At 42.1% G+C, this 144,179-nt stretch overlaps 1 protein-coding gene across 3 annotated transcripts; it reads right to left on the bottom strand.

Moving 5' to 3' along the window:
* Window positions 1-3,441: 3,441 nt before the first annotated feature.
* On the bottom strand, window positions 3,442-80,360 carry LOC105033320 (uncharacterized). Of its 3 annotated transcripts, none has more exons than XM_010908064.3 (20): window positions 80,071-80,360; window positions 79,891-79,979; window positions 79,650-79,759; window positions 79,518-79,566; window positions 39,744-39,832; window positions 31,019-31,085; window positions 30,869-30,931; window positions 30,592-30,762; window positions 30,369-30,462; window positions 30,209-30,288; window positions 29,998-30,073; window positions 29,822-29,865; window positions 29,379-29,446; window positions 25,385-25,470; window positions 25,111-25,268; window positions 23,702-25,016; window positions 22,454-22,740; window positions 18,687-18,908; window positions 18,441-18,597; window positions 3,442-4,014 (listed from the first exon to the last, which is right to left on the bottom strand). In XM_010908064.3, exons 1-20 carry the CDS (start codon window positions 80,180-80,182, stop codon window positions 3,710-3,712), a joined length of 3,642 nt encoding a protein of 1,213 aa, XP_010906366.1. In that variant the 5' UTR covers window positions 80,183-80,360; the 3' UTR covers window positions 3,442-3,709. The 3 variants fall into 3 exon arrangements, with proteins under 3 accessions (XP_010906366.1, XP_010906365.1, XP_019702169.1); XM_010908063.3 differs by having other exon boundaries at window positions 3,577-4,014; window positions 29,379-29,449; window positions 80,071-80,335; XM_019846610.2 differs by lacking the exons at window positions 79,891-79,979; window positions 80,071-80,360 and having other exon boundaries at window positions 3,577-4,014; window positions 29,379-29,449; window positions 39,744-39,825; window positions 79,650-79,740.
* Window positions 80,361-144,179: the final 63,819 nt, after the last annotated feature.

The following is a 144,179-nucleotide window of genomic DNA, read 5'->3' on the forward strand; positions in this document are numbered from 1 at the left end:
AAATCTTTAATAAACTAGAAACCAATGCTGCAAATTATGCCATCTATGTGATAATCGCATGGATTTTTTTGCCGTGCACCGCATTGTATGGTACACAGCACACTCTATCTATCATGTGATAGACGGCCGCACACGATCGCATGCAACGAACATCCATCTGTATGCATGGTAGAAAATTTGTGCCCGATAACCATATGGATCTTCTGCTGTGCACCGTATGGTATAGTATAAATATTATGTTAGGCATCATTATGCACATAGCCCCAACTGGCAGCTTCTCACACCGAGCTTAGCAGCTTCTCCCATTTGATGCAACCACTCTCTCGCTGCGGACGTGGCTCTCCTGCACATGATGCAACCACTCTCTAGCTGCGGACGTGGCTCTCCTGCACATGCGAAAGAATGATCTTTATCACATAGCTGCATTCCAAACTCTCTCTTTCATCTGCCTATAGCGGCAATTGCGCGATTCAACGATGTATATCTTGCCGTATTACCCATGAACCTTTGTAACTACAAAACTATTGAGTTTGGTGAATCAGGCCTTCCTTGTCTCTTTCCACAAAAGAAAAAAAACTGAGCAAGCGTTTTCTTTCCTTAAATTTCAAGAACCAAGAAGCCCCTGCCCAACCTTGTGGAGGACACGAGAAAGACCACAACGGCAATGAGCGGTGGCAACCGCAGCCCTTGCAATCTCCCGGCTGAAGAACCAAGAAGTCAGACCCACCTGGTGGAGGATACGAGAAAGACCACAATGGCGGTGGTGAGCATAGCCCTGCAATTTCCTGACAGAAGATCTTGAATTCAAGAACGGCCTCGAAGAACCTGACCTACCCTCCCCGAAGATGAAAAAATATCAAGAACTGAGAAGCATCAATCCCAACCTGGCGGAAGAGGAGGAAATCAAAAAGACAACAGCAGGAAAGAACGGTGGCAGTCGCGGCCCCTATGAGAAGCTATGCACCAGAGTGCAGCCATGCAAAGAGCTGAAGCAAACGTTGGTGGGACTGGGCATCGACTGCACGGTGCGCGTGCTAAGAAAGAAGCTTTCTGAAACGGACGTCAAACCAGACCAGAACCATCTGCAGCACTCTGAGAAGGAGGTGCAACGGTGCTCCTCGATATGATGACGGAGGAGGAGAAGCAGCTCGCGATCTACACAGCAGCAGGAAATACTTCGCTTCAGAGGCCCCAACTACCATAAGTTAGTTGAAGAACAATGACTTGAAGGCCGGCGAGATCCTTGAGACGTGGGAGGCCAGGGTGCAGTGCCGAAGAGGTGAGGAGGATGATGGACGGATCATGGACGGGGAGCTCCTGCTGGTGATGCTAATTGCGAGGATAACTCCTACCAAAGCAATGATAGCAAGGAAACTGAAATGTTGATGCCTGCTGAAAAAGGGAAGCGTTCGATGCATTGCTGCTCTTGCACAAGAAAACCCATGATTTTTGCTGCTTCGTTCCTTCATTAGAATCCTGTCACGCCGTTTTCTCTTGTGATCATTGTCGTTATTATTACTGCAAAATGGTGCTATTTTATTATCTATGAGACACGTAGCTAGATCAATCCTAGCCATTCATGTACAAGGAGCACAAGAGGAGATCACTGTTATTGTTGTGATTATCGTTATTCTTTTCAATATCCTTGCTTGTGTCTTTTTTGTTATCTTTTGTCATTTTTATTGGTAGCATTTGGTGCACATGTAAGCATATAGCCATACATCTATGACTATTTGAATAGATCATGTTGGAGGATGGATCCCCACTGAGAGCTCAGTCTTGTATATTGACACTATGGGTAAACCAAGATTGCTTCTACTCTGAAGATCATGGCTGAGTTCGGAAGGACCCTCTTTCACCTGTTTCTTTCTGTCCTAAGATTACAACTTCCACTTTGAAGACATTCCTCTGATACCTATGTTCTTCCTCATCAACTTCTTTTCTGTAATTGCTGCTCTGTTCTTGCCGTAACCTCTTATTCAGGTGGCTCACTTGAGCTTAATATTGAAGGTGTTCGGTCATCTTCTTGTTAAGAAATTGAAAGACCCAAATGAAGTTCCATTAGAATACTTACCAAGTGCATTGTTGAACTAATAGACTGCCTCGTGTACAAATTATAATCAGGGTGTTAAAAAAGATTTTTCATGAAACACCAGTTTATATCTGTTAGAATTCCGGTGTCCATGTTATAAAGGAAATGAGATTAACTTTTCGGAGTATTTCGTGGTTTCTACAAGGTATGGACGCAGCAACACCTGCTCTTAAAGGTTTAATATACCCTGACCTTATCACCTATAGCTGAAGAGAATCTGAACAGGAATTGCTCAAAATACAAAAGATATTCGAAGTACGCCATTTAGATGCTTGTTTCTTTCATGTTTTCGCTTAGGCCCATGCCAAACATGGCCTTACCTTGGTAATTTCAAGCAAAAGCTAGGGATGATCCTATGCGTTAAATTCATGATAGCAACAAAATAGACATTATAATAAGGAGGCTGTGAGACAGCTGGACTTATGTTATGTTGCCTTATATTGAAGGACCTTACAGCTTGGATAGCCAAGATATTTGTGCTAAATTCACTTATAATATGATTGCCTTTTGTTTTCTTATCCCTCCGGTGCCCACAGGGTTTTGTTTTCGTTTTTGTTCGATTTTTCTGACTGACTAATAATGTTTATGCTTATGCTGGCTCCACAGCAAACTTAAAATCAGTTTAATCTTGTGTCAGTGCTACCCTGCCGAGCATAAAATGCATGACAACCATGGGATCAGCATAAATCAAATCATTGCATTTTTAGGGACCCACCTTTAATTGCATTAGCATTCAAATCTTCATGAAATATTCCTCTAGATCTTTACATTTTTTTAAAATTAAGATGAAATTTATAGCTAAAGATGGATCAAATTTAAGATGATCCATGATCAACCTCTGCTATTAGATTCATAGCTAAAAATTTAATCTGTCATTACTCAATCTTAAAACCATCTGATCCCTTGGAATTCTTTATTCAGAAATTGAAATATTTTTTATCATTAATATTATACCAATTAGATGCACTATGACACAACCTCTGAGCAACACTTGCGGAGGCACCTAGGATGATTCTCTTTAATGCAGGTCTTCCAAGATCCCAAGGGGATGTTATCCTACAGATAGAACCTAGAACTCCTTTGTAGAAAGAAGCCTATGAGATAATGAAATCCAAAATTTTCGAATTGAAGTATAGGAAGAACCTACTTATCTTAAGAGGCACTTTTAGTGATTAAGCGAAGGATTCTATTTGAAATAAGAGCAAGACCCTTTTTGATTCATAAGATGAATATCACGTTTTTGTGAAGTCCATAGACTTCCAACTAAATTACACCAACACGGACGATTACCTGATGTATCAGTGCAATTCAAAATATTATCAGATTTCTTTTGATCATGTAAACAATAATTGAAAATAACAAAGTAATTTCCCTTTCCATTTTTTTTCTTAAATCCTATCAAAATGATACAAGATGATATGTCTGGAAGATACAAAATTCCCCAAGGGAGGTCACCCATTGTTTATTACAGCCTTGTATAAACTCAACAACATACTCTTACCCCCCCAAAAAAAAAACTCAACAACATACATAAATATGTACAGAAAGAATAGCCAAATGCAAGAACACAAAATCTATCTTATCCTGATCCTGTACACCAGCAATTTGCAGACCAATCTAAACCAGAGTTCTTAATCTTGTCAACAAAATTTGCATCCCTTCGAGCTTTTGACTGAGATGTTTCATGTCTTCAACATATCCAGAAGGCTCTGAACTGCTCATTTCCGAAATGAGGGCAGCAAACTTCATTTGTGAGTCAGCAACCTCGGCTTCTAGTGACGCAATTGTTGATTCCAAGCTTTCATTTGGACACTCAATGATGGCATGTGAGTTAGGTGTCACAGGGGTGAAGCCGATGCTGCCAACACTACTGCGTCTGCTAAGCTTTTCTGGTGTTAAGATTTTGTCTATGCTCCCACTTCCTGAAAACAAATATTTTAATGTAAATGATTACAAGCTCCCAATGAAACCAGCTGAAACATAGCCCGAAATGTTGGTGCTTCTTTTCTATTCAATAGGTGTATGGGTTTAAATCCTCTTTGAGGTGCTTCAAGAATTTCAAATTATTTCCATTGAGATCTGTTGAAGGCATTTGTGACTGAGCAGTGAGCTCAGTGTGGAAGCTTATGGAACCACTCGGGTTGAGTCACTACCCTGTAACTGCAAGACCTTTAAACCACCATGAATTATGGTGGTCCTGCTTCCAACCTTTCTTTGGTTACATCTAAGAATTCTCCATGACTGGTACAGATGTTGGAGGTACAATTATAGTCACTATTGTGGCGGTAATCTGCTGTCTGGAACCACCCCTCTTTGGGATTCAGTGGAACCACCTCAGGCACAAGCATTAGCCTGGGACCTAATGGCCTAAGGAATCAAGGCAAAATCTACAACTGCCTAGCAATTTTGATTCGCACGATAATAGAAAGATCCCATATCCTAATGGTCTGTCAAAACGTGACCTAATGATCTAAGGAATCAGACCTAATGGCCTAATGATTTCGACCACCAACCTATGGCTCCATTTCCCTATTGAGAGGTACCAAGGAGACCTTCAAATAAGCACAATCGAAAAAAGGAATAGCACATCACTGCTCTCTCTCTCCGGCACCCACTTCCTTTTCTTTACTGTTCTCAAGCTCTGGTTAACTTAAGCATTGGAGGATTCTCCGCCAGAAACCCCCAGCGAGTGTGGACTTTCCTTGTAGATTTTCTTCGGCATCTTAGCCCTCGGATAATGTCCAACTCCACCCACATCACCAGTAAATGGGAGACTTGCAGCAACAGTCACCGTTAAGGATATAATCATAATGAACACGTCAAATGTAGCACCTAACATTTTTGCTAACTCTGTCCCCACTTCAAGAATTGCTAGTGCCAAGATTGGATGAGTAGATGGACATGGCCAAGCGACCAGTGGAGAGGATGTCACGAATGGAAGGGCACCCTTAAGTAAGCCCATATTTAGTGCAAGTGTAATTCCTCACCTCTGCAGGGCTTTGAGCAGCTGGATGGTGGTGCTCCAGCACCACGGCGGACGTGGGTGGAGGTGGCTCAAGTTGATCCTTGCCAAGTTTGGAGACAAACTCTCACCTTGCCCGACATTTACAGACTGCATGTGATGTTTAACAAGAATATGAGCTGATGATGCAGAGTTGACTCGCATACAACAGCCTTGCAACTTTTGTCTTGGGGGAAGTTGCTTGGGTTGCTGACCACCGGCAGAGGTGATCATGCATGAACTTTCTGCTAAATAGGATCTCCTAATGGTTTGCAATTGCTTTTGATGTTGGTGAAGAAAGTCAGCTTCTGTTCATTTCAAAACAAGACATGAAGGTCTGGGTGACGGGGCCAAGGTTGACACTAGCCAGGTGCTCGTGAGGCATGAAAAACCTAACTTCATCCTCACTGCTGATGTTGTCAAGACAGCTGTGGTATGGATGAGGATGCCGACATTATTGAAGGAGTACTAGGACAAGATGGCATCTCTCAATATCCCCTTGGCTGGTGAGGTTCTTCTATGGACCTGTGTACTAAAGCGGTTTCTGCTGACCCTGGGACTTCATTCAACTTCATGTGGTTGGCATTGTGGTTGGACCACTCCAACCCTCTGGTCCCTGGTATCCAAGTGTGCTCACTGGAAAATGGGGTATAGCAGCAATTCGTCTATGATGAATGTCAATACAATATGTTTTGGTTGCAGACAACCTGGCCATGACCATCAAGGGTGCACCTTCCCATAGGGCCAGTAGGTGGGAGTCACATTGCGGTTGGCCCTTTTTAACTCTTTGGTCCTTCGCATACAAGTGGGCTCACCGGAAAGTGGGGTGTAGCAGCAGTTTATGGTATGATGTGTCAATATAGTATGTTTTGTTTATAGGCAACTTGCCTATGACCATCAGGGGTGCACCTTCCCGAAGGGCCAACCAGATCAGGTAGTCATGCTGGACAACATTATGTCCAAGGATTCAGCTGCACCAAATTCCATGCTAATGACAAGTTCACTATTGGAGGCTACACCTTTTGCTCTAGTCTAGCCAACATATGGTTCTTGATTGGTAGCTGGCCGCATGATTGATCGGAAAGCAAGATCATCCGGTCCACTCCCGAGTTGCAATCTGAGTCGACTCAAAGCGTGCATGACTAGGCTAGGAAATTGGCCATCTAGCTCAAAACTTAGGGCAGAGCAATGCTATGCCAGCTACCATTGCAGCCTTTAATACCTCCCAGAGAATTCCTTGTTCGGACCAAGAGTCTAGCCACACATCAATTGGAGTTCCTATGGAGGTCTCCTCTAGTTCAAGGTTCTCGATTCTCTCCATCAAAGTGGATAAGCCAAGAGCACAGCATTTGGACAGGGGGCCATTCACCCAAAGCTCATCAAGGAAGGTCACAGGGATGGATAAGGCAAAGTGGCAAAACCCAAGCTCCAGTGGGTGTCTTCAAATCAAGTGGTCCCCAAAGTCAATAGCGAGGCCCTTCACTAAGGCAGGCCACCACAACTCAAAAACAATGTGGTTGCGCATACTAAGGGCCAATTTGGCTGTTCCTATAGGATTGAGCTGAAAATCCTATAGGATTCATAGCTTGGACCATCCATTTAAGTATGGCCCTATATCAACCAAATTCCACCTAGCCCAAATCCTATGGGAAGAAAAAAATCTCCATAAGTCTTTTTCTTCCTTCCTGCATCCCAAAGGCTAGGATCTTGGCTAGGTTCAGGCAGGTTCTTAGAAAATGAAAACTAGATGGCCCAACAAGCCCAATTCCTATAAGATTTTCCATCCAATCCTATAGAAATATCCAAACAGGCCCCAAAGAAGATATACCACCAATCAAAGGTGGAGTATTCTACTTCATCATTGACCACAATGTAAGTTCCAGCATTGGCGACCTAGGCCTTCTAGCCCCTATGGTGGCAGTTGGGTCACCAATTCCCTTCATGGAACATGCCCTATGCACTATGAGAAGATTCATGGCTGTGAGGCCAAGGTGGATCAAGGCATAGGGATGGGCAGCCACTCGACCCTACCACTAACAACAAGTTCATCCTAATGTAGCAAGTGGCCTATCAAAGGCTTAGAAGACTGAACATAATGCTATTGTTGATAAAGCCTACAAAACTCTCATGGGATGCCATTCCAGTAGCCTTGGTCCACCTTGATCCCATGACTAGTTCTCCTGGTTGGTTCTTACCCATTTAGTGTGGTTCATGCTACCTGTATCAGTAGTTATCAGTAGTTGGTTCTCAGGCCGTGATGTCCTAGGTTGGATTGGCGCTCCAGGGTCCTTTGCTTAACCCTCATTAGTTCCCAACCACCACATTTAGAATCCTCATCAACCTTTGCAATTCTTGTCCACATTGTTTCTATATGCCCTATGTAGTGTCGTCGTATGTGGTTCCTATACTATCCGCCTCTGTTCTCATTGTGGTTCAAAGCTAGGTTGGCCTCTTGTGTTGTTCTGATCTAAGTGGGGGTGGTTTTTATCATGTGGCTGTATCCCTAGTTCCCTACAGTCCTAGGGACCATGGTGGTGTAAGTATACTCTGCTAATATACTTTTCTTACTAAAAAAATTTGCCCATATCTATGCAAGCAAGGTTTGCTGAACCGGTACCACCGGCCATATCGACCAGCCGACGGTATAGTTCGGTACGGTTTCGCACCATACTAAACCAAGAAGAACCAATGAAGGAAACAGGAGCCGAATCGGGAGAAGAAAAAGAAAGAAAGAAAGAGAAATAGAGAGAGGAAAAAAGAAGAGGAGGGAGTGAAAGGAGGGGGTGGGGCCGTCGGACGGCGTCCGACTGACCACCTGAAAGAAGAGTGTCCTATAAGCCAATCGCAAGTGTGTTGCGATGGAACTTTTCTTTATAATTTTCCAACTCATGTAATGACATTTATTATTTGAGGCATTGATTCATCATATTAGCTGCATCTTATTATGTCTAAAATTATGATGAATCCCAAAGATTAGAGCAATGATTTTAGGAGACATGAATGGGTCATGCTAGTGAGATCTAAAACCCTAAAATCCTAATCTTAAATATTTTTGGTCGTAAGAGAATTGAGTCGAAGATCAATGTTCCGAATAGACTGACACATCCTATGTATGCTCGATGGAGAGGGTGGCAGATCTCACTAGCTACTTGTATAGAACACTAATACAAGAATGTGGATGCTCATTTGAGAAATGAGTCCACTGAATTGACTCGATGAAAGAGAACATCTTATGGAAGCCTTACATACATATCAAAGATGGTTCTCTAAGTGGGAGTTGTGCAAATGATCCTTAGACCTGAGATCACTATAAAATCTTGTGCACATAAATCTATATTTTGGTTCATACTCAAACATAGCTTTAAGACAAGTACGGGATGTTCTGGATATGATAGGAGTGTGTACGAAGGTTATGAGTAAGTCAACATGGAATCGATCGCTCCTAGTAAGAGGAGATCGCATCCTGTGTATTCTCATTCATAGATGACTCAGAAAAAATCTTTTGACCAAAAGTAGGAAGGAGATTAGAAAGAGTTTCTAATGCTTCTTCATTGGAGTCATCATTGGTTAATTGAGAATCAATATGAATATGAGTTTGAATTTGACATGATTCCATACTCATGAATATATTCAAGGTGCTGGGATGATCGAAGGATTGTATTGCATGGTAACTTGCCACTAAAAGGTATATTTGGTATTTCCACCAAATTTTCACATCTTCTGGATAGTCATGATACGTTGCTAGACGTCAATCTTGACTTGTAGGTTTTTGATCGAATTAAAGAGTTTAATTCGAACGCTAATTAGAAAGAGTTTTAATTACTGAAATCGGATTAGCTCGATTGGACCTAAATCGGTTAGATTAAATTCTAATCAAATTAGGTTAACTTGCACCCGGACTACTACTAGCTAGATGTGGAACCCAATGGGTCACACACATATGAAAATTGGCCAAGGATCCTTTTTAAAAAGGTTGATTGAAATTTTGGATTCAATCGGGGTTCCGGTAAGCATGCTAGCACGTGTGGAATCCCTAACTCTTGTAGAGATCAATTTGGTCTCATACCTTGCTCATTTGCTAGCCCAATTTAATGAGCATTTGGGTCAGGTCAAGCCACCTGAAAGCAGCCAAAATGAGGCACCATATCTGATGTACACGCCAAATAACTAAGAGTCCAACTTAAGGACTCTTGGTGCTAATATGCAGAATGCATGCGCACTTTATTTGTGGCGTGGAGAAGGACTAAGAATCCTTCTGTTTTGGGCCTTTATTTTTTATGGCAAGTAGATCAGATGATTAGCCACCTAGCACACCTTTTGAAGTATGAAAAATCTACCAGATTGTGCGTGAAAAAATTGCTTGAAACTTTGCTGGGCGCGCGATAGTTTTTTTTGGATGCACGAAGGGACGCGAAGACTCCTGTTTAGGGAGTCTTAAGCAACTTTTTATCTGATAATTTTTGTGATAAGGATCAGTTTTAGTGCTGACACATGGTAAAAATCTGAAAAATTATCAGATTAAGAAAGGTTACTTTTCACACCCTTTTCTGGGCGTGCGTGCACGCGACAGGGAGAAGGTGCTCGCACGTCTCTTCGGTGAAGAGTCTTTCTCACATATGAACTCTTATCCACATAATGTGTCATTTGGTGATAGCCTTCCTATTTGGACAAAGGTTTATGTGGCAAAATTTCATACTAATCTGATATGTGAAGAGATGCGAAAAGCATCTCGTTCTGAGCGTGCACACATGAGAAGGCAGGAATTGACGTATCACTCCCATGAAGAGTCCTTCTGTTTAAAGACTCTCAGATAAGTGATACGAAGACTTGATATACCTTTCCAGATGAGGCGTGCCTTCTCTATTAGCACCCTATCTGGTGCTATAAATAGAAGATGGCAGATGGAGTGATCATTCAATTCTTACATCCCCTATCCACTCCCTCTCTCTCCCTCTCTTACTACTCTAGGTTTTAGGACAAGGCTTGTTCTTTTAAGACAAGCCTAATCCTAATAGCTCTAAGGGTTTAAGAGGTCTAGAAAAAGATGGTCAAGTCTAGTGGATGGTTTAGAAAGGTTCAGACTGGAGAAAGATCTGATCGATTGGTGGCTGGTTGAGTTCTGAGGCTAGAACTCTTAAAGCAAGGTGAAGGAGGAGCGCTGTCTTTGGTTCAATTTTCGTGTGGATCACCGTTGGAGGGCAGACACTTGGACGCCTCGTGAAATTGAATTAGCGTTACAGGTATTCTTCTGATCTAAATTTATTTTATTGTACTTTGATAGATATAGTCAAGAATTTCTGGGCATTAGGGTTTTCAGTGCATCGGGTGTTTTTAATAAAAATTTTAAACACCTAATCCTTCAGCTGCGCCATCGAAACCCAACAGTGGTATCAGAGCCTACCTTGATCTATATAATCAAAGGTTAAATTATTATCTTGATTGTGATCAAGCAAGGATTTTTAGTTTGGTTCAAATCAGCTCAAGGGTTGAACCCGATTAAACATCCAAAACCTAATGTCTTAAAGATAGTTTTAAATATAAAATGCATGATATATGTGTAGAATTTTTTTAGTAGCTTAGTACTCTAATTGAGGTTCATCATCAGGCCGTCCGATCATAAGAGCAAGTAGGGTTCAGAGATCCTCTTCCTATTCAATAGGGTACTCTTATGGCGCATAGGGGTGCCATTGTGATGTCCTAAGAAGAAGAACCGTGAAAAAAATATTTTGTATTCATGCATGTTATTAGAACTTTATGCATATGTGATATGCTTGAGATGCTTAGTTATAATCATATTGAATGATTATGATTTCATATCTTAGAGATATGAATAGATGCCATGATTAGTTGTTATGATTATTAAGATATAACTATAATAATGCATCATTATGATTAAATTAAGATATGCTTGAGACCATTAAAACCCTCATAAAAATTATATTAAGTCGTAGTGTTATGAATCAGTGACTGACCTATTTTCTTGAATCGATTAATTAATTGGTGTCTAAGGAGTGTTTCAAGTACGATGATTATTTAATTGATTTCGTTGCTGGCCTGGCCAATTTTATTGGTGTCTAAGAAAAGCAACGGGGAGACCCCCACCAATCTTAACACTTTCCTGACCAATTGGATTAGTTCGAATCTTGAATGAAGATAGCTCAGTATTTAAAACACTACATATGCCTTCTTTCATATCTACTCAACATCCTGTCAAAAATCATAGTAGGTTTGTTGTGATATCCACAAGGCTTGCTATTGAGATTGATATGGATTTGTCTTGGTGCATATTATATGCTTTATGGCATATTTGGATATATTGCTTTGTTGTGATATCCACAAAGACATCATTTTTCAGGTATGGCTGTATGGAAATGAAGAATCTGACTTAACTGAAAAATACTATAGTTTGTTGTGATATCCACAAAGCTATGAGTATTTTTAGAGGCAGATTATGTTGAGAGTTGCATGAGATGCAATTGGATAGGTTTTCCTATTTTTGAACTTATTGAGGTTTGTTGTGATATCTACAAGACTTCAATAAGGGATTAGGGACTCAACCCCATTAAGAAACCATATTAGGATTTCTAGTTTGCCATATAAGAGGGCTATGGTATCCGATAAAATAGTGAGAGACAACTAGTTTTTAAAAGTCCTCAACTAGTTATGCATGTCAAACTTGAGTGGTTTGCTTATACTATTATTCTTTATTTATGCAGATTTAAGTATGCATTATGGCTTTTTTATTTTCACTACATAACACTATAGATAAAAATATGTTGACCGATTCCAACTATATGGATGAGTTGAGGAACTTGCAAGTTAGGTTCATATCTGAGAAGAACTCCAATATTTTGGATATTCTGACCTTGAAATGGTCAGTAATAATGAGAAGGCAATGATGTCCATATGGATATTATTTGTGCTAAATTTGGACATTGAGAGTATAATTGCAAGAATTATCTTGCAAGCTTGAAGCAGGGTGCAAGTATAGCACCAAAAGGTATGTATATGATACAAACCTGTTTTTCATTGAGTGGCTCAAACTCTGATACTTGAGTATTAGATACAGCCTGTGGATCGCATATTTGTAATTCATTACAGCGACTACAGAATATCAAAGATTTGAAAAGAGGTGACCTCGAGCTTTATGGCACAAGTGGAGAGTCCATTAACGCAAAGGTTGTGGGAACCTGTATGCCTGATTTACCTTCAGGCAAAATTTTAGTATAGGCAAAATTTTAGTATTGAAAGACTTATTACATGCCAAAGATCATTAGAAATATTATTTCTATATCTTTGTGTTATGAAAACAAGGTTATGAAATAAGACTAATAGAAAATGGATGCTCCATTTTCTTTTCTAATGACTTTTATGGCAGTGGTTATATTGATAACAATCTTTTAATTCTTACACTCAATGAAAATATTTTTCATATTGAAAAAAATATGAAAAGAAAGAGAGAAGATGTAAATATCACATATCTCTGACATTGCCGCCTTGGTCATATTAGTGAGTCAAAGATAAACAAGTTATACTAAGAGAAATTCTTTGACCCATATGATTATGAATCATTCCGAACTTGTGAATCTTGTCTCATGGGTAAGATGACCAAGACTCCATTTTCTGGACATGAAGAGAGGGCGAGTTGTTAACCCTAGTACATACGGATATATGTGAACCAATGACAACTCAGGCTAGAGGTGGATACTCCTATTTTATTACCTTTACAGATGATTTATCAAGATTCGGGTATGTGTATCTTATGAAACATAAATCCGAAGCCTTTGATAAGTTCAAGGAGTATCAATATATGGTTGAGAAACAAACTGAAAAAAATATCAAGGTTCTTCGATCTAATCGAGAAGGAGAATACTTATCCAATAAATTTTTTGATCATCTTAAAAGTAAAGGTATTCTCTCTAAATGGATCCCTCCTTATACACCTCAGTTAAATGGTGTAGCAGAAAGGAAGAATCGCACTTTAATGGATATGGTGGGTCCATGATGTGCTTTACTGATCTCCCAATATCTTTTTGGAGATATGTCCTAAAGACTGCCGCATACATATTAAACAGAGTACCTTCAAAGTCTGTTGCAAACACACCATATGAGATATGGAAGGGAAGGAAGCCTAATCTTAAACATCTTAAAATTTGGGACTGTCCAACTTATGTCAAAAATATTTTTGGACACAAGCTTAGTGCTAGATCAGACAAATGTAGGTTTGTAGGGTATCCTAAAGAAACTAATGGATACTATTTCTACCACTACTGATTAAAAAGTATTTGTTAGTAGATGCGCCACTTTCTTGGAGAATGAATTCATCCAAAGAGGTAGCGGGAGGAATATTGAACTTACTGAAATTCATGATCTGCAAACCGATCCAGAAATATCAGTAGTTGGACCATAAGAAGATCCTCAATCAGAAGTACCTAAAGATAAGGTACATCCACAATACACACCTCTCCAAAAATCAGATAGAGTGCGTCAAGCACCTCTAAGATATGATTTTATCATTGAGAATGACAATTCGATCAATATCATTCAAAATGATGATCCACTGACCTATTCAGAAGCTGTCATGAGTAGAGACTCAGACAGATGGCTGAAAGCTATGAAATCTGAGATGAACTCGATGTACACCAAGTGTGGACCTTGATTGATGCACCTGAGGGTGTGACCCCAATAGGGTGCAAGTGGGTCTTCAAAAAGAAGATCAAAGCAGATGGCCAAATAGAAACCTACAAAGCTAAGTTGGTGGCAAAGAGTTTCAGACAAAAGCAAAGAATTAACTATGATGAAACCTTTTCACCAATGGCTATGCTCAAGTCCATCAGGATTTTGCTTGCTATAGCAGCATACTACGATTATGAGATCTGACAGATGGATGTTAAGACTGCATTCCTCAATGATAATCTAGAGGAAGAAATCTATATGACTCAGCCAGAGGGATTTATCTCAAGAGAGAGAGCAAATCAAGTATGCAAGCTAAAGAGATCCATCTATGTATTAAAGCAGGCTTCGAGGAGTTGGAACATCCGATTTGATATGACAGTCAAAGAGTTTGACTTTATCAAAAATAAGGATGAACCATGTGTGTATAAGAAGACAAGTGGGAGTGCTGTTGTCTTCTTGATTTTGTATGTCGATGACATATTGCTCATTGGGAATGATATCCCAATAATGCAATCGATCAAGACTTGGCTATCGAATAAGTTTTCCATGAAAGACTTGAGTGAAGCATCCTATATACTAGGTATAAAGATCTATAGAGATAGATCTAAAAGGATGTTAGGCTTATCCCAGTCACGGTACATAGATCTCATATTAAAGAGGTTTAATATGAAGGCTAGTAAGAGAGATTACCTGCCTGCAAGTCATGGTATACGTCTCTCTAAGAAAATATATCCTAAGATACCAGAAGAGAAAGAGGATGAGTGAAATTCCTTATGCTTCAGCTGTGGGATCAATTATGTATGCCATGCTATGTACCAAGCCTGATGTAGCTTATGCTTTGGGCGTAGCTAGCAGATTTCAGACTGATCCCAAGGAGGATCATTGGAAAGCAGATGATAGCAAGTCAATATCAGGGTATGTGTTTACCTTAAATGATGGGGCAGTGAGTTGAAAGAGTTTCCAGCAGCAAATAATACCTGACTCAGTTACTGAGACAAAATACATCGCTGCTAGTGAAGCCATTAAGAAAGCTATTTGGATGAAAAAAGTTTATCATGGATTTAGGAGTCATTCCTAAGAATAAAGGACTAGTGTCACTCTATTATAATTACACTAGGACTGTTATTCAAGCTAAGAAACCTAGATCTCATTATAGATCTAAGCACATCCTCAGACACTTCCATCTCGTTAGAGACAAGATGTTGTCCTTGAATGAGTAGACAGAAAGAATAATATAACAGACCCATTCACTAAGGCCATACCAAAGCAGCTATATAATCGCCATCTTGATTGTATGAGATATAAAGGCGATTGGCGTGAGTACAAGTGGGAGATTGAAAGAAGAATGCCCTATAAGCCAATCGCAAGGGTGTTGCGATGGGATTTTTCTTTATAATTTTCCAACTCATGTAATGATATTTATTATTTGAGACATTGATTCATCATATTAGCTGCATCTTATTATGTCTAAGATTATGATGAACCCCAAAAATTAGAAAAATAATTTTAGGAGACATAAATAGGTCATGCTAGTGAGACCTAAAACTCTAAAATCCTAATCTTAAACATTTCTGATCGTAGGAGCATTGAGTCGGAGATCAATGTTCCGAATAGACTAGCACATCCTATGTATGCTCGATGGAGAGGGTGGCAGATCTCACTAGCCACTTGTGTGGGACACTAATACAAGGATGTGGGTGCTCATTTGAGAAATGAATCCACTAAATTGACTCAATGAAAGAGAACATCTTATAAAAGCCTTACATACATATCAAAGATGGTTCTCTAAGTGGGAGTTGTGCAAGTGATCTTTAGACCTGAAATCATCATGAAATCTTGTGCACATGAATCCGTATTTTGGTTCATACTCAAGCATGGCTTTAAGACATATACGGGGTGTTCTGGATATAGTAGGAGTATGTACAAAGGTTGTGAATAAGTCAACATGGAATCGATCGCTCCTAATAAAAGGAGATCGCATCCTGTGTATTCTCATTTATAGATGACTCAAAAAAAATCTTTTGACCAAAAATAGGAAGGAGATTAGAAAAAGTTTCTAATGCTTCTTCATTGGAGTCATCATTGGTTAATTGAGAATCGATATGAATATGTGTTTGAGTTTGACATGATTCCATACTCATGAACATATTCAGGGTGCTAGGATGATCGAAGAATTGTATTGCATGGTAACTTGCCACTGAAGGACATATTTGGTATTTTCATCAAATTTTCACATCTTCTGGGTAGTCATAATACGTTGCTAGACGTCAATCTTGACTTGTAGGTTTTTGATCGAATTAAAGAGTTTAATTCGACCGCTAATTAGAAAGAGTTCTAATTACTGAAATCGGGTTAGCTCAATTGGACCTAAATCGGTTAGATTAAATTTTAATCAAATTAGGTCAACTTGCACCCGCACCTACCACTAGCTAGACGTGAAACCCAACGGGTCACACATATGAAAATTGGCCAAGGATCCTTTTTAAAAAGGTTGATTGGAATTTTAGATTCAATCGGAGTTCCGTTAAGCATGCTAGCACGTGTGGAATTCCTAGCTCTTTTAGAGATCAATTTGGTCTCATGCCTTGCTCATTTGCTAGCCCAATTTGGTGAGCATTTGGTTCAGATCAAGCCACCTGGAAGCAGCCAAAAAGAGACACCATATCTGGTGTACACGCCAAATAACTAAGAGTCCAACTTAAGGACTCTTGGCGCTAATATGCAGAATGCATGCGCACTTTATTTGTGGCGTGGACTAAGAATCCTTCTGTTTTGGGCCTCTATTTTTTATGGCAAGTAGATCAGATGATGAGCCACCTAGCACACCTTTTGAAGTATAAAAAATCTACCAGATTGTGCGTGAAAAAATTGCTTGAAACTTTGCTGCGCGCGCGACAGTTTTTTCTGGACGCGCGAAAGGATGCAAAGACTCCTGTTTAGGGAGTCTTAAGCAACTTTTTATCTGATAATTTTTGTGATAAGGATCAGTTTTAAGTACTGATCACGTGGTAAAAATCTGAAAAATTATCATATTAAGAAAGGTTGCTTTTCACACCCTTTTTTGGGCGTGCGCGCATGCGACAGGGAGAAGGTGCTCGCGCGTCTCTTCGGTGAAGAGTCCTCACATATGAACTCTTATCCAAATAATGTGTCATTTGGTGATAGTCTTCTTATTTGGACAAAGGTTTATGTAGCAAAATTTTATGCTAATCTGATGTGTGAAGAGATGCGAAAAGTATCTCGTTCTGGGCGTGCGTGCGTGAGAAGGAAGGAGTCGACATATCACCCCCCGAAGAGTCCTGTTTAAGGACTCTCAGATAAGTGATACGAGGACTTGATATATCTTTCCAGATGAGACGTGCCTTCTCTGTTAGCACCCTATCTGGTGCTATAAATAGAGGACGGCAGATGGGATGATCATTCAATGCTTACATCCCCTATCCACTCCCTCTCTCTCTTTCTTACAACTCTCAATTTTAGGACAAGACTTGTTCTTTTAAGACAAACCTAATCCTAATAGCTCTAAAGATTTAAGAGGTCTAGAAAAAGATAGTCAAGTCTTGTGGATGGTTCAGAAAGGTTCAGACTCATGTCTGGAAGAAGATCTGATCGATTGGTGGCTGGTTGAGTTCTAGAGGCTAGAACTCTTGAAGCAAGGTGAAGGAGTGCTGTCCTTAGTTCAATTTTCGTATGGATCACCATTGGAGGACGGACACTTGGACGCCTCGTAAAAATTGGATTAGCGTTATAGGTATTCTTTTGATCCAAATTTATTTTATTGTACTTTGATTGATATAGTCAAGAGTTTCTGAGCATTAGGGTTTTCGACGATGCATTGAGTGTTTTTAATGAAAATTTTAAACACCTAATCCTTCCACTGCACCATCGGAACCCAACACCACCATGGCCGCCCGATGGTGCGGTCCGCGCGGACGGCGCCGCAGGCGTCAAACAGGAGCATCGGCCCATGTTTCACCAGTTTTTTTAAAAAACCCGTGAACAGGTGAAGTCGGCAACCCCTTGCCGACTTCACTAATTTTTAAAAAAAAAAAATCGTGAAGTCAGCACCTGAGTTGCCGACTTCATGTCTTTAAATCAAAAAAAAAAAAACCCCACGGGACTTTGTTTCGAGGCGAACCGACGGAGCCACGGAGGCTCTCCTCCTGCTCAACCACCCTCAGGCCTATCGGCATGGTCTTGCCGGCCACCAAGAGCCTTACGATGGAGGCGACGTCCGTCCGGTAGTCCCCCCCCCCCCCCGAGCGCTCTCTCTCTTTCTTGCTCTTTTGAAAGCCTTATCGGGTGATAAAAGGCTCGGAAGCCCTCTGGCGGCTCCTGCCTCCCTCTCCTCTCTCTCTTTCCCTCTCAGTACCGTCGGTGTACCGAATTTACCGATAGAACCGTGTCGGTTCCCTACCGGTCCGATACGATACGGGGTGTGCCGGTTCGGCACGGTACGAGAAAACTTGTATGCAAGTAATAGCTCAAGGTGTAATCTCTTTCCATTCTTATCTTTTAATGTTAACTTTTACCACTAAATGTTGTCTCATTCCTTATTGGGAAATATAGGGAACCATCTTAACACCCTTTTGAAGCCCTGACTTTCCTAAAAAGATCATTAAAAAAATGATATTTTAATTGTTGCATGATCTTTTTTCAAGAAACGCATACCTAGGTTGCAGAGCTCATGTATAGCAGCCTCGCCAAGGGATTTATCAAGCTTAAGCAGACGTAGAATTCCTGCTGCAATTCTGCCCATTGAATCAACTTCAGACCTGCAAAGGCAGACAAGATGCTCTAATTCCTCCTTCGTAGCAACTGCCTCAATCTGCATGACAAACACGTTCAAAATGACTGGATCTCCAGGTTTTCCTAAAAGCAAACAAGAACAAAAGCACAGGACTTGAAGTATCTTACTGGTTGTTTGACCGAGAATTTAATGTTCTCTACCATCCACTTAGCTACCAGGTCATTATCATCCTCATTGATAACTAAGCATACTTCAATATTTATGCCCTCACTATTATCAACAGTTCCTAAGGTCCTGTCTTTGACTCCTAGATCAGCATCTTTTGAATCTTTCTGGAATATGTGGTTGGTCGAACGAGGTTTCAGTGCCTGCAAACCTTCTACTCCCACCTGAAAGCATCACCAAACAATACATCCATAATTATGACAAGTAATCAGTGAGAAAGAAAACTAATATGTCAGAACAAACCAGAAGAACACCAACAAAACCAGTGGAAGACGGCTGCACATGAACAATTATGAAGGAGTTCAAGGCTTGGAGAGAAGCACCAAATCAATGAAAAACAAGAAAAGCTGACAGCGCTACTTACCATAAAAAGAGCCCATGCCATAGCAAGAAAGCCCCCTCAACCCCACCCCAAACACCCTACCTCCTCCCAACAAACACAACATTTACTAAAATTAAAATGAGAAAAAGCAGAGAACACTACTTATCATAAAAGGAGCTTGGGCTATAGCAGCAAAGCTCCATCACCCCACCCAACAATATACATGCACACATATATGCATCCCCCCACCCCACCCCACCCCCATCCCCAACAACATATATAAGCACATATACATGCCCACTTACCTCAACCCAATCACCCCACCCCCCAACCCTCAACAAAAAGGAAAAAGCACTACTTACTGTAAATGGAGCCTTGGCTCTAGCAACAAAGTCCCCTCTCCCCACCCCAAACACCTCCTTCCACCCATGCAAAAAACACAGAATTTGCTATAACTGAACCAATAATAGGCCCAGGGCTATAGCATCAAAGCACCCTGAACCCACACCAAACAAACCTTAAAAAAACAAAAAAGAGCACTACTTGCTGTAAACGGAGCCCAAGCTGTAGCAACTAGCAACAAAGCCCCCTCACCCCACCTCAACCAAACCCTGCACAAAGAAAAAAAACACATATACATACATATATACAAACACGCACCAAAACTTAATGTAACATACATAACAGCTTCCAATTGCCTAGTACATCAACCATCTGCACAAATGAAGAACAAAATCATGGAGAACTCCGAACAGATTCCACACCACCACCAACTCAGCATCAAACCAGAAAAATCAAATGGAGTCAGAAATCCATTTAAAAGAATTAGAAACCTGACTCAGTTTAATTCTTTTGTGTTCAGTTAAGAGTATTTACCTCTGCAAAGTATACCTTATTATGATTATTATGTGCCATAAGGCCTACATGCAAGACAACATATCCTTGAAGAAATAATCAAAGAATGTAGGGGGTGTTTGGTTGGGGAGAGTTAGGGTCTAGAATCGGAATGGGTGACTCCAACCGTTTGGTTGGAAGAAGTCTCATTTAGATTCCGATTCCGATTCTAGGGTGGAATAGAAATGGCCCAATCTAAAACTCAATTCCTCCTCTCCCCTAAAGATTCAAATTTTCATTCCGATTCTGGCCATGAACCGAACGCTTTGGGGAATTTAGCCATTCGATTCCCATTCCGATTCTCATTCCAATTCCAATTCCAATTCCAATTCCAATTGCAAACCAAACACCCCCATAACGTATTTGAGGCCACAAACATTGATATTTCACTTCCATTTCAACATTTATGGTCATAGAAGATTGAGATGTTTATTCTTCAAACAAAAAACTCAAAGTATTTGGACCAAATGAAATTCGAGTTTTGGGAAATTATGGGAGAGTTTGGTTTATTTGGCCCACTAGTTCCTTCAAATAAAAGCATGAAAATTAAGGAAAATACCAAATAGTTGGAAAGCCATTATAGTACCCTATCTACAAGAATAAAGACAATTTTTTAAAAATTGAACCAAAAATAGTAGAAATACTAAGCTTTTTTGTTTGGTACAATGAAGTGTGGTGGAACAATGATTCATCTTGAAGAATTTGGATGCATATAGCTACAACAAAGCTTATCTATTATGTTCATTGTTCACCACAAAGATGTGATGGAATGAAGATTAATGTTAGTACCCTATCTATAAGAATAAAGACAATTTTTTAAAAAACTGAACCAAAAATAGTGGAAACACTAGGCCTTTTTTTTTGGGGGGTACAATGAAGTGTGGTGGAACAATGACTCATCTTGAAGAATTTGGATGCGTATAGCTACAACAAGGCTTATCTATTATGTTCATTGTTCACCACAAAGATGTGATGGAATGAAGATTCATCTTAGAAGCTTTTGCACATGGATAGGAACCAACCCTGAAAATGTATTTATAAAGTCAAATTTGTATAGCTATAACAAGGCTTATTTTTTATGTTTGTGCTTCACTACAGTCAAAATCAATGAACAAAATAAATCTGAAAGTGAAAAGATTCTTTACCATGGATAATGAAGATTAAGGAAAATACCAAATAGTTGGAAAGCCATTATAGTACCCTATCTACAAGATAAAGACAATTTTTTAAAAATGGAACCAAAATTAGTGGAAGTACTCAGCACTTTTTTTTGGTGCAACGTGGTGCGGTGGAAAAATGATTCATCTTGAAGACTTTGGATGCATATAGATACAACAAGGCTTATCTATTATGTTCAAGTTTCACTGCAAAGATGTGATGGAATGAAGATTCATCTTAAAAACCTTTGGACATGGATAGGAACCAACCCTGAAAATGTATTTACAAAGCCAAATTTGTATAGCTATAACAAGGCTTATTTTTTATGTTTGTGCTTTGCTACGGTCAAAATCAATGAACAAAATAAATCTGAAAGTGAAGATTCTTTACCATGGATAGCATTGCAAGAATGGGTATCAAAGAGAGATGTAATGCCTACTTGGAGAAGGATGAATAAAATGGGATATGCTTTTGGTGTATTATGTGATCATTGCCTGTCAGTCTTAACTTAATATATTACAAGACAACAATTGCATTAACATCATTGAAAGGAACAGATTATAGTGCAAAAATTATGTGGGAACATCAGATAAAATAAAAGTCAAAATGCAAGAGAAAATGCAAGGTGAATTTATACACTCACATGAGAGTGTGTGCTCAGGCACACAAAAGGGGGAGGTAGAAAGGCAAGGAGCTAGAGAGAGAGAGAGAGAGAGAGAGAGATTCACCAAAGAAGGATGAATCAATGCAAAAATGTGAAACAGCACAGCCATATGCAACCAATAGTACAGGAGGACAAGATAAAAAGCAGGCTGAGCCTTCTTTTAACAAAGTATTTAGTCTTCGGTTGCAACAGATCTATAAAAGAAATTCACAAAAATGGCCCCTAGATATGAGCATAAGACTTTATTTATAGCAAATGCAAGTAATGATGGCAGGTCATAATGTCCTTGAACCACATTACTCCACAGAATCATTGCTAGCCTACTTCTCACCCCAAGGAGATTTTTGAAACCGTCTAAGCATCCATTAGGCTTCTGAATAAACCCCAAGCAAGTTCTCTCTATATGAGGTAACACTGCTGATATTGAATGTTTGAACTAGAGAATATAGCTACACTGATTTTTTTTTTTCTCAGCACTACAGCAATATTGTAAAGAGCTCGACACTAAGTTTTTGGTATCAGGGCTAACAATGTCCAGATTTCAACTGAAACTTTGGAGCAGATAAGGATCATGTTTTCAGTGAATACTTCTAAATTATTCAAGGTTGAGACAAAGAAAAATGAAAACAAGGTTGATCTTAAATGATGCATAAAAACAATTAAAAGCTCACCGTGATTAATTCCACAGGAAACTTCTGTTTCTTGCACAATTTCCCTGTGCTGCTAGAATTATGTACATTATTGCTTTTTGCTTTCATTTGCAAACTTTGGAATGTCATATGCCAACACCTTTCTTCTCTACTAATGTTATCATCATTGGAAAGCCACCACCCTTCTTGCATCTCCTGGGTGCCTTCAAGAGCAAATAACCAATTCTTCAGCTCTACAGATGCATCAACATCATCTGGCATCCCCAATTCCAAAAGTCTACCATGATCCTCCTCTTTGAGGCATCCATCTGGAATTTAAAGAAAAAGAAAAAGAAAGAAATGATAGTAATCCTGCTGAGAAAATATTTATTGGACATACATAAAGAAGAAAAGAAAAATACCAGATAATAGGAGAAAACGTCTACATAAATACTGATGTTTAAATTCAAATACAAACAGGATTTCAGATTAACATTAACGCTAATCTTAAGCCACATTTATAATCTAGGTTGCTAAATCTACTGCAATAGTAAACAAAAATCTTGAATGAGTGAATGAAGTGAAATATACAAGAACATCCATGTAATCATTTCAGAAAAAGGTTCCTTTCACTTTTGTTTTTCATTGGTGCCACTAGATGGTAGTTAATCATGTTCATATAGAAAAGAGAGAGTCTTACACCATAAAAGATCGATTTGAATTGAGACAAGAAATTCCCCTCAAGGAGAACATTGTAATGAAGGGAAAACTAGGTATATCTAAAGCTAAGTCAGAAACATAACAATAAATAAGAAAAAAAAGATTTTTTTTTCCCAAATAATGAGATACATGTTTCATCAGACACTAAAAATTAAGATTCTTATTACTTTTGCATACTGCAAGTTCAACAAAACGATCAAATAACTAGGCTTAAACAAGTGTAACTAGCTGTAAGAACATATTAACAAAAGAAAAAAAGGGCAGGTCGGTGCATGAGGTTCAAGCCATTGTCGGGTTCAGGGAGGGCAAATGTATGCAGCCTTACCCGAGAGGCTGTTTCTATGTTTCAAGCCCATGACTACTAGGTCACAATGGAGCAATCTTACTAGTGCCAAGCCTCACCCTCTATGCATATATTAAACATTTTCAGAAAATATTTTTCAAACAATTCAAGAATATATATGTATATGTATTCTCTTTTCTTAAAAAACAAAAAAGTAGTACAATTGTGTTAACTTAAAGAATTAAAAATATTCTTTAGTGCATGTCAAAGGTTCAAGGATTCCATACTTTCTTCCTGATCAGCTTTAATAAGAGGTGATGCTCTGAAAAGCTTTGCCAGTGGCCCAGAAGATAAATTTTTCAGTCCTTTCAATAGTCCCTCCCCAGGACCACCATCTGGCCCGAGTATCCCAAACCGATGCAGCAGAGATTCAGTGTAATTCATTCCACCACCAAGTCGTACTCCAGCAATCTTAGCAGATATATTCAAACTATGAGATTCCATGTCTTGCACATTGAAAGGCATCACATGCACAGTGCTTATGTCAAGAAATGGAACTGGTTTCACCATATGCTTGCTTCCATTATCAATCCAAAAGACAGCTCTCATCTGGGGACAGCCATTGCCAGCCACCAGAAAGCCATGTTCAGTAGGCACCCCCATGCCATTTTGATAAGCTAATTCTTCCACTCCATCTAAACAATTGATAGAGACAGCCTCCCATTGTAAGTTGGTGGACACTGCAAAAGCACCACCAAGAGTACGGTGGGAGACTTTCAGGAACAAATTCTGCCCACCAAACTGAACTAGAGGCATACCCTGAACATCCGTAGATGTAGATTCCAAAAATTTAAGGTGAAGGTTTTTTACAGCTAAACTTGCTGCAGTATCACTAGGCATCCTCTTCACTAACTTTTCACCCAAAGACTTGCCATTCATTCTCCGCCTGTTTCTTTTGCTCACTTTTGTTATTTTTTCACTAACTCTACCAAAGTAAGCATACAGATTCAAAACAAAGAATAACTGCTCAACTGAAGTGTTAGATAGATACTGTTGGCAGGCAACCCCAATTCTGACGACACCTTCTGGTGGGGGCACATCCAACAAAGGGCTTCCATCTGCAGTGACCATAGCTGCTTCAAAACATGCATCATGCAGTTCAACACATCTCCATAAACCTGTAGACCAGTCTGCAGAACTCATCTTTTCTGTTAATCCACCACAAGTTTCAAGAGAAAGACTAAGATGTGAAGCTCGAGTAGTCCACTTCTTCTGACTGGCATCGATGGGTTGATATTCCCAGAGACTAAAGCAAGCAGGATCTTTATCCAGGTTTAGCAAAGTGCATTTTATTGATGGTGACTGTGAGAAGCGTAAGTCCTCCACATGAAGCCTTGCTCCAGAAAAGGATGTTTGGGAACAATGGTTTCCAGTGACATCAGCAGTCTTTGCAGCATCTAAAGGAACAGTGAGATCAAACTCTTTCAGAGTAAAGACAAAGGAATTGACAGAGAAATCAGGCAGCACAGCACCACGGTTGACCACAATTCCATCAGCTAAGAAAGAGGCAATTCTTAAACAGGATTCCTCCTGAAGGGTAACCTGGGAAAAAGCACTTGTTTCAAAAATAGAAAATTGAAGCAGCGCAGAAAAAAAGGTACAATTGCTTGTGAGATTTGGTTGGTCATTAACGTACCATAAGAGGTTGGCAGTCAATGACTGTTTGTGAAGCAAACTTTGGAGGGGCAGGTGAAGGATTGATCTGAAGAGAATGGAGACAAACCAAAGGAATGCCAACATTCAATTGCACCTGCTGGTTCCCAAGAGGATATATTGGAGGACAAAAATTCTGACCTGTTCAGCATGCGACAACAAATGTCAGCTTCAAATACAATCATTGCCTTTTTAAAATAGAGAAAACTAGCTATCAAACATTCCATTTTAGTATTGACAGAAAGTCAAGTGATCACCAAATTTCGGCACATGCAGAAATTCGTTTGTAGCAGCCCGCATTGATGGCTGTATCAGGGCACATGGAGGGCGTGAAAAGGTGTCTCTGCAAAAAGGCAAATTCTTTGCATGTTAAAAAATTAATATTTTTTCCACAAAAATCATAGCTAATGCATGACGTGCTAACATTCTGAATCAAGCTTTAAAGTCTGATACGAAAAGCTACAACACTCCTAAGATACTTTCAGAGAAGAGATTAATTGCAATATTTTTTTTAATATGCCAGACAAGAGATTAAGAGCAGCAAACAATGTGAAACTTCAAAACTTAACCATGTATCACACAAATCATGAAGTACAATAGGGAAATTACAGATATACCCCTCCAAGCATGAATAGTTAGCACCTAGAACCCAAAATTTTTAAAAATGTCAATTAGCCACCAAAACTTCAAATTCGTGGTAATATAACCTAGCCGTCATCTCCATTAGAAAATGTTATCACGCAAGGGTCACCTGATAACTGATCTTTTGTAAAATCTTAAAATTATCCTTCCCACCAACTTAGCAAGGGACTTATTTTGGCATGATTGAAAGGGAGTGCTTTGAGATATGTACAAATAGATGAATGACAGAGGATGGAGTGCTTTGAGATCTGTGTAGATGGATAAATGATAAAGAATGGAGTGCTTTGAGATCTATGTAGATGGATAGATGATAGAGAATGGAGTGCTTTGAGATTTATGTGGATCAATGAATGATAGAGGATGAAGTACTTTTAGATCTATCTAGGCAGATGAATGATAGATGGAGCACTTTGAGTTCTATGTAAATGGATAGATGACAAAGGATGGAGTGCTTCGAGATTTGTGCAAGTACATGGATGATAAAGGATAAAGCTCTTTAAGATCTATACAAGCAGACAAATAATAGAGGATAGAGCCACTTTGAAATCTGCACAAATAGATAAATGATAAAAAATGGAGCACTTTGAGATCTATGCAACCAGATTGATAAAAATAGAGCATTTTGAGACTTGTGCAAGCATATGGATGAGAGAGGATGGAATACTTCAAGATCTATGTCAATGGATGGATGACAGATAGAGTGCTTTAAGATCTATGTCGGTGGATGGATGATCAAGGATGGTGCATTTTGAAATCTATGCAGGCAGATATATGACAGAGAATGGACTGCTTTGAGATATGTACAGGAGGATGAATGATAAGGGATGGAGTGCTTTAAGATCTATACGGATGGATGAATGACAAAAAATGAAGCAATTTGAGATCTATGCAAGCAAATAGATGATAGAGGAGAGCTTTGAGATTTATGTAGGTGGATGCATGATAGGTGACAAAGTGCTTTGAGATCTATACAAGTGGATGCATGAGAAAGGATAGAGTATTTTGAGATGTGTACAGATGGATAGATAATAAAGGATGAAGCATTTTTAGATCTACGCAAGCGGATGCATGATAGAGAATAGATTGATTACTTTAAGATCTGTGCAAATTGATGGTGATAGAGGATGGCAAACTTTGAGATTTGTGCAAGTGGATCAATGATAGAGGACAGAGTTTTGAGATCTATGCAAGCAGATGGATAACATAAGATGAAGTGTTTTAAGAGTTGTGCAAGGGAATGGATGATATAGGATGGAGTACTTTGAGATCTATGCAGATGAATGAATAATAGAAAATAGAGCATTTTAAGATTTGTGCAAGTGGATGAATCATAAAGGATGAAGCATTTTGGGATTGCTTGAAAGCCACTCCAACCTCTCTGAATCAAGGATATTTTGGTCTCTCCTTCTCACTCCATTAACAGTGCCAAGATCTATATAGAGAACTGGATCACATTATAATGAAATGAAGTTTTGGTGGCTAATTGAAACATTCTAAACTTTTAGGTCTCAGTGTAATTGGTCCAATTTGAAGGGATATCTCTATAATTTTTCCTATATCTAATACCAATTATTACCAGAAGCCAAGGATTGCCATACTAGATGTACCATACCATACAGATTAGTACCGATATATGGTACAAGAGGTGTACCAACACTCGATACATCGAATCGACCCTATATCAGCATAGTAACAGGTTGACACCAGTATGGGGCCTACACCAAAATGGTGAACCTTGCCAAGAATTGAGTGACTAGATATCATAATCATTGTGAAATTGAAAAACAAAGAAAGAACTTCCTTATTAGCTTCAGTGTACTGTTATAAAAAGGAACATTCAGTTGTCTACATATTGATGCATCCTAAAATTTACAATCAAGAAGCAAGTTGGATTGCAAGAGTCAACCTTTAGATACACCGTTTCACATAGTGCAACACGATTCAGCTTTCATCATTCGGCAAATTTGAGATATTAAGCCCAAATATGAAATGAATATCCATTGGATAAAACAATGTCACACTTTCTTGTCACTTTAATCAGATTACTTAGGCAAATTTGTAATTGGTGAATCTAAGATACAAAAAGTTAGCGCAATCACTTTGTTTTTTGATAGTTTCTGTAAATAAAAACTTTGCCTTTGTTATAAGTTCTAACTAATATTTGAGTGGGCATTTTCTAATCATCTACCATGTGCATGACCACAAAGGCAGAATGATCACAATCATTGTTTGCCATACCGCCCCATATGAGATGTACCATACCAAATCAGTATGCCGTACCATACTGACACTATCATACCAGTCCGTACCACATACCCATGCTGTAAAAGGATGGTACATGTATGGGGTCTACACATACATATCTATCACAATAGTAATATAAAGTACTCTAGAACCTTCAATCAACCCAAAGAAGCCACTTCTTCAAAGAACAGTAGCTAACACTATCTCCTAATTTTTTCCACATATTAATTATTTTCTTGCCTCACTTAAGTCCTTTAGACCAATCTTTATGAGTTACCTATTATCCATTCACCCTTATACCTGCGCTCTTCTGTTCTTGTGTTCTTCTTTTTTCCTAAAATACTTTTATTTCTTTATTCTTATTTCTATTTCTCTTACCAACTTATATCTGGTGGTCTCTTTATAATCTCTAAACCAACCTTGCAGCTTAAGGACTATGTTAGCTGATTCCTTGAATCAAAATGTGCAGGTCAACATCCCCACAAATCTTCCCTTTATATCTTTTCCTTCTTGCACAGAGAACAAGTCAGAGTCTAGTTACAAAGTTTTGAGTTTCTCACAACAAAAAGATTCATGAAATGCACTATCTCACACCATATTAATTTTATTTCATATCTATCAACCTTGCATCTTACAAGTCAGTTTAACAACCAGATGAAGGCATCACAACTTTTTGTAAGTCTTTTCTATTTTAACTTTTTTTTGTGTGTGTGTGGGGGGGGGGGGGGGGGGGCCGCGAGGGTTGCAGAGGGAGTATCCTCTTTCAAGAGGTGATGCAGATAAACTGTAAACAAACTTTACCCTCAAAAAATCCTTCTAAAGAACCAATCCTTCAGTTTGGGCTACCCCACCTCTATAGCAACTTGCCTGGTCATTCCCTCTTTCACAAGAAGTCACCCACACTAAAAAGGCCTGTTTGTACAGTGACCTTCTTAGACTTGCTACAAATTTTAGCCCCACAAAGAAAAAAATGTATAATTGAGAAGGCTGCACCAGACTAGAACATTAAAAAAATAAAAAAAGAGAAAGCAAAGATCCTTCCCTCACCCCTTACTTAAATATGGAATACGTATCTTCCACATGTACAAATATACACATGCACTAGCACTCACATATGCAAGGAGATATGCATTTGCATAATTTATATTCTTTCCGATAATGCTTCAACTGCTCAGAATAAATACATACAACATCAACTGCTTATTGAAGATGGCTCACTGTTCCAAATAATTCCCAATACTATTGATAATATAATATGAAACAACATTTTCATTTTAACATGCAAAAGAAAAAAAATGCAAAAAAACATGAACTTAAAACTTGGATATATAAAAACTATTCAAGCATAAAGAGCATTGGTTTTACCTTAAAAACATTCCACCAACCGTAATGTGGGACAAGGTCTTCGTAGTTTCTCCATCAGATACACTTGCCTGCTAGGAAACATATGATTTATGGGAAAGAACATTAAAATAAAAAAATTAAAAAAAAGAACAGCATATTATTGATAATACATGTAGCAGGCAGGACAATGAGGCAAGCAGACTCTAGAAGCAGTGCAACTGAGAAATCTGAAAACATATTTTCTTTTCCTAAGTTGGAAACACATTGGAATCAAAAGCAAGACTTTCGGAAATAAACATCTAGAATAGTCCTAATCTCAAAAGAGCCCTCCTGATGGAAAAAAAGAGTAGCTCTGTTTAGAATTAGTTGCAAAATACAAAATTAATAACACATGTAAACCAATCTGAATCCCTTCAACAGGGAGAATGAAAAACAGAGGAAAAATCATGTATATAAAGAATTACCCGAGAGAAAAAGAGGGACTGCATTAAACATTCAAGCTGAAATTCTGCAAAGTAAGATTATTGTCATCAATGTAAAGTTCATAACAGAAACTGAAATACAGAATAGAATTTTGATCTTAAAAAGAAGAACCAACAACCAGCCTTTGGGTCAAAAATCTTCTGACAAGGATATTTACCAGCATCTTTAATGCAGAGAAAGATATGATCTACAATAATAGAAACCAATGAACGTCCTGCTGCTTCTGTACAACGCTGCCAAGATTCACATTGAAGTGCCAATGTGAGAAACATAAATCATTATTTTGATCAATAAAATCATCTTCTACTGACTTGCATAAGAAATAATAGTACTTACAAAAAAGAAGATCATAAAGATATAGTAAATACCTGTTGAGCCTTTGGGTCTACATCTCCCCTGTTCAGGCAAACATACAATCCCGTCATGAACCTAAGAAAAGCTCGTAGACCTGCTCAAATCTTTAAATTTTAATCCAATAAACTACAATATGAAATGGTAACTGAGGTGAGTAAATGAGTCATCGGGCACCTGGTTCGCTTAAAGCAGGACAGACAGCTTCTGTAATATGCAACTGAACCTCAAGCCCAAGTGGACTGTTCTGTTCACTCCTTTGCACTGTTATCTGATATCAAAAGCATATAATTGTAATAAGAGCAAGATAATTCATCAGTACCAATCTGAACCTTGTTATTCTGGAAATCTACAACAATATCACTAAACAGAGTTTCAATAATCAGATTTGTTTCATTACATTAGCCTGCCCAGAAATTCCTTCCAGGAACCGTTCACCCCCAAAAAATAGTCTCTTTGCACCATCATCATCTCGCCTATTCTCTTCACTATTAGAAGAGCTCAAGCGTTCATCAGCAAACATATCAGGATGAGGCAACAGGTCCACTGATAGTGATTCCCATTCTAATTTCTGCAATAGAATGTTTCATATATATGGCTACGTTCATCTTTCATTGATTGACTAGACGAAAAGTAACTTTGAATCAGGGTGTCCATATTAACAATAAAAGGAAAACCTTGAAAACGTATATGAATTTTTTATTATTGGAGAAGTCCCGTGCTTCCTTAAGGTTGACAACCTGTTACCAAAAGATCATCAACTTAAATGATTTATGGAATAACAGAAGCAAAACATGTACTATATTATGCTAGCAATGAAGAAATACCTGCCAGTTTTCATTTGTGGTATACAACAAAAGGTTGCGAATTGTAATAGATGCCAGCGGTGGTGACCTGTTCAGATGAGAGAGAGAATGTTCACATCAAAATTTTACTAGCACAAACCTGAAACTAGCATTAAATTCACTCATCAACGAGTTAAATTAACCAGGAAAAGAAACATGAAGAAGGATGCTTATATTAAGCTGGAAAAGTCCCACTTCATGGACAACAAGCACATTATAATGCTGAATAACAAAGCACAGTTTAATATTATATGGAGAAATACAAGACAATAGTTGGCAGACAACATCTAAGTAGAGGATGCTAAACCAGCTCCATCAGCTCGTCGTAGATATTTCCACATCTATAAATGCTTCAGTGAAGTTAATGCTTAAATTTTAGTTTACAATTTTGACCTTAAAGATTGGCATAGGTCCTGATATCCACTTGTTGTCCCATCCTTGATCACTCACTCTTTCATGTCTGGGCAAACTCTGAAGGGTCATTCCCCAGTTGCATAAGCTTAGTGAGCAATAAGATAGGTCACTTCACTTGCTGATCAGCTTTTAAAGTTTTGTGGCAACCAGCCAACCACCTTTAACCCAAAGTTGGCCTGTCCACATACATGGAAAATAGTTATACAAGATTGCCTTCCAGTACAAAGTCATCCCAGAATGCTGTTCAACTTTCTTTAACCATATCATGATTCCTATTGCTGATGCAGTGTAGATGAGACAAGGGTTGTTGATCAAGGTTGTGGTTACTGGATGTTTTGACAGTCATTTCTCGCCTGGCAAAGCAATATTGCTAGCCTAATTTCTGAAAGTAGATGTCACTACATCTAAGAGATCTCAACAAACTCATAAGAATTCACACTGAATCAGTCAAAATAATAGATTATCAACAAGAAACATGGCTGTTATGTTTTTGTTTTGCATTCTTCTTTTTCTTTTTTTCTTTTTTTTTGGTAGAAGCAATCTTCAGCTCTATGCAATCTGGATGTTCTTTCATGAGGCAACGCTGCACTACAACTGACTAGTGCATGTTCTTTTGGAAGCAAAATGATAGAAATCCAGTTTTCATCTACAGTTTCGTCACATGACCAAACCAAGAAAAAAAAGCATCAAAAGGTTTCTATGGAACCTCCAAGAACAAAACATAAAACGTTGTCTCAATTACACCACAGTAGCCAATATTGTGTGTGCATATGTGTGAGAGATAGAGATGGAAATTGGTAATGCATAGATGGGATTCTAGTATATAAAGTTTGCGAGGTTTCTAATCTCTATATGTACTATGGCTTTAGAGATTTTCAAACAAGGATAACATATCAATTGTCCATCAAACAGCAGACTGCATATAAGCTTTTCGAGCTAGAAGAACTCTGTATTTCAGAACCTTCTAAATTATCATATATGTACTAATAATATGAATCTAAGAGGTGTTTCACTTTGATTTATGTAAGCATGAAGTGGTGAGAACTGGCATTTCATTGATCCAAAAGGCAGTGGTCCCCAAAATATCTTGCATGATCATGATAGCTAGACAATAACTATCACAATGATCTGTTCAGAGAGAAGATAATTCCTTCGATCTGCTCAACTCAAATCTTGTAAAAAATTTAAGAAATATAGAAAAATTGGCAAAAGGGCCCCCTTTTCTTTTATTAATGAATCCCAAAATAGAGTTGCAAAGCTTCTATTTATACTAGTGAGGTCTGCCCTTGATCGAATAGGGCTAGTAAAAAGAGGACACAACAATTTGACCCTACTTTCCCAACCATGGTTTGCCATGCTGCCTGGCGTACCATACCGTAAAGGAAGGAAACTGGTACGAAACTCCACTTCGAGTCAATACAAATGATGTAATTGGAGGGCAAAAAGAGAGCAAAAAAGAACCAAAACAAGGTTAGAATTGAGAAAGATTGAAGCTGGAATAAAGACTTGATAGTCTAGGGTTTAGAGAATCCAATAATGTTTATGAAGAAAAAAATAACTAATGACAAAGAGACTAAAAGACCGATTTATACTAGGGTTTCTGACGTAAGCAGATTTGAACCCTTGATCAAACATAAGCAACTTCTAATCTTAGCCGTCCAAACTCATTAAAAGTCACATGACAATCACATAACCACGTACTAATCCAAATAACATAAGGAAAGACTAAAAAAAGAAAAAACACTTAAACTAATAAAAATAAAATTATGCTCCTGTATCATTCTCCTTGGGTGGAAAAGAATCAAGCTCGGGTGGGAAGACAGTGATGATTTCAGCATACATCTCTAGATCAACCCTCTTCAGCTCATCCTCTGCAGCCCAGTGCTTTCACTTGCTGGTTTGCCTAGCCATTTGACTAAAAACCTTTGATAATGATTGCCTCTTCTGGATTTCACATCTTTGACATTCAGCACATCTTCAATGATATCCCTTTGAACCTTTGGCAAGCTCTTAACTTGATCTTCAATAACAACCTCATTGTCAAACCCCTCAAAAGCAAATAAGTCGGAAACATTAAAAATAAGGCTGATTTGTAGCTCAAGTGGTAGCTCTATAACATAAGCATCAGAGCAAATTTTCTTCACCACTTTACAAGGCCCAAACTTCCTCGACTTAAGCTTGTGATAAGTGCCCTTGGGAAACCTCTCTTGCCTCAAATTGACAAGTACCAAGTCCCCCTCTTTGAATTCCTTCTATCGACAATATTCATTGGCAGCAGAAGAATATGCATCATTGCTAGCTTTCAATTCCGCTCTAACCTCCTCATGAACTCTTCGGACATGTTCTGCAAAAGCCTCACCATCATCGCTTAATCTAGCTTCTTGTGGAAGTGGAACTAGATTAAGCACATGTTGAGGATTCAACCCATAGGCAGCTTCAAATGGAGTCTTCTTTATGCTTCTGTTCACTGAGTTGTTGTAGGCAAATTCAGTCTGTGGAATCATAAAATCCCAAGTCTTCACATTATTCCCATCAAGACACCGCAGCATATTACCCAAGCTTCGATTCACCACTTCTGTCTGACCATCCATTTGAGGATGACAAGTGCTAGAATACTTCAGCTGTGTTTCAAATCTCCTCCAGAGAGTCCTCCAAAAATGGCTCATGAATTTGACATCTCAATCTGACACAATCGAAGTTGAAATTCCATGAAGCCTCGCAACTTCTCGAAAGAACAACTTAGCAATATGTGTTACAACAGATAACTTTGAATGGGGAATTAAGTGAGCCATTTTAGAAAACCGGTCCACGACAACAAGAATGAAATCATATCCAGGCAAAGGCTTAGAACAACCAAGTGGCATAGTAAGGCCTTGCCGAGGTGCAATGGGCACCCATTTCCAACTCTTGACTTGATCCTTTTTCCTTCTTTCCCGGATCGATGGTTTACTCTTAGCTGTCTTTGGAAGTCCTAGGACGAAAGCCATGCTCAAATGAACCCAAGGTGCTTCTGGCACTAGTAAAGGCATATATAGGCCTGTATTCTGTGAGTTTCCCTTGCCAAATTGACAAGATGAACATCTTCCCACCAATTTGCTCACATCTTTGTACATTTTCAACTAATAATAACATTCACCACCATCGCCATAGTTTTATCTCGACCAAAATGTCCTCCCAAGCCACTACCATGAAGCTCTCTAATAATTTGTTCACGCAAAGAGCCTTCTAGAATACATAACTGATTACCTTTGAATAAGTAACCATCATGAAATCTGTAAGATAAAGTTTCTGCACTTGTTTTCTCCTGTAACTCAGCTAGGATGTGGCTGAAATATGGATCAGTCTAATACTGATTTTTGAGCTCTTCAAAGCCTGTAACTTGAGTTTTCATCACAGTTAATAGTAGAGATCTCCTGCTCAATGTATCTGCTATGATATTAGATTCTCCCGACTTGTATTTCAGCGAAAAATTAAATTCATCCAGAAAAGAACTCCACTTTACATGCTTGTCAGTAAGCTTCTTCTTAGAATTTAAACATCGCAAAGCTTGATGATCAGAAAAAACCACAAATTCACAATAAGCTAAATAATGTTGCCAATGTTGAATAGCTCGCACCAAAGCATAGAATTTCAAGTCATAGGTTGAATATCGCCGTTTAGCATCAGACAATTTTTTGCTAAAAACTTCTATTGGAAGCCATCTTGACTGAGAACAGCCCCAATCCCCTATGTAATGCATCACACTCCACGACAAATAGCTTCTCGAAATTAGGTGGTGCAAGTAATGAAGCTTCGGTCATAATAGTTTTAATACGTTGAAAAGCCTTTTCAGCTGAATTTGGCCACTCAAAATTGTCCTTCTTCAAGCATTCTATGACAGGACTCATGATAAAGCTGAAATTTTGAATAAAACTCCAAAAAAAGAAGTTAGCCCATGAAAGCTTCGAATATCCTTGATGGATTGAGGGGTTGGCCACTCTTTAATTGCACACACCTTCTCAGGATCTGGCTTTAAGCTGTCTTCAGAAACAATAAAGCCAAAAAAGACAACCTCTTGGTGCAAAATGTGCACTTCTTCAAATTAACATAAAGCTGCTCCTTAGAGAGAACTTCGAGAACTTGATGCAAGTGCTTCACATGTTCATCTTCACTTTGGCTGTAAATCAAAATATCGTCGAAATAAACAACAACAAATGACTTCAAAAAAGACTTAAGTACCTCAGTCATAACTTGCATAAAGGTGCTTGGTGCATTTAAAAGTCTGAATGGCATCACATAAAGCTCATCAGGTGTTTTGAATGCCGTCTTCCATTCATCACCATTTCTCAGCCTGATTTGATGATATCTGCTCTTCAAGTTGATTTTAGAGAACACTTTAGAACTGGCCAGTTGATCAAGCATATCCTCCAAATGTGGAATAGAAAATCTATACTTGATAGTGATTTTATTTATAGCATGACTATCCACACACATCCTCCAAAAATCATCCTTCTTTGGAGCAAGTAAAGCTAGACAAGCACAAGGACTTTTACTCTCTCGCACCAATCCCTTAGTCAACAGCTCTTCCACCTATGTTTGCATCTCAACACGCTGCATAGGTGGCATTCTGTATGCTGGTGGTTTGGTAAAGATGCTCCAGGAATCAAATCAATGGCATGTTGAATGCTCCTCATTGGTGATAATCCCCGTAGAGCATCACTGTTGACTGCCTCTGCAAAATCCTCCAAAATGTATCATACTTTAAGAGAAATTTGACTTAATTCTGTGGGCTGGTCATTACTTGTTACCTTGCCAATCAATGCATACACAACTCCAAGTTCTCTACTTTCTGCTTCGAACTTTTCTGCAGACAACAAACCAATAATTTTGCTGCACTTTAAAGAACTAGTTGCTGCTACTATACCATCTTCCCTAAGAGGATGCAATGTGAACTTTTTATTTCCTCTAAGAAAAGAATAAGTATTTGATTTGGTACAGTGATCCATGTCATGATCATACAGCCAAGATCGGCCTAAAAGAATGTGACTAGCATCCATAGGTACAACATCGCACAAGACCTCACCATCCAGATCATTGCCAAAACTGAATTTCACCAAACATTGTGATGTCACTGGTATTTCATTGCACTTCTTAAGCCACCTAATTTTATATGGATTAGGATGCTTCTCTGTATGCAACTTCAATTTTCAACGGCTTCTTTGGAAATAACATTCTCCATGCTTCCACCATCAATAATCAGATCACAAACCTTACCTCCACAAAGGATATGTGTTCTGAATATGCTATGTCGCCTCCAATCTTCCACCTCATCTTTGGTTGTCATAGTCATCACCTGTCGAACCACCAAAGACTCCCCTTGAATAGGATACACATCAATTTCATCATCTGCAACATTATCATCATCATAAATAGGTTCTCCCTCTGCACCTACTTCCTTTTTGGCCTCAGCTAAGTGCACCCTTCTTTGTGGACAAGCATAAGAACTATATCCACGTTCGTCACAAGTAAAACACCGAATTTGTGAACTGCTGCCAACCTTAGAAAAATTGCTACTAAAGCCATTATTTTTTTCATAAGATATTAAACTCTTCCCCTTATTACTCCTTTCAGCATTCCAACCTGATTTGTAACCAATGGCAGCCCCTGGATTGCTTTTACTAGTTGTTTGAACATCCTGATTGTTTCGGACAGCATTAAATCCACCAGCCAACTTGCTATAGGTCAGTCTTCTTGTCCCATAACATGCAACTTTCTTTTCAGCCATTAAAGCATATTGACGAGCATCTTCAAAATTGAATAAACGAACTACCCCCATCTCGTCTCTAATAGATTGATTCAAACCCGCTAAATAGTGAGAAGTCATCTGTTCATTAGTCTCGCTTAAGCTAACCCTAATAGAAAGGTTGTTAAACTCCGATGTATACTCCTCTACCGACATAGAATTTTGCTTTAGCAAGTGGAATTTCTCATATAACTCTATGGCATAATCCACAGGCAAAAATTGCTTTCACAACTTACCCTTCATGTGCTCCTAAGTAGTGATTTTTGACTTGCCTTGTCGTGCACGTTGCTCTTCAACTCTCTTCTACCATTGAAGTGTTGTGCCTTTCAATTTAAGCTTGACAAACAGCACCTTCCTCTGATCCACCATTGGTTTCCACTCAAAATAATTCTCCACAATAGATTCCCAGTCTAAATAATCTTCCACATGCATCTTTCCATGAAAATCAGCAATCTCTACCTCTATTCCACCACCATTCAAATCTAGGGCATAAAGCAATCGCTCTTCCAATCTGCCTCTTACCGCATTATTCACGGGTCTGACATCATGAAAGGAATTTTCATCAAATCCATCATCACTATTATCCTCAAGACCACCTTCCGGCATGTCCAAAGGATCGTGGTCGCCTTTCGGAATCTCCATACGGGCTTCCACAGGTTCCTGCCGTTGCAAGGCTTGAACAGCTCGCGACAATTCCTCAATCAAATGTCGCATCTGAGCCAACTCTGTTTGTTGGGCTTGATTGCCCCTTCCACGACCTCTTCCACATCCAACCATTGCGTTCGAATGAAAATCCTAATTGAAAGTTAGGACCTTTTTTCGCTCTGATATCACTTGACATAATCGAAGGGGAAAAAGATGGCAAAAAAGAACCAAAATAAGGCTAGAACTGAGAAAGATTGAAGCTGGAACAAAGAATTGATAGTGTAGGGTTTAAAGAAATCGATAATGTTTATTGAGAAAAAAAATAACTAATCACAAAGAGACTAAAAGACCTATTTATACTAGGGTTTCCATCATAAGTAGATTTTAACCCTTGATCAAACATAAGCAACTTCTAATCTTAGCCGTCCAAACTCATTAAAAGTCACATGACAATCACATGACCACTTATTAATCCAAATAACATAAGGAAAGACTAAAAAAAGAAAAAACACATAAACTAATAAAAATAAAATTATGCTCCTGCATCAACAAACCTCATATTGTCCCATACTGAGGCATTTTTTAGACCCATACCAGGCTGTGCCAAGATGCATAACAATCCGTATTAAAGCATAGCAACCTATATCGAGATGTATCAAGATAAAACTTGAGAAGAATGGCTTGAAAGCTATTTCAATACAGGATGCATACCTTATCATACCGACCATACAGAACCAAACCGATAAGGTACCAATACGGTACTAGGTACCAAGACTGCAAACCTCGTTCCCAATGGTACAATTTGGCTATGATCGCGGTATACTCTTTTAGTGTAAAAAGGAATCGAACTCGAATTTTGCAAGGCTTCATTAGTATAAATAGAGGCTTTGCGACTTATTTTTGGAATTGATTCAATGAAAGAAAATGGGACCAAAATCCCATTTTTCTAATTTTTCTATTTCTTAATTTTCATAAGAGATTCAAGTTGAGCAGATTGAAGAAATTACCTTATCTCCAATTAGATCAAGTTGATCCAGGAGGATCACCAGACTTGACACAGACCAATTTGAGCACTATGGAGTGGATTAGACAAGGTTCAGGAGTGAGATCCACTGCATCAAAAGGTCCAATCCCACATCAAACTTTCGGAGGCCTTAACTTGCCCATATGACATCTCATTGAGATGCATTTTTTTTTTTAAATTAGAAACCTATGATACGGCATCCTCCTTAAGAATGCAGTACACCGAGTGATCATGGCCAAATTTCATCATTTAGGTCCCAAAATGTGCAAGTCAATGCAAAAAAAAGAAAACAATTTGCCGAAGCATATCTTCTAATCGAAGAAGAATTAGGCGAAGTAACTAAAAATGATCGATATTAAAGTCAAGATCTACCTTCTATAAGATTTCAATTTCTTTCATAATTATTTTCACTAGTCATATCTATTTCAGGAAAGTTGTGCTCTTTCAACTAGAAGAAGAATCCAATATGAATTATGCAAAGACAGACCTCACTAATATAAAAAAAGGCTTTGTAACTCAATTTTGAGATTTATTAATGAAAGAAAAGGGGAAATAGACCCCATTGCCATCAATTTTTCTATTGTATTAAATTTTTAAGAGATTTGAGTTGCTCCTTCTCACCAATCAGATCGTACAAAGTAATGAAGCAAAACCCATAAGCTTATGCATTTAGCTATACTATATGTGTAAATATCACCAAATATTAATATGAATTAACTATGACAATATATGATAAGTCATCAAAATTGTGACTTACCATAACAATAATATAAAGGCATAATTTACAATAGGAACAATATAATCTATAAGTAAATGATTCATCATAAAAAATAAGAAATTACCAAGTTGCACCTCCTTGCTGCCTAGCACCACCACGTGTTTCTAGCATAAGATTAACTGTACCCACCTCCAAAGTCATCCCATCTGCAATCTAAGATACACATTAAATATTATATCAATTTGGTAAAGTTCAACAAAAGCCCATACATTGTACCAAAAAAAACAAAAGCCCATATGCAATTACAATCTTCAATCAAACCACAGGAAAATTGCATGGCCTTGATATCAAGGCCTAACAAGACTGATTGCAATGTCTATCAGGCTTATAGTATATAAATAAGCTTTTATGCATGTGCATACACATTATGTCTATATGAGTGTCTATATGTGCATGCACTGTGGTTGTGCTCTTATGTACACGTGTGCATATATGTCTACACATGATCTCGTGTCTGTGCATGTGTATAAATAGATGAGGCCATAGGCAATTGACTACATAATAGGAGAAGCCATCCTCCAAATATCTATAACCCTCCCAAACCTGAATAAAAGAAGAATTTGAACCCAGGGTTCTTGGCACAACCACAGTGAACCACAAAGAGACTTCACCAAATTGATCAGCTGGCACCTTCCATGTTGTTGGGTATAAAATACCCCCCCCCCCAGCCGAAGTTCGGGTCGAGAGTGACCCTCCCGGGACTCTGCCGGCGTCCGACCTTGAGCGACATATTTCCCAACCTCTCCGGCGGTTGAGCTTCCGCAACATTCCCAAGTTCTGCTGACGGATAAACTCCCACAGCTTCTTCCGCAAGTGTCGACCAGGTTCCCCCGACGGACGAACCCCTGCCGCATCTCCCGGACTCCTCCAACGATGAGCTTCTTCAGTCGTCTATCAGGCTGCTCCAAATGCTCTCGGGATTCTACTGTCGACCGACCTCCTACAAGGGTCAACCGTTCTCCGGACCTCTTCCAGATTTTTTCCCCAACAGGGTTCGATCGACTCCAATCCGAGTTTCTTCCAGAACTTCGTCAGTTCGTCGGTGGCTGAGCTTTCCCAACAGCAGATCTCCACGACGGATGGACTCCATCCAAGTTTCTACGGCGGTCGACCGCCTTCCGGACTTCATCCGGGCTCCCACGGGAGCCGGACTCCTTCCCCGAACTCCTACTGCAGGTAGCCTTCGTCCCGGCTCCTACGGGAGCCGGACTTCAGCCCCAAGCTCCTATTGCAGGTAGGCCTCATCCGAATTCTGACAAGGGTCGGACTCCGAGCCCCCACCACAAGCGGTCTACTCCGAGCTACCACAACAAGCGGTCTACTTCAGATTTCTACTACAGGCGGTCTACGACAGATTTCTACTGTAAGCCTCCACCCGAGCTTCTATTGTGAACGAATTCCCTCCGAACTTCTATTGCAGGCAGGCTTCGGCCGAGCTTCCTCTACAAATGAGCCCCATCCGGACTTCTACGGGAACCGGACTCCGACCGAACTTCTGTAGCGGACAGATTCAGGAGGAACCCCTACGACACACGGACTCCAGCAGCCAGACCCCTCCAGCGGGCGAACCTCTCCAACGCCATCCGACATCCGCTGCCGGTCGACCTTCCATCGGATTCTGCATGAAACCGAATTTCGTCCACAGAAAGCCCCTAACCGAGCTTCTACAGCAGATGACCTTCACCTGCAACACCAACGCCTAAGGCACCCAACGGTAGAAGGCTCGCCAGCAACGTCCGAGCTCCTCTTAGACGGAGAACCACCTCTCTCCACCAGACACCCTAACCGAGCTTCAACCGACAGGCCTGGACTCCCTGCCAGGCCACAGTAATGGCCACGACTCTGCTCCACCTCCTGTAACGAATCCCACGCAGCTCCATCATGTTCTGGCGAGTCACGACAACGGATATCACCCCACTCTCCACAACAGGCTCCACGTGGTAGGCCACGGTGATGGCCACGACTCCACTCCACTACTCTCCGTAACAAACTCCTCATGGCCCCGAACGGCCCACTACCAGGCGACTGCAGACATCGCTGTCAATCTGTTACACCCTCCGCCTATAAAAAGGGACCCCCAGATACGTTATTTCCTTAAGCTCTAATCTCTATCTCAAAACTCTACTAAAAATTTTCGTTCGAGCACTCCATTCTTGTTGAGGCAGAGAACTGACTTGAGCGTCGGAGGATCTTGCCGGAGCACCCCCAACTCCGGTTTAGACTTTCTTTGCAGGTCCCAGCGGCGACCGCGACTCCCTCGACTCCAACTTCTCCGACGTCGGCGGATTTTTGCACCAATAGGATTGGCGCTAAAGGAAAGGCTGTCTTCGCAGTACCCTTGTTCTTAAAGGAGCGCTCAACGAGACCGCCTTCGGTCATCTTCTCCGACATCTCCTCCTCCGGTCGCCTGCCTGATCTCCACCTGATGCCTCCCCGAAGGGCATCTACTAGGCGGTCAACGACCTCCGCGGTCAGATCTCAGCGAGCCCCGCAAGCCCCGACCTCATCTCCGATTTCCCAGACTCCTCCGGCGACGGCGGTCGGCATGGAGCAGTTTGACTTGTTGGTTCAACAGGTCAGAGGCCTCACCGAAGCAGTACAAGCCATGCAGCAGCAGCCGCAGGCATCAGTGCAGCTGGAAAGAGCGTCGCCGGAGTTCCAGAATCCGACGACCGAGCGGACCACTTGGGCCAACCGCCCTGTCTTTCCCAGAAAAGAAAAACAGAAGGCAGAAAGTCCCCCGTCCGATCACGATTCAACCCCCGGAGAGTCCCTGCCTCTGCTCCACCAGAAAACCCTCGAGGCCTGCAGTCGAGAGGACCTCCTGGATCAAAGACTCCAGGAGATGAACCGGCGGATCGAAGAGCTTCGCCGCGCTCCCACTGGTTATGGTGAGGACATCTGCACTGACCCTCCTTTCTCTCAAATGATAATGCAGGAACCAATCCCGCTGAACTTCAAGCTCCCCCAATTCGAGAGCTACGACGGGACCTCGGACCCGGTCGACCACCTGGAGGCCTTCCGGACCATGATGCTGCTCCATGGCGCGCCAAACGCCATCTTATGTCGAGCTTTCCCATCTACTTTGAAGGGAGCAGCAAGAAATTGATACTCGGCATTGAAGCCGAGTACAATCTTCTCCTTTGACCAAATGAGTCACCAGTTCGTGGCTCATTTCGTCAGCAGCCGGCGTCCCCGGCGAGGTTCGGAGTCCCTCATCAATGTCAAGCAAAAGGAGGGAAAGTCCATCCGAGCTTACGTCAACCGCTTCAACGCCGCCGCCCTGGAGGTCCGGAACCTGGACCAATCAGTTGCAATGGCCGCCTTAAAGAGCGGCCTTCAAAAGAATGACCTCCTCTTCTTCCTGAAAAAGAAGTATCCTAGAGACTTTACCGATCTGCTGGCTCGGGCCGAAGGATATGCCCGAGCGGAGGAAACCTTCAAGCTGAAGGACGAGGAAGCCGCGGAGCGGCAGGCGGGTGACCCCGGCAAGCCCGCAGTTGAAAGAGGCCCGAATGAAGCTCGGCCACGTTCTCAAACTCCTCCCGGGTACAAGCACGCCCAGACTCCTCCCCGAGCACGCAGGCAAAGAAGCCCAGACCGTAAGGTTCGGCGGAGCTCTCCCCCAGGAAGATTCCGCAGCTATGCCCCCCTCAACGCGTCGAAAATCCAGGTGCTGATGGAGGTCAGAGAGCAGCTCCCAAGGTCAGAAAGGATGCGCACATACCCCGGGAAGCGCAATCCCAACAAGTTCTGCCTCTACCATCGTGACCACGGCCACGACACAAAAGAATGCATTCAACTCCGAGACGAGATCGAGGAGCTCATCAGACGAGGTCGGCTCGACAGGTTCATCCGACGCCGGCCTGAGGATAGAGAGGATCGGCCAAGGGCCCCGCCACAACCTGAGCCGCCGAGGAGAGAAGAGCAGCCCGGAGATTGACCTCCAATTGGGATCATCAACTCCATCTCTGGAGGACCTTGACGGGGAGCAGACCTTCTACAGCCATGAGATTTGAAAAATCTGTAAATGTATTACGAACGACTTTGCTTTAAATCAAGATTCCTTTCAGATTTGCATATCTTTCCCTTTTGGCATGGACTCGTAACAACAGGGGATAACCCCTTCAGACAACGAAAACAAAGCCGTGTTAGGAACAGGGGGAAAACCTCGCCCTAACATGAGCAAGGTCGAAGGCCCGGTTCTTCTTAGACCGGATGGGGGGAGAGGCCCTGCAACGCCTATATGTGCCCCCACAGCCATGTTAGAGACAGGAGGAAAACCTCGCCCTAACATGAGCAAAGTCGAAGGCCCGGTTCCCCTTAGACCGGATGGGGGGAGAGGTCCGACAACACCCATATGTGCCCCCACAGCCCTGTTAGGGACAGGAGGAGAACCTCGCCCTAACATGAGCAAAGTCAAAGGCCCGGTTACCCTTAGACCGGATGGAGAGAGAGGCCCTGCAACGTCCATATATGCCCCCACAGCACTGCTAGGGACAGGAGGAAAACCTCGCCCTAACATGAGCAAAGTCGAAGGCCCGGTTCTCCTTAGACCGAATGGGGGGAGAGGCCCTGCAACGCCCATATGTGCCCCCACAGCCCTACTAGGGACAGGAGGAGAACCTCGCCCTAACATGAGCAAAGTCGAAGGCCCGATTACCCTTAGACCGGACGAGGGGAGAGGCTCTGCAACGCCCATATGTGCCCCCACAGTCCTGTTAGGAACAGAAGGAGAATCTCGTCCTAACCTGAGCTAAAATCGACCACATCAGAAATAAGAAAAGAACCTCGTCCTGACACCAACTAAGGTCTGGCCATTCGAGATCTGATAAGAAAAAAGAGAACCTTCTCGACGGCCCTTCTACGCTCCCGCGACCCCGTAAAAAGCTAAGAAGAACCCTCGCTTAAAAAGAGGAGGGAGATGTGAAGGAAAAGCGGCGGACTACACCAGCGAAAAATGGAAGCCAAACTATGCCAAAGACACAAAGGACCTCGTCTCCATGAAGAAGGAGAAAGAGAAAGAGAGACCTACGGTTTGAATGAAAAGGCAAATCAACGCGACAACGGCTAGGAACCTTCAAACGGTGTCGACGTCGAACAAATCAAAGGACACCAAAAATTCGGTAACGACGACCTAATACAAAAATGAACAAAGAACTTTCGGACAACATCGACATCGAACGAGACAAAAATGAAAGAAGTCCGGCGGACGACAATTCAACACAACGCGCGGGCAAGGTAACCAAAAAATCTCCTTTTCATTTCGTTAGCAAGGTATGCGTTACAGAGCCCAGAAGGCCCAACAAAAAAAAAAAGAAAGAAAAACGACAAAAACAGAAAAAGAAGACACATAGAAGGACGAAAGGCAAAAAGAGCCCTAAGGGGGCCCGGCTTCTTCCGACTTCGAACTTTCAGCTTCGATCCTCATCAGGAGTGCCTTAAGCTTTCGACTTCTTCTTCCAATTCTTTCTCCCTCATTAGCATCTCCATATACCTCTGATGAAACCGTTGGCTTTCGTTCTCCGCCTCTCGGAGCTTCTTTCTCAGGACCTCGGATTCCGCCTCCGCGTCCTTAACCGCCTGCTGCTCGTATACCAGCTGGATCTTCAACTGCTGCAGCTCGGTCTTCCCCTCCCCAAGGGCCACGGATAGCTCTTATATGGTTCCTCTCAGGGATTGGAGCTCGTCGGGATCCCGAACAGGAACAAACTGGGCTCCTTCAGATAACTGCCTTTGGAGGCGGGCAACCTCATCGGTCGCCATCCTGAGCTTCCTCTTGTAGTCGTCCACCTGCTTGCACCAGCCGGCCCGGTATGTATTATAGTTCGCCTCGATATCCTGGAGCTGTTGCTGAAGGTCGGAGAACTTCTTCGACCATTCTCGGTCGCAGTCGGCCCGAGTCGAAAGCCAGGACGAACTTCCTTCCAGCTGGCCGATCTTCTCCTGCGCAGCCGACAGCTCCGCTCCAAGAGAGCTGATTTTGGAAGCCTAAGCCCAAGATCGATCGCTGACGCGCTTCTTATATTCCTCGAGCTCCTTCTCGAAGTTTGTTTTCCTCCGGCTGTACTCCATGATCCCTTTCACATGGAGGTTCCGAAAGTAGGTGGCCTCCGCAGTGGCCTCTGAGTGGCTCTCCCTCAGCCTACGAAGCTCGTCCTCCATCTCCCTCAACCTTTTTGTTAAATGACGAACTTTCTTCCTCAGATGTCGGATCGTAGACCTCAACGGAACTTCCTGTGGCAAGGGAAGCGCTTCAACAGGACACTATCATCGGAAGACAAAAGCGTCAAGGCGCAGCTCATTGCAGAAAAAAACAAAAAAACAAAAAAAAAAAGAAGAGAAAGAGAAAGAAGATGAAAAGTTTCCCATAAGGGGGAGCCCAATTTTATTGATTGAATGCCTCTTAACGACAAAAGGAAAAAGGAAAATCGCAGTGAAAGAAGAATACAAAGTCAAAGGTCTCAGACCTCCGAAGCAGGAGTTGGGGAGCTCGGTGTTTTTGGAACGGGGGCTGCGGTGGCAGCGACAGTAGTAGAAGGCCCGGCTTCATCTTCAGACGCCTCGTCCAAGAAGCTGAAATCGAGCTCAAGAAATTTCTTGACCATCTTCTCTTGACAGAGCTCGAATCCTTTGATGAATGCATCTTGGCCGAACTTGATGTTCAGGTCCCTCATTTCAGCAGAGGCCTTGAACTCCACCGCTTGGACCCTGGCCTCCGAGATCAGAACCGGAATCTGCTCTGTTAGATTTGCGACCTCGGCCTCCGCCTTCCTCACCATCTCCTCCGAGGCCTGCTTTTCTTTCTCAAGGGCCTCTTGGAGGTTGGCTACCTCGACAGCCTTTTCCTTGAGGCGGGCGGCCTCGGCCCGACGGCCCTCCTCCGCCTGGATAGCGTCCCTCGCCTTGTTCGTCGCCTCGATGTTGGCGAGGAGCTGGTGCCCGATCTGCAAGGACGGCCAGGAAGTCAGAATGAAAGTTGAGAAGTTAATTGAATGAAGGAGCGAGGGGAAGGAGGAAAGTGAATCTGCTTACCTCGAGAAAGGACTCTAGAGAGTCCCAAACCCGCTGTTCGGGATCGGCGCGAACGATCCTCTGGATGACTTCGGGCAGGACGCACCCGTCGACCAGTCGCTTTATCAGGTCCCTGTCATTAAACGGATTCTCCACCGGCTCTTCCTCAGAGTCGTGGGATTCTTCAATGGCGGCTCGACGGCCGCTGACCCTGTGGGCCACCGTCTTCTTTCTCCTCCCCCTCTCAACCCCTGGCACCTCCTCGAAGCGGGCCACCGAGGCAGGAACCTCGGCGGGAGAACTCCTCGAAGAGGCTCGGGGAATCGGGGGCTCGACGTCTGAAGGAACATCGACCGTGAGGGCCGCCTGGACAGGCGTGGCCGAGCTCGTCTCCTCCGTTCTGGCCTTTTTCGCCGACCCGGAGGCCGCAGCGTCTTTTCTTTTGTGAACCTTGAGGCCTCTGGCAAGCATCTGTGCTGCTTCGGCGTCCATTCCTAAAAAAAAAAAAAAAAGAGAGAAGAAGAGAGAAAAAAGAGATCAGCAACGGAGTGGAAAAAGGAAGAGGTGACGCGCAATAAAAAAAAAAAGGGGAGGAAGAGAAGAAGAAGAGAAGAAGAAAAGAAGAAGAAAGGAAAGATAGAATACTCGCAGGATCCAGGGGACTCAAACCGATGTTGAACAGAAATTGCTCCTTCAGAAGGTTGGGAAGGGAAGGAGTTGGATAACAAAGAAGCTTCCGGACGGCCTAAAGGTCGTCCTCCCCCAGGTTGGGAGCCCGACAGACAGAGTCCCTTAGGGAGCCCCAAGGGGGCAATCCCAGCTTTAAGGTCGGACATTGGATGTAGAGGTACTTTCCCTTCCAGTTATGGATAGAAGAGGGAGCACCTTTCAGCAACCCCTTCTTGCCGAACTGGGGAGAGAAGTACCACCAGTCCTTTGCCGAGGGGTAGCGCTTAAAGGTGTAAAAATACCTAAACAAAGGAAGAGATGGTTGAACTTCGACTACATGGCAAAGGAAGAGGAACCCTATCAAAAACCTAAAAGAGTTCGGCGCGACTAAAGCTAAAGAAATGTCTAGAAAACGAAAAAGAGCGACGACGAAGGATGGAAGCGGGAGCCGGAGTCTGGCACGGAAGGCCTCCTAGTACAGACAGAAACGGCCAGGTGGGGGGTGCTAGCCCGGTCGGCGGGACCAGGAAGCTCCAGCTCGTACTCCGGAGGAACTCCATACTGAACCTTTATCAATAGAAGTTCATCCGGAGTCAGAGAACAGGGAATGGCGTCAGGTGCAAAAATCGGACGAGACCCAGCCCTAGATATGGGTTCGTCTACAGTATGAGGGTTCTGAGGGACTGAGGCAGACGAACTCCCGGAACCGCTAGAGGCGGAGGTACCAGAAGACATTTCAAGTAAGAACCCTAAAAATCCCAGAGAGACCAGGCAAAATAAAAGGCGAAAGGTTCGTGGGGGACCAAACAAGTAGAATGCGGTAGAAGAAAAATGGAGCACCTAAATGGCAGGAGAAGGAACGAAAGTCCCGAAACTAACCTAAGTCGCTCCGAAGGATGCAGAGGTGCAGGGATAGGGATGACTCGAAGAACACCTAGGCCAAAACGGACACCAAGGAAGGTCAGAGCTCTTGAAGAGAAGGCGGGCACCAACAGAACTTTCAGGCAGAACGAAACTCCTGGAGGCAGAAGGATGGGTTTAAATAGACCCTGGGATCCGGCGCTATAATAATCGCGGATCTCCCCAGGCCCACCCATGTTTGCCACGTGTCCCACTCGCCACAGCAGGCGGCTAAAAGCGGCTGACAGCTGGCATGGCCATTATTGCGCTGTACCTAGAGTAATGCTCCAGCAGGAATTCCGAAAAGTCTCTTCGGATCGCCCCGATTTGAAAAGACTCCGGCATGCGCACATTAAATGTCAGGATTTCTGAGGACGATCGTGCGCAGAATTCAAGGGGGCAACTTCGGCTGTAAAAACTTCTTTATACTTCATTCGAAGCTCGAACTCGGAAGTGGGGGGACTGGTGTTGGGTATAAAATACCCCCCAGCCGAAGTTCGGGTCGAGAGTGACCCTCCCGGGACTCTGCCGGCGTCCGACCTTGAGCGACATATTTTCGAACCTCTCCGGCGGTTGAGCTTCCGCAACATTCCCAAGTTCTGCTGACGAATAAACTCCCACAGCTTCTTCCACAAGTGTCGACCAGGTTCCCCCGACGGACGAACCCCTGCCGCATCTCCCGGACTTCTCCAACGATGAGCTTCTTCAGTCGTCTATCAGGCTGCTCCAAATGCTCTCGGGATTCTACTGTCGACCGACCTCCTACAAGGGTCAACCGTTCTCCGGACCTCTTCCAGATTTTTTCTCCAACAGGGTTCGATCGACTCCAATCCGAATTTCTTCCAGAACTTCGTCAGTTCGTCGATGGCCGAGCTTTCCCAACAGCAGATTTCCATGACGGATGGACTCCATCCAAGTTTCTACGGCGATCGACCGCCTTCCGGACTTCGTCCGAGCTCCCACGGGAGCCGGACTCCTTCCCCGAACTCCTACTGCAGGTAGCCTTCGTCCGGGCTCCTACGGGAGCCGGACTTCAGCCCCGAGCTCCTATTGCAGGTAGGCCTCATCCAAATTCTGACAAGGATCGGACTTCGAGCCCCTACCACAAGCGGTCTACTCCGAGCTACTACAACAAGCGGTCTACTTCGGATTTCTACTACAGGCGGTCCACGATAGATTTCTATTGTAAGCCTCCACCCGAGCTTCTATTGTGAACGAATTCCCTCCGAACTTCTATTGCAGGCAGGCTTCTGCCGAGCTTCCTCTACAAATGAGCCCCATCCGGACTTCTACGGGAACTGGACTCCGACCGAACTTCTGTAGCGGACAGATTCAGGAGGAACCCCTACGATACACGGACTCTAGCAGCCGGACCCCTCCAGCGGGCGAACCTCTCCAGCGCCATCCGACATCCACTGCCGGTCGACCTTCCACCAAATTCTGCATGAAACCGAACTTCATCTACAGAAAGCCCCTGATCGAGCTTCTACAGCAGATGACCTTCACCTGCAACACCAGCGCCCAAGGCATCCAACGGTAGAAGGCTCGCCAGCAACGTCTGAGCTCCTCTTAGACGGAGAACCACCTCTCTCCACCAGACACCCCAACCGAGCTTCGGCCGACAGGCCTGGACTCCCTGCCAGGCCACAGTAATGGCCACGACTCTGCTCCACCTCCTGTAACGGATCCCACGCAGCTCCATCATGCTCTGGCGAGTCACGACAACAGACATCACCCCACTCTCCACAACAGGCTCCACGTGGCAGGCCACGGTGATGGCCACGACTCCACTCCACTACTCTCCGTAACAAACTCCTCATGGCCCCGAACGGTCCACTACCAGGCGACTGCAGACATCGCTGTCAATCTGTTACACCCTCCGCCTATAAAAAGGGACCCCCAGATACGTTATTTCCTTAAGCTCTAATCTCTATCTCAAAACTCTGCTAAAAATTTTCGTTCGAGCACTCCATTCTTGTTGAGGCAGAGAACTGACTTGAGCGTCGGAGGGTCTTGTCGGAGCACCCCCAACTCCGGTTTAGACTTTCTTTGCAGGTCCCGGCGGCGACCGCGACTCTCTCAACTCCAGCTTCTCCGACGCCGGCGGATTTTTGCACCAACACATATCTATAGTTATTTGAGATGCTTATAATTATTTAACGTGCTTATCAGCATATTAGCTGATTGAGAATGATGAATCAGGTGGTTATCTGCACCATGCATTCAAACTTCTAATATTAAACGGTGATAGAACATCCTATTTACGACAAAGTAGACATACCAACATAGGTATGGGTATGAATGGGTCCAAGAGGAAACTCTAAGAAAAACTGAACTGGATGGTAGAAGGTGGTGAGACAGGATAGAAAGATAGATAGATAGATACATAGAAAGAGAGAGAGAGAGAGAATAGGATATAAAGGTGATGGCTTCACCTTTCTTTTTTTCTCCTCTGGTTTCCTTCTTCTTCTCTTTCTAGTTTGTGTCCATATCTCTACCAGTTTTAAGCTTAAAACTTCTTGCATAAATCTGGGGAACGGGAAAAGAGAGCAGGATCATGATAAAAGTGGCTTTCTCAAACAAAGCATAAAGATTTTTGATGTTCCACATTCTGTGGCCTTGTGATCTGCATCTATATAAATACATTTCTGTCATATAGGTCTCACATTTCTTTCTTCTATTACTTCAACATAAAACTCCAAATTGGATAGGAAGATTATAGGTAGGATTCAGCTGTAAAGTGGGTAGAGGCAATTAATGTCAGACAGGGCAATGCTCTTTGACAACTTACATAAATACATGGGGATTAGTCATGTATAGGGTGGATCACAACTCATAAGACCATGATATGCGATGATGATCCTCAAGCACATTTCATATACAAATACAACTTGAATGCCCACCATATATTCAATCAACTTTCTTATACAAGATTTTTACCATGCATTGGATGTGTTATAAGATCATGCATGAAACTTATTCATGATCATCAAGCACATGTTTTATGAACATACACGTGGATTCTGTTTCTAACATTTACTAAATCAAGCACATGCCTTGCACATTGTTGGTGCAAAAATCCACCTGCGCCGGAGAAGCTGGAGTTGAGGAAGCCGCGGTCGCCGCCGGGACCTGCAAGGGAAGTCTAAACCGGAGGTGGGGTTGCTCCGGCAAGACCCTCCGACGCTCAAGTCAGTTCTCTGCCTCAACAAGAATGGAGTGCTCAAACGGAGAATTTAGCAGAGTTTTGAGATAAGAAAAATGAGCTTAGAGAATAACGTATCTGGATCCCCTTTTATAGGCAGAAGGGGCGACGGATTGATGGTGACACCTGCAACCGTCTGGTAGTGGGCCGCCCACGGTCAGGGAAATTAATTGCGGAGAGTGGTGGGGCAGACTCGTGGCTGTTGTCATAGTCTGCCACGTATGGCCTGTTGCGGATAGTGGGGCGGCGTCCGTTGCCGCTAGCTGTCAGTAAGTAGTGGGATCGTGCAGCACCTGCCGCAGGGAGCGGGACAGAATCGTGGCCGTTTGCTACAGCCTGTCAGGAAGTAATGGGTCCGCTGCTGGAGCCGCGTAGAATCCGCTGTAGGACCTGGAACAGGATCATGATTGTTGTCGCGACCTGCCGAGGGGGTGCGGATCTGTCGATTGAGGTTCGGCCGCGGTTGGAGTCCGGCCTCCGTAGGAGCCCGGGCGGAACCGCTCTGATGTCGAAGGTGGAGCCCGGCTCCCGTAGGAGTCCGGGCGGAGCCGTTCTGATGTCGGAGGTGGAGCCCGGCTCCCGTAGGAGTCCGGGCGGAGCCGCTCTGATGTCGGAGGTGGAGCCCGGCTCCCGTAGGAGTCCGGGCGGAGCCGCTCTGATGTCGGAGGTGGAGCCCGGCTCCCGTAGGAGTCCGGGCGGAGCCGTTCTGATGTCGGAGGTGGAGCCCGGCTCCCGTAGGAGTCCGGGCGGAGCCGTTCTGATATCGGAGGTGGAGCCCGGCCCCCGTAGGAGTCCGGGCGGAGCCGTTCTGATGTCGGAGGTGGAGCGATCTCGTAGGAGCCCGGCTCCCGTAGGAGTCCGGGCGGAGCAGCGCTTGCTGATGGCGGAGGTGGAGCCCGGCTCCCGTAGGAATCCGAGCGGAGCAGCGCTTGCTGATGGCGGAGGTGGAGCCCGGCTCCCGTAGGAGTCCGGGCGGAGCCGTTCTGATGTCGGAGGTGGAGCCCGGCTCCCGTAGGAGTCCGGGCGGAGCCGTTCTGATGTCGGAGGTGGAGCCCGGTTCCCGTAGGAGTCCGGCGGAGCCGTTCTGATGTCGGAGGTGGAGCCCGGCTCCCGTAGGAGTCCGGGCGGAGCCGTTCTGATGTCGGAGGTGGAGCCCGGCTCCCGTAGGAGTCCGGGCGGAGCCGTTCTGATATCGGAGGTGGAGCCCGGTCCCCGTAGGAGTCCGGGGGGAGCCGTTCTGATGTCGGAGGTGGAGCGATCTCGTAGGAGCCCGGCTCCCGTAGGAGTCCGGACGGAGCTGCACTTGCTGATGGCGGTGGAGCCCGGCTCCCGTAGGAGTCCGGACGGAGCTGCACTTGCTGATGGCGGTGGAGCCCGGCTCCCGTAGGAGTCCGGGCGGAGCTGCACTTGCTGATGGCGGTGGAGCCCGGCTCCCGTAGGAGTCCGGGCGGAGCTGCACTTGCTGATGGCGGAGGTGGAGCCCGGCTCCCGTAGGAGTCCGGGCGGAGCCGTTCTGATGTCGGAGGTGGAGCGATCTCGTAGGAGCCCGGCTCCCGTAGGAGTCCGGGCGAAGCCTTTCCGATGGGAATTTCGGCCGCGGGTATTTTATACCCAACACCAGTCCCCCTACTTCCAAGTTTGAATTTCAAGCGAAGGAAGTACACAGAGAGAGAGATGCGCAGCCGAAATTGCCCCCTCGATCCCTGTGCGCAGCTGCCCCCACTTAATGTGCGCGTGTCAGAATCCGTTTTTTGGCAAAGGCGACTTGAAAAGTCTTTTCAAAACCCCCGTTGAAACGCGATCCCAGGCGTCGCTCTGTGGGAATCTGTGAGCGGTCAACCCTCGATAGCAACGAAGCGGATAAGCGCGACACGCGGCACACACCATCTGGCCCAGGAATTCTCGCCGTCATAACTGCGCCAGGATCCGCCGGCTATTTAAACCCTTCGATCCATTCACGGTCTCATCCTGGCGTTCTTCTTTTCCCCTGAGAGTCTTGCTCCCCTCGTGCCAATTCTCGCCGCCTTTTGCCCATCAATCCTTCTCTGAGGGTTTCCACACCATGTCCTCAACTCTGGAGGCTGTTCTTGAGGGGATTGTTAGGGCTCGGAGGAAGGTGAGGAGGAGGACGACAGTCGGTGAGAATCTCTGTCATCTCAGAGGGGGCCCAAGGAAGAATTCCTTCAACAACAGGGGTTTAATATCGGGGGCTGTTGTAGAAGCTATTCTGCCCGCGAATTTCGGAGCAGTAAGGCGGGGCAATACCGGTCAAGAGGGCAGAATAGATGTCACAAGTCATGACGGGATCCTTAACGCCGTCGGGGCCAAGGGACCAGAGACGGTCGACGGCGGGGCGGTAGAACTTGTTGCGGAGACGGTGGAAGTAGCGCATGCGACCTTGCCGGAGCGTCTCAGGTGGCGGCCGTCATGGCTACGGCTCTTCTTGAAACAGGTCTTCGTTATGCCGTTGTTACCCCCGCCGCCTTCGGAGATCAATCCCACCCCTTCCTCGCTAAGGTCGGAACTTTGGGGACAGAATGAAGAGAGATGGGGCAAGAGATGTTACACGCACTGGAGAATGCGACTGAGAAGAACAGAGACGGGAAGAGGAATTTGCAGCTTGGATCGGCTTCCGGTTCATCCTGCCCGAACCGTGCTTTGCGAGACATGTATTTTCTTTTTCTCTTTTTTCTGACCCGCCGGGTCCTGTAACGTGTGCTTCTATCAAATAAAATAGTGATTTCAGTACCTTGTTTACCTCTCGTGTCAAATAATTGTCTGCCGAACTTCTTTCCTTCTTTTTGCCTGTGTCATGCCGTTCCAAGACCGTCGGCGACCTTTTCAGTTCATGTGGGGTCGTCCTTCGCCGGGCTTCTTTTCGGTTTTTCCTGCCGTTAGGAGATATCCACTTGTTAGGTTTGCTGGGATCTTTCTCCGCTGGAGTTGGGGCTAGGTTCGAAGAAGCTCCTGGAAGTTGAAGCAGCATAGTTTTCATAAGAAGTAGGGCAAGGTCTTTCTGTAATCAAAGTCATAAATAAAGTCCAGCTTCCGTAGAAGTCCGGGCGGAGCCGCTCTGATGTCGAAGGTGGAGCCCGGCTCCCGTAGGAGTCCGGGCGAAACCTTTTCGTGGCGGAACCCGGCTCCCGTAGGAGTCCGGGCGAAACCTTTTGGTGGCGGAACCCGGCTCCCGTAGGAGTCCGGGCGAAACCTTTTGGTGGCGGAACCCGGCTCCCGTAGGAGGCCGGGCGAAACCTTTTGGTGGCGGAACCCGGCTCCCGTAGGAGTCCGGGCCTTACTCCCCGCTCATGTCAGGACGAGGTTCTCCTCCTGTTCCTGACAGGGCTGCGGGGGCATGTATGGGCGCTGCGAGGCCTCTCCCCCCGTCCGGTCTAAAGGAACCGGGCCTTCGACTTTGCTCAAGTTAGGGCGAGGTTCTCCTCCTGTCCCTAACAGGGCTGTGGGGGCACATATGGGCGTTGTGAGGCCTCTCCCCCCATCCGGTCTAAAGGAACCGGGCCTTCGACTTTGCTCAAGTTAGGGCGAGGTTCTCCTCCTGTCCCTAACAGGGCTGTGGGGGCACATATGGGCGTTGTGAGGCCTCTCCCCCCATCCGGTCTAAAGGAACCGGGCCTTCGACTTTGCTCAAGTTAGGGCGAGGTTCTCCTCCTGTCCCTAACAGGGCTGTGGGGGCACATATGGGCGTTGTGAGGCCTCTCCCCCCATCCGGTCTAAAGGAACCGGGCCTTCGACTTTTGTAAGATTGCGTTCTCGTTTTTGATACCGTCTGCTTGAATTGTCCCTAGACAAGTGGGCACACATTTTTCGATTAGGATGAAATCACTGGTAGTATACCCGTAAGTTTTCTGAGTTCCATGGTCGCGGGAGGTCGGCCCCTCCGAGCTCCTTAAGATAATAAGTCCCAGGTCGGACTACTTCTTTGATCTCATAAGGTCCTTCCCAATTTGGGGCTAGCTTCCCCTGGGCCTGAGGCTGTGAGACAGCAGCTCGTCGGAGTACAAGATCCCCCGCTCTAAATGTCCTGTTCTTGACTCGGGCGTTATAATATCGGGCAACCTTCTGTCTGTAGGCCGCCATTCGGACCTGAGCGATCTCCCGCCTTTCTTCCAGTAGGTCGAGGTTGGCCCTGAGATTTTGTGCATTCTGGGGTTCGTCGAACGCCACGACTCGTGCCGACGGGAGTTTAAGTTCGATCGGGATGACGGCTTCTGTACCAAAGGCTAGAGCAAAGGGAGTCTCTCCCGTAGGCAACCTCCGGGTAGTTCGGTACGCCCATAGCACATGGTAAAGCTCGTCCGCCCAAGTTCCTTTCGCTTTTTCAAGCCTTGTCTTGATTCCCTGCAAAAGGGTTCTGTTCGTTACCTCGGCTTCGCCGTTTGCCTGGGGATGGGCCACTGATGTGAACTTGTGGGAGATGTTTAGGTCTTCACAGAATTCAGCAAATCTGGCTTCCGCGAATTGCCGTCCATTATCAGTGATCAGTGTTCGAGGTAAACCGAACCTGCACACTATTGATTTCCAGACGAAATCCTGCACTTTCGCTTCTGTGATTTTGGCTAGTGGTTCGGCCTCGACCCATTTGGTGAAGTAGTCGATTGCTACAAGGAGGAATTTCCTTTGACCGGACGCCATGGGAAAGGGGCCAAGAATATCCATCCCCCATTGCGCAAAAGGCCATGGGGCACTCAGGGGTGTGAGCTCGGTAGCAGGTTGTCTCTGGACGTTGGCGTACCTTTGGCATCGATCGCATTTTTTGACATATTCGATTGAATCATGATGCATTGTGGGCCAGTAGTACCCTTGGCGGAGTAGTTTGTGGGATAGAGATCTGGCACCCAAATGGCTTCCGCAAACTCCCTCGTGCACTTCCCATAAAGCGTAGTCGGCTTCTGAGGGTCGGAGACATCTCAAGAGAGGCAAGGAGTACGATCTCTTGTACAATTTGCCCTCATAGAGGATGTACCGGGATGCCTGATTTCGGAGTTTCCGGGCCTCTTTCGCGTCTTGGGGGAGAATCCCATCTCTAAGATAGGTTATCAGCGGGTCGACCCAGCTGGGCTCGTGGTCAATATCCATTACGAGCTGCGGTTCTTCCGTACTTGGGTGCTTTAAAACTTCAAAGAGGACGCCTTTGGGCAATTCGGCCGGAGCCGATGTTGCTAGCTTGGAGAGAAAATCGGCTCTGGCATTCTCCGATCTTGGAATTTGCTTGATGTCGAAATTGTTGAAGGCGGGGGTGAATTCCTTCACCTTCTCAAGATATTTGGCCATACTGTCCTCCCGCGCTTCAAAGCTCCCGCTGACTTGTCCCACTATAAGTTGGGAATCGCTGTGCACCCGGAGTTGGTTTATTCCAAGCTCCTTAGCGACCCTCAATCCTGCGATTAGAGCTTCATATTCTGCTCCATTGTTTGTTGCGGGGAATCCGAAACGCAGAGCGTACTCCGCGACGACTCCCTCCGGGCTGGTCAAGATCAGGCCTGCACCAGCGCCCGCCATGTTGGAAGATCCGTCCACGTGGAGGGTCCAAAAGCCATCGAAGGAACTGGCTTCTTCGTCGGAGGAGTCCGGTTGAGTCTTCAGGTCGTCAATTTTGCTTTGCTCAGGTTCGGCCTCCTCAGAGACGGTGCATTCTACTATGAAATCCGCCAATACCTGGGCCTTTATTGCCGGCCTAGGCTGGTAGTTGATGTCGAATTCTGTGAGCTCGATTGCCCATTTCGCCATTCTCTCAGAAATATCAGCTCGGTGCAAAACCGCTTTGATCGGTTGGTCGGTGAGCAACGTCACCGTGTGCCCTTGAAAGTAAGGTCGGAGTCTCCGAGCTGCAATCAACAAAGCGTAGGTCAGTTTCTCTAATTTAGTATACCTGGTCTCGGCGTCCCTTAGCACGCGGCTAATGTAGTAGACCGGCCGCTGGATTTTTATTTCTTCCTTGACAAGGACTGCCGCGAGGGATGTGGGAGAGACTGCCAGGTACAAAAATAACTCCTCCCCAGGTTCGGGCTTTGCCAGTAGTGGAGGTGAGCTAAGGTAGCTCTTTAATTCCTCGAATGCCTGTTGACATTCAGGGGTCCAACAGAAGTTCTTCGGCTGTTTGAGGGTTTGGAAGAAGGGCAAACATCGCTCAGCCGACCTCGCGACAAAGCGATTAAGAGCTGCGATCCTCCCAGTGAGGCACTGAACCTCCTTGATCGACCGCGGGGCGGCCATCTCCTGGATGGCGCGAATTTTCTCCGAATTGGCCTCAATCCCACGCCCCGACACCATGAAGCCCAGGAACTTTCCTGAGGTTACCCCAAAAGCACATTTGGTCGGGTTCAGCTTCATTCTGTATTTTCGAAGAGCGCCAAAAGCTTCCTCGAGGTCGGCAACATGATTTCCGGAAGATCTACTTTTCACGAGCATATCGTCCACGTACACCTCCATGTTTCGGCCGATTTGTTCTTTGAAGATTTTATTTACCAACCGCTGATAGGTTGCGCCTGCGTTCTTGAGGCCGAACGGCATAACCCTGTAGCAGTAAAGGCCGCGACTAGTGATAAAAGCAGTCTTTTCTTCATCTTCCGATGCCATCCTAATCTGGTTATAGCCGGAGAATGCGTCCATGAAAGTGAGAAGCTCGTGGCCCGAGGTAGCGTCCACCAGTTGGTCGATCCTGGGCAGGGGGTAGCTGTCCTTTGGGCAAGCTTTATTCAGCTTTTTGAAGTCGATACACATCCTCCACTTGCCGTTTGCTTTCTTGACCAAGACAACATTGGAGATCCACTCTAGATAATTGACCTCCTTGATGAATCCGGCCTTGAGAAGTTTATCCACTTCCTCGGCTATCGCCTTCTGCCTCTCTGGGGCATGACTCCGGATTTTTTCTTTTGTTGGCCGATGTTTAGGGTCGACCGCCAGATGATGTTCCATGACCTCTGTCTCGATCCCCGGCATATCCGCCGGGACCCATGCGAAAACGTCCGCATTTCTTCGGAGAAAGTCCACGAGATGCGTCCGCACCTCCTCCTCCAGGTTGGAGCCAATCAACACCACGTGCTCCGCATTCCCATCATTCAAAGGAATTGGTATTAGGTCCTCGATCGGGCCGCCCCTCTCTTCAGTGAGGTCGTCGCGCGCATCCAACCCGTCGACTGGACAAAGGTCCGCTTGATCGCTTCTTTGCAGGGCAATATTGTAGCAGTGCCTGGCCAGCGCCTGGTCTCCCCGAACTTCTCCAATCCCTTTGTCAGTGGGGAACTTCAACTTCAAATGATAGGTTGAAACAACGGCTCTGAGGGCATTGAGGCCGGGACGGCCAAGAATTGCATTGTAGGCAGATGGCGCCTTTACCACCAGGAAATTCACCAGAGCCCGGGACTGCTTTGGATGCTGACCCGCGGTCACAGTTAGAGCTATCGTTCCTTCCGTAGGAACGGCGTCACCAGTAAACCCTATCAAGGGGGAGCACATCGGCCTTAGATGACCGCCAAGAGTGGTCATTCTTGAAAAGGCGTTGTAGAACAAGATGTCAGCCGAACTTCCGTTGTCGACGAGAACGCGACGGACATCATAATTTGCTATGTTCAAGGAAACTACGACCGCGTCGTTGTGAGGGAATTGGACTCCCTGGGCGTCTTCTTCAGTGAAGGCTATGGGTTCCACGACTTTTTGCCGCTTGGGGGGTGCAGCTGATTTGCCGATCGCCTCCTGCTGGGATTCCCCCGAGACAACATTAACGGAATCCCGCGGAGACTGGTCGCCCGACCACCCATTATCGGCGGTCATAGCCAGAGGTAGTCGTGCAGAAACCCCGCGAGAAGGCATCGGACAGGGAAAGGAGGCTTGGGTGCCGGAAAAGATGGCCGGAAGCGGATCCGTTGAACGCTCCTTTAAGAACAAGGGTGCTGCGAAGATTCGCGCCCTTCTTCTAGCGCCAATCCTGTTGGTGCAAAAATCCACCTGCGCCGGAGAAGCTGGAGTTGAGGAAGCCGCGGTCGCCGCCGGGACCTGCAAGGGAAGTCTAAACCGGAGGTGGGGTTGCTCCGGCAAGACCCTCCGACGCTCAAGTCAGTTCTCTGCCTCAACAAGAATGGAGTGCTCGAACGGAGAATTTAGCAGAGTTTTGAGATAAGAAAAATGAGCTTAGAGAATAACGTATCTGGATCCCCTTTTACAGGCAGAGGGGGCGACGGATTGATGGTGACACCTGCAACCGTCTGGTAGTGGGCCGCCCACGGTCAGGGAAATTAATTGCGGAGAGTGGTGGGGCAGACTCGTGGCTGTTGTCATAGTCTGCCACGTATGGCCTGTTGCGGATAGTGGGGCGGCGTCCGTTGCCGCTAGCTGTCAGTGAGTAGTGGGATCGTGCAGCACCTGCCGTAGGGAGCGGGACAGAATCGTGGCCGTTTGCTACAGCCTGTCAGAGAGTAATGGGTCCGCTGCTGGAGCCGCGTAGAATCCGCTGTAGGACCTGGAACAGGATCATGATTGTTGTCGCGACCTGCCGAGGGGGTGCGGATCTGTCGATTGAGGTTCGGCCGCGGTTGGAGTCTGGCCTCCGTAGGAGCCCGGGCGGAACCGCTCTGATGTCGAAGGTGGAGCCCGGCTCCCGTAGGAGTCCGGACAGAGCCGTTCTGATGTCGGAGGTGGAGCCCGGCTCCCGTAGGAGTCCGGGCGGAGCCGTTCTGATGTCGGAGGTGGAGCCCGGCTCCCGTAGGAGTCCGGGCGGAGCCGTTCTGATATCGGAGGTAGAGCCCGGCCCCGTAGGAGTCCGGGCGGAGCCGTTCTGATGTCGGAGGTGGAGCGATCTCGTAGGAGCCCGGCTCCCGTAGGAGTCCGGGCGGAGCAGCGCTTGCTGATGGCGGAGGTGGAGCCCGGCTCCCGTAGGAGTCCGGGCGGAGCCGTTCTGATGTCGGAGGTGGAGCCCGGCTCCCGTAGGAGTCCGGGCGGAGCCGTTCTGATGTCGGAGGTGGAGCCCGGCTCCCGTAGGAGTCCGGGCGGAGCCGTTCTGATGTCGGAGGTGGAGCCCGGCCCCCGTAGGAGTCCGGGCGGAGCCGTTCTGATGTCGGAGGTGGAGCGATCTCGTAGGAGCCCGGCTCCCGTAGGAGTCCAGGCGGAGCAGCGCTTGCTGATGGCGGTGGAGCCCGGCTCCCGTAGGAGTCCGGGCGGAGCAGCGCTTGCTGATGGCGGTGGAGCCCGGCTCCCGTAGGAGTCCGGACGGAGCTGCACTTGCTGATGGCGGTGGAGCCCGGCTCCCGTAGGAGTCCGAACGGAGCTGCACTTGCTGATGGCGGTGGAGCCCGGCTCCCGTAGGAGTCCGGGCGGAGCTGCACTTGCTGATGGCGGTGGAGCCTGGCTCCCGTAGGAGTCCGGGCGGAGCTGCACTTGCTGATGGCGGAGCGGGAGCCCGGCTCCCGTAGAAGTCCGGGCGGAGCCGTTCTGATGTCGGAGGTGGAGCGATCTCGTAGGAGCCCGGCTCCCGTAGGAGTCCAGGCGAAGCCTTTCTGATGGGAATTTCGGCCGCGGGTATTTTATACCCAACACACATCAATAAAGATAAGGTCTTCCATGTATCATGTCAGTTATAACTCAAAAACAAGCATAGGATCCTGTGTTGGTGAGTTACAATGCTATGATCCAGACTTCTCTATGACCCTCCATGCATGCCCCGCATACAACTGCAAACGTGCACATGTGGGAAACCCCCATGAATGGGTCCCATGAAAATCACTTCTCTTCACAAAGACAAGGCTCCAGATGCAAGGCTAGGTGGTGACAAACTAAGGGCAAAGTAAGTTTAGTTGTTTGGGGAGGCATATTCAAGGGATCTCTAGCTGTCAATTCATCTGGAGCTGCCCCTTATAAGGAAATCATGTCTGCATGGACATCATAACATCAACTTCTATCTCTATAAAATTTTCAATTTCTCATGAGAAAACATGGCATAAGCCAAGTAAATGTCATATCCATTTTATCTTTTTTCCTTTTCCTTTTTTTTGCTTTTTGGGTACCGATAAGATTATAGCCCCCTCCCACCCACACCCCCCCCCCTTTCTCTCTCTCGAAAAAGAGAATTGCTAAGGAAGAATATACTAACCTTGGACTATAGCTCTTAAGGCCATTTCTCTCCTCACTTAATTTAAATCAGGAGCACAGAACCATGGCTAAACCCGAGTTTCCTCTTCTTAATTTTATTTTCTTGTTTTAGTAAAGTGAGATGACAACCTTCAACAACATGGTTTCTTAATTATATATTCATTCTTTTTTGTTTATTAGAACTCAAATTAGATTTCTCTAGTAGTGATTCACCATCATAACTTCAAGAACTCAGAAATAACAATTTCTTTTGTGATAAACAACAGTGTCTACAAATGATGAAAAGCTAAAGAAAAGATGTGTAGAAACAATGTCCTATCGACAAAGACCATGGAGGATAGTACACAAAATAGGAGTTTCGGTAGTATGAATCATGGAATACTGTACCGCCCTGTATTGGAAAGTATGAATAATGAAATACTGTACCGCCCCATACCGCCCGATATAGAACGTACCGTACTGTACCGGTACACCGTCTCGGAGTATACCAACACTACTGTACCGTACCAAACCGTATACTGACATTACGGCAAGATTTTATCTGTATGGAATCCGATATCGAAACGGCAAATCTTGGTATGAATTATTACGAGCAAGGTTTTCAAAACTAGTACTAAACACTGTTTCAATCAGCCAGTGGCACAAATCGAACCAACCCCATATACCTGACCGGCGATGAACCGACAAAGGGAGGAAGAAATGAAGCGGGGAGGAGGAAAAGAGAGAGAAGAAAAGAGAGGAAGAGAGAGAGGGGAGGGAAACAGGTTGAGACAGTGGAGACGCCGCTGACAGCCACCAGAGGGCTACATGAGCCTTTGGAGAGCCACGGTGGCCACCGCGGCTCTGCATCATCTGCGGGAGAAAAGAGAAGAGAGAGGGAGGAGAGAAAGAAAAAAACCAAGGGGAGTCCGACGGAGAAGCCGTCGGAGGGCCTCCAGCTGGTAGTCGAAAGGCGTAAATGCCCCCCATGGCTCCGCAACCATGAAATAGGGACGATCGTCTCTATTTCATAGATTTTTTTAAAAAAATCTGACAATCCATTGCCCGCTTCACTATTTCTGGACTTTTTTAAAAAAAATATTGAAATAATAAAATCAGCAAACCCATTATCGACTTCACTGTTTCTTGATTTTTTTTAAAAAAACTTTGAAATAGTGAAGCCGATAATGAGTTTGCCAGCTTCACTATTCATCATCGTTTTTAAAAAATACGATGCGAGAAACAGGACAATCGCCCTTGTTCCGCGGCCATGGCTCCGCCCTCATGCTTTTCGTTGCTTGGTGGCCACAGCGGCCACACAACGACACTAGAGATCCCTCTCTACCGCCATCCCCGCCGTTCAATAGCATCACACCCCTCTCTCTCTAGGGTTTAAAGCTCCTATCAGGCGACACCAAGCACAGATGCCTTTGCGGCCCTCCGACAGCCTCGGCAGGCCAGTGCCACCCTCCGACAGTGTCATTCGACATTTTCCTCCCCTTCTCTCTCTCTTCCTCTCTTTCCCTCTCTTTCTCCCTCGGTGCCGGCATGCGCCGCTTTCCAAGCTGGAACCATTCCGATTCTCCGTCGGTCTGGTTCGGCACGCCCTAAACCATCCGATTCGGGATGGTTCTGAAAACCATGATCACAAGCATAAAAAATTGTAGGAAATGATAATCATATTCTAAGATTAGAATAAACCATACCTAAGATTATGTAACTGATGCAATAGATAATTATTTAAAGATAATGTGAGACTAACGCAAGAACACAGAAATTAGTAGGTGATACATAAGCAAATAATAATAGTGACCTATTTGACATCAAGAAAATGAAGGATGCCCTACAAAGATAAGTCATCTATCTTGCCAATCATAACATGATGTCATCATCGACTAATCGTGAACAAAAGCAAATTTTGACATATTGTAACTACAACTATATTGAAATGATCCATATTCAAAGTTCACCAAACACACAATGAACAAAACAAAAAGACTTGAAAGCAAAGTCTGTGAACCATGCCAAACTAGCTGGTGTAGGGCATACCGAACCAAGCCGGTTAAGAACTAGCATGGTTCCACCTTTTAAAACAATTTGACCTCCCTTCAACCTCACAACTTACTTGCGATGCTCCCCTCCCTCCTTGCAACTTGATTCCATGCACCCCACCTCGCGATTCGACCATACCCTCCTCGGTCATAAACACCACCTCCACCCCCCCTTCTTCCCCAGGCTACTTGTCACCACCTGTTAGATGTGTGCCCTAGATGCCAGATTGGCTGACACATTCCTGTACAAATCTAAGGGCAAATTTGTAATTTTGACTATAAATCAATAAATGGGTTATTCTTCTATCACATTGTGTACATTGTGTCTGTGATACATCCTTTGAGTTAGTAGGAATGTCAATTCATATTTTCAAGAGTTAAAAATTTAAGGCATAAATTTACATAACTAACTCATAAACAGCTCCGGACCATAGGATCATCACAAGGATGGTGATCGATCCAGAAGGTTGGTGTACGATCGCTTTCTTAGGATAGATGTGTCTTGAGTCTACGGTGTGGAGACACTGGAGCGAGAGTACAGGTATTCGTTGAGAACGAGAGTACTGAGCGTGACCATATCGAGCAGTCATAAGGAAGTCTACCTTCTCGTCGATGACTAGCTCGATGCTGCAGTTGTGTGTCTAGTTCTTTGACCTGAGATGCATCGACAGTTCACCTTGAGTGTGTTATAGTTTGACTACACCATAACTCGGTCCCCTAGCCATTCGGAATCATGAGGTGTATGTTGGCTGTAGCATTTTCATTGTAGGAACTAGGTCGCACCAAGATGGGATCTATCAACCTCGGTAGATGAGAGTAGTCCTATGATGATCGAAAGATCGAGTCCTTAAACCCATGGCCATGGCAGAGTGAAATCATGAAAAAAGAGTTTTCCATTGGGGTTTCACATCGGACTCGGATCGATCGATTGATTCATATGACTGATGTTGGGTTTGACGAGTTCACCTTAACCCTAATTCAGTCGGGACTTATGATAGAGAAACTCAATCACACAGGTAGCTGCACCGAGAGGTTCGTCTTCAGTTCTGATGGGTTGCCACCACATACTACTAAGTGTCACTGATGGATTTTGGGAGCAATTAGAATGATATTGATGATCGATCATTCTAATTGTCTAAATTAGAAGAGTTCTGATCCATCGAAAGGAGTTTCGATGATGTCGATGATGAGATCACGACATGTCTCATTACTATACAGAATTGAACCTAACTGGGTCACACTAGTAAGGGTTAGGATCTGGATGTCATCAATTGGGCTAGCCCAATTGATTTGGATTAGATCCAATTAGGTTCAAGAAAATCGTGCTAGCACACGATTGAGCCTAATTTTCTCCTCGTGTAATCTTTTTTCATTTCGACTGAGCCAAATATGATTTGACTCATCCAGAGAACCTTAGGAAGGTTTCTCTGTCTAAATGAAGTTTGTCCAACTCAGAAAAGATTTGTCTTAATTCATGAGATGAATTTAAGACAAGTACCTGCTAATTCCTGTCACCTGCCAATTTCATTTTAGAACATTTGTCAAAAGTTGACATATGGGTCTTAAATTGAAGGCCACTTGGCAAGAGCTTATTGGAGGATTTTTGTGGAGCCAAACCACATCAAATTGGGCGCCATAATCAGATTATGGTGCAAGCCCAATTGGATTAAGTGAGCGCCCCAAGTGGATAAGGTTGGAGAGTCTTGATAAGATTGGACTCTTTGGCGCCAACCTCTCTTTGTCCTTATCTAGTGTTGGCGCCAACTTTAAGATAGAGGCTTGGGTTCTTATCTGATGTGATCAGATGACATCAGCAACCAATCAGAATTATTCCAGAATTTATTAGAATTTTCTAATTGGTTGAATGATGAGGCACTGCGCAGCATACAGGGTCTATATAAACCCTTCTGCGCCTAGGGTTTAAGAAGGAAATTGTTTTATGCACAAAACCCAATAGCTGCCGCCCCCTCCCTTCTTCTCCATGTCCTCCCTGCTCTCCTATCTCCCCTCTTCACGTCCAAGGAGTTGGACATTCATCTGGTGCAAGGAAAAGACGTGGTGACGCCTGGAACAGGAAGGCTGCAGGACATCTTCAACAGGCTACTGCTCCAAATTCAGAAGGAGTCCTGAAGCACTTCCAAATCAGATAGAGATCTGATTTTTTGAGCGTAGATTTGCGAGGAGAAGACGTTCCAGGTCCTGTCCGAGTGGATACCGGTAGAGGTCAGGCACTTGCGTGGCTACATCAGAATCTCGGACTGTGCTAAGATCATCTACAGGATAATCAGATTACCCTTAAGGTATGTCTATACTTGTTTCCTCATCCCTTTTAGATTTATTTTAGACTTAATATCAGATATGAAGATTAGATCTAGAGACTTAGATCTGAAATAAATGTAGGATAAATTTTTTTAAAAATTATTCCGCCCCAGATTTGATGAAATCTAAAAGATCCTACAAAGAAAAAAGCGATTTTTCCTTCAACTGGTATCAGAGCCAGATTGATGGCTCAGTTTCAGATCTAATTTAGATTTGATTTTAATTTTAATTTATCTGATATTAAAAGATTTCAGATGTCACATCAGATGTGATAGGATCTGAAATCAAAATATTTAAAATTAAATCTAAGAAGATCTAACATGCATGAGATGCATGACTAGACTAGGATTAGTTGAATCCATGAACAGTCTTAAGTTTTATGTTTTAATGAGATTAAAATATGAATTAAATCTAATTTATTCTCTGTTTTTCTGATGTTATAAGTATTATAATCAAATCAGAAAACAGAAAATAAAATTTTAATTTTTTCATAAAATTGATCTGTTGCATGCCTAGACTAGTTGTAGAATTGTTCCAGTAACTTATCTAGAATAGATTTAATTTTGAATAGTTCAATTTAAATCTTATTTTTCAGATATTACATGTGATGTATTAGATCTGAAAGCATGTTAATTAGATCGATTTTTGATACATGAGATGTATGCAAAGCATGTATTAGTTAGATCTTAAATTGTATATGAGATATATAAATTTAGATCTAACTAGTTTTGTAGTTAAATTTATATTTTTGATTAAGGTGTTCCTCATGACCGTCCGGTCATAAGAACGAAGTAGAGTTTTAAGACCCTCTCTTCCCATTCAATGGGGTGTTCTTATGACGTGTAGGGGTGCCATGCGTTCATTCTTAATCAGAAATCAAAACTTACTTTTCTGCAAAATCCTAGATCCTGAAAGTGTAGGATTTATTTTACATATTTTATTTATGAACCCAAACTTAATTAATGAATTAAGTTTATGAAATCAATTTGCTCTAAAATTGAGAATTTCAGATCTAAGATATTTTTATAAAATTGGGTTCGGGCTTGGGTAGCTCAATTAGATCTAACAATTGATCAAACCGAATCAAGAGTTGGTTAAGTGGGATCATGAAAGCTAATAATTGACTAGCCTAATAGGATTAAGTCTTGGTCAAGGTCGAATCACATTTAGATGTGACTCGATCAAGTTAAGACCTAATTTGGCTCAGTGGTTAGAATCTAGATTGTAGGCTAACCCCATTGGTTTTAGTTCGACAATTTGGTGTCTAAGGTAAGTTGGGCAGATGCGACCGACTGGTTTTTAATTGGGAGCTACTTGACTCGAATGCGTTCTTGTCGAGTTAATGGGATATCCCTTCCACTAGTCTCACTTACCTGACCATATGTGTCGACCCAGTTTTGATTTGAGATGGCTAACAATTCAAGCTGACCCATGCCACTAGATTAGTCATAATTGTTATAACTATATCAAGTTAAGTTTAAAGAGACCTAAATCAAATCTCCCTAAGAAAATATTAAGTCTAGGTTTTCCACCATTGTGGATGTGCGAGCCCTTCCCGGGATTGATTGTTCTCGACTGGATACAGTGGCTCAGTTGCACTGGGAAGACGCAACCATGTCCATTAAGCATTGGATGCTACGAATTAGAGGATGAGTTGGGCTCAATATTCCGGATACGGTGAGGAATCCAATCAGGAATCTAGTTCGTGCAAATGGTGGGTCTGACTTAACTAAGGATTGGAGCAATATTCCGGACACGGTGAGCTTCATGAATTAGAGACCAAATTTTGGATGCACCATGATAGAGAATCATTGGACAAGAGTTGTCCACTCATCGATTGACCCATCACCAATAACTGTTAGGTGAGGTGATAAACCAATCGGTGAGACCGCACCACCCACTAGAAATCACTAATCACGGAGATTTTTACATCTCTACCAAGGGGTGTAGGGATCTGAGAAAATAATGGGAGCCTAATTTGTTTAAAAATGAAATCTCTAAACAAATTGGTTAAGTCTGATTACAAAATCTAACTAGAAACTTTTAACTCTCTACAGGAAACATGTCTGCGTCCAATCCCTTGACCAAAATACTAGACACCCACAGATTGACTGGATCCAATTTCAAGGACTGGTTAAGGAACTATAGAATTATTCTGGATTCCGAAAAATTGACTCATGTCTTGGATCAGGACCCACCTGCCATGCCAGCACGTCCGACTGCTGAACAGAGAACGTCTCTGAAAAAGTAGACGGATGATTATAACAAAGCAAGGTACATGTTGGGTGCAATGTCTGATGACTTGCAGCGCCAGCATGAGAATATTTTGACTACCCGTCAAATGTTGGCTCACCTGCAAGAGTTGTTTGGTGAACAGAGTCGTGCGGTCAAGTATCAAGTCTGTCAAAGACTTTTTAAGGCCAAGATGCGTGATGGGCAGTCAGTCCAAGATCATTGTTTGACAATGATCAAAGATCTTGAGGAGCTTGAAAAACTCGATATCATCTTAGACAAGGATTTTCAGATTGATGTGATCTTTCAGTCCTTGTCCGATGCATATGGTCAGTTCATCATGAACTTCCATATGCATAAGATGCAGTGTACCTTGGCCGAGTTAATGAACATGCTGGTTACGGTTGAGTTTTCTATGAAAGGTTCAAAAGGCTCAATTCTTACTGTGGAGCAGACTTCTTCCAAGAGAAAATCTTTTGGAAAGAAGAAGACAGAACCGAAGAAGAAGGCCGCTGATAAGGGAAAATGTTTCCACTGCCAATCAGATGGTCATTGGAAGCGAAACTGTCCTCAGTACCTGGCCACCATAAAGAACAAGAAGGATGGTCCTTCTAGAGGTATGCTCATTTTAGAATCTAACCTTACGGTTTCTTCTGCATCCAGTTGGATGCTTGACTCTGGTTCTAGTGCTCATTTGTGCACTTCTATGCAGGGTCTTGAAGAGAGCAGAAGACTGAGGCATGGAGAGATAATCCTACGCGTTGGGAACGGAGCAAGAGTTGCTGCTATGGCCGTAGGAACCTACCCTCTGCGATTACCGTTAGGATTAGATTTAGTTTTAAGAGACTGTTATTATGTGCCTGCAGCAAGCAGGAATTTGATTTCTGTTTCATGTTTAGCACAAGAAAGCTATGTGATTAGCTTTCATGAGGACCATTGTAACATTTTTTAGAAAATAATAAAGTTGCAAATGATTTTGTCATTAACGGTCTCTATCAGTTACATGTTGATGTATCTATATTTAATATCGAGCAAAATGTTAATGTCATAGGAATTAAAAGGCCTAAAGATAGTCTAAATAATAGATATCTGTGGTACCTAAGGCTAAGTCATATAGCGGAAGACAGGGTTAACAAATTGGAGAAATCCGGGCTATTGAGTCCATTGACTTCCGAGTCATATCCAGTTTGTGAATCATGCCTTCAAGGCAAAATGACCAAGCTCCCTTTTGTGGGACATAGGGAAAGGGCCACAGACCTACTTGCCCTAGTACATACGGATGTGTGCGGCCCATTTGATGTGCCGGCTAAAGGCAATTATGTCTACGTCATTATCTTTACCGATGATATGTCCAGGTACAGGTATATGTTTCTAATGAAATATAAGTCTGAAGCCTTTGAAAGGTTCAAAGAATTCAGACATGAAGTAGAAAAACAACCAGGAAAGCCCATTAAGGTTCTTCGATCAGATCGAGGAGGTGAATACCTTAGTCGGGAGTTCCTAGACTATCTTAAGGACAATGGCATAGTATCTCAATGGACTCCACCTGGAATGCCACAACTCAATGGGGTTTCAGAACGGAGAAACCGAACCCTATTAGATATGGTCCGTTCCATGATGAGCTTCACGGACCTCCCTGAAATTCTTTGGGGACATTGTCTCATAACAGCAATTTATGTATTGAATAGGATTCTCTCTAAAACCGTTCCTACCACACTGCATGAGATATGGCATGGTAAGAAGCCAAGTTTGAATCATCTCAGAATTTGGGGTTGTCCGGCTCATGTCAAAAGATAGCAGACGGACAAGTTAGAGTTCAGGTCTTTTAGAGCTCGGTTCATAGGATATCCTAAAGAGTCATTAGGATACTATTTTTATATTCCGGAAGATCACAATGTGATTGTGAGTCGAAATGCTATTTTTTTTAAAAAACAGTTTATTCAAAATGATGGCATCGGAAGAATAATTAAGCTCAAGGAGAATGTCTCCCAGAGCAACGAGCTAAAGAACCTGAGGAACCAAATCAATTAGATTCAGTCTTAACACAACCTCTTCCATCTCGTAGATCGACTAGGATTTTCCGTCCTCCTGAAAGGTACTTAGGTACCATACAAGAGGATGTAGAGGAAATATTCCTCACGGAAAATGGGGTTCATGGTGATGATCCCAAGACCTATGACGAGGTGATATCAGATATCGACTCCGAGAAATGGTTAGAGACAATGAGATCAGAAATTGACTCGATGCACTCAAACCAAGTCTGGACCTTGGTAGATCCACCTGAAGGTTTGTACCTATTGAGTGTAAATGGATCTTCAAGAGAAAGATAGGTGCAGATGAGAATGTGGAGACATTTAAGGCTAGGCTCGTAGCGAAAGGTTATAATCAGCGCGAAGGCATTGACTGTCAAGATACCTTCTCGTCCGTAGCCATGCTAAAATCCATCCGCACGTTGCTTGCTGTTGCAGCCTATTTCGATTATGAAATATAGCAGATGGACGTGAAAATAGCATTCTTAAATGGATATCTTGAAGAAGATATCTATATGGAACAGCCGCTTGGTTTCACATCCAGTGATGATGATCATAGGATCTGCAAGCTGCAAAGGTCTATTTATGGACTTAAGCAAGCATCTCGGAGTTGGAATACTCGTTTCAATGATGTGATCAAAACGTTTGGTTTCATCAAGAACGAGGAGGAACCATGTGTGTTCAAAAAGGTCAGTGGGAGCGCAGTTGTCTTCCTCGTATTGTACGTAAATGACATCCTCCTAATTGGGAATGACATTCCCATGTTGACCTCAGTCAAAGTATGATTGTCTAAGGAGTTCTCTATGAAAGATCTAGGAAAGGCATCTTTTATACTGGGTATTAAGGTCTATAGAGATAGACCAAATAGGATGCTGGGACTTTCACAGAAGATGTACATAGAGGAGGTGCTAAAAAGGTTTAGCATGGAAAACTCCAAAAGAGGTTTAGTGCTTTTTAGACATGACATTCATCTCTCCAAGAAGATATACCCTAGCACACCTGAGGAGATTGAACGCATGAACAAAATCCCTTATGCTTCGGCAATAGGGAGCCCCATGTATGCCATGCTATGTACATGACCTGATATAACCCATGCTGTGAGTATCACAAGCAGATATCAGTCGAATCCAGGCGAAGAGCACTGGACTTCTGTAAAATGTATCCTTAAGTACTTGAGAAGGACTAAGGATATGTTTCTAGTCTTTGAGAATGGAAAACTCCAGATTCAGGGATATACAGACTCAGACTTTATGTCTGATATAGATGATCGAAAGTCGACATCTGGAAGTCTGTTCATTTGCAATGGTGGTGCAGTTAGCTGGAAGAGTTCCAGGCAGACGGTGATTGCTAATTCCACCATGGAGACAGAGTACATTGCTGTATCAGAAGCTGCGAAAGAGGCATTCTGGTACAAGAAGTTTACCGCAGAGCTTGGAGTGATGTCATCGGATGCCATACCTCTTTACTGCGACAATAATGGTGCCATAGCCCTAGCTAAGGAGCTAAGGTCTCACCAGAAATCCAAGCACATCAAGCGATGATTCTATTTGATCCGTGATTATCTCGAAAAGGATTATGTCGAGGTCAAGAGAGTCGACTCCACAGACAATGTGGCAGATCCGCTGACTAAGCCATTGGGCCAGCAAAAGATCGAAGCCCACCTTGAGTAGATGGGACTTAGATACGTAGCCAATTGGCATTAGGTCAAGTGGGAGTTTGTTAGATGTGTGCCCTAGATGCCAGATTGGCTGATACATTCCTGTACAAATTTAAGGACAAATTTATAATTTTGACTATAAATCAATAAATGGGTTATTCTTCTATCACATTGTGTATATTGTGTCCGTGATACATCCTTTGAGTTATAGAAATATCAATTCATATTTTCAAGAATCGAAAATTTAAGGCATGAATTTACATAACTCATAAACAGCTCCTGACCATAGGATCATCACGAGGATGGTGATCGATCCAGAAGGTTGGTGTACGATCGCTTTCTTAGGGTAGATGTGTCTTGAGTCTACGGTGTAGAGATACCGGAGCAAGAGTACAAGTATTCGTTGAGAACGAGAGTACTGAGCGTGATCATATCGAGCAGTCATAAAGAAGTCTACCTTCTCGTCGATGACTAGCTCTATGCTGCAGTTGTGTGTCTAGTTTTTTGACTTGAGGTGCATCGACAGTTCACCTTGAGTGTGTTATAGTTTGACTACACCATAACTCGGTCTCCTAGCCATTCGAAACCCTGAGGTGTATGTTGGCTGTAGCATATTCATTGTAGAAACTATGTCGTACCAATATGGGATCTATCAACCTCGATAGATGAGAGTAGTCCTATGATGATCGAAAGATCGAGTCCTTAAGCCCATGGCTATGGCATAGTGAAATAATGAAAAAAGAGTTTTCCATTGGGGTTTCACATTGGACTCGGATCGATCGATTGATTCATATGACTGATGTTGGGTTTGACGAATTCACCTTAACCCTAATTCAGTCGGGACTCATGATAGAGGAACTCAATCACACAGGTAGCTGCACCGAGAGGTTCGTCTTCAGTTCTGATGGGTTGCCACCACATACTGCTAGATGTCACTGGTGGATTTTGGGAGCAATTAGAATGATATTGATGATCGATCATTCTAATTGTCTGAATCAGAAGAGTTCTGGTTCATCGAAAGAAGTTTCGATGATGTCGATGATGAGATCACGACATGTCTCATTACCATACAGAATTGAACCTAACTGGATCACACTAACAAGGGTTAAGATCTGGATGTCATCAATTGGACTAGCCCAATTGATTTGGATTAGATCTAATTAGATTCAAGGAAATCGTGCTAGCACACGATTGAGCCTAACTTTCTCCTCGTGTCATCTTTTTTCATCTCGACTGAGCTAAATGTGATTTGACTCATCCAGAGAACCTTGGAAAGATTTCTCTCAGTCTAAATGAAGCTTGTCCAGCTCAGAAAAGGCTTGTCTTAATTCATGAGATGAATTTAAGACAAGCACCTGCTAATTCCTGTCACCTGCCAATTTCATTTTAGGATATTTGTCAAAAGTTGACATATGGGTTTTAAATTGAACGCCACTTGGCAAGAGCTTATTAGAGGATTTTTGTGGAGCCAAACCACATCAAATTGGGTGCCATAATCAGATTATGACGCGAGCCCAATTGGATTAAGTGGGCGCCCCAAGTGGATAAGGTTGGAGAGTCTTGATAAGATTAGACTCTTTGGCGCCAACCTCTCTTTGTCCTTATCCAGTGTTGACACCAACTTAGAGATAGAGGCTTGGGTTCTTATCTGATGTGATCAGATGACATCAAGCAACCAATCAAAATTATTCCAGAATTTATTGGAATTTTTTGATTGATTGAATGATGCGGCACTGCGCAGCATACAGGGTCTTTATAAACCCTTCTGCACCTAGGGTTTAAGAAGGAAGTTGTTTTATGCACAAAACCCAATAGCTGCCGCCCCCTCCCTTCTTCTCCACGTCCTCCCTGCTCTCCTATCTCCCCTCTTCACGTCCAAGGAGTTGGACGTTCATCTGGTGCAAGGAAAAGGCGTGGTGATGCCTAGAACAGGAAGGTTGCAGGACATCTTTGACAGGCTACTGCTCCAACTTCAGAAGGAGTTCTGAAGCACTTCCAAATCAGATTGAGATCTGATTTTTGGAGCGTAGATTCGCGAGGAGAAGACGTTCCAGGTCCTGCCCGAGTGGATACCGGTAGAGGCCAGACGCTTGCGTGGCTACATCAGAACCTCGGACTGTGCTGAGATCATCTACAGGGTAATCAGATTACCCTTGAGGTATGTCTATACTTGTTTCCTCATCCCTTTTAAATTTATTTTAGACTTAATATCAGATATGAAGATTAGATCTAGAGACTTAGATCTGAAATAAATATAGGATAAATTTTTTTTAAAATTATTCCATCCCAGATTTGATGAAATCTGAAAGATCCTACAAGGAAAAAGACGGTTTTTCCTTCACCGCCACCGTTCGATAAGCTCCTCATTCCTACCCTCCCTCCCTCCCTCTCTCTCTCTTCCCCCGCCCTCACCATCCTCTATGAAATATGGGAGGAGTAAAGAAGAAGATCACAATTGTAGTTCCATATTTTGAAACTCTTTTTTTATTTTCAAAACTTTGAATTGAAGTCGGCAAACCATATGCCAAACTCAACAAACCATCTGCAGACTTCAATTCAGAATTTGAAAATAAAAAAGGAGTTCGAAACATCTTTGAATGGCATGGTATAGACCCATAAAGTGCTAAACTGATCGCTAGCCAGTACACCCTCCGTATTTCAACAAACCTTGGTTGAAAGCATATGCAGCTCATGTATTTTAACTTAAACCTCTAATTAAGCTCAATTATAATACTAATGCTCCTTGTTCAATCAAACTAACAAGGATGAAAAATTCTAAGGTGCACTAGGCTGCCATACACATTATCAATAAAGTGAACTCTTTATAGTAATTTGTTTCATGCCATACTCATTTTATTATGGTGTTATATGTTGATCATCATGGGGAAGTCATGTAAGTCCTTAGGTTGCATTGCAGGAGTCCTAAGTGACCAGCTTTGACCTAACACTAAATTCAATCTTCTAGCCCCTTGTACCCGAAACCTCCAGCCACACGTAAGGCTAAGCACTTCATTTACATGGATTCCACATTCAAGGATGTCAAAAAGTTCAAGTGCTTTGCCTTGGACAATTAAATTATGGTGTTAATATCATGAAGGTAGTCTACATATTTTTTGTTAATATTTTGGCAGGAGGTCTATTGCTTGCAAGTATACATTTAGGATGCTTTTGGTTCGCAACCGAAATCGGAATGGATTGGAATGGGAATTAGAATGACCATATCCCCCCATGTGTTTGGTTTATGATTGAAATCAGAATCAAAATGAAATTTGAATCGCAAGGAAGAATAGGGATTGGTTTCGGGGAATGGTAATGGAAATGAGTGACTTGCATTCCCACCGTATCCATCCCCCCCCCCACCAACCCCGCCCCGGGGGAATAGTAATGGAAATGGATCTTCCTCCAACCAAATGGTAGGAATGGGAGTCACTCATTCCCATTCCCATTCCAAAGTCCAAATCCCCCCAACCAAACATGCCCCTAACCTTTAGTTCCAACAAACAAAACAGCTTGCAATGCATTGCATTGTGCCAGGTTGTCAAATTCATGGAAACATTTTCTCTGCCCAAAAAAATCTGAAGACTATTAATTGGTTGAAAATTGGCAGTCGACTTCATGCTTAAGGATATGGGATGTGATCCTACATGGCGATCATGGATTCAGGCATGTACCTTAATAATACCCTTTTCATTACTTATCAATGAGGAGTTGTCATTTTGTTTCAGACACAACAAGGACTGAGGCAAGCAATCCTCTATCACCATTTCTACTTGCACCATGCAGCAAGACAAACTATTATCTCATAAAACAAGTTTAGAACAAACTCTCCAATTTAATGTTTGCAAAAGATATGGTGGTAGCCAAACCACGCTACATGAATGCCATGAGATCAGCCCTTCAAGCTTCTGTACAATGACAGGAGACCTTATTAGCAAAATGTAGTCCTAGGTCATCTTCTCCCCTTCAACTTTTACATCTAAAGTAGATTCTTTTGACAAGCCACTGGAATCCTTGAGGGATAGCACATTTTGGCAACACTTGGATGCTCCAATCTCACTGTATGTCCTTTTTCTTAGTAAATCTCACTGTATGTCCTTGAAGATGGTTTCAAAGCCTAATTGATAATATAGTGACTAAGTTTAACATGTGGAAGCTAAAACTCTCCGGATAGCAGGGCAAAATAAAACTTAATCACTCCGTACTCGTTATAATGCTGATTAATCTTCTAGCATCTAAAACAGTCTGATTGTCAATCATATTATGTGGTGCCAAAGCATGCCAGATGCTCTTTGTGAGCACCAAGAGAAAAAACACTATGGAGCTAATTTCATTGCTTGGAGATATACTGTACAGAAAAAACAATGCAGTGGACCAAATAACATGACTCTGAGAAAATAAGAAAATGAGAAATGCCTTTCGACAAAACTCCCAACACAAATTATTTAAAAATCTTACAGCCTATGGACTCAACTTGTGATAGTCAAATATCAAAAGCCAGATGATCCATGGGAAAACTCTATCAATGCGGGTGACATATGCTTGGGAGTTCTCATTGCCATAGCTCCTGAACCTTCAAAAAGATCCATTCACAAGCTGGTTCTAGTTCTCATATCAGAATAAGTTAAGATGTTTGGTTATATGGCACTCTCTAAAAAGTGAGCAACATTCTGTTACATTGAAATACCGTCAAGCAACTAATAGCCAATTGTTGGCTTCGATGGAAAATAGATGCTTAAAGATTTACTCCAGCAACTCCACTAACCAAAAGATACCATAGTTACTTCTGTTAACAATGACATTTGCTCAAGAATCTTTTAACAAATCAGCTCCATGTTTTATTGCATTTTATCAGTCAAAGGCCTATGTTTCGTTAGAAAATAGGGATTGACCAATCTCAAACTCTCATAACAATTGCACACAAGGTTTTAAAGAGGGGTATCGAACCCCATACCATTTTTCCATCGGAACAATATGGTACTAATACCAATCACGTGTACCAAAACTGACATCTTTCAGAAAGTTAAAAAACCATTGATAGTTTACCAACTGGTATGGTTGGTGCGCTACCAGTTGTATGCACCAGACAGTCTAATACGATCAATATGTACTAGTATCAAGGTTTTAAATCCCATGGGATGAAAATATTCCAGTTTCTCCATAGAATAGGATGCCTTACTGTCCTGTCTTATCTCGATAGTAATCCTAATCATGCATCCCAATAGATATCCTCCATATTTCTCCCCTTCTTTTTTCCTTTTCTTTTTTCTTTTTTTGTTCTTTTTTTTCTTCCTTCTTTTCTTTCATTTCCTCTACCTTCCTTTCTTTCCTTTCCTTTTCCTTTCTTTTTCTTTTCCCTTACATTTTCCTTTTCATTTTTTATCTTCTTTCCTTTCAAATTTTCTTTTTCTTCATCTTTCCTTCCTTTCCTTCTCTCTTCTTTCCTCTTCTCTCCCCTATGGATGGGTTTCGGAGTCCTGAACCCGTCTTGGTCCTATTTTCTAATAAGAACAGGACGGGATGGCTGGGGCACCCCCCGTTCTGCCAGGACACAAAACTGTGACTGGTATGGCTGTTTCGGCATCCCAACAATCATATCAATGCCGATTTCATGCCCAATGGTGGGTTATCAGCAGCACCATCTGTTTTGGCTGTTTTTGAAACCATGATTGGATGCCACCTCCAATAGGCCATCCCCAACTAGAAGGTGATGAATCTTAAGAAACCACAATACTGTTATACTAGACTTGGTGGATTACTCCCCACAGAGTCATGAGACTTTTTGGAGATACAGGCAAAGCCAAATGTTGATGGGTATGGAAATTGCATTAAAGCAACTACACCACACTTGGTAGTAATAGATTTCTAAGCCTTGCCTGCTATCATGTCTCCAGGTGCTACGTTAACCTGACACATATCAAGCATCGTGCACATCATACAGAACTGTATAAGCCATCATATGGCATGAAAATATCCGCTACGCTCGATCCCAAAAATGAACTAGTGGACTGGTTGGCTATAAAAACAAGAAGAGCAATTTGTAAAATCCTCTTTAACTTCCCCTACCTCTTAAGGAGGTAGGTCCAGACGATATACTTGCTACTGCATTTTAGTACTTTATTAAAATGTCCTAAGGCCATATTTTACCCAAAAAAATAAATAACCCTTAAAAATTATCCTTTTTTCTTTTAAAGGTTTTTGATGGTATTCGCAACTTATGTGATATAAATAGTCAATTATTTGCCTTGAACTCTGACCTCCATCAAAGCTAGATAGAAAAATAGCAAATAACATTTAAACTAAAAGAATTCTTTAATTAATTAGGAATCATAGGGAAGCAATTACTTATTTATTTATTTGAATTTATCTATATTCATTTCTGTCTGCCCCATCCTTCCCCAAATCATGACATAGGTCCCTACCACCACATTGATATCCCCTTTCCCAATGTGGTGGTAGGGACATAGGTCCCTACCATCAAGATGATTTTTGAGTTCAAATTTTGCTATTATTCGATCATTTTACTAAATGTGTATTTTCTCACTCCCTTCTCGAAAGAAACAAGGCTTGTTTCTATAGCTATGATTGGACCATGTCGGCCTCCTTAGACTTTCCCATCATGCAATTGTTTTCATCAGACATTATTGACTTTTTCATGAACTACTTTCTAGTTGCCCCTGCCATGCCCGCCAAGTTACTAAGTAGCACCTCTCCATATGCATGATTGCCTCAAAATGACTTAGACAAACTTCATCATACAACGCAAAATGTTCTAGCATCCCTCTCCATGAATTGTGCAATTCTATACTCACTTGGCTCAATATAAACTACCACCTAAAATCTTGGCTTAGTTTCCACTTGTCAGAATGCCAGACACTGACATTGACTGCATTAGCTTTAGCTCTTTCATAGCTCTAAGCTTATGCAAACTTGTAAGTTCTTGCACTAAGCTGAGAATTCACTTTTTGTACATGAAACAAAGGTCAGTTTCCGGTCTTCAACTCACACCAACACTAAGGGCCAAATAAAGGCAAGCTAGAATTAGTAACACTCTTATAGGATCCATTCCCTGAACTCATTCAGAATATGCATTCTTGATTTGCTTGATTGGTATAGCAGAGACTTTCCTATACACAGACATCCCGTAAGAGTACAGCAGAGACTTTCCAATACACAGACATCCCATAAGAGCCTGAAGCACTACCAATGGGCTTTCTACTCTCTCTTTTGTGCCATATATAAATGAAAGCTCCAAGCCACTAAATCTGGCATCCTTAAGTTCCTAAATCCCACTCCCCTCTCATAAATCCTAGAGAATTATATAAGCCTTCTAGATGTGGAATTCTGAAGTGTTTGTTAGATACTAATGGCTCTTCCTGAGACTTCCATAATTCTTTCATACTCTCATTTACTCAAATGTCTGATATGCAGGAATATTTAGGTGAAACGTTTAATAGCAAACTCGTCCAAAGACAGCTCAAGAAATTGATCAATCTGAGATCCCAACATGTTCAAGATGAGGGCAAAAAAAAAAAAAACAACAGAGAGAGAGAGAGAGAGAGAGAGAGAGCATCTATTGTGCCAAGTAATTCGAGTGATAATCGATTAACAGTCATTAACCATCCAATTTTACAACACACTGCCACACGAAGGATAAAAACCCAACTACAAAATCCAAAGTTTTTACCTTGTCTGCAAATCCATAGCCGCTGCCCTTCACCGTTGTCGACTGAGCACTACAACAGACAGCACATACAAGAACAATTAGCCAAATTTCAGATACTAATCACAAACCCGCTTCCCTAAACAACAAAAACACCTGCTCGAGCTCTTCACATCGTCGGAATCAGTGTTCTCTTCCAGAACCAGATCAAGCCTATCGATCTGAACCACAATCGGCTCTATTTGCACATTCGACACCGACGGGAGCTGAAAGATATCGATAAAACAAAAAATTCAGCAACAAACAACATTCACATTACTGACCTGACTCTCATTTTCAATTATCCCAAATTATTTCGGATCCAACAAAATTAAATGACAAAAACAGCAAAAATTACCGTGATCTCAAGCTTGCCGACTTTGGCGGTGGTCACATTCAGCGCCGGCGGCAATCCGACGCTCGCGTGCAGAGCGTCGCCATTAATGTCTGAAACAATTCGATGAATTATCGTGTTGGTAAATGATTTCACGGACAAATTGTAAGTTTTGGAATAATCGAGAAGGATCGAGTATTGCACCGAGACTGGAGAGCTGGGCGGTGCGGCCATGGAGCTTGAACTGGTCGCGGGAGAAGGACTTAAGCCAGTACTTGAGGGTGTACTCGAGCGCCCGGGCGAGGATCGACTCCATGCTGGCACTCTCCCACGGAAAGCCTTCTCCACGCTCTTGAACCTTCCGGATCCAACGGCAAAATGAGACCCCAGCGGTGAAGAACTCTGGCAGGGGACGGAGGAAGGGAGCGAGAGGGTAGAGAGAGGAAAGGGAAAGAGCAAAGATCGGAAATTAGAGACGAAGGGACAAAAACCGCCGCACTTTTCGATGCGGGGAATTTTTTTTTTTTTTTCCTTCCTTCCTTTTTGCTTCTTTATCACCTTTTATTCCCCTTTTCCCCTTCCCCACAGTTTCGTCGGCCAAAGGAACGGAGAAGAGAGCTCGCATCGGGATATTTGCATAGAAAATTTTATGCGGAAAATAGATCTTCTCTTGGATGCAGCAACCTGAGTGACCGCATATAAATTTGTTTGCGGGAAGCTATTCGATCGGGATCGCTGGTGGGAAACAGGGAATCCAATGGGCCGGTTAGCTGACACATGCTTGGATTTACATGTGCGTGTAGGTATATGGAATTTTTTTTGTGCGGGTAACTTTCTCCGCGGATTGGATTTGCTGATCTAGAGCCATCCTGACCCGCCTTATGGGCCGTGACGGAGAGAGACGGCGTGTGACGCCCTTCACGGGCGCGCGATATCTGTTTCCGCAGAGTAAATTTTATGCGGGTAGTTAAAGTTGAGAGACAGCAAGGTCGGTGCTCCACGGTTTGCGTGAAATGACGAAAAAAGTTATCTTTCACGCGAAGGAAGGATTCATTCACCTTCCTTCGCACAATGACTGCTGAGTGCTGTGCAAATGGATGAAGATGTAAATTGGGATGCTTTGTAATCTGTGTAGATGCAATCCAACGGTTGGCGTTATAAAAAAAACATCAATCAATCATTCGTGTATGCGAAAGACACAACCCAACCCTGATCTTTCCGGGCTCGATAATTAGATGGGTTGAGTTGGGGGCGATCGTAATTGAGATCAAGGAATATGGGTTGTTTGGTCCAAAAGATAATTTCGGACGATCATTCTATTCTTACTTCAACCTTTTTTTTCTATTTGTCTTCGGTGACCACGTGGCGCTCCGTCCCCTGCGTGAATCTGGACATAAACGAGTACGATGCATGTTGGTCTCTGTACAATTATTAGCGTTTCAGCACGATTCGTTTGACAATTTCTGACACCGCGCTGTCAATCCTCTCTCTCGCCAAAATGCCGCTAAGAGTTTTTGAGTCACAAACCTCAACTCTCTCTGTGCTCTCTCCTCCAACATGCTACCCAGCATTTGGATTCTAAGCCACTACTCGGCGTATGTGGTCAAGAGAGGAATGTTTACGAACGAGCCAAATCCGCTTTGGCAATCGTGCAGCAATATTGTTTGAACTATAACAGATTTAGCCCGTCACCGTCTCTCCAATCGAAATGGCGCCGGATCCTAAACCCCTACCGTGTACTGAACAGAGGGACGTCCAGAAAAAAAAGTTAGATCCGGTCTGGTGATCATCTTAACAATATTTTTTTAGTTTGAATAGATTTAGCTCATCACCAGTGGTGACCAACGCGTGGTAAGATGGTGATCATGGGGCCCATGGTGTGACATGCGCCTTTAGTATATTACGCAGATAAGTGCGGATGCAATCCACACGCCATTGTACCAGCCAAGTGCCAACGATGGCAAGGCAAGTCATTTCCCTTCAAACTACATGGAGTTCAGTTGCTTTACTATAATAAAAAAATAAGATCTTAAGAAAAATAACCATTACTGTTGGTTCAAGATAATGCGGAACATCGAGATGCTAGAATGGATGGCAAAATTGGATCTCTCAAATATAATCTACAAAAAAATTCTGATCGAAGATTGCTTCGATGAAAATCCTCCGATGCTCAAGTCAGGATTCTTGCTCAACAGAAGAAAAAACGTGAGAAACAGAATAATGGCGTATCTTCTTTAAGATCCCCTTTGGACCTTCTTTTATGGAAGGAAGTAGCAGCTATAGTTGGTAAGTTGGTTGGCACGATCTCATCCAGTTAGGCCGTGATTTACGCATAGTGACGGAATTGTCGTTCGAGACTCTCAGAATATGGCGGTTGTGGTTGTCTTATCTACTTTGTGACAGCTATCGTCTGGTAGGTGTTGAAATTTGAACTAGTGTGCCGACTGATGTCAGTGAGCGGAGGATTGATCGGTCACGATCAGAAGTCGGACGCTCTGTGCTGTCATCGGATGGAAAAGCCCAAAGCTGGGGTCCGTTCAGTAGCGTAAACTTGGTCGATTGAGTGTGATCGGCTGACGACCGTCCTCTGATCGAACTGAGCTGGTCATTCAGACGTGCTGTCGACTCGTCAGCTAGCCCATAAGAGTCGATCAGTGAAGAAATATCGACGGTCATGTGTAAAAGTTACCGAGCGACAGTCGGCAAGCCTTCGTCTGCTCAGGATGCAAAACGTTGATTGAGCAAATATCGAGAATTAGCCAACAATAGAGCGACAGTGATTATGACCGACTAGGGATCGACGAAGGCCTTAGCAAGTGGGCTTACCAAGTTGGGATATCCTAGGTCTTGGGCTTCTTCATATTGTCAACCCATGCGAAGTTTCTCCCAATACATGCCCTCGACTCTCAAGTCTGAGCTTTGGTCAGATGAAGGGAGTATATCTTTTTTCTTAAGTCAAGGATATGAAAAGACCATTCAGTTGATGGGATGTACACGATTTTTAGGATAGAAATGAGGCGACGCGGCTAAACCATCATTACAAAATTAAATGGACATCTTTTCGAAATCTCCTTTAGAAGCATGGCGTCGATTTGTCCAACTGATGGCAATGACGAATCGGATAGGAAGGTGCCACGTGTGCCACATGCCGTAGATTATTGACAAGAGATTATTCAATATCTGATGATTATCTTCCTTCGACTATAAATAGGGGAAGGGCTTATTTTGACCCCTTTGATTGTTTCTAGGCCTCTCCATTCTCCTTTTCTTTTCTCTACTCTCTTTGTCGGAGTTGCTATTGTGCTAAACTCAATCCTCCTTTAGTTTTATCTTCACAGCAGTCTTTTCGGAATAAGAAACTCTTTTTTTTTTCCTGTATTGCAATCCTTTGGAGTTGCTTTTGAAGGTATTTTCTTGCTGCTTTATTTCTGTCCCTTTTCCTTCATTCTTAAATGAATTTTCCTTGGTATCCTTATCTCGTCCATATGTCTTTCCTTTCTTTCTTTCTTTTTCTAGACTATCTTTTAGCCTTTTCATCTAGAAATTGCTGAACAAAGCGAGATCGGGCCCAGCACCCATGGTTCCGTACTAAATCCGGATGACTTGAGTCGGATATGGATTTGGTATGGGGTTCCTTCAGACTTCGATTTAGAACTCTCTAGTGTTGGTGCATGTGTGGTGCTCCCAAGCCTTGGGAGGTCAGGAGAGAAGCCATGGGCTTGGCTCCAAAATTCTAGAACTGGTTTGGGTCCTAGGATTAGGACCGATTTGATCGTAGGGTGGAGGTTTAGCCTCTACGATCATGAGGTCCTGGTTTGTGGGTCTCATGAGGGCTAATCTAAATTTGGACCAGATTTGGATCCATAGGGTTGAGTGTATGATCAGACCATGGGTGTACATAGGTTTGGATGAGTGCATTCGGATAGGATTAACCTTGGAAGTTTTTGGGCTAGGGCTAATTTGGTCTATGTAATAGGTATATACACTTGTATATTGTAAACCCTAAAGGCTGAATCAAAGAAAGCTTTTCTCTCACATTTCTCTCCCTCTTTCTCTAGTCTTTCATGCAGCAAGGAGCCCTAGGGGGTGCGCCTCCTAGGAAGAGAAAAGGAGTTGTGCCCCATATCTCATCTCTCTTCACACATGGGTGGAAGGGGTTGCATGCGCTGGAGGGAGAGAGACTCCTATCCACCTAGGAGTCTCTCTCCTAGCGAGATTCCTCTCACCCATGTCTCCATGGCAAAAAGAGGAACACGTGGAGGGGTTTTGAATGGAGAGAAACCAGGAAGAGGCACGTCACAATGTGGAGAAGGGAGATTGCATGGGTGGGTTGCTGTTTTGATGCATCGGGAGTCCTTATTAGATAGGGACTCTCTCACTACTTGGATCTCGATTTATGTGCTCATTGAAATAGTAAGAAGAATTTGATCTGGAGACTTTAATGTCTTGATTGATCACCTAGAAGATCAGGATAGATGGAGATGAGTCACACAAGGTAAAGACTGCGCAGGAGAAAGGCTGCCAAAGAGTTCTAGTCTAACAAGGACTCCTCATCAATGATTCAGATCCAAATTTGATAGCTCCAAGGTACCATGTGTTGAGAATAGTGTCCCAAAGCCAATCGTCAGTCTGTTGACGGTTGTGCTCCTTTTGTATTAGTACATGAATTATAAATAAATAAAAGTTACTTTGGCATTTTTTCATCACAAATGTTTCATCTTCTAATGAACTCCTGTGTTGTGGTGAAGTCCTTAGGACTATTTAGACTCGACAAAGGAGGATTTGTCGCTTAGTCCTTAAACCTGTTCGCGATCAAATGATACGTTGTTACCAAGGACGACAACGTTTATCGAGCATAGGTCGTTGTGTGCCATATGGATTGGTTGTCCTCATAACCAAGGAGTGTGGAGACACTGGTATGGCATACAGATGAGATGTAATGGTACATCTGCACTGAACGTGACCGACTCCGGAGCTATTTCTGCTGTCAAAATTTGCTCCGATGGGATATAGGTATAAATGTCCCTCCGACCTGAGATCGCCACGGTGACTTGCAAGCAACTCACTGCACTTAGGCACTGGACTACCTGAATTTCTAATTCAGTGATGGAAGGCTGCTGGGTGTAGTCAAGTACTTGACTTGTCGGTGCGTGTGTCAAGATGGGATTGACCACTCCAGTTTAGGAGCTGTGTACAGTCGTGTTTCAATTTAGCAAAATCTTGATCAGGGTAGTCCTAGTGAGGAGTCACAGGACTAATTGAGTTGAGCACGATTCGGATGATCTCATCAGGGTTGACAATTTAACCCTGAGTCGTCCTAAACACAAGGGTCAAAAGGGATGAATTATACAGTAACCATATTCACGTAGGTTCTGAATGTTGTGATTGCGACTATTCGACCTATCCGATCGTCGGGTACCATTGCTAGATGGTCACTTCGATTAGTACAGGAATTGGTTCCTGTGCTACCGGCTTAAGTTCGAACCTACGTGGTCACACACATTAGAGGTTCCTTTCTGATCTGATGGCTGATTATGAGTCTTATGTGTTTGGGACTCTATGATTGAGAATTAGGATTCTCTGATCATGAGTTCCACACATTTTGGGTATCGGGGTCAAAATTTTGAATTTCAAATTTTGAATTTGAAATTTGAACTCTTCGATCAAGGTTTCATATTGATGGACTTTGATACCCGATTGCCCATCGGATTTGGACTCAATAATTATGAGAGGTTTTATTAGTGATTTGATTGTTAATTAACTCAATTTGATTGAGTAATTATTTTTGGATCAAGTCTAATTGAATTGGATTCAGTTGGGTTTGACCCGATTAGGTTAAGAGTTGACCTAATCATCGAGATGGTTTGATCCCTGATTTGATCAGGGGTTGGGCTTAGTCAATTTCTGATTTGATCAAGATTTTATTGAGCCTAATTAAGCCTAATTAAGTTAGATTTAATTTAGTCTAATTGTACTTAACCTATTTTGATTAGGTTGGTTCAATTAAGATCAAACCACCATTTGAATTTGAATCCCTGCACCACCTTAAATCTCTGCGCCCATTTGAATTCACGAGAAGAAACTTCTCATGAATTTTTTCTCACGCAAAGCCCTTCTCACACCCACTCTTGTGCACCATATGGATGGATAAAGCTGATTAGTTAACCATTCAAATTCAAAGCGTGTTTGAATTTGAATGGATAACTTATCTCTTTTGCCTTCAAGCTTATCCATCTCGTGCGCCACATAATTCACAGGAGAAAAAGTTTCTTGTGAAACCTTTCCATGCACAAAGAGTCCACGCCCTTCTCTTCTCACACTACAAGTGGATAGGGATGAGTTTGTTTTCATTTGAATTCAAATTTGATTTGAATTCAAATGTGTAACCACTTGTCTTTATCCTCTCACGCGGATAAGACACGTTTTGAACTATTTTAAAAGAGATAGGGAGCTGGACCGTGCATAAAAAAAATTTTTGAGAAAGAAAGTAGGGTGTGAGGAAGCTTTGTGCGTGAGATGAAGGTCCAAAACCTTTCGAGAGAAAAAGAAAAAAAAGAAAGAAAATTGGGTGCAGGGTTTTTGGTGTGTACCCTAGGGTTTCTACCTAGGGTTCGGAAAGTGAGATTTGTGTGCCATGAGTGTCGTGAGTCCACCAAATTTTAGAGAGAGATCCATCAGCCTCTCAACCAATCGTGTAGACAATCCAGAGCATCCGAAGAGTCGGCACACATCGATCGAAGGAGTTCGATCAACATCAGCCATCAAAAGGGTGAAATCATGAACTAGCATTCGTGAGGAGCCGATCAGATGGGAGCTTCGTGTGGACGATCCGCAGAGGTCAGACACTAGTGTGGCTGTGACGTGATGATCAGAGCCCTCTAACGGTGATCAGATTGTGGTGATCGACTACCCGCAAAAGGTGATATGTTCTGAATACAGTACAGTAAAAAGTTTACTATTTCAAATTTGAATTTCAAATTTAAATACATGCTATTGTATCATATTTAGATCTTAGTGTAGGGTTAATTAGTATTAATTAATGAGATTAATTAATAATTCTATTATAAAATAGTAATTTTGAAAAAGTTTTAAAATTATCATTTTGTCTCTGTACTGAATTTTCACTTCAAATGGTATCAGAGCATAGTTCTAGAATATGATATACATATGCATACGTAGATTAAGATGTAATCTATAAAGTTAAATTTGAAATTCAAAATTTAAAATTTAAAATTTAAAATTTATTAAAAGTTTCAAATTTAAAATTTAAAATTTGAAATTTGAATTTTAAAATTTGAAATTTGAAATTTGAAATTTGAAATTTTAAATTTTAAATTTTAAATTTAAAATTCAAAATTTGAAATTTAAAATTCAAAATTTAAAATTCAAAATTTAAAATTTAAAGATTGGAAATTTAAAATTTAAAATTTGATTGAAATCTCAAATTTGAAATTTAAAATTTAAATTTTAAAATTGGTATATTTAGATATACTTGATCCAAGTAGTAAGTAATCTAATTGGGTTCGATGCCATGGCCCTCCGGTCATAGGAGAAAAGTAGGGTTTAAAGGCCCTCTCTTCCCATTCGATGGGGTCTCCTATGACGGTAGGGGTGTCGATGCAATTATATCCCATACCGATGAAGCAGCGAAATGACTTAATTATAAAATTTATCATGAATGTGTTAGATTAGATCTAAAAGAAAATTCATAATTTATTTTGAGTTATTTTCTGTTATGAAATGAGCAATAGAATTGCTGTTTATGAATTGTGCTGACCCGTTTGTGAAATGAGTCAACACATTTGGTGAACAGAAAATAAAATCTTTCAAAATTTGAAAATTATTTTCGAAATGCCAAACCCTGACCCATCAGCCCAAGTACTTAATTAAAAGAATTAAGTATTGTCTATTAGGTCTAGAATTGTGAATTAAGACCTAAGATAATTGCATAAACTTGTGGGTCAATGGGTTAGATGAATTAGGTCCATAATTGGGTTAGACCTAAGGTTAGCTTAAAAAATAGACTAAATGGAGTAATTGGTCAAATCTAATCAAAAGTTGAATTAGATTAGGTCAAAGATACTCTAGACTCAACTTCAATAGTTGTAGTTGAATGAGTCCATGTCTTTAACTAGACCAAGATGGACTTAATTCATGACTACGCGGTGGAGCCCTATTTACTAAGTTGATCAAAATTAAAACTAATGAATCGGTTGGTGTCTAAGGTAAGTTCGACAGTTTTGACCAGTGGTTCTTAAGCGGGAGCTACTCGCATTGATTCGATCATTGACGAGTTAATGGCAAATCCCCACCACTGATCTCACTTACCTGACCAATCTGGTAAGTTAGATTTTTATTAGATCACTTGGTGATTAGAGCTCACCCATGTCATTAGGTAAATTAGTGTGACTGATTTAGGTGCTCCTAATGCCAGCTTTAATTAAATCCTTTTTAATCTGACTTGGTGAAGTCAGTGGGAGGATCGAAATTGGCTGGATGATTTCTTCTCTACTATCCTTTAATAAAATCCTCAAAAATTATTAGGTCCCTAAAATGATTAAGTTATAATGATAACTAAGTCAATGCCTCCCATTAAGTGAGTGATAATGAGTCTATTAGTTCAATGATCATTGGAGACCCAAAGGCCTGGTGCTCATTGGCTAATGGAATTATCATTCATAATATGATAATTTGGTTGAGTCTTTCTGATGGTGGTTAGGTTGGCCGGCCAAAGTCGGGCCTGATCATTTATTGGTCTGATTCACCAAATTAAGTCATGTTAATAGTTGGACCTAACCAGATCTTTTCAGTGGAGGCCAAAGCCTACTGATTAGGTTCTGGGACAAAATCAATTACTAGAAGTTGTTTAGAGAAACAACTGGTTAAGAACCTACCCATAGATGTACATGGGTTGACCAACCAAAGTTGGGCTCGTGTGTAGTCTGTGTGGATTTTAGTACCCATTAAGGAATTAAAGTAATTTCTCGAATTAGAGGTTGAGGCTACCAGTTCGTAAAAATATTAGAAAAAACTTTAGACTAAAGTCCAAATCTTTAGTATTAATTTATGTACTAATAGAGGTCTGGTTTTTCTTTAAACAGCTATGGCCACTACCCTGTCACTCCGGTCATTATTAGATAATGACAAGCTCATGGGACCTAATTTAGATAGCTGGTATCGAAAATTGAAAATCGTCCTTGAGAATAAGCGGATCCTTTATGTAGTAACGGATCCAGCACTTGAGAAGCCAGCTCCGAATACTAGTAAGGCGATCCGAGACACTTACCAAAAGTGGCTCAATAACTGCACCACTGTCTGATGTATTATGCTGGCAGCAATGAATGATGAGTTCAGCCGCAGGTTTGAGAACGTCCAGCCACAGGAGATGCTTCAAATGTTGAACGACTCCTTTGGCACGCCTGACGATGTTGAAAGGCACATAACTAGTTGTGCCATTTTCAATGCTCGGATGAGGGATGGGGCCTCAGTCACTGATCATGTACTGTACATGATTGAGATGATTGAGTGCCTGAGCAAATTGGGTTTTCCTCTGCACGAGCAGCTCGGTAAGGATGCGATCCTTAATTCCTTGCCCAAGTCCTTCCTCCCATTCCTTACTCATTTTCGAATGACAAAGCCTGTAGTAAACTGCCACGGGTTGTTGGGGTTACTGCAGAACTTTGAGAAGGATCACCAGCTCCATAAGGAGTCGGTGAATGTAGTGGGAGGGTCTTCTTCTCGTCGTCGACCCTTTAAGAAGGGGAAGAAGAACAAGAAGAAGAAGAACAAGAAGGTGCAGCCTCATGCTGGGACGGTTGCACAGGGTCAGATCAAGAAGCGCAAGCCCGACCAGAGTCAGGCGGAGTGCTTCTTTTGCAAGAAGCAGGGGCATTGGAAGAGGAACTGTCCTTAATACATAGCCTCTCTAGACCCGAACAGGCTGAAGAAGAAGCAAGGTAATTATATGATAACTCCTTGCAACTTTTTCATTTGTGATACTACTGCCTGGGTATTGGATACCGGAAGCCCTTATCATATTTATAATTCGATGCAGGGTCTGCAGGTCAGTAGGAGATTTGATGAAGGCGAGAGGTTCCTGAACGTTGGAGATGAAAGCAAAGTTTCAGTTCTAACTTTAGGAATCATGAGTCTTGTAATCAATTCTCATAATGTAATTCTGAGTGAATGTCACTATTGTCCAAGCTTTTTATTAAATATTATTTCTGTAGGCCTTTTGACTATGTACGGTTATGATTTTTTAATAAAAGAAAATATTTGCAATATCATTTTGAATGGTGTTACAATGTTTGTTGGATAATTAAATAATGGAATTTACTTACTATCACAGCCTGTTAATGTGGTTCAAAACTTCGGTAAATGCCCTAGAATAGATAATGTGTCAGAAGTCTACCTTTGGCACTGTAGGCTAGGTCATATCAATAAGAACAGGATAAACAGGTTGGCTCAAGAAGGAATTTTTGAACTTGGTGATTGTGAATCTCTTCCAACCTGTGAGTCTTATCTTCTTGGAAAGATGACCAAGTCACCTTTTACTGGAAAAGGTGAGCGAGCCAGTGAACTCTTGGGTCTGGTACATTCTGATGTATGTGGACCTATGAGCTCAAGTGCAAGAGGTGGATATTTCTACTTCATAACCTTCACAGATGACCTATCGAGGTATGGGTATGTCTACTTAATGAAGCATAAGTCGGAGTCGTTTGAAATGTTCAAACTATTCCGAAATGAGGTAGAAAAACAAACTGGAAAGTGTATTAAAATTCTTCAATCTGATCGAGGAGGTGAATACCTTTCCAATGAGTTTCTGACATATCTAGGGGAGAATGGGATTCTCTCTCAGTGGACTCCTCCTGGAATACCACAGCGTAATGGTGTGTCTGAAAGGAGGAATCGGACCTTATTGGACATGGTTCAATCCATGATGGGGTTTGCTGGTCTGCCGATCTTCCTCTGGGGATATGCGCTCGAATCGGCTTGTTACCTTCTAAATAGAGTTTCGAGTAAGTCTGTAGCCAAAACGCCATATGAGATATGGATAGGACGTAAGCCAGTACTCTCGCACCTTAGGGTTTGGGGGTGTCCGGCTTATGTTAAATGTTTAATTACAGACAAGCTTGGACCTAGGTCTGACAAGTGTAATTTTATAGGGTACCCAAAAGAGACCAAAGGATATTATTTCTACCTTGCTGATGAGCAAAAGGTGTTTGTCAGCCTTAAGGCAATCTTTTTAGAAAAAGAGTTCCTTAGTGAAGGAACTGTTGCCTCTAAGGTCGAACTTGACGAAATTTGACAGATGGAAAAACCGACACATGTTACTGAATCTGAACCGGATTTGATTAGATCAGATCCGGAGCCCATTGATTATGCACCCTTAAGGCGGTCTGGTAGAGTACCACATCAACCGGACAGATACTATGATTTCTTGATCCGGGATGGCGATCCTGTCGAACTTGATGAAAACGATGAGGATCCGATCACCTACATGGATGCAATGCAGAGATCTGACTCTGAGAAATGGTTAGAGGCCATGAAATCCGAAATGGAGTCCATGAAGGTCAACGATGTGTGGACATTGGTTGACTCATCCGAAGGAATGAAACCCATAGGGTGTAAGTGGGTCTTCAAGAGGAAGAGGGGTGCAGACGGAAAGGTGGAGACGTATAAAGCCCGTCTGGTTGCCAAGGGATATCGTCAACGTTATGGTATAGACTATGACGAGACATTTTCTCCTGTGGCAATGCTCAAATCCATTCGGATTATGCTTGCGATAGCTGCCCATCTAGACTATGAAATCTGACAGATGGATGTGAAGACAGCTTTCCTAAATGGAGAGCTGGACGAAGAGGTGTATATGATACAACCTGAAGGGTTCACATCCATAGATGAGTCTAAGGTATGCAAGCTACAAAGGTCCATTTATGGACTTAAGCAGGCATCTCGGAGTTGGAACATACGTTTTGATAGGACAATCAAAACGTATGGCTTCATTAAGAACGGAGAAGAGCCCTGCATTTATAAGTGGGCTAATGGTTCAGTGTAGTATTTCTTGTATTGTATGTGGATGACATTTTCTTAATCGAGAATGATGTTCCTGCATTACAGGGAATAAAGATTTAGCTATCATCACAGTTTTCCATGAAGGTTCTTGGAGAAGCTTCCTACATCCTAGGGATGAGGATCTATAGGGATAGATCCAAAAGGTTGCTTGGCTTATCCCAGTCCACGTACATTGATACTATGCTGAAAAAGTTCAGCATGAAGAATTCCAAGAAAGGCTATCTACCAATAGGCCATGGAATTTCTCTCTCGAAAAGGGATTGTCCGACAACACCTCAAGAGAGAGAGAGTATGGGTAGGATTCCATATGCTTCGGCAGTGGGATCTATCATGTACGCCATGACATGTACACGACCAGATGTAGCATACTCACTAGGGGTAGTGAGTAGATACCAATCTGATCCAGGGGAGAATCACTGGAAGGTTGTTAAAACCATCCTGAAGTATTTAAGAAATACTAAGGATCAGTGGCTTGTTTATGGTGAATCAGACTTGAGACTTATAGGGTTTACAGACTCTAGTTTCTAGTCTAATCGCGATGACAGCAAGAGTGTGTCAGGATTTATTTTTACCCTTAATGGTGGGGCTGTCTGCTGGAAGAGTTCCAAGCAGCACACTGTGGCTGATTCAGTATGCGAGGCAGAGTATATTGCTGCATCAGATACTGCCAAAGAAGCGGTGTGGCTGAGAAAATTCATCACCGAGCTCGGAGTAGCACCCTCCCTTGTTGGTCCAGTTTTGCTCTACTGTGACAGCTCTGGAGCCATTGCTCAGGCGAAGGAACCAAAGGCACACCAGCGGACGAATCATATTCTGCGCCGCTACCATCTCATCCGAAAGATCGTGGATCGAGATGACGTCGACCTTCAGAAGATTGACGGGAAGGAGAACCTGGCCGACCCATTCACTAAAACCATTGCGGTGAAGGAGTTCAATGACTACAAGTCAAAGATGGGTATTAGATACTACACTGATTGGCTTTAGGCCAAGTGGGAGATTGTTGGGAATAGTATCCCAAAGCTAATCGTCAGCCTGTTGAAGGTTGTGCTCCTTTTGTATTAGTACATGAATTATAAATAAATAAAAGTTATTTTGATATTTTTTCATCACAAATGTTTCATCTTTTAATGAACTCCCGTGTTGTGGTGAAGTCCTTAGGACTATTTAGACTCGACAAAGGAGGATTTGTCGCTTAGTCCTTAAACCTGTTCGCGACCAAATGATACGTTGTTATCAAGGACGACAACGTTTATCGAGCATAGGTCATTGTGTGCCATATGGATTGGTTATCCTCATAACCAAGGAGTGTGGAGACACTGGTATGGCATACAGGTGAGATGTAATGGTACATCTGCACTGAACGTGACCGACTCCAGAGCTATTTCTGCTGTCAAGATTTGCTCTGATGGGATATGGGTATAAATGTTTCTCCGACCTGAGACCGCCACAGTGACTTGCAAGCAACTCACTGCACTTAGGCACTGGACTACCTGAATTTCTAATTTAGTGACGGAAGGCTGCTGGGTGTAGTCAAGTACTTGACTTGTCGGTGCGTATGTCAAGATGGGATTGACCACTCCAGTTTAGGAGCTGTATATAGTCATATTTCAATTTAGCAAAACTTTGGCCAAGGTAGTCCTAGTGAGGAGTCACAGGACTAATTGAGTTGAGCACGATTCGGATGATCTCATCAGGGTTGACAGTTTAACCCTGAGTCATCCTAAAGACAGGGGTCAAAAGGGATGTATTATACGGTAACCATATTTACGTAGGTTTTGAATATTGCGATTGTGACTATTCGACCTATCCGATCGTTGGGTATCATTGCTAGATGGTCACTTCGATTAGTACAGGAATTGGTTCCTGTGCTACCGACTTAAGTTCGAACCTGCGGAGTCACACACATTAGAGGTTCCTTTCTGATCTGATGGCTGATTATGAGTCTTATGTGTTTGGGACTCTATGATTGAGAATTAAAATTTTCTGATCATGAGTTCCACACATTTTGGGTACCGGGATCAAAATTTTAAATTTCAAATTTTGAATTTGAAATTTGAACTCTTCGATCAAGGTTTCATATTGATGGACTTTGATACCCGATTGCCCATCGGATTTGGACTCAATAATTATGAGAGATTTTATTAGTGATTTGATCATTAATTAACTCAATTTGATTGAGTAATTATTTTTGGATCAAGTCCAATTGAATTGGATTCAGTTGGGTTTGACCCGATTAGGTTAAGAGTTGACCTAATTGTCGAGATGGTTTGGTCTCTGATTTGATCAGGAGTTGGGCTTAGTCAATTTCTGATTTGATTAAGATTTTATTAAGCCTAATTAAGTCTAATTAAGTTAGGTTTAATTTAGTCTAATTGTGCTTAACCTATTTTGATTAGGTTGGTTCAATTAAGAAAACCACCATTTGAATTTAAATCCCTGCACCACCTTAAATCTCTGCGCCCATTTGAATTCACGAGAAGAAACTTCTCATGAATTTTTTCTCACGCAAAGTCCTTCTCACGTCCACTCTTGTGCACCATATGGATGGATAAAGCTGATTAGTTAACCATTCAAATTCAAAGCATATTTGAATTTGAATGGATAACTTATCTCTTTTGCCTTCAAGCTTATCCATCTTGTGCGCCACATAATTCACACGAGAAAGAGTTTCTCGTGAAACCTTTCCATGCACAAAGAGTCCACGCCCTTCTCTTCTCACGCCATAAGTGGATAGGGATGAGTTGGTTTTCATTTGAATTCAAATTTGATTTGAATTCAAATGTGTAACCACTTGTCTTTATCCTCTCACGTGGATAAGACACGTTTTGAACTATTTTAAAAGAGATAGGAAGCTGGGGCATGCATAAAAAAAAATTTTAAGAAAGAAAGTGGGGCGTGAGGAAGCCTTGTGCATGAGGTGAAGGTCCAAAACCTTCCGAGAGAAAAAGAAAGAAAAGAAAGAAAATTGGGCGCAGGGTTTTTGGTGTGTACCCTAGGGTTTCTACCTAGGGTTCGGGAAGTGAGATTTGTGTGCCACGAGTGTTGTGAGTCCACCAAATTTCAGAAAGAGATCCATCAGCCTCTCAACCAATCGTGTAGATGATCTGGAGCATCCGAGGAGTCGGCACACATCGATCGAAGGAGTTCGATCAACATCAGCCATCAAAGGGTGAAATCATGAACTAGCATTCGTGAGGAGCCGATCAGACGGAAGCTTCGTGTGGATGATCCACAGAGGCCAGACACTAAGTGTGGCTGTGACGTAACGATCAGAGCCCCCCGACGGTGATCAGATTGTGGTGATCGACTACCCGCAAAAGGTGATGTGTTCTGAACACAATATAGTAAAAAAATTATTGTTTTAAATTTGAATTTCAAATTTAAATGCATGCTGTTGTATCATATTTAGATCCTAGTGTAGGGTTAATTAGTATTAATTAATGAGATTAATTAATAACTTCACTGTAAAATAGTAATTTTGAAAAAATTTTAAAATTACCATTTTGCCCCTATACTGAATTTTCACTTCACCATGCCCCAAGCCCTAGCTCTTAAAATATTGAAGGTGGAAGATCAGATCTGAAGGTGCGTCCCAGGTCCCTGGAAGCGAAGGGGGTCCCTGGAAGCGAAGGGGACACAAACTAGGTCATTGCACAGGGTTCAGGATATGCAGCGACCTAGTGTATGAAGTTTGCAACCCTTAGAGAGTCCGTATCATAGTGGACTCTTGCAGAGAGCTTTGTCTTAGGTCTCCTCAGGTCCATACAAGTGCATGGCAGTCCTAACAATTGGTATCAACCTGATGTAGCATGGAAGCAAAGGAGACATTATATGGATGAAAAGCTGAAATCTGCACACATATTCTATGGTATGCCTTGGATCTACCTTTGTTTTTACTGTGGTTTGGCCGACCAAGAGCAGCAGGTTGAAGTTAGAGGTTGAGAGGCTTGATGGGAAGAAAAATTTTGCTGGTCCAATTTTGGTTGGATATGGTCTTGGAGAAAAGGCCGAGATGTATGACAATAGGTGATGGAATTCACTAGTTAGGAGGGCATGCTCATGTGTTAGGGGCTATTTGATGGATGAGGAGTATTTGGCATGTATGGCGCACTTGAGGAGAGATTTTCAATAGATAATGGTTGAGGTGGAGCTGAAGAAGTGACTATACAGCCTTCGGATGCAGGAAGGTAGGGAAGTAGTCAAGATGCATTCAGCGGTTCAACCAGAGCATGGATTTAAGAAGCCTTGGAATGATGGAGATGGCTGATCCACATAGTGTCGTAGCTGGTTCACAGGCGGGGAGATCCTCTGGTGGCAGCACCAAGGACGGTGGAGATCCAGCAGGACAATGCTGGGCAGCTGATCTCAGATCTGATTTTATCTTCTGTAGGAGCACCAAGAGGAGTCATCATTCAAGTGGAGCACTGGTCAGAGGTGCCTCCACAAGTGGAGGATAGTTTGGCATAGGTTTAAAGCCGAGAGGTGTAAGGATGGAGCTAGATTCTAGCACCAGCGGCAGTGATGCACAACATAGTTCTATGCAAGATATGCAGGCACCGGAGAGCCATGGCTCTGGGGAGATCATGTCAGATGGTTCATTTGTAGCAAGAGAGGATCGGATACTTATGAGGAGGCTGAGGTGAGTCTCGAGTGAGATAGGTGGGTCGGAGCCTAGATAGGATTTGAGTTGCAGTTGCTTTAGGAGAAGCTGAAGCGACAGTTGGTGTAGTGTAGAAGAGGAAGAATGCCGACAAGACATAGGAGGGTGCCTGAATACAAGCAAAGATCTTCAGCCCAGGTGGAGGCAGTCATCTCAGAGGCCTTCAAGAGAGCTTCAGGGTTGAAGGGTTTGGCATTGACGATGGAGGTTTACACAGGGAGCTGTCAACGTATGTAGCGGCAGCAGAATCATGCAGACAGATCATGCAGAGGTTTGCCTAGGCTTAGGAGCACCAAGATGGAGATTGTTGGCACATGTATGGTGCTCCCAAGCCTTGAAAGGTCAAGAGAAGAGCCATGGGCTTGCCTTTAAGATTCTAAGACTGGTTTGGATCCTAGGGCTAAGACCGATTTGATCCTAGGTTGGAAGTTCAACCTCCACGACCATGAGGCCTTGATTTATGGGTCTCATAGGGGCTAATCCAAGTTTGGATCAGGTTTGGGTTCATGGGGTTGAATGCATGATCAGACCATGGGTGTACATGGGTTTGGGTGAGTGCATTCGAATTGGGTGGCCTAGGGAGTTTTTGGGCTAGGGCTTTGGTCCATGTAATGGGTATATATACTTGTATATTGTAAACCCTAAAGGTTGAATCAAAGAAAGTTTTTCTCCCCTATCTCTCTCCCTCTCTCTCTCTCATCTTTCATGCAACAAGGGGCCCTAGGGGGTGTGTGATCAGTACATTAAATTTGGCATAAAAAGTATTAAAATATTAGATATTTAGTCTTTATTATTTTATATTTGATACTTATTATGCTATTTTTTAGGAATTATTAGACATGAAAATTTTTATCACATTAAGCCTAATTAAGGCCAAATTCAAGTTCAAATTCGTCACATCCATAGCAAGAAAAATTGGAAATATAAAACAAACCAAGAAGAACAAAAATCATCCAAAAATCTGCCCAAAAATCAATGAAAAATCAGCCCCCAAACTCATTTTTAATCCTCCGGTGTATGGTGGACTGATCGCTCGGTCCATATGTCACAGTCCACAGAAAATTCCTCTGGTCCACGTCGCAGCTCATGGGGCAGGTGGCTGAGTTTTGTGCTAATCGACGGTTGAGATCGCACTGAACACATGATCGGACAGCTGAGGGAGGTCCTTCCCATATCCATCAGTGGTGGCCCACTCCTTTGCGCGATCCAATGGTTGGAAGCCCTCCAGAGATGATGATCAGACGGTTGTGGTCGTTGCCGGCTGAGAACTAAATTAGAGAAGTGAATTTTTGGTGCGATCTGATAGTCCAAAACAAATATGATGCAAGATCTGATGATCCACAATGAATCCGACCTGATAAAGGCTTGATGAGGCGAGATCTCATGCGTTGAAGGCTGATCCGACGATCAGAAATATAGGATGTGGGTTGGACACATTTTTGAGAGATTTTGGGACTCCATTTAGTACCAAAACTCATGAAAAAATTCATCTATAAAAAGGGAGCCACGGCATAAGAGAAAAAATAGTAGAGATAGCAGAAAAAATAGAAAAAAAATAAGAAAAAAATAAAAAAAAAGAAGTGTAGAGATCCAAAGAGAAGAAGGAGAGAAGTCCAGTTTGCTTTATGGAGTTTGAAAAAAAAAGGAAAGGTCATCAATCATCTTTCCGATGAAGCTACACCAAACAACTTCAGATCTTTATTACAGTTTTATTTTATTTTATTATTTTTTAAATTTTTTATAATTAATTTTATTTTTAATATAAAATTTATTTTTTGCACTTTTAAATTTTTATCCTTTATTTTTATTGCAAGTAGTGCTATGATCTAGATAGTAGATCTTAGTATTAATTTATTTTTATACTTTTTAAATTTTTGTTCTTTATTTTTATTATAAATAGAAGCTTGGATCTAAATAGTAGATCTTAGTACTGAGTTTATTTTTCTACATCGTTTAATTTTTATCTTTTGTTTATAAGTTTATTTTTAAATTTTTTTAAAAAAAATTAAAGATTTCAAATCATTACTTCCTTCTCTATGGATTTGACCCAACTCACTACTTTTTATATATTTTTTTTAATTTTTAAAAAATTAAAATTAACTTGATAATCATGATGTCCTAATGACAACATTGTACATATCAATTTTGGTGCCATTATCAAGGAAGGCACGAATGCTAAGATTTTTTTGATTTCTTTGATTTTTTATGAATACAGCTTACTAACTTTTTTCTTTTTTTATAAAAAAATAGAAAAAAAATCAAAAAAAGAGATAGAAGGCTTTCAATTTTGCTTGGTGAGATCAATCTTAACCTTAGATTTCTTTTTTTTTTTAACATTAGTTGCTTTATTTTTTCAAATTAACTTAAAAATCACCCACATAAATCTAATAAAAATCACATGACAAGAGTAAAAACTTAATTGTTTAGAAGCATTCATCATCTTAGATTTACTTTTGATGATCGCTGAAGGTAAGGTAAGCTTTCAAGTTTGATTAGTTTCATGCATCTAGTTTAGTTGCATAGAATTCTTTATTTGAACTTGGTTGTGCACCTTCATTCTAAATTAACTTAAGGACAACACCCATAACAAGATAAGATGGAGATTTCATTATCCTTTCTTGGCCCAACAATAACCAACCAGCATCCCGCAGAAATCCAAGCCTAATTAAAATAAAATAGACATTGGCCTCTAGGATCAATTGAGTTCAGTTTGAGTATTGTGGTGAAGTCAGGTGCAAAGTAAGTTTGGACTCATCCCTAAAACCAATGTCTAAGGCAAGAGGTTAAAAAGACTAAGCCTAAGTGGACTCGTGGTTATTTAATTGATTCCGTTAGCTTATCTTACCAATCCAATTGGTGTCTAAGGCAAGCAATGGGGAGACTCCCACGACCCCACCTCTTACCTGGCTAGTTGAAGAAAGTGAGAACTGACCTAACTTGCATCTAGACCGAGCTACTCTACATCGAACTGTTAGGTTTAAGAAATTCATAGATATCCTACGTTTAATTACTTGCTAACTTGATTACAATTAACACTTAACCACAACTAATTCTTTTTATCTATCGTCTCTAGGTCTAGGGCTTTCTTAAGGTTTTCACCTTTAAAACTTCTCTCTTTCTTCCTCTTCTCTTTCTTTTCTCCTTCTTAAAAAAAAAAAATCTGAACCACATACATTAGGGTTTGTACTAGTTTATGTACTGTAGGAGATCTCTTTATCCTGATCTAGTTGAACCAAATCTTGAAATTGAATGGCTGATCCACATAAATCTAAAAATCAAATGGCTAAAAATCCTAAAGAATCAGCTAGGCAGATGAAGAAATATTTTATTCCTTCCACCTATAACCCATCAATTTGTATCCACTTACTTGATATTTCTGTAAGTCATTATGAGATCAAATTGACTACAATCCAGATGCTCCCATCTTTCTATGGGAACACCAACGAAGATCCTTACAAGTATTTAGATGAGTTCTTATAAATTTATTCTATGGTGAAGATTCAAAATTTTATTAATGATGTACTTAGACTGACCCTATTCTCCTTCTCACTTAAGGACAAAGCCAAGTATTGGCTTGGCATAGTATAGAGACCAATTCAAATTTGTGCTGAATTGCAACACGAATTTCTTAAAAAAAAATATCCCATAGGTCGGGCCAACACCATGAGGTGAGCCATTACTGAATTTGCTTAGCTTTTTGTTGAATTTTGGTAACACAGTAAAATATAAATTTCAAAAATTTTTATATGCATTCAACAATTGAAAACAAGTTTAACAATTAAACTAGACTATCGAAACACAAAAATCCTAGAAACACCTTGATGATTATAATCAAATAATATAAGCATGTATAACAAAAAGAGATCAGAAGCCATATATCAACATGAAGATGATGATCTGGTAATCATGAGATCTTCACAAGACTCTAAAGTAGAAGCCCTCCAATGGTGATCCACACGTGATTGATCAGGGCCTTTCCCAATTTGAAGTAGTGCTGCAGCCTTCTTCGCAAGTTCGCTGCCGATCGTCCTTCACAAGAACAGATTGTACCACCACTTATATGCCTTTGAGACCTTCACTAGGATCACTCTAGGAATCATTTTTTAAATGATCTCACCACATAAAAATCAGATTAGATGTTCAATACTTGAACAATCTGATTTTTGGACAAGCATCTCATGCTTTCCTTTTTTCTCTTCCCTTCCTTTCCATTTTTCTCTCCCTTTTCTCTTGCATTTTTTCCAGACTTTATCTTATCTTTTTTCTCTCATTTTCATGCCTAAACTTAGCCAAATATGGGATGTAGAACCAGGTGTAGTGCCCCCTTATTTATAAGATAAGAAGGGGCGCCATGCATATCCAAGAGATGCCAACACTTGGCGTTAAAAATTTTCTAATAATTTGGTGTGGAATATAAGGTGTTTCACAAGTAGGACTCTTCTTTCTGCATCCACAATCCAAGGTGCCATCTGATGTCACCCCCTTTAAGAAATAGCATGGAAAATTAAAGGAAGATGGAAAGAAGTTAAGAGTCCAATATGAAATGGACTTTTCTATTTCATCACACAAAAGAAAAGCACGTCCCATTTAATTTTTGCATGGAGTTCCTTCCCAGAGAAGGACTCCTCCTTCTCTTCCATGCCCACATATCCCAAGGCACCATCTGATGGTGCAAACAATAAAGGGACGTGTGGAATATGGTAAGGATTTTAAGAGAAGTATGAAAGAAGGACTCTTCTTCTTTAATGCCTAAATTTAATGGGGCATGACATTTGTTTGTGCATGGCTTTTGGCGTGGAGGAGGTTAATCTCATACGAAACTCTTCCATAAAAATTAGATAAGCCACCTATTTAATAATAGGTTCAAACCCAATCATATTAGGTCAAGGCAACAAAGTAAAGGGTTAGCACAAACACATTTGCACTGATCCCAATTGAAAATTTGGGCTAATTCATGTGCTAGCAATTTAATTAATCCATTAAATTTATAATAAATCCAAATAGATTGGACCAAAATTAAATCTTTATTGTATATGACCCATTGAGTTCCAAATCTAGCCAGCAGTAGATCCAGACTCTCGACGTAACCATAATCCGATTGGATTAGATCAGCTCAAGAGTCTCAATCAACTAGGACTCTTCCTAATTGATTCTCAAATTAAACTCTTTTAATTCTGATGAGTTCACAAATCAAGATTGACGTCTAGCAATAAGTCATGACTATTCGAAAGATTTAAAATTTGATAGAAATATAAAAATTATCCTTCCGTGATGAGTTACTGTATAATTCAATCCTTTGATCACACAATATCCCAAACAAACCATGGGTATGGAAACATGTCAACCCCAAATACCTATTCATATGTATCTCGATCTGATGATGATGACTCAGTTGATGAATTAGTGAAAATTTTTTCTATTGTTCATCCCTGCTCTAGCCAGAGACTCTCAGAATCATCATCTTATAAGATCACATAGGATGTTCTCTCCTCCTACAAGGAGCGATCGATTCTTTGTTGACCACTCACAACCTCTATGCACACTTCATCATACTCAGAATATCCCACATACATCTCAAAGTGGTATGCTAGGAAATAAATCAAAGTAAGGATTCATGTACACAAGGTACCATGGAGATCCAGGTCAAAGGATCACATACACCACTCTCACTAGAGAACCATCTGTTGACATACTATAAGGCTTCATCAGATGTTCTTTCTATGGATCAGTTCAGTGAACTCATTCTCTAATGAGCACCTATATCCTTGTATTAGTGTCACCACACAAGTGATTGTGAGATCAACCATCTTTTTCATCAAGCATACATAGGATGTACTAATCTTATCGATATCATCGATCTCCATATCGATGATTCAATGATCAAGAATATTTTTGATTGGGACTATCAAGATTTTAGATCTCACTGGCATGATCTCATCATAGTCCTAAAATCATTGTCCTAATCTATGGGGTTTATCATAATCATAAAAAATATGATGCAGCAAATGATAAAATATAATACCTCATAAATAAAATAACTAATGTCATGTAAATGAGTAAGAAAAAAATATAGAAAAGTCTCTTCGCATTACCCATGTGATTGGCTTGTTGGATACTATTCTTTCAATATCCTACTTGCACTAAACCCAATCGTCCCTGTACCTGATGCCCATGCAATCAAGGTGGCGAATACACTGCTACTGTGTTAAGGCTTAGTGAACTGGTCTATTTTACTGTTCTTAGTATGAACTCATTTTATGATCAAATCATGAATGAGGTGAAAGTGCCATAGGATATGCGTGGGTATCTAGTGAGACTACACCCAACTCAGTAATGAACCCTTTCATCAAGCGACTTTCCTTAGCAATCTTTACTCATAGCAATTAACTGAGTCAAACCTAGTTTGCTGTTTAGAACTCTTCCAATTTACTGCTTCTCTAGTACTTCTCAAGTACTTTTGAGAATATTTTTTATAGTTTTCAAAAGATTATATCATGGATCTGTCCGAAATCAACGATTATGCATAAGGCATAAATCATATCAGGCTTGGTACATTGAATATATGGGTAAGTAAACACTTTTACACCCATTCATGTTGAACCCCTTCAACATAAAATCCATGTATCTAGACTAGGATAATCCTAACATCCACTTACATCTATCACTATAGATGCCAATTATATTGGATGCTGTACCTAAATCTTTTCCATGAAAATTTTTGTGATAAGTATGTCATTGATCGAGCGCAATATCGGGACTATTTTTCTAATATGCTGTATGCCATCCACATACATAAGAAGTTACTTGGTCTCTCACCTATCTTCTTGTACACACACAGTTCGTCTATATTTGATAAAGTTATATTTTGACTATCTCATCAAAAATAGAAGTACAGACTCTTCAATGCCTACTTTAATTCATAAATGCATTTACTCTCTCACTAGAGACAAACTCTCTAGATAGTATGTGGCAATAGCAAGAAAAAATCTGGATTGACATTTCTGTTAGCTGCCTATTGGGTCATACCCATAGTTGTTTAAATCATAGTCCATACTTGGTTGATGTACAGGGAGTTCATTTCAGATTTCATGATTTTAAGCCTACTGTCAAAGTCTCTACTCATGACTATCTCCGAATAGGTCAAGAAAAATATCATTCATAATGATGTATAGTGTACAGTCATTCACAATGACAAATCTATATTTTGAGTGGTATATTACACACTCAGATTGACCTTCAGTGAGAAGGTGTGTGTCATGATTGTACCTCATCAATGAGCACATCTGGTCAAGGATCAAATTATGGATACTCTATAGGTTATTATGATATAGTTCATAGGTCTTGAACTTCTCAAGTTCAATTATCCTCCCACTGTCCCCTTCTTAGAAAAATTTTTTTCTCCAAAAGGTGGCATACCTACTAACAAAATACTTTTTGATCAGTAGGATGGTAGGAGTAGTATCACATACTATTCTTTAGGATAACCTATAAACTTATATAAATCTTATCTAGCACAAAACTTATGTCTATCAATACTTTTTATATAAGCTGGGCAACCTGCCTTTTTCAATTTTTCATATCTCATATGGAATGCTAGTAATATATTTAGATGGTATCTAATTCAAAATACATACAGTAATTTTTAGAAGATATCCCTAGAATGAGATTTATGAAGCAAATTAGAGAACACACCATATGTCATATGAAGTGTCTATCTCTGGATCGAGATATTATTTGCCTTTGAACATCCATATGTTCAAGATCTAATACCTTGTTTGTCTTTTTCAATATCCAGTAAATGGGATCTTGATCATTTTATCCATGAGACAAAATTTACAAGTTCTATATAATTCAAAATCATACAGACAAAGAATTCTTCTTTGTATTACTTGCTTATCTTTGACTCACAAAATGGCCAAGTTGGCAATGTCAGAGATATGTGACCATCACATATTCTTTTCTTGTTCTCATCAACATGAAGAACAACTTCATTGAGTGACAGAAATATGAGACCATTATCATAAATCTATAGCCATAGAATTTATCAGAAGGAGAGCAGCTTTTATTTTTTACATTAATTTCAAAACCATGCTACAATAGCAAAAGAATTGAAATAATATTTTTGATAAATTTTGGCATATAACAATAGTCTACTTATTTTTAAACCTTGCTAGAAAATTAAATAGGTTCCTACAGTCTTAGCATGAATAGACTATCCATCAGTGCTAAAAAATATGTAGTCACTTCACTTCAGCTTTATAGGTCTAGCAATACTTTGTATAAGAGAGACCTATATGAGGTATCACATACTCAAAATTTTAATGCTGAAACACTCAATAATTAACTAGTTTGTATCATATACAAACTATTAGCAGATGCAACTTTTGTATCCTACTATTGCTTCACACTTGCAAGATAACTCTTGCAATTATTTCAAATGCTCATCATTACTGTAATGATAATAGATACTTATAGTGAAGACAATCTTCACCTTCTTTTCCTAGAAGATACTAAAGAAGAAATTCAGGAGAGTTAGTAAGATCAAATCTTAGATTAACTCACTATCCATGATAATGACTTAATCATATGATTAAGTAAATCAGGATACATTTGACAGTTATATTGTTAAATCTCCACCATATCTCGTATACAGTTTTTTCTTCTTTATAGTATCAACTCTGAACAAATCAGAATCAGGAGAATAGGAGACTATCTCCTATATGAGAACTATTCTTAGATTCCTCAACTATTCCATGAAGTTCAGTCAATTTAAAAAGTACAGATGAATATATAAGAACATAAAAAGACTACTCATGATGACATGCACAATTTAGATGAGGTTTTTATCTAAATGTGTCTCCCACTATTTTAGTGAATTTCATAGCCCTCAAGTATGAAAATCAAAAAAATATATCATCAAATTTTTTAATGGGGTTGAGACCCCAATTTTTCATAAAAAATCTTGTGGATAGCACAACAAGCTCCTATGAGGTCAAGGGTAGATAACTCTTTACTAGTTACATCTCCTGCAACTCTCAACATAACTTTTACCTCTAAAATATTTATAACTTTGTAGATAGCACAACAATCTATAGTATTTTAGTTAAATCATACTCTTCAATCTTATATAGTCATATCTGAATAATACTATCCTTATAGACAACACAACAAGACAGCATTACTAGAAAATGCTATAAGCATCATTTAATCAACATCATATCAATCCTTATAGCAAGCCTTGTGGATAACATAATAAATTCACTATAGTTTTTGACATACTCTATTGACTTAGTATAAGCTAAGTATTATTAGCTTCATTATGCACCAAGATAGTATCAAATCAGTCCTCATAGAAAGCTTTGTGGATAGCACAACAAGCCTATTATGGTTCTTGTTGGTGCAAAAATCCGCCTGCGCCGGAGAAGCTGGAGTTGAGGAAGCCGCGGTCGCCGCCGGGACCTGCAAGGGAAGTCTAAACCGGAGGTGGGGTTGCTCCGACAAGACCCTCCGACGCTCAAGTCAGTTCTCTGCCTCAACAAGAATGGAGTGCTCGAACGGAGAGTTTAGCAGAGTTTTGAGATAAGGCAAAAGAGCTTAAAGAATAACGTATCTGAGTCCCCCTTTTATAGGCGGGGGAGGCAACGGACTGATGGCGACGTTTGTAACCGCCTGGTAGTGGGCTGCCCATGGTCAGGAGAATTGATTGCGAAAGTTAATGGAGCAGACACGTGGCCATCATCATGGCCCGCCACATAGGGGCTGTTGCAGGTAGTGGAGCGGCGTCCGTTACTGCTAGTTGTCAGCGAGTAGTGGGATCGTGCAGCACCTGCCGCAGGGAGCGGAGCAGCATCATAGCTGTTGGCACAGCCTGTCAGAGAGTAGTGGGATCGTGCAGCACCTGTCGCAGGGGGAGGGCGTGGAATCCGCTACAGGAAGTGGAACAGGATCATGGCAGTTATTGTTATCTGCCAAGGGACACGGATCTGTTGATCAAGGCTCGGCAGTGGTCGGAGTTCGGCCTTTGTAGGAGTCCGGGAGGAGTCCCCCTTTTGGTCGAGGTCGTGGGTGGAGTCCGGCTCCAGCAGCTGATACTGAGGTCAGAGACTGAGGACGGAGCTTGGCTCCCATATGGATCCGGACGGAGCCACCCTGCTGTCGATGGCAGAGCCCGGCTCCCGTAGGAGTCCGGGCGGAGCCGTTCTGCTGTTGATGGAGGAGCCCGGCTCCCGTAGGAGTCCGGGCGGAGCTGTTCTGCTGTTGATGGAGGAGCCCGGCTCCCGTAGGAGTCCGGGCGGAGCCGTTCTGCTGTTGAAGGAGGAGCCCGACTCCCGTAGGAGTCCGGGCGGAGCCGTTCTGCTGTTGATGGAGGAGCCCGGCTCCCGTAGGAGTCCGGGCGGAGCCGTTCTGCTGTTGAAGGAGGAGCCCGGCTCCCGTAGGAGTCCGGGCGGAGCCGTTCTGCTGTTGAAGGAGGAGCCCGGCTCCCGTAGGAGTCCGGGCGGAGCCGTTCTGCTGTTGATGGAGGAGCCCGACTCCCGTAGGAGTCCGGGCGGAGCCGTTCTGCTGTTGAAGGAGGAGCCCGACTCCCGTAGGAGTCCGGGCGGAGCCGTTCTGCTGTTAAAGGAGGAGCCCGGCTCCCGTAGGAGTCCGGACGGAGCCGTTCTGCTGTTGATGGAGGAGCCCGACTCCCGTAGGAGTCCGGGCGGAGCCGTTCTGTTGTTGAAGGAGGAGCCCGGTTCCCGTAGGAGTCTGGACGGAGCCGTTCTGCTGTTGATGGAGGAGCCCGGCTCCCATAGGAGTCCGGGCGGAGCCGTTCTGCTGTTGAAGGAGGAGCCCGACTCCCGTAGGAGTCCAGGCGGAGCCGTTCTGCTGTTGAAGGAGGAGCCCGGCTCCCGTAGGAGTCCGGGCGGAGCCGTTCTGCTGTTGATGGAGGAGCCCGGCTCCCGTAGGAGTCCGGGCGGAGCCGTTCTACTGTTGAAGGAGGAGCCCAGCTTCCGTAGGAGTCCGGGCGGAGCCGTTCTGCTGTTGATGGAGGAGCCCGGCTCCCGTAGGAGTCCGGGCGGAGCCGTTCTGCTGTCGATTTCGGCTGCGGGTAATTTATACCCAACACCAGTCCCCCTACTTCCGAGTTTGAATTTTAAGCGAAGGAAGTATACAGAGAGAGATGTGCGCAGCCAGAATTGTCCCTTCGAACCCTGCGCACTGCCGCCCCTATTTAATGCGCGCACGTCAGAGTCCGTTTTTCGGTGAAGGTGACTTGAAAAGTCTTTTCGAAACCCCCGCTGAAACGCTATCCCAAGCGTCGCTTTGCGAGAATTTGTGAGCGGTCAACCCTCGATGGCGGTGAAGGGGATAAGCGCGCCACGTGGCACACATCAGTTGGCCCAGGAATACCCGCCGCCATAAATGCGCCAGGATCCATCGGCTATTTAAACCCCTCGGCCCCTTCGTAGCTTCATTCTGGCGTTGTTCTTTCATCTGAGAGTCCTGCTTCTCTCGCCCCAGTCCCTGTCTCCTTCCCTTATACCATGTTATCTACTCGGGAGGCTGTCCTCGAGGGAATTCTTAGGGTTTGGAGGAAGGAGAGAAGGAGAATGGCGGCCGGTGAGAATCTCCGTCGCTCTAGAGGGAGCCCAAGGAAGAATTCCTTCAACAACAGGGGTTTAATAACGGGGGCTGTCGGGGAAGCTATTCTGCCCGCGAATCTTGAGGCAGCAAGGCAGGGTGATACCGATCAAGAGGGCAGAATAGACGTCACAAGCCATGACGGGATCCTTGACGCCGTCGGGGCCGAGAGACCAGAGGCGGTCGGCATTGACGGTGGGACAGTAGAACTTGTTGCAGGGGCGGTGGAAGTAACGCATGCTGACCTTGCCGGAGCATCTCGGATGGCGGCCGTCGTTGCCCCCTCCGCCTCCGGAGATCTACCCCACCCCTTTCCCGCCAAGGTTGGGACCTCGGGAACAGAATGAGGCGAGATGGGCGAGAGCTGTTACATGCACTGGAGAATGCGATTGAGAAGGATAGAGACAGAGTTCGTAGCTCGGAGCGGTCTCCGGTTCGTCCTGCCCGAACCGTGCCCGCGATACTTGCGATGACGTGTATCTTCTTTTTTCCTGACCCACCGGGTCCTGTAATGTGTACTTCTGTTAAATGAAAAAGTGATTTCAGTACCTTGTTTGCATCTCGTGTTAAATAGTTGTCTGCCGGACTTCTTCGTTTTCCTTTCCCTCTCTTTGTCTGTGTTACGTTGTTCCAAGGTTGTCGGCGACTTTTTCAGTTCACGTGGGGTCGTCATTTGCCGAGCTCCTTTTGTGCCGTTCGGGGATACCCACTTGTCAGGTTCGCCCGGACTCTTCTCCGCTGAAGTCGGGGCTTAGTTCGACTCCCTTGATAGTCCGAACGGAGAAGCCCTCCAGGAGTTGGAGTAGCTCGATTCTCGCAAGAGCCAGGGCAAAGTTTTTCTGCAATCAAAGTCATAAGTAAAGTCCGGCTTCCGCAGAAGTCCGGGCGGAGTTGTCCTGTAGCTGTCGTTGACGGTGGAGCCCGGCTCCCGTAGGAGTCCGGGCGAAGCCTTTGTTGCTGCCGATGGCGGGGCCCGGCTCCCGTTGGAGTCCGGGCGAAGCCTTCTTAGCGGCGGAACCCGGCTCCCGTAGGAGTCCGGGCGAAGTCTTCTTTGCGGCGGAACCCAGCTCCCGTAGGAGTCCGGGCGAAGTTTTCTTGGCGGCGGAACCCGGCTCCCGTAGGAGTCCGGGTGAAGTTTTCTTGGCGGCGGAACCCGACTCCCGTAGGAGTCCGGGTAAAGTCTTCTTGGCGTAGGGACCCGGCTCCCGTAGGAGTCTGGGTCTTCCACTTTGCTCATGTCAGGACGAGGTTCTCCTCCTGTTCCTGACAGGGCTGCGGGGGCACATATGGGCGTTGCAAGGCCTCTCCCCCATCCGGTCTAAAAGAACCGGGCCTTCGACTTTGCTCAAGTTAGGGCGAGGTTCTCCTCCTGTCCCTAACAGGGCTGTGGGGGCATATATGGGCGTTGCAAGGCCTCTCCCCCCATCCGGTCTAAAAGAACCGGGCCTTCGACTTTGCTCAAGTTAGGGCGAGGTTCTCCTCCTGTCCCTAACAGGGCTGTGTGGGCACATATGGGCGTTGCAAGGCCTCTCCCCCCATCCGGTCTAAAAGAACCGGGCCTTCGACTTTGCTCAAGTTAGGGCGAGGTTCTCCTCCTGTCCCTAACAGGGCTGTGGGGGCACATATGGGCGTTGCAAGGCCTCTCCCCCCATCCGGTCTAAAAGAACCGGGCCTTCAACTTTGCTCAAGTTAGGGCGAGGTTCTCCTCCTGTCCCTAACAGGGCTGTGGGGGCACATATGGGCGTTGCAAGGCCTCTCCCCCCATCCGGTCTAAAAGAACCGGGCCTTCGACTTTGCTCAAGTTAGGACGAGGTTCTCCTCCTGTCCCTAACAGGGCTGTGGGGGCACATATGGGCATTGCAAGGCCTCTCCCCCCATCCGATCTAAAAGAACCGGGCCTTCGACTTTGCTCAAGTTAGGGCGAGGTTCTTTTCCTGTCCCTAACAGGGCTGTGGGGGCACATATGGGCGTTGCAAGGCCTCTCCCCCCATCCGGTCTAAAAGAACCGGGCCTTCGACTTTTATAAGGTTGCCCTCTCGTCTGCTTGAATTGTCCTAAGACAAATGGGCACGTATTTTTTTGATTAGGATGAAATCACTGGTAGTACATCCGTAAGTTTTCTGAGCTCCACGGTCGTGGGAGGTCAGCTCCCCCGAGTTCCCTGAGATAATAAGTTCCAGGTCGGACTACTTCCTTGACCTCATAAGGTCCCTCCCAGTTTGGGGCAAGCTTTCCCTGGCCCTGAGGTTGTGAGACAGCAGCTCGTCGGAGCACTAGATCCCCTGCTTTGAATGCCTTGTTCTTCACTCGGGCATTGTAATATCGGGCAACTTTCTGTCTGTAGGCTGCCATTCGAACCTGAGCAATCTCCCGCCTTTCTTCCAGTAGGTCGAGGTTGGCTCTGAGACTTTGCGCGTTTTGGGGTTCGTCGAATGCCACGACTCGTGCCGATGGGAGTTTAAGCTCGATCGAGATGACGGCTTCCGTACCAAAGGCTAGAGCAAAGGGAGTCTCTCCTGTAGGCAACCTCTGGGTGGTCCGATAAGCCCATAGTACATGATAAGTTCGTCCGCCCAAGTCCCTTTTGCTCTTTCGAGCCTGGTCTTAATCCCCTGCAAAAGGGTTCTGTTTGTTACCTCGGCTTCGCCGTTCGCCTGGGGATGGGCCACTGATGTGAATTTGTGGGAGATGTTTAGGTCTTCACAGAATTCAGCAAATCTGGCTCCCGCGAATTGCCGTCCATTATCAGTGATGAGGGTTCTAGGCAAACCGAACCTGCACACGATCGATTTCCAGACGAAATCCTGCACTTTCGCTTCTGTGATTTTGGCTAGTGGCTCGACCTCGACCCATTTGGTGAAGTAGTCGATCGCTACAAGGAGGAATTTCCTTTGACCAGACGCCATGGGAAAGGGGCCAAGAATATCCATTCCCCATTGCGCAAAAGGCCATGGGGCGCTCAAGGGTGTAAGCTCGGTAGCAGGTTGTCTCTGGACGTTGGCGTACCTCTGGCATCGATCACACTTTTTGACATATTCAATTGAATCATGGTGCATTGTTGGCCAGTAATACCCTTGGCGGAGTAGCTTGTGGGATAGAGACCTGGCACCTAAATGGCTTCCGCAAGCTCCCTCGTGCACTTCCCATAAAGCGTAGTCAGCTTCTGAGGGTCGGAGGCATCTCAAGAGAGGCAAGGAGTACGATCTTTTGTATAATTTGCCCTCATAAAGGATGTACCGGGAGGCTTGATTTTGGAGTTTCCGGGCTTCTTTCGCATCCTGGGGGAGAATCCCATCTCTAAGATAGGTTATTAGCGGGTCGACCCAGCTGGGCTTGTGGTCGATCTCCATTACGAGTCGCGGTTCTTCCGTACTCGATTGTTTTAAAACTTCAAAGAGGACGCCCTTTGGCAATTCGGCCGGAACCGATGTCGCCAGTTTGGAGAGAAGATCGGCTCTGATGTTCTCCGACCTTGGAATTTGCCTGATGTCGAAATTGCCAAAGGCAGGGATGAACTCCTTCACCTTTTCGAGATATTTGGCCATACTGTCCTCCCGTGCTTCAAAGCTCCCGCTGACCTGCCCCACCACAAGTTGGGAATCGCTGTGCACCCGGAGTTGACCTATTCCAAGCTCCTTAGCGATCCTCAATCCTGCGATCAGAGCTTCATACTCCGCTCCATTGTTCGTTGCGGGGAATTCGAAATGCAGAGCGTACTCCACAATGACTCCCTCCGGGCTGGTCAAGATCAGGCCCGCACCCGCGCCTGCCATGTTGGACGATCCGTCCACATGGAGGGTCCAAAAGTTATCGGACGAACTGGCTTCTTCGTCGGGGGTGTTCAGTTGAGTCCTCAGGTCGTCAATTTTGTTTTGCTCAGGTTCGGCCTCCTCGGGGATGGTGCATTCTACTATGAAATCTGCCAACACTTGGGCTTTTATCGCCGGTCTAGGCTTGTAGTTGATGTCGAATTCTGTGAGCTCGATGGCCCATTTCGCCATTCTTCCAGAGATATCAGCTCGGTGTAAAACCGCCTTGATCGGTTGGTCGGTGAGTAACGTCACCGTGTGCCCTTGAAAGTAAGGTCGGAGTCTCCGAGCTGCAATCAACAAGGCGTAGGTCAGTTTTTCTAATTTAGTATACCTGGTCTCGGCGTCCCTCAACACGTGACTAATGTAGTAGACCGGTCGCTGGACTTTCATTTCCTCCTTAACAAGGACGGCTGCAAGGGCTGTGGGAGGACTGTCAGGTACAAAAATAATTCCTCCTTGGGCTCGGGCTTTGCCAGCAGTGGGGGTGAGCCAAGATAGCTTTTCAATTCTTCGAATGCCTGTTGGCATTCAGGGGTCCAACAGAAGTTTTTCGGCTGCTTGAGAGTTTGAAAGAAGGGCAGACATCGCTCGGCCGACCTTGCGACAAAGCGATTGAGAGTCGCAACTCTTCCTGTGAGGCACTGAACCTCTTTGATCGATCTTGGGGCAATCATATTTTGGATGGCGCGGATTTTTTTCGGATTGGCCTCGATCCCGTGCCCTGATACCATGAAGCCCAGGAACTTCCCCGAGGTTACCCCAAAGACGCATTTGGTTGGGTTCAGCTTCATTCTATACTTTCGAAGAGCGCCAAAGGTTTCTTCGAGGTCAGTGACATGATTCCCGGAAGACCTGCTTTTCATGAGCATATCGTCCACATAAACTTCCATATTTCGGCCGATCTGCTCCTTGAAGATTTTGTTCACCAGTCGTTGATAGGTTGCACCCGCGTTCTTGAGGCCGAACGGCATAACCCTATAGCAGTAAAGGCCGCGATTAGTGATAAAAGCAGTCTTTTCTTCATCTTCCGATGCCATTCTAATCTGGTTATAGCCGGAGAATGCGTCCATGAAAGTGAGAAGCTCATGGCCCGAGGTAGCGTCCACCAGTTGGTCGATCCTGGGAAGGGGGTAGCTGTCCTTTGGGCAAGCTTTATTCAGCTTTTTGAAGTCGATACACATCCTCCACTTGTCGTTTGCTTTCTTGACCAAGACAACATTGGAGATCCACTCTGGATAATTGACCTCCTTGATGAATCCGGCCTTGAGAAGTTTATCCACTTCCTCGGCTATCGCCTTCTGCCTCTCCGGGGTATGACTCCGGATTTTTTCTTTTGTTGGCCGATGTTTAGGGTCGACCGCCAGATGATGTTCCATGACTTCTGTCTCAATCCCCAGCATATCCGTCAGGACCCATGCGAAAATGTCTGCATTCCTTCGGAGAAAATCCACGAGATGCGTCCGCACCTCCTCCTCCAGGTTGGAGCCAATTAACACCACATGCTCCGCATTCCCATCATTCAAAGGAATTGGTATTAGGTCCTCGATCGGGCCGCCCCTCTCTTCAGTGAGGTCGTCGCGCGCATCCAACCCGTCGACTGGACAGAGGTCCGCTTGATCGCTTCTCTGCAGGGCAATATTGTAGCAGTGCCTGGCCAGCGCTTGGTCTCCCCGAACTTCTCCAATCCCCTTGTCAGTGAGGAACTTCAACTTCAAATGGTAGGTTGAAACAACGGCCCTAAGGGCATTGAGGCCGGGTCGGCCAAGAATTGCATTGTAGGCAGACGGCGCCTTTACCACCAGGAAATTCACCAGGGCTCTGGACTGCTTTGGATGCTGACCAGCGGTCACAGTTAGAGCTATCATTCCTTCCGTCGGAACGGTGTCACCAGTAAACCCTATCAAGGGAGAGCACATCGGCCTTAGATGACCGCCAAGAGTGGCCATTCTCGAATAGGCGCTGTAGAATAAGATGTCGGCCGAACTTCCGTTGTCGACGAGAATGCGACGGACGTCATAATTTGCTATGTTCAAGGAAACTACGACCGCGTCGTTATGAGGGAATTGGACTCCCTGGGCGTCTTCTTCAGTGAAGGCTATGGGCTCTTCAACTTTTTGCCACTTGAGGGGTGCAGCTGATGTGCTGGTTGCCTCCGGCCGGGATTCCCCCGAGATGACGTTGACAGAATCCGGCGAAGGCTGGTCATCCGGCCACCCTTTATTGGCAACCACAGTCGGAGGTAGTTGTGCAGAAACCTCGCGGGAGGGCATCGGATGGGGAAAAGAGGATTGGATGCCGGAAAAGATGGCCGGAAGCGGGTCCGTTGAGCGCTCCTTCAAGAACAAGGGTGCTGCGAAGACACAGGCCCTTCCTCTAGCGCCAATCCTGTTGGTGCAAAAATCCGCCTGCGCCGGAGAAGCTGGAGTTGAGGAAGCCGCGGTCGCCGCCGGGACCTGCAAGGGAAGTCTAAACCGGAGGTGGGGTTGCTCCGGCAAGACCCTCCGACACTCAAGTCAGTTCTCTGCCTCAACAAAAATGGAGTGCTCGAACGGAGAGTTTAGCAGAGTTTTGAGATAAGGCAAAAGAGCTTAAAGAATAACGTATCTGAGTCCCTCTTTTATAGGCGGGGGAGGCAACGGACTGATGGCGACATTTGTAACCGCCTGGTAGTGGGCCGCCCATGGTCAGGAGAATTGATTGCGAAAGTTAATGGAGCAGACACGTGGCCATCATCATGGCCTGCCACATAGGGCCTGTTGCAGGTAGTGGAGCGGCGTCCGTTACTGCTAGTTGTCAGCGAGTAGTGGGATCGTGCAGCACCTGCCGCAGGGAGCGGAGCAGCATCATAGCTGTTGACACAGCCTGTCAGAGAGTAGTGGGATCGTGCAGCACCTGTCGCAGGGGGAGGGCGTGGAATCCGCTACAGAAAGTGGAACAGGATCATGGCAGTTATTGTTATCTGCCAAGGGACACGGATCTGTTGATTAAGGCTCGGCAGTGGTCGGAGTTCGGCCTTTGTAGGAGTCCGGGAGGAGTCCCCCTTTTGGTCGAGTTCGTGGGTGGAGTCCGGCTCCAGCAGCTGATACTGAGGTCGGAGACTGAGGACGGAGCTTGGCTCCCATATGGATCCGGACGGAGCCACCCTGCTGTCGATGGCAGAGCCCGGCTCCCGTAGGAGTCCGGGCGGAGCCGTTCTGCTGTTGATGGAGGAGTCCGGCTCCCGTAGGAGTCCGGGCGGAGCCGTTCTGCTGTTGATGGAGGAGCCCGGCTCCCGTAGGAGTCCGGGCGGAGCCGTTCTGCTGTTGAAGGAGGAGCCCGGCTCCCGTAGGAGTCCGGGCGGAGCCATTCTGCTGTTGATGGAGGAGCCCGGCTCCCGTAGGAGTCCGGGCGAAGCCGTTCTGCTGTTGAAGGAGGAGCCCGACTCCCGTAGGAGTCCGGGCGGAGCCGTTCTGCTGTTGAAGGAGGAGCCCGGCTCCCGTAGGAGTCCGGGCGGAGCCGTTCTGCTGTTGATGGAGGAGCCCGGCTCCCGTAGGAGTCCGGGCGGAGCCGTTCTGCTGTTGAAGGAGGAGCCCGGCTCCCGTAGGAGTCCGGGCGGAGCCGTTCTGCTGTTGAAGGAGGAGCCCAGCTCCCGTAGGAGTCCGGGCGGAGCCGTTCTGCTGTTGATGGAGGAGCCCGGCTCCCGTAGGAGTCCGGGCGGAGCCGTTCTGCTGTTGAAGGAGGAGCCCGGTTCCCGTAGGAGTCCGGGCGGAGCCGTTCTGCTGTTGATGGAGGAGCCCGGCTCCCGTAGGAGTCCGGGCGGAGCCGTTCTGCTGTTGAAGGAGGAGCCCGGCTCCCGTAGGAGTCCGGGCGGAGCCGTTCTGCTGTTGAAGGAGGAGCCCGGCTCCCGTAGGAGTCCGAGCGAAGCCGTTCTGCTGTTGATGGAGGAGCCCGGCTCCCGTAGGAGTCCGGGCGGAGCCGTTCTGCTGTTGAAGGAGGAGCCCGGCTCCCGTAGGAGTCCGAGCGGAGCCGTTCTGCTGTTGATGGAGGAGCCCGGCTCCCGTAGGAGTCCGGGCGGAGCCGTTCTGCTGTCGATTTCGGCTGCGGGTAATTTATACCCAACAGTTCTTAACATAATACTGGCTTAGTATGAAGAAAGGCATGGGTAGTGTTGTTAATACTTCGTCATTATGAGTTAATATAATTTAAACGAGGGACTTAGGTCTCATGCACATCCAAAACATATATAAAAATACATCATATATAATTTTAAATTTAATTCTAACTACCAGCATGTAAGAGCATATAAAGGAAATCTAATGGTTATGAACTTTTGAAAAATATCTGAGCCACAGGATGGTTTATGGGTCTAACCCTAGATGTATCATAAATTGAACCATCTCATGGTCAATCTTAATGCATCTTTGCTCTCCAAATGTCTGGTAGTCCAATCTTCATCTCTATGAAGACTTTCATGAATACTCGATCTTTATTTGAAAATAGAAAGAAATAATTTCTATCTATTCTCAAATTTTTTTTTTTAATTTTATATCAATATGTAAAAATTTTGATCAACAGTTAGAAACATACAAAAGAAAGATACAGCTGATTATACAATGCATCAGAGGCACCCAGCCTCTATTGCAACTCTTGCGGATGCATTTATATAATCAATCAATAGAGGAGCATTCATACATACATCCATCATATGGATGTGCCATAGTCCATAACCACTCAACATGTATTTTATAATAATTATAAAATATGATAATTAACTTCTTATGTTATCTTAATTGTGATATCATTCATAAACATATCAAAGGAGATGTTTAAATATTCGGACGTAAGGCCCATCTAGGGTTTTTGATTCGAGTTCAACACTTGATCCAATTTATAATTTTAAGTCAATCATTTGTCATCTTTTTTGAGTTAGGTTGACCAATTCTTAGGTTAACCTAAATCAATTAAGTTAGCATAGATTTGATCAACCATGACTCAAACCCTAATCAAATTAGGTAAATAATAGTTTGATCAACCTAAATTAAACATAACTTCTAATCAAATTAGAACTATGAATTTGATTTAATCGATAATCATTAATTCTAATCACATTAGACCAATGAATTATAGTTAAACAAATCCATCGGTAAAAATCCTAATCCATGTTTGATGCATCTTTTTCATGATCAAATTTCATCGGCTCCACACATACCTTGGACAACAACCAAAATAGAAGACCCACAATGGTGAGTGCCCAATAACATGGTGGTCGACCATAGGATCTCAGGTAAATACATCAAATGCAAAATCCTAAGTCTTGGCAATGTACATCCAAGAAGAGACTATGGTCAAAGAGCCAGTAAAGTCCTACAATCCACCAGTTCCTTTTCCTCAAAGGCTCAAGCAAAGTAAGGATGACAAGAATTTTCTGAAGTTTTTGGAGGTCTTCAAGAAACTACACATAAATATTCCATTTGCAGAGGCATTAGCTCAGATGCCTAGCTATGCCAAATTCTTGAAGGACATCCTTTCCAAAAAGAGAAGGCTAGAGGACCATGAGACAGTCATGCTCACCGAAGAGTGCAGTGCAATCATTCAGAACAAGTTGCCATCAAAATTAAAGGATCCAGGGAGTTTTACAATTCCATGCAATATTGGCAATATCGAATTCACTAAAGCATTGTGCGATTTAGGTGCTAGCATTAACTTAATGCCTTTATCTGTTTTCAGGAAGCTTGGACTAGGGGATGTGAAACCGACCAGTGTCTCATTACAACTAGCTGATCGATCGGTGACATATCCTAAAGGCATAGTGGAGGATGTATTAGTCAAGGTGGACAAATTTATCTTCCCAGTGGATTTCATTGTCTTGGATATGGAGGAAGATAGAGAGGTTCCTTTGATATTGGGGTGTCCATTCCTTGCAACTGGCAAGGCACTTATAGATGTCCATGAGGGTAAGCTTGCTTTAAGAGTGGGACAAGAAGAGGTAATTTTTAACGTGCTTAATTCTTCTAAATATCCTCTTGAGAATGATGAATGTTTTAGATTAGATGTGATTAATAAATTTGTTAGTGAAATAATTGATAATTCTGAATATGACTTGATTGATGGTGTTAAAAATAAACAACATGTTGATGTATTAAATGATGTTGAGAAAATACAGGATTCAATAGAGGCTAAGCCAAACCCCAAGTTTGAGCTTAAGCAGCTCCCTTCTCACTTAAGATATGCATTCTTGGGAGACTCATCTATTTTTCCTGTCATTATATCTGCTCATTTGTCTACTGAACAAGAGAAAAAATTGTTGCATGTGTTGAAAAAGCATAAGAGAGCATTAGACTGGTCTATTGATGATATTAAGGGAATTAGTCCCAGTATATGCATGCATAAAATTTTAATGGAAGAAAACTACAAACCTTCAATTGAGCATCAACGTAGGTTAAATCCTAATATGAAGGAAGTAGTTAGAGCTGAAGTAATGAAGTTACTTGATGCAGGAATTATCTACCCTATTTCTGATAGTAGTTGGGTGAGTCCTGTTCAAGTAGTTCCTAAGAAAGGGGGGATGACTGTTATTACAAATAATAAAAATGAGCTGATACCCACTAGAACAGTCACTGGTTGGCGTGTGTGTATTGATTATAGGAAGTTAAACAAAGCCACACGAAAGGACCATTTTCCTTTGCCTTTTATTGACCAGATGCTTGAGAGATTGTCCAGATATCCCTTCTACTATTTTTTAGATGGTTATTCAGGATATTTTCAAATTTCTATTGTACCTGAGGATCAAGAAAAAACTACATTTACTTGTCCATATGGAACATTTGCATATAGGAGAATGCCATTTGGATTATGTAATGCACCTGCAACTTTTCAAAGATGTATGATGTCTATATTCTCTGATATGGTTGAAAAATTTATTGAAATCTTTATGGATGATTTTTTAGTTTTTGGTCCTTCTTTTGATATGTGTTTGACTAACCTCTCCCAAGTTCTACAGCGTTGTGAAGAAACTAATCTTGTGTTGAACTGGGAGAAATGTCATTTTATGGTGCAGAAAGGAGTAGTTTTAGGCCATAAGATTTCATCTAGAGGGATAGAAGTAGACAAAGCAAAGGTGGAGGTCATTGAAAAATTACCACCACCAACATCTGTTAAAGGAGTGAGGAGTTTCTTAGGGCATGCTGGCTTCTATAGAAGATTTATAAAAGACTTCTCTAAAATTACCAAACCTCTTTGTAATTTATTGATCAAGGATGCGCCTTTTAAAATTACTGATGAGTGTTTGGTTGCTTTTAATAGATTAAAGAGAGAATTAATCTCAGCTCCTATCATCACTGCACCTGACTGGAATCTACCATTTGAACTCATGTGTGATGCAAGCGACTATGCTATAGGAGCAGTCTTGGGACAAAGAGAGGAGAATAGACTTCATGTGGTGTACTATGCGAGTCGAACACTGAATAATGCATAGTTGAACTATGCCACCACAGAGAAAGAGTTGCTCGCCATTGTTTTTGCTTTTGATAAATTTAGGCCATATCTTATAGGAGCAAAAATAATAGTTTATACTGATCACTCAGTAATTAAATATTTACTTGAAAAGAAGGATGCGAAACTGAGACTAATTCGTTGGGTGCTCTTATTGCAGGAATTTGACTTGGAGATTAGGGATAAGAAAGGAGCAGAAAATCTTGTAGTAGATCACTTGTCTCGGTTAGAGTTAAGTAAAGAAATTGAGAACACTGAGGTACCCATTAATGAGTCATTCCCTGATAAGCAATTATTTGCATTACTCACATCTAGTACACCCTGGTATGCTGATATTGTTAATTTTAAGGCATGTGATATTATTCCTCCGAAATTTAATTACCAGCAAAAAAAGAAATTTTTACATGATGCAAAATATTATTTTTGGGAGGATCCATATTTATATAAGTATTATCCAGATCAGCTTATTCGAAAATGTGTGCCTGATGATGAAATTAAAAATATTTTAAAACACTACCATTCATTAGAGTGTGGAGGCCATTTTGGACCCAACAAAACAGCTGCTAAAGTATTACAGTGTGGTTTTTATTGGCCTAACCTGTTTAAAGATGCTATTGCTTTTGTTTCTTCTTGTGACCGATGTCAAAAAACTGGAAATATTTCTTTTAGACAGGAAATACCACTAACCAATATCCTTGAAGTAGAACTGTTCGATGTGTGGGGATTAGATTTTATGGGGCCTTTTCCATGTTCTCATTCAAATCAATACATCCTGGTGGCGGTGGATTATGTATCCAAATGGATTGAGGCAGTAGCACTTCCCTCTAATGATGCCAAGAGTGTGCTCAAGTTCTTAAAGAAATACATATTCACACACTTTGGTATTCCAAGAGCTATCATCACGGATGGAGGTAAGCATTTTTGTAATCATTATTTAGATTCTCTATTGATAAAATATGGTGTTACTCATCGTGTAGGAACACCATATCATCCTCAAACAAGTGGACAAGTAGAGATCTCCAACCGTGAAATTAAAAGAATATTAGAGACTACTGTCAACTCATCAAGAAAGGACTGGTCCCTAAAATTAGATGATGCGTTATGGGCATATAGAACAGCATTCAAAATGCCAATTGAGATGTCTCCATATCGTCTAGTTTATGGAAAAGCATGCCATTTACCTGTGGAGCTAGAGTATTGAGCTTACTGGGCAACTAGGTTGCTAAATTTCAATATGGAAGCTGCTGGGGAGAAAAGGTTATTACAACTTAATGAACTTGATGAGTTCCGCCTCCATGCATATGAAAATGCAAGAATTTACAAGGAGAGAATGAAAAGATGGCATGACAAACATATTGTGAGGTGTGAATTCCAAGCAGGACAAAAGGTGTTGCTGTATAACTCTCGCCTAAAGCTATTTTCAGGCAAGCTCCGGTCTAGGTGGTCAGGTCCATTTGAGATTATACAAATTTTTTCACATGGAGCTGTTGAGCTGAAGAGTGGTGATAGGACCTTCAAAGTCAATGGGCAAAGGTTGAAGGAATACATAGATGGAGGATTTGAGCAACCAAAAACCTCCATAGCACTGACATAATGCATTGGGATAGTCAAGCTAACGACTATAAACTAGCGCTTCTTGGGAGGCAACCCAAGCAATTTTTTTTTTATTTTTTTGAGTCAATTTTAATCCTCACTATATTTTCAAGGTTTGAATGGACGTTGTTCACTTTTTGTAGGCACATTGAAGAAGATAAGAGAGATGAAATGACTGAGGATGAGTTGCAAACTCACACAAGCGCATAGGCACGCTACAAAGGGGAGTACCCCTAACCTTTAAGAATGCCTTGCTATGATATGTATTGTGATGATGATCTTGTCATTGAGCACAATGTCCAATTCAGATTTGGGGGTGCATTTGCATGAGTATTTCGTGTTAATAATATAGGATTGCCATTATGTTTGCATCTTTATCTTTATTTTTTAATAAAATTTAAAAAAAAAAAATTGGAATGTTGATTCATTGATCACTTGTAAGGATATAGAGGGGGACAATTTTACTTTTGTATTATTGTTTGGCTATCTTAGCTTTAAATTTGGAAGTCAAATTCAGAGATTGACTGTTTTAAACTTGTAAATACTTAAATAAAATCTCGTATAGGAGATAGTTACTTTGCTTCGCCAATCCTATTTGTGAGCTTTGTTGCAATAAAATGTAGACAATTTACTTGGGAGAAATGATATAGGCATTCTTTTGGCATATCCTTTTTGACCCCTTGTATTTTTTTTTCATCCTATCTCATATCTACTGTTCATATTTTTTGAGAATAAATTGATTATAATGGTTAGAGCATACTGAATTTTTAGTTTTCCTTCCCTTCAAAAAAAAAAAAAAAAGAAGAAGAAGAAGAAGAAAAAAAGAAGAAGCACAATCTACTCCGCTGTTTCAAGTTGCCTAGTAACTAGGAGCATTCATGAGCCCCATGTTTGCTTTTACGTCAAACAGTGACTTGAATTATGAGTATGCAAAGCACTTTGAGTATATGACTTGCTGAGTAACCGGGTGCCTTCATCACCAATGTTGGTATTCGCGTAAAAAGGCAAATGATGACTTAAGGAAGAGTGCCAAAGTGTATAGGCTGTTCTAAAAGTATAAAATAAAATAAATAAAGAAAGGGATGTAAAGCATAAGTAATTGAGTATGCTCTGATTTATTGTGGTTAATTTATTTTCACTTATGTGACCATAACCATCATTCTTGTTGCTTGCTTTCCATTTTTTTTTACCCGAAAATATCCTATTGATCTCTTGAGTACGTTGTTTGCACTAGTGGAGATGGGCTGATAGGATTTTGCATTCAGGATTGGATGTTTGAACCAAATTATTTTATTAAAACCTAAAGGAAGCAGGGTAGCTATTGATTGTGCGTAATTTTGTTTGAGTATGAATGAGTTTGGAATAGTTAGCTTGTGGGTTTGCCTTTCGGTTTTGAGTTGGGGTGGTTAAGCCATGGCATTTGGGTATTACTCCTTTGTGTCTAGATGGATTTTGAGTATATTAATGCTAAATAAAGTTTTTAGCATTAATTTTTTTGAGATTCTCCATTTTTGATTTGGACTTTTCTTTTGCTTGGGGACAACCAAAAACTTAGGTTTGGGGGTATTTGATGTATTACATTTTCATAGTAATTATTATTATTAGTTTTAATGATTTTGATGAAATTGATATAATAATTAACTAAATAAATGTAAGAACCTGATATGCTTTATGTCAATTGCAGGTAATTGAGCCAGGTCACACCTAATTGGGCTTAACCATATTTTAAAGGTCAAATTAAGTGAAATTGGTTGAGTCCGATTCAGCAGGGTTTGTCATCCAGAGTTATCAGGTCTTGCATCAAAATCAAAGTCCACCTCAAAGCAGAATAACCAAATCAAGATATCAATGGACCCCACACCTTATCCTTTTTGGTATCATCAGTCAGAAAAGAAATTAGAGATACAGAAAATAAATCAAGCAGTTAATCTCTCCCATCTAGTTAACCAATCTAAATTCTGGATATTTTGGTGTGAGGACCCCTAAAAGGCAAGCTACAGGATCCCAAATTGACCAAGATTAGATCCTACAGAATTTTGAGAGAAGCAAGAAAGGAACATAATTTACAGAATTAAATTTGGATTCCAGATGAGGTGGCTACAGTAGGTTGAAGTTGGTAACAATGTTGGACACAACAAGAAACACCCGATACACCCAGATTCTTCTTAGTGTTTCTTGGCACAAAGATCTGATATGGCAACTAATTTTGGGTGGCAAAGAGCTATCTTGAAAAGAATTAAATGGAAGAAAATCAGAGTCCAAACTAATTCTGCATGAGGAGCAAACTGAGAAAGAATTGAAACTAATTCTTGAAAAACTTGATTTGGGCAGCCGAAACCTTACCTTGTTTTGCAGATTTTGTGGACCCAGAAAGGAAGAAATTCTTCTCCTCTAATTAACCATGCCTCCTTTCCTTCTTTTACTATGGAAATCATAATAAAATCAAAAAATTTGGGCAGCATAAGGAGTAGATGGCTGGTGGTTGCTTAAAGCCTATCCAAAGGAGGAGAATCATCTTTGAAAGCTAGAAATCAAGCAAGGAGAGTTTGGAGTATCTGGAAGATTTGAAGAGAGGATTCATTCGGCTCTGCAATTCCTTCAGAGTTTTTAATTCTTTCTCTTGTTTACTTTGCATTTATTTTCTAGAACTCATTGTTAGGATGATTTTGGAGTTTTATTCAAGTAAACTTGAGTTTGATTTTGATATGATAAAAAGCTAAATTTCTAGCTAGGGTACCTGATGTAGCTTGGATTTAATTTCAATTCCAGAATCTTGTATTAATTTTTTTGTTAATACAATTATTTGTTATTTGCACTTAATGCTTTTAAGTATTATTATCTTTGGTACTTGATTGATTTCGATTTATAATTGGTACTGGAAAGGAAGATTATAAATTGGAGTTAATAACAAACATCATCAAAATAATAATTGGAGCGGGAGCAGAAGATTTGACCTGTGGGATCTTGGAAATAATCACTGTGCTTATTGAACTAATTGAAATCTATTTTACTATTAGAAGATAGATTATAGATTTTAATTAGTATATTTAATAAGACTCGGGAGAGATTATTAAATAATTTAGGATTATTTATCCTTGCATTAATAATTAAATTTGGATTATTAATCGGAATAGCTGGAATTGATAATTGGTCCAAGTGAAATCAGATATACCCTAGTGCTTTATCAATCGAATTTTGATTCAGCTTTCATTGAGTTCTTTAGAGTTAATTTTATTTTTCACTATCATTCAGTTTCGATCGTTTAGATATTAGTAAAATTAGCATTCATTTTTGGTAATTAAACTCAGTCCTCATGAAAACGATCTCTTATTTATCATTATATTACTTGAGTGATTTCGTGCACTTGCGAAATAGGCTATCAAGTTTTTTGAAAATTAAAATTAACTCTAAAGAACTCAATGAAAGCTGAATCAAAATTCAATTGATAAAGCACTAGGGTATATCTGATTTCACTTGGATCAATTATCAATTCCAGCTATTCCGATTAATAATTCAAATTTAATTATTAATGCAAGGATAAATAATCCTAAATTATTTAATAATCTCTCCCGAGTCTTATTAAATATACTAATTAAAACCTATAATCATCTTCCAATAGTAAAATAGATTTCAATTAGTTCAATAAGCACAGTGATTATTTCCAAGATCCCACAGGTCAAATCTTCTACTCCCGCTCCAATTATTATTCCGATGATGTTTGTTATTAACTCCAATTTATAATCTTCCTTCCCAGTACCAATTATAAATCGAAATCAATCAAGTACCAAAGATAATAATACTTAAAAGTATTAAGTGCAAATAACAAACAATTGCATTAACAAAGAAAATTAATACAAGATTCTGGAATTGAAATTAAATCCAAGCTACATCAGGTACCCTAGCTAGAAATTTAGCTTTTCATCATATCAAAATCAAACTCAAGTTTACTTGAATAAAACTCCAAAATCATCTTAACAATGAGTTCTAGAAAATAAATGCAAAGTAAATAAGAGAAAGAATTAAAAACTCTGAAGGAATTGCAGAGCCAAATGAATCCTCTCTTCAAATCTTCCAGATACTCCAAACTCTCCTTGCTTGATCTCTAGCTTTCAAAGATGATTCTCCTCTCCTTCCTGCTGGTATTTTAGGATCCTTAAATAGGGCTAGGGCTAGGGTTAAGTTGGTATTTTCCCATAATTTTATTCTATATATCATTCTTTTTATTTGGTATAGAATCTCTCCTCCTTTGGATAGGCTTTAAGCAACCACCAGCCATCTACTCCTTATGCTGCCCAAATTTTCTGATTTTATTATGATTTCCATAGTAAAAGAAGGAAAGGAGGCATGGTTAATTAGAGGAGAAGAATTTCTTCCTTTCTGGGTCCACAAAATCTGCAAAATAAGGTAAGGTTTCGACTGCCCAAATCAAGTTTTCCAAGAATTAGTTTCAATTCTTTCTCAGTTTGCTCCTCATGCAGAATTAGTTTGGACTCTGATTTTCTTCCATTTAATTTTTTCCAAGATAGCTCTTTGCCACCCAAAATTAGTTGCCATATCAGATCTTTGTGCCAAGAAACACTAAGAAGAATCTGGGTGTATCGGGTGTTTCTTGTTGTGTCCAACATTGTTACCAACTTCAACCTACTGTAGCCACCTCATCTGGAATCCAAATTTAATTCTGTAAATTATGTTCCTTTCTTGCTTCTCTCAAAATTCTGTAGGATCTAATCTTGCTCAATTTGGGGTCCTGTAGCTTGCCTTTTAGGGGTCCTCACACCAAAATATCCAGAATTTAAATTGGTTGACTAGATGGGAGAGATTAACTGCTTGATTTATTTTCTGCATCTCTAATTTCTTTTCTGGCTGATGATGCCAAAATGAATAAGGTGTGGGGTCCATTGATATCTTGATTTGGTTATTCTGCTTTGAGGTGGACTCTGATTTTGATGCAAGACCTGATAACTCCGGATGACAAAACCTGCTGAATCGGACTCAACCAATTTTACTTAATTTGACCTTTAAAATATGGTTAAGCCCAATTAGGTGTGACTTGGCTCAATTACCTACAATTAACATAAAACATATCAGGTTCTTACATTTATTTAGTTAATTATTATATCAATTTCATCAAAATCATTAAAACTAATAATAATAATTACTATAAAAATGCAATACATCAGACAACAACCAAAATAGAAGACCCACAATGGTGAGTGCCCAATAACATGATGGTCGACCCTAGGATCTCAGGTAAATACATCAAATGCAAAATCCTAAGTCTTGGCAATGTACATCCAATATATCATTCCAAAGCTTCATACATCCCATGCACTAGATTTACAACTCCATAGAAAATTAGATCGTGGGATCTAACTTAAACTTGTCACACAAGTCTAAAGACCATAAAAACTCATATCCAAATTTGATCATGGATTGATAACACATTATTATTAACAAAAATGTATCAAGAACATCAATTAAATATCAATCAAAAAATCTAATTTTGGCATAATATGAACTGGATTTAATCCATATCACAATAATAATATGATATTTGATTGAATCAATCAAGGATGACTTTGATACTACTGTTGGACTTCGATAACACAGTAGAATATAAATTTTAAAAATTTTTATTTGCATTCAATAATTAAAAATAAGTTTAAAAATTAAACTAAACTATCAAAATATAAAAATACTAGAAACATCATGATGATTACAATCAAATAATATAAGCATGTAGAACAAGAAGAGATCAGAAGCCATATACCAATATAAAAATGATGATCTGGTAATCATGAGATCTCCACAAGACTTCAAAGTAGAAGCCCTCCAACGGTGATCTACACGAGATTAATCAGAGCTCTTTTCAATTTGAAGTAGTGTTGTAGTCTTCTTCGCAAGTTTGCTGGTGATCGTCCTTCACAAAAATGGATTGCACCACCATTTATACACCTTCGAGACCTTCACTAGGACAACTCTAAGAACCATTTTCCAAATGATCTCACTATTAAAAAATTGCTACAATTTCATACGTGAAGTTTAAAAAATTTTTTTAAACATCTATGCAGCAAAAATAAATAAATTAAAATATTTTAATTTATTAACATATCAGATTAGATCTGAAAATCATAGCAAGGATCTTGATACGAATATGTTACCATGGTGTAAAATTTGAAAAAAAATAATTATTAAAAAAATCAAATAAAGATCAGATCTCCATACCTTTGGATCTACGGATGTTTCGGGTTTTGATTGTAGCCATGCATATACCCGACCTCTGCTGGTATCCACACGGAGATGCCTGATTGGAGCATCAAGATCACTGGTGTACTAGCACCTTGCAGATCTCGCTCCTCATCCTTGGATCTACATCTCTTCTTTCAGATCTTGAAGAAGAAAATCACTGTGCAAACTTTTTCGCACAGATCCGACGGGATCTGAACCAGATCACTATGAAAAGAAGAATTTTTCTTCTTCTCTTCTTCTCTAGAGTTCGCACAGATCCGATTGGATCTGAACCAGATCACCATGAAGAGAAGAAGAACATTTCTTCTTCTCTTCTTCTCTCTCTTTTCTCTCTTAGATTTGATCTCTATCAGATCTGGGTGTGGACATGAAGTAAAGAAGGGAGGAAGAGGCGTTGGGAAGAAGAGATGATGTCCAAAAAAAGTCGCCACCCACTCTCACGTCAAAACTCAAGCATCCTTTTATTTTTATCGCACAACCACCACATATCTCATGCCCAAAAACTTTCTTAACACCCTAGAGATCTAATCACTTTGAATCATAGGTGTTCAAATCCAAATCAAAGGTTAGATGGGTGTTGAGATAGAGTTGTGTTGTAAGAAAGAAACCTCCAAACAAGTTAGCACACGCCAACCTTTCTCCAGAATTTTTTGTCACACAAAAAAATGTCCTTACATGCCCCAATCAAATAATTTTTATCTTATTTTGAATCAAATTTAATTAGAAAAAAATTTGAAAGAAAAAGAAAACTTAGATAAGGTAGGGTGCCAACTATTGGCGCCCCCTCTCCTTCACACGCGCACAAGAAGAAAAGCTGATATCTGGAGAGAGAGTCCTAGGGGACTAGGACTCTTTGAATCAAATTCTTCTGGTTCAAGTTGGATCTTAATCGGATTCAAATTGAGTTCGAAATGAACCGAATTCAGAAAGACTGTCAAACCTGATCCAATCAGACTTAAAATCCAAATCTGATTTGGATAATTGAATCTAATTAATATTAAATTAAATTAAGTTTAATTAAATTAAATCTAATTTAAATTAATTAAAATATAATATATAATTTAATCAATCTCAAAAAAAATTTATAACAATTATAATTAAGTTCATGTACTAACAATTAGCAGCTGCCAAAACTGTAACGATTACAAATTAGCAGTTTCTAAAATTCAAACTATCAATCTGATTGATAATTCGAATATGATCCAAATCATGAATCAAGTCATGCTCCTTTTGTGTGTGCCCCCTCAGGTTCTATTTTGTCTGTTAGTGAGATATACCGTGATCTCCATCACAGTATCATCAAAATTCTTTTCGATGGGTTGAAATGATTCCAACTCACCTCAACAAAGATCGTTGATCCGAAAATGATCTTAGTAAGTTCTCACAATCCACCAGTGATGTCTTGCAACATATAGTGGCAACCCAATAGAACAAAAAAATGAACCTCTAGGTGTAGTTATCATATGATACAATCCCTCTATCGTGAGTCCTGACTTGATGGAGGTTATGGAGAACTCATCAAACCTCATTATCAATCATATGCTAGATTGGCTCAACTCGAGTTCACTTATGAATCCTGTGAAAATTCTTTTTTAGTATTCACACTTACTCTGACTAGAGATTTTATGAACTTAGTCTTACGAATCGTATAAGATTTCTTCTTTTCTACCAAAGATGATAGATTCCATCTAGGTGCATCCTACTTCAAATAGTGAACCTGAACCTACAATAGCTAACATACACAGCAAGAACCTGAATGACTGAGACCAAGGGAACGTCCAGTCAAACTATGTAGTCTCACTGTGAATAGCTAATGCACCGCAGGTTAAAGGATCAGTCATACCACTATAGTATCGAAAAAATCACTAACAAGTGAGTAGACATCCCAATGATTTTTCGTGTTGTTCATGCTCAGTGTAAGTTATTCTCTAGTAACCACCTGTACTCTCACCCCAGTATCTCTACACTGTAGACTCAAAACTCATCTGCCCTAAAGGGAGGTGATCCGTGCATCGATCTTGAATGGATAGATCACTATCCTCTGTGATAATCTTGTAGGAACCAGATCTAGGGTTTCAAGGTTAGATCTTGAAACTTTTTCAAGATCATATAGCGGAAGACTAAAATAAATCAAAATTTATTTTCTAAGATCAGAAAATCCTTAGATCTAAGATCCTATTACATGATTATTACATAGCATTAAATCAAAAATTAAAATATATATAAATATAGTATGAACTACATGTTGATCATATCAACATATTTCTATGCTAGCTACATCTAATGTATGTATTAAATAATAGATCAGATCTATTACCTTGCAAGTTAGATGCTCTAACCTCGCTGATCCAGGCTTAAGGATGATGTTGCAAGCCGCACATGCGTTCGGCCTCTAGGAGTCATCCACACGAGCCCACGAATCTCGATCAGAAGTCCTGCTTCAGGAAATCAGCACAGTATGCTAGTACTGCGCTGATCCTTCTTTGATGGTTGATCAGGTGCCTCCTTCTTCTTGATTTGGACTCTTCCAAAGATGGAAAGTAGAAGGAGGAGTTTCAGATCTGAGACGCTCTCAGGAAACTCAAGATGGAAGGAGGAAAGATATGAAAATAAAAACCCTAGAAGAAGACCCTCTTCTTCTTCACGTTTTTCTCTCTAAATGCCCAAACTTGCATCTTTTATATATCCACGACCCAAAGGTATTTCTCTCTAATTTTTGGATGGCAGAAAGGTATCTCAAATATCTATCTCTCCTTAAAATTTTACAAAGAAACTCATCTTATATAGAGAGATATGATAGAGTCCTTGTCTAGGTCAAACACCTAGTCAAGGCTTATCCAAACATGGCAAGTAAAGGGACGCCCAACTCTTGAGCACCTCCTTCATATTTTCATGGATGGATCAACAGAAAAGGGTGCACAATATAAACCCTAAAAGCCACGAAAATTCCAAAAAAAATTTGGATAAATTCGGTGCAAAATTGAAAGAGTTTTGGATTTCTAAAACTCTATCTCATAGAATTCGAAATCCAAACTTATTCCTTTTAGATTTGATCCAAATCACCTTCCATGTAAGAAAGAAGAGAGGAGACCTTTTGTGAACGTGGGAGAGATCTGGGAGAGGGCTTTTGTCACACAAAATAAGTGGAGATTGACGTTGAATAAGAGAGAGGGCGTGGAGAAGGTTTATGTGGCGCAAGGTGGAATCCTAGTCCTACTAGGATTCTGTCTCATAACTTGTTTTAATTTGGTTTCCCAAACCAAATCAAATCAAAATTAGATCAACCCAATTAAAATAGGTCTTAACCTAATTAAGAACTTAATTTAATCAGATTAAATTAGATTTAAATCTGATTTAATTTTCTAATCAAATTAGAAATTAGATTGACCCAAGTCCTAGTTGAACTAGGACTAGTCTTTCCTTGCACTTGGCTTATCCAATAAACCAATTGGACTTGATCCAATCAAGCCCAAACCAAATCTAATTAAATCATATTTAATTAAACTTAATCTCAGCCCATTGGCTTAATCAAATTAAGCTAATTAGCAATCGAATTGCTAATCGATCCTCCTGCAACACTTGCACTGGGTTAAATGTCAATCGTATTGATTATTTAACCCTAGAACGATTCTTAATCGTTGATCAACCATCCGATCGGATCATGAACTCTAATGTGTGTGACCTCATAGGTTCGAACCTAAGCCGGTAGCATAGGAATAAATTCTTATACCAATCGAAATGACCATCTAGCAATGGTACCCGACGACCGGATAGGTCGAATGTGTAGAACAACATCCTTAGAACCCATGCGGATATAGTTTTCATATAATTCATCCCCTTGACCAAAATGATCATAGGACACCCCAGAGCTCAACTGTCAACTCTGATCAGGTTGTCCACATTGTATTTCAAAATATCAAATCCATCTGATGGATTACCCTGGCCAAGGTTTTGCTAAATTGAAATACAGCGACTCATTCTTCTCCAACTCTTGGAGTGGTCAATCCCATCTCGATCACACTCTGACTTCGCAAGTACTTGACTGTGCCCAGAAGCCTTCCGTCCCTGAATTAGAAATTCAGTTAGTCCAGTACCAAAGCACAGTGAGTTGCTTGCAAGTCACTGAGGCGATCTCAAGTCTAAGGGACACTTATACCTATATCCCATCAGAGACATTCTCGACAGCAGAATGCTCTGGAGTTGGTCACGTTCAATGACGATGTATCCTTACATCTCACCTGTATGCCATACCAGTGTCTCCACACTTTTTGGTTAAGAGGACAACCAACCCATATGGCCTACAGCGACCTATGCTTGATAGAAGCTGTCGTCCTTATTAACAGCCTATCATTTGGTCGTGAACAGTTTTAAGGACTAATCGATAAATCCTCTCTTTATCGAACTTAAATAGTCCTAAGGACTTCATCATAACAACGGAGTTCATTAGAAGATGAAAGCTTATGATGAAAATGCCAAATATATTTTATTTATTAACAAATCAATTACAATACTTGGTTGCTCAACCGTCAACAGCTTGACGATTGGCTTTTTGGGACACATTTCCCAACAACTCTCACTTGTCCTAAAGCCACTCGGCACAGTATCTAATACCCATCTTCGACTTGTGATTGTCGAACTCCTTTATTGCCAGGGCTTTAGTGAAGGGGTCGGCTAGGTTCTCCTTTCTGTCGATCTTCTGAAGGTCGACGTCACCTCGATCCACGATCTCTCAGATCGAGTGGAAGCGGTGCAAGATGTGCTTCATCTGCTGATGTGCTTTGGGTTCCTTCACCTGAGCTATGGTACCAGTGCTGTCGCAGAAGAGCAGGACCGGACCATCGAGGGAGGGTGCTACTCCGAGCTCGTTGATGAATTTCCTCAGCCACACAGCTTCCTTCGCGGCATCCGATGCTGCGATGTACTCTGCTTCATAAACAGAGTCTGCCACAGTATGCTGCTTGAAACTCTTCCAGCAGATGGCTCCACCATTCAGAGTAAAGATATAACCCGACACACTCCTGCTATCATCATGGTCAGATTGAAAGCTGGAGTCTGTGAACCCCACAAGTTTCAGATCTGACTCGCCATAAACCAACCATTGGTCCTTAGTATTTCTCAAATACTTAAGGATGGCTTTAACCACTTTCCAGTGGTTTTCTCCAGGATCAGATTGGTATCTACTCACTACTCCTAGTGAGTATGCCACATCTGGCCTTGTACATGTCATGGTGTACATGATAGATCCCACGGCTGAAGCATATGAGACTCTACTCATACGCTCTCTCTCTTCAGGAGTTGTCGGACAATCCTTCTTAGAGAGAGAAATTTCTTGGCCTATCGGTAGATAGCCCTTCTTGGAATTCTCCATGCTGAACCTCTTCAGCACAGTATCTATGTACATGGACTGGGATAACCCAAGCATCCTTTTAGATCTATCCTTATAGATCTTCATCCCTAGGATGTAGGATGCTTCACCCAAATCCTTCATGGAGAACTGTGATGACAACCAAACTTTTATTCCCTGTAGTACGGGGATGTCATTCCCGATTAAGAGAATATCATCCACGTACAAGATAAGGAATACCACAACTGGACCATTTGCCCATTTATAGATGCAGGGCTCTTCTCCATTCTTAATGAAGCCATACATTTTGATCACCTTATCAAAATGCATGTTCCAACTCCGAGAAGCTTGCTTCAATCCATAAATGGATCTCTGAAGCTTGCACACCTTAGACTCATCTGTGGATGTAAACCCCTCAGGTTGTATCATATACACCTCTTCGGTCAGCTCTCCATTAAGAAAAGCTGTCTTTACATCCATCTGCTAGATCTCATAATCTAGATGGGCAGCTATTGCAAGCATTATCCGAATAGATTTGAGCATTGCCACAGGAGAAAATGTCTCGTCATAGTCAATACCATAACGTTGACGATACCCCTTGACAACCAGACGGGCTTTATAGGTCTCCACCTTTCCGTCTGCGCCCCTCTTCCTTTTGAAGACCCATTTACACCCAATGGGTTTAACCCCTTTAGGTGGGTCAACCAATGTCCATACATCGTTGACCTTCATGGACTCCATTTCGGATTTCATGGCTTCAAGCCATTTCTCAGAATCAGGTCTCTGCATAGCATCCATATAGGTGATCGGATCCTCATTATTCTCATCAAGTTCGATGGGATCACCGTCCCAGACCAAGAAACCGTAGTATCTGTCCGGCTGACGCGGTACTCTACCGGATCGCCTTAATGGTGCAGGTATATTGGGCTCTGGATCTGATCTAATCATATCCGACTCAGGTTCAGCTATTGGTGTCGGTCCTTCTACCTGTTGAACTTCATCAAGTTCAACCTTAGAGGCAACGGTTCCTTCACCAAGGAACTCCTTTTCTAAAAAGATTGCCTTAAGGCTGACGAACACCTTTTGTTCATCAGCATGGTAGAAAAAATATCTTTTTGTCTCTTTGGGGTACCCTATGAATGAGCATTTGTCAGACCTAGGTCCAAGTTTGTCTGTGACTAATCGTTTGACATAGGCCGGGCACCCCCAGACCCTAAGGTGTGAAAGTGCTGTCCCGTCCATATCTCATATGGAGTCTTAATTACAGACTTACTTGGAACCCTATTTAATAGATAACAGGCCGATTCGAGTGCATATCCCCAGAAGGATATCGACAAGCTAGCAAAACCCATCATGGATCGGACCATGTCTAACAGAGTCCGATTCCTCCTTTCAGACACACCATTATGCTATGGTGTTCCTGGAGGAGTCCATTGAGAGAGAATCCCATTCTCTCCTAGATATGTGAGAAACTCACTAGAAAGATATTCTCCTCCTCGATCAGATCGAAGAGTTTTAATACTCTTTCCAGTTTATTTTTCTACTTCACTTCAGAATCGTTTGAACATTTCAAATGAATCCGACTTATGTTTCATCAGATAGACATATCCATATAGGTATAGGTCATCCGTGAAAGCTATGAAGTAGAAATATCCACCTCTAGCACTGGTGCTCATGGGCCCACATACATCAGTATGTACTAGGCCCAAGCAGTAGCTCTCTCACCTTTTTCAGTAAAAGGTGACTTGGTCATTTTACCAAGAAGACAGAACTCATAGGTTGGAAGTGATTCACAATCACTGACTTTGAGGATTCCCTCTTGAGTCAACCTGTTTATTCTGTTCTTATTTATATGACCTAGCCTCCAATGCCATAAGTAGATATTTAACACACTATCTAATCTAGGGTGCTTGCCAGTAGAATAGACTCTTATCAGGCTTGATCTTTTTGGTCTGGCTCTGCACAGATGTCCCAGCCTGAACTTGCACCTTCTTGACTTTCTTCTTCTTGTTCTTCTTTCCTTTCTCAAAGGGTCGAGAACCAGAAGATGAACCTCCCACTGAGTTCACTGAGTTCACCGACTCCTTGAGGAGTTGGTGATCTTTCTCAAAGTTCTGAAGTAACCCCAGTAATCCATGGTAGTTTACTTCAGGCTTTGTCATTCTATAATGAGTGAGGAATGGGAGATAAGACTTGGGCAGCGAGTTCAGTATTGCATCTTTCCCAAGCTGCTCATGCAAGGGAAAGCCGAGCTTGCTCAATCATTCTATCAGCTCGATCATGTACAATACATGATCAGTGATAGAGACTCCATCCCGTATTTTGGCGTTGAAGATGGCACAACTAGTCTTGTGCCTCTCTACGTCATCGGGTGTGCCAAAGGTATCCTCCAACACTTGAAGCATGTCCTTTGGCTGAGCCGTCTCGAATCTGCGACTGAACTCGTCGCTCATGATAGCAGCCAGCATGATACAGCGCACCGTGGTCCGATCACTGAGCCACTTCTGGTAAGTGTCTCTAACTGTTCCACGTGCATTGACAGCTGGCTCCTCAGGTGCAGGATCCATTATCACATATAGGATCCGTTCATGCTCCAGGACTATCTTCAACTTTCGGTACCAGCTATCGAAGTTGGGTCCCACCAACTTATCATTGTCCAACAATGATCGGAGCGATAGGGAAGTGGCCATATTTGCACAAAGGAGAACCATAATCTAATTAGTAATTGATTCATTAAACCTAAAGATTTGGACTTTAATCAAAAGGTTTCTCCCACTATTTTATTCGAATTGGTAGCCTCTACCTTCAATTCGAGGAATTACCCTAATTCCTTAGCGAGTACTAGAATCCACTTAGACTGCACACAAGCCCAACTTTGGTTGGCCAACCCATGTACATCTAAGGGTAGGTTCATAACCAATTGTTTCTCTAAACAATTTCTAGTAATTTTAATTTTGCCCCAGAAACCTAATCAGTAGGCTTTGGCCTCCACTGTAAGGATCCGGTTAGGTCCAACCATTAACATGATCATACTTGGTGTATCCAACCAACGAATGATTAAGCCCAACTTTGGTTGGCTCACCTAACCACCATTAGAGAGACACTTCCAAGTCATCATATGATGAGTGATAATTCCATTAGTCAACAAGCACCAGGCCTTTGGGTCTGCAATGATTATTGAGTTCATGGACTCATTATCAAACACCTTAATGGGAGGCTATGACTCAGTTATCTCCATAACTTTATCATTTTAAGGACCTAATAATTTTAGAGGATTTAAATAATATAGAGGATGAGGTCAGATGAACCAGCTTATCATGATCCTCCCACTGACTTCACCAAGTCATCTTAAGGGAGACCATTAAAATGCTGGTCTAGGAGCACCTAAATCAGTCACACTGATTTACCTAGCTGACATGGGTCAGCTCGAATAGTCAAGTGATCCGATCAAAATATAATTTCACCAAGAGGCCAGGTAAGTTCAATCAGTGGGAGGGTCTGCCAAAGCTTGCCTTAGACACCATCATGAATGGCCAGGTAAGCGGGCTCCCAATTAAAAACCACCGGTCTGGTTTACCTTAGACACCAACTGGTTTAATTAGTTTCGATTAGATCAACTTAACAGTTCGTGCTAGACCGCTTAGCCAAGAATCAAGTCCATTTGGTTCTCGTTAAAGACATGGACTTGACCAACTACAACTATTGTAATTGATCTAGAGAATCCTTGACCTAATCTAAGACAACAATTGATTAGATTTAGTCAATTCTCTAATTAAGTCCATCTTTAATCTAACCATAGGTCTAACCCAATTAATGGACCTAATTTCCACTAACCCATTAACCCAATGTGTTATGATTTGTGTCTTAGGTTCTTCAATTCACAATCCTAGAACCTAATCAAACAACTTCTTAATTCTTAATTAAGTTTTGGGCTGAGGGTTGGGTTCGGCTTTTCAAAAAATAATTTTCATATTTGTAAAACAATTTTATAATATGATTCTATTAATCATATTGCATGTTTGATTCATAATCAAGATGCAAGTGAAATAAACATGAAACTACTTTAGATCTAATCTAAACAGGTTCATGTAATTGAAACAATTTCAACTTTAAATAATTTCTTTGCATAAAAATTATTAACAAAGAGATTTTATTTCAGATTTAAACATCTTTTAAATCTAATAAATCATAAATTTAATCTAGATCATATCTAACAAATTTATGATTAAAGATAGATCTACACAAACTAGGACAACCTTTGCACTGTAAGGGGTAAACCTTACAGCAGGACAACCTTGCAGTTTGTGATTGATCTAAAATTTTAATTTCAGATTTAATAATCAGATTATAAATTAGATCTAATCTAAAAATAATCTAAGCATGTATAAATAATCATGTAATAAAGAACCTAGGCTCTGATACCAATTGTAGGAACCAGATCTAGGGTTTCAGGGTTAGATCTTGAAACTTTTTCAAGATCATACAGCGGAAGACTAAAATAAATCAAAATTTATTTTCTAAGATCAGAAAATCCCTAGATCTAAGATCCTATTACATGATTATTACATAGCATTAAATCAAAAATTAAAATATATATAAATATAGTATGAACTACATGTTGATCATATCAACATATTTCTATGCTAGCTACATCTAATGTATGTATTAAATAATAGATCAGATCTATTACCTTGCAAGTTAGATGCTCTAACCTCGCTGATCCGGGCTTAAGGATGATGTTGCAAGCCGCACACGCGTCCGGCCTCTAGGAGTCATCCACACGAGCCCACGAATCTCGATCAGAAGTCCTGCTTCAGGAAATCAGCACAGTATGCTAGTACTGCGCTGATCCTTCTTTGATGGTTGATCAGGTGCCTCCTTCTTCTTGATTTGGACTCTTCCAAAGATGAAAAGTAGAAGGAGGAGTTTCAGATCTGAGACGCTCTCAGAAAACTCAAGATGGAAGGAGGAAAGATATGAAAATAAAAACCCTAGAAGAAGACCCTCTTCTTCTTCACGTTTTTCTCTCTAAATGCCCAAACTTGCATCTTTTATATATCCACGACCCAAAGGTATTTCTCTCTAATTTTTGGATGGCAGAAAGGTATCTCAAATATCTATCTCTCCTTAAAATTTCACAAAGAAACTCATCTTATATAGAGAGATATGATAGAGTCCTTGTCTAGGTCAAACACCTAGTCAAGGCTTATCCAAACATGGCAAGTAAAGGGACGCCCAACTCTTGAGCACCTCCTTCATATTTTCGTGGATGGATCAACAGAAAAGGGTGCACAATGTAAACCCTAAAAGTCACAAAAATTCCAAAAAAAATTTGGATAAATTCGGTGCAAAATTGAAAGAGTTTTGGATTTCTAAAACTCTATCTCATAGAATTCGAAATCCAAACTTATTCCTTTTAGATTTGATCCAAATCACCTTCCATGTAAGAAAGAAGAGAGGAGACCTTTTGTGAACGTGGGAGAGATGTGGGAGAGGGCTTTTGTCGCACAAAATAAGTGGAGATTGACGTTGAATAAGAGAGAGGGCGTGGAGAAGGTTTATGTGGCGCAAGGTGGAATTCTAGTCCTACTAGGATTCTGTCTCATAACTTGTTTTAATTTGGTTTCCCAAACCAAATCAAATCAAAATTAGATCAACCCAATTAAAATAGGTCTTAACCTAATTAAGAACTTAATTTAATCAGATTAAATTAGATTTAAATCTGATTTAATTTTCTAATCAAATTAGAAATTAGATTGACCCAAGTCCTAGTTGAACTAGGACTAGTCTTTCCTTGCACTTGGCTTATCCAATAAACTAATTGGACTTGATCCAATCAAGCCCAAACCAAATCTAATTAAATCATATTTAATTAGACTTAATCTCAGCCCATTGGCTTAATCAAATTAAGCTAATTAGCAATCGAATTGCTAATCGATCCTCCTGCAACACTTGCACTGGGTTAAATGTCAATCGTATTGATTATTTAACCCTAGAACGATTCTTAATCGTTGATCAACCATCCGATCGGATCATGAACTCTAATGTGTGTGACCTCATAGGTTCGAACCTAAGCCGGTAGCATAGGAATAAATTCTTATACCAATCGAAATGACCATCTAGCAATGGTACCCGACGACCGGATAGGTCGAATGTGTAGAACAACATCCTTAGAACCCATGCGGATATAGTTTTCATATAATTCATCCCCTTGACCAAAATGATCATAGGACACCCCAGAGCTCAACTGTCAACTCTGATCAGGTTGTCCACATTGTATTTCAAAATATCAAATCCATCTGATGGATTATCCTGGCCAAGGTTTTGCTAAATTGAAATACAGCGACTCATTCTTCTCCAACTCTTGGAGTGGTCAATCCCATCTCGATCACACTCTGACTTCGCAAGTACTTGACTGTGCCCAGAAGCCTTCCGTCCCTGAATTAGAAATTCAGTTAGTCCAGTACCAAAGCACAGTGAGTTGCTTGCAAGTCACTGAGGCGATCTCAAGTCTAAGGGACACTTATACCTATATCCCATTAGAGACATTCTCGATAGCAGAATGCTCTGGAGTTGGTCACGTTCAATGACGATGTACCCTTACATCTCACCTGTATGCCATACCAGTGTCTCCACACTCTTTGGTTAAGAGGACAACCAACCCATATGGCCTACAGCGACCTATGCTTGATAGAAGCTGTCGTCCTTATTAACAGCCTATCATTTGGTCGTGAACAGTTTTAAGGACTAATCGATAAATCCTCTCTTTATCGAACTTAAATAGTCCTAAGGACTTCATCATAACAACGGAGTTCATTAGAAGATGAAAGCTTATGATGAAAATGCCAAATATATTTTATTTATTAACAAATCAATTACAATACTTGGTTGCTCAACCGTCAACAGCTTGACGATTGGCTTTTTGGGACACATTTCCCAACAAATCCTTCGATCAGAAGTATTTAGAAATTAACCACTAATGATGTATGTCTCAAATTCTCAATACTTTGAGAATATACAAAATTATTTTTATTAATTTTTAGGATAAATCATAGACACAAATACATGATTGGTTATAAAGACTGCCCATCAAGTATGAAACATGCTATAGAGAAAAGGTATATGTCAGTCAAGATTGGCTTTTAGGACACACATCTAACAAACTCCCACTTGCACTAAAGCCAATCTGCCATATACCTGAGCTCCATCTTCTGAAGATAGGTTTCGATGTTTAGCTGACTAAGTGACTCGAGCCCACTACATCTATATAGAGTTTACTCTCTGTACCTCCATGTATTTCTACTAGAGATAATCACGCATATCTCTGTTCTATGTGCATAGACTTTTGGTGAGATCTTGACTCCTTAGCGAGGGTTATGGACTATTATCTTTACGGTACAATATCATAGCATCCAATGGTGTGATATCCAGTTCTGCAACTATCATAAGAATCAAAATGCACCATGGATATCTATAGCATATTCAGCTTCCATTGGTTGATTGCCTAGAACCCTTTCAACATATCAAACCAACATAACTCAAGAATACATGCTGATGTAGACATTCTACCATCAGCATCTGTATATCTTCTTACTCTTAGCTCTAACCCTTATTCAAAGATTTGGAATAATTTCTTAGTGCTTTTCAAGTACTTAAAGATATTTTCACAGCAATCCAATACTCCTAGCTTAGATTTGACTAATATCTACTCGTAACTTTCACAGCAAGATATACCAAGTCGAGTATATAGCATGATATACACCTATATCTAAAAGGATAAAGGATTCCTCTTGGAGGTTTCAATGTGGAACCCTTTCAGCACCTTTTCTATGTACTTGTCTGTGAAAGACAAACATCCTTTTAGGATTTATCTCTGTAGACCTTTATTTCCAGAATGTTTGACCTAAGTCTTTGAAAAAAAAATTCTATATGTAACCACATCATAACCGATGTCAGTATGGAATCCTCCCACTGATATTCATGTTACTACATGATTCCTCATATTACGTCATTGTAGGTTTCGGGATCATCCCTATGTTCTCAATCTCCCTCGAGAAATACTTTCTCTGAATCTTTTGTAAGAATACCAAGTACCTTTTTAAAGGATGGGAGATCCTACTAGATCTATGAGGTAGAGGATGTACTACATATACTGGCTCATCTTAAATAGATTGTACAGGTCCTGTGACTCGTTGTTCTTTAGAGATTTTCTCTTTGAGTTCATCTTCCCACTATTTCTAAGAAAACAGTATGATTGCTCACAATCATATTATGAATCACTAGGAAGAGAAAGTGATATCCCAAATCCTTTTGGGATACCTCATAAACAAGCTCTCATAGACCTATCCTCTAACTTGTTTACCATATCATATCTCATATGGTGTGGTGAAACCAACTTTAGAGGAAATCTAATTTAAATTTCAAAAATTAAACTTTGTTCCTAAAGAAACAAAAGTTAAACTAGTGATGTTCATGATGGACCAAACCATATTTCATATAATGCCATTGCTTCTTACAAATACACCGTTGATCGGAGGTGTATAAGGAAAATTTTATTATGAAACTATGTCATTCTCCTCAGATAATCGACAAATTCCCTATATAGTATTGCATCCTTGATCTGATCAAAGTACCTTTAGAAATTTTTTGATTTATCTTTTCTACTTCACATCTAAATTCTTTGAACTTTTCAAAATTTTTCAGATTTGTATCTCATATACATACTGATACTATGACTTTTTGTCGATAAAGATGATAAAGTAGTGATAACCTCCTAGTCTAGCTCATCAAATGGGCCATGCACATCATGTGTGTACTAGGATAAGTATCTCAGTGGTCCTATCCCTTTGACCCACAAAGGACAGCTTGAACATTAATCCTCAAAGAGATAATTTACAGACTAGATACGACTTAATAGTCAATGAGCCCAAATGCTCATTTTCTCCAGTCGGTAGATCATTTTTTTTCATACATGACCTAGCCAAAAGAACCATCAATATACTTTAGATTATTTGGTTCTGGATCTCTTAGATCCAATGACATTCACTATTTGCTCAAATAATTTTTACAAATGTATCACTATGTAAATGATAAAAATTAAATCCAAACGGTAATCATCGAGATTAGGTGCCCACGGCTTAGTGCAACTTTTACACCATTACTGACTCAAAAGAGTCACTTCACCTTCCCTCAGTCTTCTTCCTTTCTTAGACTTTATATTAAAGTACGTAATATGCACTATAGTCTAATAAAAAAGAAAAAATCATAAAATTAAATTTAAGCAATTCGACATGCCTTCCAAAGGTATGTAAATATTTCTTTAAGTTCTCCAGGTATGTACCTCTAAACTTTTTAAGGTCTTTAGTTACCAGCATATTGACCAATTCAGTTAAGGTGCTATAATATTTATTCATATAATAGTTTCATAAACTGTCTGTATAAATAAAAAATTATAGGATCAAATTCATTAGTAATTTCATATACATGGTCATGTCGAGCCTTTCAAGTTCTTCAATATCCTTAATTATCGATCATGGACAAACTGCCCATCACGCATCTCACGCACTGTATGACTCTGATCATAACTATTGCAGATGAATCAGCATGTTATTGGCAGTCAATATGTCCTTATGCATATATTGGATTTCATTAACTATGCAATCCAATTTATAGCACCTAACCTAATTGTTGATGTCCAATTATTTGTCAAGTATAACTTGTTGATCATTGATTGGACAAGCTGATGACATTAGGTTAACCTGGTCAAGAACATGGCTTAATTTCTAAAAGCTAAGAATTATGAGCCAAAATATGTAATTTAATTTTGATTAGGTGGTTAATATCTAGGATTTGAGTTAGAGTGTTGGAAGCTGAAGAATTGATCGTAGAGAGTAAAGATTTAATTAAATGATTGTACTTGCAATAGTTTGTTCTAGAGACTTTAAAAATAAACAAAAAACTTTCACTAATTTTTTGAGTCTCTCACACTCCTCGGGTGGAAAAATGAAAACTTTAACGCGATAATTAGTTCTAGTGGATGCTGCAGTCCCATAGATGTACAGAACCTCACCTAACAGTTATTGGTGACATGTATACTAATGTGTGGATAACTCTTTGTGCAGATGCTTCTCCAAGCATGTTGCAACAACTTCGTCTCTAAGTCCTGTGGCCTCATCTAACAGTTATTGACATATTTTTTAGTTAAGTCTGATCTACCGTTCACCAGCGAGTGCAAAGCCGTCATTGGGTCCCTCACCTAATAGTTATTGGGTCCAACCCAATCTTTACCCCAGGGCATCTAATGCTAATAGAGTGGTTGTGCCTTTTTGATGCAACTAAACCACTATAACCAGTCGAGAACAATCAACATCAGAAAAGGCACCCGCATCTCTACAACGATGGAAGACCAGAAGACTTAATATTCAGTAAGATGATTTAGGTTCAGGTCTCTTTTAATTAGTCACATACATCTGATATAATGACTAATCTGATTTGGATCAGCACATTTTATTTTTGACCAACCTAGTCGGCATAGGTGAACTCGAATTAACAAGTAAGCTAATATAAAATATAATCTCCCAAGATGGCCAGGTAAGTGAAGATGAGTGGGGATCCCCCTATTATTTTTCTTAGATAAAAACGAATTGGTCAGATCAGACAACGAAACCAATTAAATAACCACCATCTAATACTTGCCTTAGACACCAAATTGGTTGATTAGAATTAATTAGGTTAACCTATAGACCCAGGCTCGAACCACTGAGCCAAATTCGATATTGACTTAATCAATTCACATCACATGTGAATCAATTTGACCAACCACAACTAAATTTAATTTTGAGCCCCTTTGACCTAATCCTAACCAACTCTTGATTAGGTTCGATCAACTGCTCAAAATCGAAAAGGGTTTTAACCTGATCTAATCAATGATCCTAGTTGTAGTTTAGTCTCTAAACCTAATTTGTTCAACCCATATCCGAAGCCCATATTTTATGCATTAAAATTTAGATCTTAAATTTATAATTTTAGATATTATAATTTTGAATCTTAATTCTCAATTAAGTACATTATGTATATGAATTTAAGTTTAGATCTAGAAATAATTTCTAATCTAAATAATTTATATTATATCTCATACAATATTGCTGTTTGCAGAATCTAGTCGACTTCGTCTTAGTACATGAATCGACTTGTCATAGTGAGTCCGCATAACACCGAGACAAATAAAAATCTGTGGACCTAACCTGCACAATTGAATCGGTTCATCAGCAAATGAGCCGACCTATCAGGGCTCGAGTCGACTTCAACAAATTAAGTTGACTCACCAAGCACTTGAGTTGACCCAATTGAAAATAGAGTCAACTCCACAGACATACCAGTCACAGTTTCATATTTTTACGCAAACAGAGCCAAGGATTTTGGATCTAGAATTTTACAGAAATTAAGTTTTAGATCATGTGTCAAACAATATATCAAATATAATATTTTA

Source organism: Elaeis guineensis, chromosome 5 (genome assembly GCF_000442705.2).
Source record: "Elaeis guineensis isolate ETL-2024a chromosome 5, EG11, whole genome shotgun sequence".
NCBI classification, from domain to species: domain Eukaryota; kingdom Viridiplantae; phylum Streptophyta; class Magnoliopsida; order Arecales; family Arecaceae; genus Elaeis; species Elaeis guineensis.

What these genes read in the sequence shown, in the direction of transcription:
- LOC105033320 (XM_010908063.3), bottom strand. Translation starts at nt 80,182, where the DNA reads ATGGAGTCGATCCTCGCCCGGGCGCTCGAGTACACCCTCAAGTACTGG. An exon ending in TTGACTGCCAACCTCTTATG is followed by an intron (nt 25,017 to 25,110) that starts GTACGTTAATGA and finishes GCTTTTTCCCAG; the next exon opens with GTTACCCTTCAGGAGGAATC. An exon ending in TTCCTGTGGAATTAATCACG is followed by an intron (nt 18,909 to 22,453) that starts GTGAGCTTTTAA and finishes TGATGCTTTCAG; the next exon opens with GTGGGAGTAGAAGGTTTGCA.